Source organism: Cavia porcellus, unplaced genomic scaffold, assembly GCF_034190915.1.
Source record: "Cavia porcellus strain 051 isolate PalLab524CR breed Dunkin Hartley unplaced genomic scaffold, mCavPor4.1 scaffold_6, whole genome shotgun sequence".
Classification (NCBI taxonomy): domain Eukaryota; kingdom Metazoa; phylum Chordata; class Mammalia; order Rodentia; family Caviidae; genus Cavia; species Cavia porcellus.
Window position 1 is genome coordinate 33,797,309 of NW_026947489.1, and position 144,179 is coordinate 33,941,487.

Consider the following 144,179-nt stretch of genomic DNA (forward strand, 5'->3'; position numbering starts at 1 on the left):
TCTGTAATTAATTGCATAACGGGAATATATTTCACGGGAAAATTCTGTTTCCTTAATGGGCCTTTGTTGTGGCGACTTTCTGTTTCCATGTCCTCTGCATTGCTAGGTGAGGTGTTCTCATGGAAACTCTAATTTCTTCAGATGGTCGTTGGAGCAAAAATTCATTTATTGAGTGATTGCATCTAATTGGTAAGAGACAAACTTGAATAATAGTGAGCACATCTAAAATGATAGCCATAAAGATTGCTCGTGCTTTTAAGAAAGTAGGTGGCAAATACATCTTCCAACCTGGGTCTGCACATGATTGCCACATCGTATGCACTATATCCATATCATACATCCCAAAATCACAATTTTCCTTTTATTTGCAGCATCATTGTATTTGTGTAGGGGCAAGGGAAGGTTACTGTAAATTAACTTGCTCTTTCGAGTTCTTCAAGACTGTCTTATATTTTATGAAAATATATGCATCTCTGTCCTGACTTGTCAGGTTCTTTTTGCTCCAAAGGCTTATGACTCTGAAATTTAAAAAATTAGGCTGATATAATCAGATGAAATTATTCAGGGTCATCTGGACAGACCAAATGTAGTCACAGTGTTCTTAAAGGTGAAAAAAATGGAACTAGAGGAGGTCAGACTGTGAGATCTGAGAAGAACACGTTCTGTTAAGGCTGGTTTTGAAGATGGAAGAGGATCGGAGACTGGGGAATATGGGCCATCTGTGGTACCTCGAGAAGGCATGGAAGAGGCAAGGCTTAGAACCTTGATCAAGGAATTATGGGATAAGAACCTTGCAGTGTATTATGCACTGTTTGTGATAATTCGTTATAATAGCAATAGAAAATAAATATAGGAGGTGTAGCAGTCATACACAGAGCTGGCTTTGCTAATTCGTTACTGTCAGTTATGATGTGATTATGATTTAGCTAGAGGCAAAGGTACCAGTATCCATCTTCACCTTTCCAACGCTAGTACATGTTTAGCACAGATGCACTTAGAGTTGTCAAATATATCTGTCAACTTCATGCAGTCCCTTCTGTGGCTACGTGCAGGGAAACTGAACTAGAAACTCAGTCCCTAGGAAATCTCTGGTAGATTTTCCTAGATCAAATTGCAGGAAATTAATTAACAACATGTAGTTTGATTTTGAACATTTTTTTTATCAATTGATGAACCAGTTGGAGGCTTATTGACAAATGAACATAATGCATTTTTAATCCCAGCAAGTTCTCATTTTATTGTTAGCTGAATAAACACAAGGGAAGGAGACAGAGAGGTACTAGTAGAGGGAGGAAGGGTGAGAGGGAGGGCGAGAGAATTTCTCAGATTTGATGATTAATATGCTAACCTAGTTGACCTTAGTGGAAAAAGACTCAATTATGCAGTATTGGTTGAGGAATAGTTTTGCTGTCAAAAAGCTTGTATTTGTTCTGATTGAATGTGATGCCGATGACCCCAGTGGGATGGCACAATCAGATAAAGTTGAAATTTGACTGGGTTTGCATGACCAATAACCTTTCCAATTTAATAGAATACATAGTGCTTCATGTGTACTTAAGATATTGACATTATCTAAACCAGAATGAATATTTTCTTTGTAAGAACAGCAGGATTTTCTGACATCGTGTTAAGGAAAACATGTATAATTATAATTGCATCTTACCATCCAGATACATATACATCAAGTACATATTTTAAAAACCTTCTAGGATTAGCCCATGTTATAGGTGATATTCTTGCGTTGCAAATTCTGTAATATAACAGTGTCCTTCTTATAACTTATTAATGGGATCTAATATAAAGCTACAAGAGTGCCAAAAAGCTTGGTCATTTTAAATGCTTATTAAACTTTAAATACTTTGTGTAATTTCTTTTCTTTTTTTTCTTTGGTGCCAGGGATCAAGCTCACAGCCTCACCCTTGCCAAGCAGATGCTTGTGCTGCTGAGCTATATCACTGGCTATACTTTGTGTGTTATGTGTTTGAATACATCAAAGTATTTTTCTCTGGCTGCTTCAATAGTAATGATATTAGACTTTTAAATATGCATTTAATAGATGAAATACTTTTTGACATTTTAAAAGTCATATGTAGGTATATCAAAAATATCAATGGTGACTATGAGGTGTTAATGTTTTCAGGGCTTTTTTAGAAGTAGAACTTAAAAATGACAGTAAAGATAAGTATGGATATTTGGCAAGTATTTTTGGTTTCCTATATAGGTACAGCTAAAATGAGCAAATCTATTTATAAGTAGTAAGGTCCATGGACCATAAACTGTACCTTAATATTTATAACTCCTTCAAAACTTTGAGTTAATCTATAGGCCTTTGCCTTAGAAAAATGCATACACACACGTACACTTATAGTCACCTTTGTCTATATTATACCATTTCAGAGTTCAACTCCTTGTAGCCCATTCCTGAGGTTCCTAGGGTTAATAACCTATTGTTTTTTAAATCTTTGTAGCTTTTTTGTCTGGATTATACTTAATACAATCAATTTGAAGTTTGGTTCTGTAAGAGACTTCTGAAATCTAGTGCTTCCACATTCTAAGAGTGAGTTATTTGGGACATACTTTAATTTTCAATATTAGCTAGCTTATGATCTAATCTTATTTCAAGAAGCCTAAATAGCTAATTTTGCTTAAATTTCTAGGATTTTAAAGCAAGTAAAAAATTTTAACTGGAAAATGTCTTTTAGGACTTAATCCAGGAAAACCAAAAATTATGAAAAGGAAGCAGATTTTGATTTTCCTGTGCAGTATTATGAGTGAAATTTTAAGAAGGTAAAAGGGTACAAGGAGAACCCAGAGGTTACTACAATATCATCGAGGCAGACAAGGTTACAAGCTGCAGAGATCTGGCTGGAGGGCCCAGAGGACAGAAGACCCAGAAAGCCTGAGACCTGGAGTACTGGGCAATGAGGTCAGAGAACGATTGATACTGAGGAGCAGGCTGGGAGAGGATAAACCATAGGCTTAGCTTTATACCTTGTCCTTGAGGACAGACGATTTTCATGTGTCTTTTTTTTTTTTTTTTTTTTTTTTTTTTACTAGGATTAGGACAAGAGGCAAGCTGTATTGGGTGCATAGGAAAGAACAAGCCTACAGATCCAGCAAGGGTAAAACAGTGCTCCTCTCGGCCACTGAAGTGTGGTATGCTACTTTGGAAAAGCACATGAATTTCTCCACACGGCCTGTGTGTTATCTAAATAAAATCATTTATCTTACTCATCAAATATTAACATGAGCTAATGTCATTTAAACAGTGGGAATCTTCTGGGTCACTCTTCTCCCCAAAACAAAATTATTCATGATGTGGTTTAGATTTCAGCTGGGATTGCTTTCATCTGAAAATCTAGACAAGACAAATTCGAACCCCTGGTAGAATTTCTGATGACCTTGATAACCTTTCATTTTGATAAAATTTTTTGTGAATTCCTGAGAGATTTTGTTTTTGACTCCAAGACTTTGTGGCTGTTCTTTGATCTTTTCCTGGTATCAACTAAAGTATGAAACTTTACGTCTTTCTTCCATCTCCACTCCTACATACACAGATGCATAGACGCACAGACACACAGATACATGGACATACCCATCCCACAGAAATTCATCTTTGAAGCAAGGTATTGTGGTATAAAACTGACTTTCCTGAGGGTTGGGAATGTGAAAACTTAATTTAACTCAGCAACTCAGTTGAAAATCAAATATTCAACAGACTATGGGACGGGGACTCATGAATACTAGGGTCTAGAACAGCAAGGTCTAGAGCTGTATATCAGGCATGGGACTGTGTCTGCACAAAGGAAGGGGCACCTTTTGATACCCACATAAAAAACCCAGGTGCATTAGCAGTATGTCTATAACCCTAGCACTCTTGGAATCTGAGGCTGGAGGGCTGCCAGTTCAAATCCATCCTGGGCAATTTAGTGACCTAGCAAGACCCTTTCTTAAAACAAAAAGTGAAAAAGAAGGGTTGGGGATGTAGCACAGTGCAAAGGCCCTGAGTTCAACTCCTAGCACACAATAAACAAAATAAAATGAAGACCAAACTCCCAGTGATACCATGCCATCCAGGTAGCAGCCTTTCTGCTAAGCTCACTTTTAGAGGCAGCCTCTTTTCTGATTTTGCATAAAGACACCATGAAGACCAACAGGCTTCCTGTGTTTAAGGTCCTTTGACCACTCTGCCATTGCTGCTGAATGATTTTTGGGAGCTCTAAGGCAGACTGCATGAGTTCGAATCCTAGCTTTGCATAGCACTAGATAGATGACAAGAGGATGTTATTTCATGTGTCTCATTCTCATTTTGCTCACCTGTAACACAGGAATAATAAAGCTTCTACCTATTTTATAGGGCCATTGTGAGGATTAAATGATATATAAGCATGTAAAATGCTTAGAAACAGTATCCACCACATAGTGTTCAGTAAATGCTAATCATTAAAATTCTCCTAAATATGTCATTTTATGCAATGAATGACATTATTTTATCCATGTAATAAAACTTCCGGTAGTTTCACATTACTGACAGCCTAGTGCCAACACCTCCACCTGACATTTAAAGTCTGCTCCTCACATCCATTCAGTTATATGTCCCTCTTTTCTGACATGAAATAAAGCCTCTGTTTTAGCCGCAATGGTTTGCTCCCTGACAGCTTGGCTTAATGTGCCCTCCCACCACTCCGAGCTCCCCTCATGTTGCTGAACCTACCCAATAGTACAATTCATGGGGTACATTTCAGAAGACATTTGCTAAATGTACCTGAAGGTCAAAGAAAGAAAATCCTGTCTCGGTGAGGAGTGAAAAAATAAAGAAAGAAGAGAGAAAAATACAAGAATTTTTTTTTTTTTTTAAAAGCTGGAAGTGAGAATTTAAACAAAAGTCTTTTATTGGGATTTGTATTACTTTGGAATACAATATGATCAGTATGGCACATCTACCCATAAACCAAACACCATGCCAGATAATAGTTCTTTTTTTCCCTAATATTTTTTCACTTAAATTGAGATTCCAACATCTCTATTACAAATATCTGATTTTAAGAGAGGATTAAAGGCTAAAATATATGGTGTTACAAAGGCTGACAGTTTAGGCTTTAACTGAGGAATTAGATGTGCATTTCTTTTTCTGCAATGTCTTCAAATATCATCCTTTGGGCTGCTGCTTAATTCTCAGGAACAGAAGCATACTTTGAATGTTAATTAATTAAAGGGGAAAATGAAAAGAATGCAAGAAGAAGGGCGTCCTGACCCCTAGTGTTTATTTTTCTGTCTGTCTTTCCTGGGAGTAGTTGTGCTTACACTTTAGACTATTTAATTGGTCTTTTTTCCCTCTTTTTCCATTTTGTGACCTAGTTCTTTCTGTTTTGTGGCTATCACTTTGGTGAGTGAGAGAGGCTAAATGCCATTGATTTCTTTCTTTAATTTTGGTGATTATTTTCCATGCCTACAGGAAAAAGTCATCTGAGAAGCAATCTCAAAAGCTGCTAACAATCTGGCGAGGACTTCAGAGAGCAGACGAAGCTACTGAGACTTGCTTAGGTGCCCATGGGTAAATTAAATGGTTGGGTTATCTGACCTTTTCTCTTTTGAAGCTGGCATCCCAACAAAGCTTCACACAGCCGGGCAGAAGGTCTCTGTGGTCCTGACCAAAAGAAACTGATCCATGTATCTTCTGAAAAACACTACGTTGAAATAGAAAGGCCTATTTTCCACTTTGAGCTTTGTCAGTGTCTTTTAACTGCTCTGTGTCTTAGTTTTTCTACCTACAAAATAAAGAGTCATCCATTGAAATATTTATTGAGCATTGTTTTAAGTTGAAGGGATACAGCAGTGGACAAAACTGACCAGACCCCTGCTCTTTGTGAGAACACTGTGGAAAGTACTCAGGAAATGGGGACTGTCCATGGACCTGTAAATTAATACAGAAGAAAATTCCAGACAGAGATGATACCTATGGAGAGCAGAGAACTGGGCGGAGTCATAGGAAGTAACTGGGTGGATTAGGGGAGGTCTCCCGGAGGAGACGCAAGCTTGGTTATACTGGTTGGTGACAGGACCTGGAGCAGGATGCTTGCTAAGACAACAGTAAAGTTGACAAAAAGAACTCTAAGACAAAACTTAGATTCCTGTCCCTCAGGGAAGGGCAAGTGACACTGTGACAGAAATGAAGGGAGAGTGGAAAGAGATGCAACTGAAGAAGTGGGCTTGGGCCGAGAAGGCCTTGTTGATATGGTAAGGAGTTAGTCTGCATTTATCCTTATCCAACAGGAATATAATGCAGGCCACATGTGTAATTTTAAGTTGTCTATTAACCAAATTAAAAAAAAATAGATAAATTAGACTTAATAGTATGCACCATTTCAGTGAGTATATAAAATTATCATTTCAACATGTAATCACTTAAAATTTTTGAGATTTTTAAATTCTCTTTTTAGATTGTCTTTGAAGTCCGTATGTATTTTTAAAATTTTATTTAAAGAGAAAGAAAGCAAAACAGAAAAAAGGGTAGAAGTAATACAGAATTTCAAAAAAATAAACAGTAAGAAATCACTTGTTGATAGATTACATATTGTCATCTTAGAACTAGCTGTTCAAGTTACAGAATTAAAGCATACAAAGTGGACAAATAGTGACACTGCAAACAGTTCTGTTCAACAACCCAACAAAAACTTTATAATATGGTTATCTATCTTACACACTTAAACATGCATTCAGTTATATGTTTTAGAGCACTCTCTTTTCCTCTCTTTTTTACAATAACAATGACACATTTTGGGTTTTACTACTCCCACAGTTCTTATTACTTTTTTTGGAAGAGAATAAAACCAAATGTGACAAAACAAAATAGAGTCAGTCAAAACAAACGGATGGATATAGTACATGATGTAAAAACAGAATACAGGGTGATTAACAATGGTTACCATAATGCCTCTTGCTATCCTCAAAAGAATTGGCCATATTACCAGGGATAATAAAATTGAACAAAACAGTGCAGAACAAAACCAATAACAATTAAACATTGGAGATATTACAGGACTTCAAAAGAAGATAATAGTCAAACCAGAATTGGTATCATAGTAAATCTTATTGTCTTCAAAGTGGTTGCCTATACCCTCATACTTAATACTATCAAACAAAACAGAAGAGAGTAAAGTCAGTCAAAACAAGACAGTGAAAGCAATACAGGGCTTCAAATCAAGTTAATAGGAAATCAAAAATGTTTACTGTAGTGTATCCTGCTATGTTTGGAATAGCTATCCATGCCATCAAATCTAATACAAGAAGAAAAGCTGGAACAGAATAAAGCCAAACTAAACAGAACAATGAAAACAATACGGGTATCAAATCATGATAATAGATTAATAATGGCCACTGCCTTCCCTTCTTAGAGAATTCCTACCCTTTCACTTTCAAGGGTGTATTATACATTTTGCATCCCACTAACTTTAGTTTTTAGATTAGGGAGGCAGCCCACTATTTGCCTAAGTGATTCTGAACCTTTTTACCCCTGAGCATGATCTCAAGATGAATCCACTTACCTACAAGAACCTCAAGGTTTTTTAGCTGAGTAGTTTTCCATTGTATAAAAATGTTCTAGGCAATCTGCAGCTGATGGGCAAGCTATCCCCACTTTTATCTGGATCCCTCTCACACAGAGCATTGTTTTCTCATCTTTGACTTTCAGTCTATAAATCTTCTTTCAGGTTAATTGTATTTCTTATACAGAGCATATTGATAGACGCTATCTCCTGACCCATTCTGCCTGTGCTTCTTTTTTTATTGGTGAATCAAGGCCATCCATATTAATGATTATAGCCAAACTTCTCTGCCATGTTATTTTTCTGCCATTGGCTGTCTACTTTTCTCCATCATCCCACTGTCCGCCCCGTTCAGTGAGCCCCTTGTGCCATTATTTCTGAAACCATGGTCTTTTTTCTCTCTCTCTCTAGAGTGATCTTCAGTAATTTTTTTGTAGGGTTGGTTTGGTGGTCAGGAACTCCCCCAGTCCCTCTTTGTCACAGAAGTGTCTTGTTTCTCCTTTAATTTTGAGAGATAGTTTTGCAGGATACATCAGTCTGGGTTGGAGTTTATTTTTTTCAGGACTTGGAATACTTCACTCCAAGCTCTTCTTGATTTGATGGTTTGTGTTGAGAAGTCTGTCATGATTCTGATAGATTTTCCCTTACAGGTGATCTGTTTCTTTTCTCTGACAGCTTTTAATATTCTGTTCTTGTGTTGAATTTCTGGGATCTTGATTATATATGTCTGGGTATAGATCTATTTTGATTATAGTTGGCTGGAGTTCTGTATGCCTCATATTTCTGAATATCATTTCCTTTTCTTATGCTTAGAAAGTTCTCTTTAATTATTTCTGTAAATAGCCTTTGTAATTCATTTGTGTTTACCCCTGCTTTTTTACTCACTTTTTTTTATTCTTAAGTTATAGATCCTCTTGTCATCTTCTAGCCTTTGCATTGTTACTTATTGGTTCCTTGCTATTTTTAAGGGATCTTTCCTTTAGTGATCACAAGCTGCAAACCTGTCTTCAAGGTTTGATAGTCTATCTTTAGTTTCTTTCCAGCAGTTTTTCCAGCTTTAAGTGGAGTTTTAATTTCTTGGTAATCTCTTTGAATCTGTTACATGTATTCTAAATTTTTTTATATTCTTCATTGAAGGTTTCCCTCCTTTTTCTATGTTCCTCTGTTCTTTCATCTGTCTTCTTTAGAGGTGCTTAGCAATTCTTTTATTATGTTTCTCGTATCTTCTTTTACCTGGTATAATGTTTCTGTTTTAAGTATTTTTACAACTTCATGGAGTGTTTATTTCAGTTGCTCTTGCTTCAAGAACTGCAGGTGTGCAACTCCTGATCTCTTCTGTGTTTACCTCTCCTGGACCAGTACTGCTTGGGTTGGAGGCCAGAGACTGCCTTTTGCTTTTTCCTCTTGTCATATTCCAGATTTCTTCTGGATAAGTGGATAGTGGGGTCCCCAGCACTTCCTGTATTGGTTATAATTACTCTGAAGTGTGTTCTCTAGGTATTTCCGCTGTTTGCTGTTTTCCTCAGTCTGCTGGTGGCTATTGGAGTGTAAGCAGGGGTGGGGCAGGCTGGCCCTCCCTCCTGAGCTAGTTAAACACAGGGATGCTTCACAACCTTAGTGTGTGCTGGGTGGGTGAGGCTGGTTAGGGATAGCTTTAGGGAAACCTCAGCAGTGGCTATTGGATTGTACAGAGGGGCAGACTCAGTCCAAGCAACTTCCACCAGGCTGCTCTGAGCTAGGAGTGGCTGAATGAAGCTGGCTGCAGTTCTGTCTCCAGGCTTATCCTGCCCAACTCCAAAATGGTGCCTGGCCAGTCTCCCACCGCCACGGCAGAACTGAGTCCCACACACCGCCCCCCAGTGCAGTTCTCTGCTCTGCTGCTTCCTTCCACCACTGCGTCTTACTGCCAAGGCTTTCGGGCTTGCTGGCCCCCACCTTCACTGTGTCCATGCATCTCCAGGTTCCAGCAGTGCTTCTGGCATGGTGGTTCAGGCTCTGGTGAAAGTGCTGCCAGCTACTGCCTTCTTCTGTTTAAGTCTTTCTTTCTTTCTTTCTTTCTTTCTTTCTTTCTTTATTTCTTTCTTTCTTCTTTCAATGGGCTTCAATTCTCACTTTAGCTTCTTCCTGGGTGGAGAGGACCCACTTTTTTCTTTCTTGTCCTCTCCAGAATGCTATATTCCAGCATCTGGACTGTTTCTCTTAGAGAGGCTATTAACTCTGCTATTTACTGTTCTGCCATCTTCCCAGATCTCATGTATTTTGCAATTATAGCATGTTACAATTGGGATGCCAAATTTTCATCGTAAATTCTTGTCTGCGTTGAAATTTCATAAAATGTACAATTCAAATGGTAGATTCACAAACCTAAATTGCTCCATACATACTCAAATACCTTCCAGTAATTAAATGAAGTAACAGTTTTTAAACTTACATAAATAAATTAAAATGAAATGAAAATACAACTTCAATTCTTTGTTTTGATGATTTTCAAGTGTCCAAGAGACACACATTGTTGATGGCTGCCATACTGGACAGCACATAATATGAAAACTATGCTGGGATAGATAGAATTTGATTTGCTTCTAATAAAGATCACTGGTTGTTGTGTGAAGGATGAACTATGCTTGAAAGTCGAGAGATAGGGAACAGACTAGATAGAGTTTGGTAGCTATTTATTGTAAAGGACCAGATAATATTTTAGGCTTTGTGGTTCATCCAGTCTTGGTCTCAACGATTCAACTCAGCCATTGTAAAGTGAAAGCGGCCATGTGTAATACGTGAAAGAATGAGCATAGCTGGATCCCAGCAAAACATTATTGATGGACACTGGAATTTGAATTTCATACAATTTCACAGGCCATAAAATATCATTCTTTGCATTTCTTTTACAACCATTTTCAAATGTAAAAACTTCATAGTTTTCAGAGGTACAAAAAGAGGGTATGAATCCAGGTCACGTGCTGGCTTGCTGTCCCGTGAATCAGACTCTCTGGCAGTAACATCAGTGCTTAGGAGCTGAGACTGTGGCAGGGGGAGAAATCCATCTCCTGTGCAGGAGCAGATGAACTCACTGCTGTCTAGGTGTGGGGAGTGAGGGGGCGGAAAAGCAAAAAATAAAGCCAGCCTCTCGTCTTCATTTTGAGCCCAACCAGATGATTTCCAAAGTTCTTTTTAAGGCCAACAATTTGTGATCTATGATCTTTCAGTAAAATACAATTTTTGGATCAGATTTTGGAAGAATATTCACCCGCCTCCTTGAGTGGATGTATTCCAACATCTGGAAGTTGCACACCTGGGAGCTGTCACTGCTAGAGGAGTATTCTATAAATTAGCTCTTCACTGACAGCTTCATTAAATGTATTTCAAAATTTGTTGTTTGTGTATTGTAGAAATGTATGGATCTTAGGACAAACTTTTGTATCTACCAGTAATATATATCATCTCTGTTCAGCTACAAACCTGTTTAAATAGGTTAAACCTGCTCATTTTGAATCAGTTTCTTTGGGATTTCAACATTGTTTTATCCTTCCCTCCCTCTTTTTATTCATGCTATTGTAGTTATCTCCCAGTAAGCAAGGGTTTCATGGATTAAAACAGTAATTGATTTTGTTTTTAGCTTTTATTTGAATGTATCCTTTCTCTTCAAATATATTATGCATCCCCAATGAACCTCATAAATTATAGACAGAGCTAAAGTTAAAATCAGACCTGAATGTGGTATAATGCCCAAAGGAAACTATTTGAAAAGGTTACAAGCTGTCAAAAACCAATTTGTATGGTTAAAAGCCACACAGTTAGATGCCATTAATGGAGTATCTGTAATGATTATTTGGACATTGGTTGCTTATTATGTTTCTGTGGCAACTAATCAGTGTGTTACTTTGGAAGCCAGAAAGACCTGGAATTCAGTACCTATTATCTAAGAGAAGTGAGTGATGGAATGCGTTGTCCCACATCAAACAAACAGCGCCACTTCTTGCTCCAGATTTTAATAATTCCCCACCCCCTCTCAAATTGTCATTGGTGCTGATTGCAAGAATAAAGACTAGTTACTTCAGTGAAAAGATCATAAAATCAATCATGTGGATAAAATTACTGAGCCATCCAGCCAGCTGGTCTCTATTTGGCTCTACTTTGGTTCATTAGTTTATGGGGTGAATTCACTCCATATTTAAGGAAAGCAAAAACGGCATCAAAACTAGTTTGTGATTAATTGCAGCTTTTTAGAAAGGAATGCGTTTGCAAATGGAGGATATGGAATGTCAGATCCTGCTTTCCGATTATATTATGGACTTGTCTGAAATGCAGCTTTCTTTTCGTGTTTATGTTAGAGCTGGATATACATTAGACAATTTTTCAGACCCTAACCACTATTACAAATGTTTTAAAACTTTCTCTTGAACAACTTAACAACTTAAAATGACACATTGTTGGTTGGCCAGAGCATACACATCTCCAAACAATGGCAGTGTCATCCGCCTGCCTGGCAGTGCGCTCTTGGCATCTGTCTTGTATTGTCATTCAGGTGATTAGATGGGTCTGTGCAACTGTAAGCTGATGTTGACATAACTGTACATCACAAAAAATATTGTGGTTTCCATGCTTTGTTAGTAGTAAAATGACTAGTGTTAATTACTTGGGCATTTAATGGACCCAGAAATAACAAATACATGATTCTCTTGATTTGGAAAACCTTTTATAAAAGGACATAAAGGCAGTCAAGCAACTCTGGATCAGTGCCTCTACACATCTAACTCCTTGTAAAAACAGCCAAAATAAGTGCAAAGAACACAATTGCTTTTAAACAAAAGAAACCCAGTAGGATGGAGCACTAATATTTAATGCTAAGTCTCATAAACACAGAAAGGAAAAATCTGTTGAACAAACGAGCCAAATGTCATAAATATACCTCCCCGTGTCAAAGCTTGGAATTAGTTCTCACAGAACACAACAGGCAAAGCAAAACAGCTTCCCTTAGCGAGTCATGGTGGAAACATTCTGCCTCAAAGTAAGTCAAACCACTGACACAGCCATTTGTTCAGAAGCAGTAGGTATTTCAGATGTAAGCCTGAAGGCTCTAGAGTATGGCCTCAGAGCATGTTTGGGGATGATGTCCAACATGCAAATCCTTGACATATGCCATGAGACTAAAAGCCACAGGATTTGCCATGATTCCTGGACTGCCTTTATCATTTCCTGTTTCTTTCCTAAATTCTATACCATCTGAACTTACATGAACTTGTCTATAAATAAAAGGTCAGAAACCGTTAGTAGACCTCAGAAAAGTGAATTTGTTTCAAATGAGTTTTAATTCTCACATTTGGCACTGGGAAACGGAGTCCCAGAAAGAAGTGAAAACATAGGTAACTCACTCAAAATTATCTATTTCTTTAGTACTGTTGGCATACTTTGCAAAGAATTTTACAAAATATCTAGAATATGTGTTTAAAGATAATCCTCAAAAAACTCATAAGTGGGGAAATTATTACCTTCAAAATTTTGTAAGTAAGGGAACTGAGATTCAAAGAGGTAAAAGTAACTTATGGTTTCATCTAGCTGGTTCTTTCTGACTTTGAATTTTCCACTATTCTAAATTGCCTTGAAATTTCAGTTTTATTTTTCTTTCCATGCAATAAAGTGTAATGAAAAGCTAAAACATGAGGATAGAAATTGAAAGAGAGTATAATTCTCTTTGTATCTAGTTCTAGAGATGACAGCCTTCTTGATTAAAGCAGATAGACAGGGTACCACTGGAGCAGACTGGAAGAAGAACACATCCTAGAATTTTGGCAGTGGAGCTTAGTAGATGAGCTGATCTTTCCATTTTTAAAACCTAGTATTCCTTCCATAAAAGTCCCTCAAAATCTAGCCCAATCTTTTTAGAACTAACAAATGTCAAACAAAGTAGAAATAAACATCTGCTTAAAAAAATAAATGACATAGGGCCCTAAGAAATGTATCACATAAGAAATGCAATTTTAATGGCCCCAGTTATATAAATGATGCATAACAATGCATTATAATTATCTATTATTTACATGTATGTTCTAAGAATTACTTAAAATTAATTGGGAGCAAGATTAACAATTTTAATCACTTTATATAATATTCATGAACATTCACAAAACTGTAAGACATTTCTTTAATGAATTAATGATATTTTATTTTTTTCATGGAATTTTAGACTAGGAAGTCCCCATTCAATAGCTCAGTGTATGTGTCTAAAATTACTGTCAGTCTCCTTGCAGAAAGGGCTACCACATACTTCGGGACTGCCAAACTTTCCATAGTTACACAAGTGATTCTGTTTGCTTTTAATAATAAGTCAGATTCTCCTATCATAGTCAACTGGACATAGCAACAGTCACAGCAAGAATACTTTTGCAGATGGACAGTAGTTAGCATTTTCAAAACATGCATTCTGGTTTCAGGGGCAGCCCTTTGCTTATTTTCTTACTCTTCTCTGCTTCTTTCTCAGTTGCTTACATCGTAAAAAAATTGAGTCTATAGATCTCAATACTTTAGTCAGCTCTTTCATCTTTTTCTTTCCCTCTTAGTTCCAGGGTATATCCATAGTTTTGTTTTCCGATCAGTAGTTTGCGCATTGAGCATTCTTCTATTATCTTTGTATACTAAAGTTTCTATTTTACCATTTATATTTTAAGTAACTCTGTCTTATCTAAAATAATCTAACATTTTATATTGTTCTTTTCTTATTGTGGCCTATTATAATTACACACATATACTAGCTTTTTAAGTCCAAGAAAATTAATTAGATGTTTAAAAAATATTTTTTCTAGTCTTGCAAAGGTCAGAATTTTTGTTGGTTCATTTCCATCCTTCTGCTATATGTTGTTAGCTTTCCTCAAATACTATGGCTCCCTGAGTATCAGTTTGTGATATACCTTAACCATGGCACGGGAATACTGTGGTTTAATCTTATATTTTTGTTCAGGTACAAGAGGAACCAGAAATGGAAGGCAGAAGAGAGGAGGAGACAGCACATCTACAGGAGCACAGTTTTCAGGAGACACAGACTCCTATAGAACTGAGGCAGATTTGAAACTATAGCCAGGTATTGCATTTAGTATTGAGGAAATAGGTAGAAAGTTAACTGATTTGACAAAACCAGAAATTACGATTTTACTTTTGTGTGAAAAAGAAAATAATTAAAAGAAAGCACATTTCAAATTTCCTTGAAGCCATGCTGATGCTGACTTACATGTGGACTAATCTTTATAAAGGTAATACTGAGATAACAAAGCACTTCTGAGGTTTCTGTTCGAGGAGAGAGGTAGCAGATTTGAGTCCCAGAGTAGCTGATTTATTTTGCAAAAGTTTCCTAACCATTCTGGGCTCTAGGTTCCCTAGAATACTCTAAATAATACTTACACATTAAGTATATAGACATTCATAGAGTAATAAACTACATTCTTATTAAAAGTCAGGCAGTCACTAAATGTTTTTGAGTTTATTATAAAAAGACTACTTACTCTTCTAATTGAAATATATAACTAGCATATTATGGGAAACTGAATCCGTTTGGAGGACACCACAGCCTATAAAATATATGTACAATTCTTCAAAATCATTACCCTAAAACTGGAGCATGAAGAAAAGACAAATGAAAAGCTGTAAGTAATGCTTTGGGTGCTACAGATTGGTAGATGGGATTTTCTTTATGTCTTGGGGTCTTGGTTGGAACTCCACAGCTGAGTAACTCAGTGGCAAGTGCCATAAACTCTAAGGAAAGAAGGGAAACTTCTCAGTATTGAAGTAGCTTTTGTCTTCTTATCTAGAGAACAGAATCCAGATATTCAAAGGAGGAAAGAGCACATTTTTTTCAAAATGACTGAGATGCAATTTATATACAATTCACCGAAGTAAATTCAATGCCTCTTACATATTTACAGATGTGTGCAGTCATTACAAAAATCCTGGGAACTTTTCAATATTCTTCAAATGTAGTTTCTTATACCTAATGTCATTCCTGAATCTTCATCTCTTTCATAATCTTAGACAACTTCTTAGTTACTTTTTACCTCTATAGATTTCTCATGTGGACATTTCAATAAGTGGAGTCACAAAATACACAGTCTTCTGTGATTAGCTCTTTCCCTAAGCACAAGGTGTTCAAATTTAATTCATGTCATATCATGTACCAACATTCATAACACTTTTATTGTTAATGATAAGATATTCCATTGTATGTATGCATACCAGTACTATATTTTTTTATAAATTCATTTATTGACAGACATTTGGGTTGGCTCTACTTTTGGCTATTCTACTTAATGCTAATGCTGCTATCAATATTCACATACAAGCTTTTGTATGGCTATCACTTTCATTCTTTGGGGTGCAAAGCTAGTTGTAGAATTTCTGTGGCATAAGTTAACTCATATGTTTAAACTTTTAAGAAACTGCCAGACTGTTTCCAGAGTGCCTGAACTCTTTACACTACCACTAACAAGATCTAAGTTTTCCACTTTTTGTACCCCTGCCAACACTTACTGTTATCTGCCCTACTGATTGGAAGTCCAGGACTTGGACTCCCTTGAATTGGACCAGAGTCTGAAGAAAGCATTATGATCATAGTGCTGGTCCTTTAAGACTATGAGGGACATTGGAACTGGACTTTTCCATTCTAATGGGTCTGAAGTGTCTCGTTGTGGTTTTAATTTGCATTCCCAAAGCTGATGGTATTGACCATCTTTACATGTGCTTACAAATCATTTGGAAAACTATTTAGATAGTGTGCCCAGATTTAAAATTGGTCTATCTATCACCTTGTAATATAAGAAAGCTTATGTATTCCTGGTTTACCCTTGCCAGAAAAACCTGCTCTGAAGTATAGACATGAGAGGTGTCTGGGGAAAGAGATACATCATTTCCAAGATGGGACATTTATGAGCTTTAGAAACTTCCCGGTCCAGATCTGACTGATTTGGAGCAGAACCTGAGGAAAGAGTCATGGTAGGAATGACTAGTTCATCTGTGGATTGAGGGTGTCGGTGCAGAGCTTTTCTATGAGCCACCTGGACATCTGCATGGTTGGTGGCTGAAGCTATTTAGAAAGCTGCCAGGAGCATGAGTCTGTAGCTACAGCACTAATTTAAAAGCTGAGGAGGATTGGAAGTGATTAGCTTGAACATGTATTGGCTGTGCAATGAAGTGGTTAGTAAGCAGGTTCCTTTAGGGATCTCTGAAGGGCCTTTCAGGCAGTCCCTGAGACAGACAGCCAGTAGAAAAAGGGACACATTACATGACTACTGATCTAGAAAACCCTTGTCCCTTTCCTCTATCCCCCAACACTGTTCTGTCAGAGGGGAACTCTGCCAACCCCAGAAGTTCCTCAAACAGAAGAGGCCACTGTAGGGAGAGGGAACAAGCAGAGAGAAGACAGAGCCAGTACTCGGTCCGCCCACTCTTCTGTTTTCAAGATGCAAGTCAGACACGTGTTTGGTAGGGGAGCAAACTCTGAAATGGATAAAGCTGGGACTTAGATTAGATCGTATATTTTTAAACTGAAAATAATACTGTTGTAATACCCAAAAGGGGCCACAAAAACTAGGGAGAACTTCCTAGGACATTTTCCACGTCAACAAAAAGGAGATCTAACAGGATATTTCTGAAAATAGCAATAAAAGAGAACAAGGAATTTGTGTTGTATTCTATCGTGCTTAATCTGTTCGGCACACACATGCAAACACAAATGAATACACACACAGATATCTACATATCCTCAAAACGCTGCATTATTTTTAGGTTGGTGAACTACAAACTACATATGGTGTCTATAGCACAGAAAATTGTAGGATAGAGTTGTATAGAATTTTCCATGAGAAGACATAAGGCAATGATAGAGTCAAGCCACGAAAGCCAAGTCAATGATGGGTAATTCATAACTAGAGTGTTCAGCTAAGTAGAGTGGCTTACAACTCTCTTTAAGGCTCTAGCATTGTAGTGACTCTGATAATTGTTTCATTTACCTTATGTGATTAATGAGATTCACTGGCCTGTCGGATTCCAGAGCTTTTATTAACAGTTAATTTGATAAGTGAAAATAGATTGTTGCTTAAAATAATACTGCATTTAGAGTTAACTTCCCAAATTCTTATGCTACTGATGCAAGATGCTAATTGAAGGAAGTAGACATTGTAGGTAGCACTCTCTTGGATGTTGCATTGGAACAACAAGACAAATCTGCCTCCTAGAGCTGGAGCCTCTGTGCTTCGATCGTGTCAGGCGCAAGATGAAGCAAAAGCTCATGTGCTCAGAAGTCTGGCCTGACATCTTAGAGACTCAGAGCACGGAGGCCCGCTACACAAACAGAACAAATCCTTTTTCAGTGCTTTTAGACCTTAACAAACATGGGTGATGTCTAAAACTGCACTTCCCCACTAGGCGGCTGGCCCCCACCCTGCGAATCGCTGAACTCTTTTCAGCATTTCTTAAATCTGCCCCATTGAACAACCTGCGTTCATTGTAACAAATAGAATCTCAATGAATTGAACTCTGAAGAGACTTTCTAGTTGAGAAAAAAGGAGGGCTGATCCTGTATTCTCTTTAGTTTGAAAAAGGGAAAGAGTCCAGCAAATGAGAAATCTTGGGAGAACCATGTTCACTGGAATAGATGGGAAGGTACAGAGGTAGGGAGAAGAGTAGATAAACTTGTATGAGGTAGGGAATCAATTCCCAGGTGTCCTGAGAACAGAAAAAATAGTGCACCGTCAGAGCTTTAGATGTGTAACTATCAGATGTGACCACGAACATTTTCATTTTCCTGTCACAGGGTGGTGAATGTAATTAAATTTCTTCATATGTAAGGCAGAGCTTGGAGTCAGACTCATCAAAACTATAATGTGAGAAAAGAAAAATACACCAGTAGTGATTTGAAGGTGTAATAAATATTTGTCTAATCTGAATATTTATAGCTTGTATTAGCTTACTGGGCATCGCAGTCAGATAAACCCGCATTGTCGCCCAGGCACACACAATTCATTGCCTGGTATCATTATGATTATCTATGGCCCTCTCCCTGCTCACCCATTGCTTCAGTTGTATCCGGAGGAAAAATAATAAGCCATAAGCTTCCCTGCTGCTTAACCTAATAACAAATCATTCCCAATTCCAAACCCAGTGTCTATTACTCAAAGCAAATTAGGATCATGCAGACAGATTTTTTTCTTCTTCATCAGGGCAGCTGACCTCTCCCTCCATGAAGCTGTCGACCCACGCAAATGTTACATTTAGGAACCCGTTCTTGATTTTAGGGAGTTACAAAACTCTAATAACTTAACAAGCAAAACATAGAGCTAGGCTTGCAATGCTTCATCACACAAATTAGCTAGACAAATAAAAAGGATTTAAAGAAATCTTGAAAATAGCACTTATCATCAGTCTCCCATTCAGCAATAATGAAGGGAGATGGTTTATACAGGTTTAGTAATAAGGCACGACACAAATGTAAATACAACATGTTATGACCTTTCTTCTCAGAAACAATAAGCATTTTGTTCATTATTCAGAGCCTCTTTGTGTACATGAATGTGGTGATGAATCGAAGTTATGGCATCAATTAAATCACAAGTTTATATTATTTTGCAACAGAGAAAATGCAGATATTTTAAGGTGAGTAGCAAAAATCATGAGTTACTGTCTGTTCTTCGTCTCTAAATGAGTTATACATATTCAAAAAAGGAACATTAAAGAAGCTCTATGAAGCCAGGGTCATATATTATTTTTACTCTGAACAAAGATAACATTTGTAGAATTCCATTAGCAATAAATCTTTTAGATTTTTTCACTTAAAATCTTATGATCCCGATGGGAAGAATAGATATTAAGTAAATAGAACTCTGATATCTGTCAGGAATTTGCCTAAATTATAGTTGAACTAATTTGACGGGGATGAAGAAAAAGATTCTGATGAATGAATGTATTTGAATTTGTCCTTTAAAGGCACCACTAAAAAAGAAAGAAATGTACTTACCCTGTCACATTTGAAAATCACAGGATGTATCATATATAATTATCAATGATATAAAGTAAATATACTGGGATAAAAGGCCATCGAAAAGTTTCAAAGAATATTGAGCTTTAATATGTTTTCAACTGTATTATATAATAAAATATAAATTGTTTGGTATCACGTCTTTGAACTGTTAGTAATTTTGACATTAGAGAGAAAAACAGATGAAAAATTGTTTTATACATTTTTTCTCTCCTTATTCAACAAGTGGTTATGTCATGAAAGAAAAAAAGTAAGAGAGAATTAGAAACATTTTGGAATACTGTATATAACACACAGAATTGTATTCTAGGAGGATACGGTCTTCACTGATCCTTTCGAGTATGCAATATATAGCATCGAAGCGGCTTACAGGGCCCCTGTAAATTCACGTCCATCTCCTAACACAAAGGAGTTAGTTGGAAATTTATGTAGAAATATGAAATTTCAAGTGAATTTTTAAAAAGAAAATTAAATTGTAATGAAACTATTCTCAAGTCTTTAGAACAAACAGAGGATTAACTAAATCTTAAATGTCTGAATAATCTTCCCAACATGGTTTTAGGCATTGAATTCTCCACTTTTTACTTGAACTTATGCACATGCTCATAAAAATATACATTTTGCAAAAACATTCCATAGTTTACTAATTTTCAAATGGGTTTTCCTAATTATTTGGTTTTTAAATTATCTTGTGAATCTCATCTTTTTCATTTTCCTGCTTTTAAATATCCTCATATCCTCACTTAGAGCTATACAAATTTTGCCTGTAACTTGAGCAAGTCTCTAATGTCACATTAAAACACTTTTTATGAAGTTTGAGTTTTTGAAAAAATTTTACTTTAACTTTTTAATTTATTTTTATATTCTCACAGAAATCTATAGCTGTTGAATTTTCAGTAGAATAATAGCCAATCAAGATGTAGATTCCATGGTTAAAATACGTGCTATGTTTGCAGAGGGGAATTTGAGTTGGTACTAATTTAATAAGTGGTCAGTTCACTAGTGTATATTTTCATACTATGAAAACTTGAGATTCATAAAATGAATACTCAGATATGGAATTAGATACCTGTGTTTATTTGACAATTTACTGGTAATTCAGAGAAAACAGTATAGATATTAATAACAGCTAAATAGCTAATATTTTTGAAGATGAATTATGTCCTGACTGCTAACGAGTATGGATTTGTGCCTAAATTCTCACTGCTCCATGTAATAAGGAGAAGCATTTGGCTTCAATTTGCTAATTGCTTTGTAAATAGCTTAGATTTCTTTACTGCAGATCTTTGTTCTGTCTATTGAATACAGAAACTTATGTAGAACTCAGTTAGTATCAGATGCTGTGCTAGGCTCTGGAGATACCCCTCCGCCCTTGAGATCTAGGAAAAACATTGGAAGGGATTAAGTGCTTTAAATCGTGATCCCCCAAAAAATCCAAAACAAAAACTAGTGGTTAGAATGTACTTACTATATGTAAGACAGTATATCAAATGGTTTACTTAGGTCATTTCATTCAGTCCTAGAGACCTTACTGGTGACTGAGGCTTGACTTTCACCGAGGTCTTTCAGAGGCCAAGGTCATGTTCTTACCAGTACAATATCAGGTACAGTGTCCTGCACCAAGTGCAGACAGTTTGAGGTCCAGACAGCCAGCAAGGGTCATAATCCCAGAGATAGGAAAATCCAACTGTCATCTGAGCTTGATGTCCCTCAGGAAGGCAGAGCAAGAGGGAGATGTGACAGGGCATAGGGTAGATTCAACGAATTACTCTGTTTTTGTTTTCTTCAGTATTATAAGCATAGCTATAGTGAATCCCATTTTACACTACATTACTTAGACTATAACAACGTAATTTCATTCACAATTATGTTTAGAGTTCCTAGTGCGAGAAAATACCAAATGAAATCTTATGTCTAATCATAGTCCCTATTTTTGTATAAAAGATTTCAAAAGTCCACTGCCTCAGGCAGTGTACTTAAGAGGGATTGTTACTCAGATGATCACTGCTTCTTCTGATTCCTTCCACAATATATATTTACCCAGAAATGTCACATGAGATTTTGCATTTGTATAATGCCTTTTAGGGCAATGAAAACCCAATAAAATCAGTCGGCTTATTTAATGTTCAAAGTGTTTAATAAGCTTTTTTTGAATGAGCCATTTAAACGAGTTTTTTCTTTTTTCATTAATTAACTCACCAGAGCACCAAATACTTATCAGATAAATGAGTTGATAGGGTCCCCAGTTTAGTCGAAGATGCAATACGGAAAGCACTAATTAGGCAGGCAAGAGTGCCAGATAATTAAAGAGTGATTAATAGATTTTCGTGCTACCAAAATTAAAAGTAACTAATTGGTTGAAAAAATATTTAAAATCATATACTTAGAACTTACATGTTGAACATGATTCTGAGGGACACTGAGATTATTTTGATTTTGTAAAGAGTAAAGGTTTTGGTGTTTTACTCATTTTTCCTCCTTCTGACATCTTGTGTCAAAGTGTTCCCATGTTAATAGTAGAATCTAATGGAAGTTTATGCAATTAAATATAGCAAGAGAGTTTATAGACCATTTATCATTGGATATGGGTCATATACTGTGAATTTCAGAAAATAAAAGGGAATTCCATTTGTAGCCCACTCTTGCCTGAAGCTTACCTAATGAAATCTTTCTCACTCATAGAATTAACAGTGTATCCAGCTGAAAGGTATTTAACATTCTCTGTGCATACTAGGGATGCAAAAGTAGAATAAAACCTTGCGTACTTACAACAGAGGATTTTTTGTTGCTTTTTCTTCAGCCTAAATTAGGCAGCTCTTGTTCATTTAGTGCATTTGAAAGGAGCTGAACTTTTAAAATTCTGAACTGTCAGTCCCCATCATTTCATCTGACAGCTGACACTTTGAGAGGGAAGAACACACAAATGATGCGAGTAGAGTGAAACACTGCTAATAAATGCTGTTGTTTTTCCCAACGGAAGGGAGCACCTTAAACACGTGTTTGCAGATCCAACTGGTTTGTTATGATGCAAATACATGTTTGGCTGTCACTGGTTTTGTTTACTACCTGCAGAGCATAAAATTGTTGATAAAAAATTGAAGAAACATAAGGGCAGATGCACTAAAACCATGATTTTCTCCTCTCTGCCCCCCCAGCCTTCCAGCTTTCCTTTTAATATTATAAATATTGAGTCTGCCTTCATTAAGGCATGGGACTAAGTAAACAGTGTATGGTTCTTGAGATAATTTCAAGACCTTTTATGTATGGGGAACAAGAATTCTGTAACATTTACTTGTTTGCTTAATCTCTGTGCTTTGTTAGTAAGCTAACTTGCAAAAATTGGTTGTGCTATTTTGGAATTTTATTTATGAGTATCTATGATTATTTTGGAGGTATTTAAACTTTTCCTTTCCACCACAGAACTGCTAAAGTCAGTGTTTGAGGGCAAATTGGAAAGCACTACCTTGCTGATACAGAAAACCTCTGTAAATTCTCCAGATCTGTTCACCTGACCAAAACATATAGCAGAACACAGTATATTTTAAAGTTTTCTTCATTAATACTAATATCAGATAATTAGTCAACAGAAGATTTTGTTTTACATGCAACTTTTGTGGCAAAGAAATAGCTTGAGAAATAATGTATTTCACCTACCTCACAGAATCTCACTGCTCATAGCACTTAATGTCTGAAATATTTATAAATATTGTTATTAAATTTAGTGACTTTCGATTATCTTAGTAAGTCACAGTAAGAAAACTAATAACTTGAAATAAGTATAATCAGATAAGGAGCTAGAAAGGTTATATTTTGAAGTTTAGATTATGAAAAAAGCATAGAAATGTGAAAAGTTTTAGAATGGCAAAAATTTTTTATTTTATACAATAATTTTAGTTTTACTTTTACTATTAGGCAGATAGTAAGAAAAGGAAATTATTTTCAATATTGTTTCTTGCTCATGAACTGACAGAGATAACTCACTTAACTGTCTAGACAGGAAACACATATACACACATATGAAAACATTAAAGAGCTCAAGGCCACATGGTCTTGCATAATGCTAACATATGCACATACTTATATATGTATATACAAAGCACACTTGATTGAGAAAGGGTTCAACCGAGAGTCCGGAAAGTTAGTTCTAGCATTATTTTACACACAATTTTTCAGCACCTCATAAGATCTGTTTGGGAAAGGAGTGAAGAAAAACTAATTCTCTAAAAAGAAAATGCATTGGACTTTTATGGAAAAGTGCTGTTTTAATGCAAGGAAATGTGATGTCAGTATGAGATATGTAATCTACATGGTTTTCATTGGGAGAAATGGGAGTCTGAATGTCCCAGAGGGAAAATGAAAGTTGTCCCTGGTGAAGCCATTACTTTGCCTTCCAGTCTTACTATCCTGACCTCTCCTAAAGGTTTTCTTGGCTTGTGTTTAATTTTAGTCACCACCCGTTTGCTTATTCACTGTCTCAAAACCAACAGGTCAGAGGTCAATGGATGATTTTTACAATTCATGACTGTCATAGGAGGTATGATTCCCAAGGTAGTTGTGGTAAGCAGCCAGTCTCACAGACGGATAATACCCATAATGCTATTCTGTGGCTGAGATTTTAGCAGAGTTGCCCCTTATGCCCACAAATATGTTGTTTGCTTGGTTTGTCATTCTCCTCCAAAGGCACTTAGGAGGGGTGGGAGTCCACAGTGAGCAGTTAGGTTCCTCCATGTAAGAGCTCAAGTGAATTAGAGTTCCAGTGACTTGAGTCTCAGAGGCAATTACAAAGGTGTTCAGTAGTTAAAGCAAGGTAACTTGCAAAGAGCCCAATTCCATTGCTGACTTGATCTTTAAATTAACGTTTCTACAGACATATATACATATACATATATATAGGCTGGGAATCAAGACCCCAGAACAAATTTAAAGCAGAGAAAGTGTGTCTTTATGGGAGGCTGGATTTTCAAGTATTATCTAGGGCCAAAATTTCTTTAAAATATTAAATTACCCCTCGCTGTATAGCAGAGAACAGTTTCAGAGCCTTGACTTTGCTCGTCACTCTGCATAATGTCAGAGACTTCTAAAAGGGTACTTTTCAAGATATATTGCAAATTGTTATGCAATTCCCTATTCCTCTGGCCAAGAGAATTAGGAATTTGGGAATTTTCTTTATGTGGGATAGGGGAAAGGGAGGAAAGAATTGACAGAAAGATTTATTTTTAAGGATACTAAAACCTGAACAGTTTTAATGCATTGCCACAGGATATTGGCTAAAATAATTTAAAAGAAGGTAGTGAAGAGACTGAACTGATGACCACAGAGAATAGGTTTGAAAAAACCCTTTCAATACAATTTAAGTACCGGAGGACATTGTTGATGTGATTCTTTCCAATTTTACTGGGGGGCCTGAGGAGCAAGGAGGTAGGGGTTTCTAAATGGTAGTCAGTTAGTGGTTACTAAATGGTGTAGTTTGTTGGCCTATTACTTGTTGGGAGTGCATGTGCACACACATATCAGTAATGTTTTTGAACTCTGATTGGAGTTGAATGCCCATCTTGTGCATTGCTGATCAATCAGTGCTTGTGCAGGTGGTTCATGTGGACAAAATCTTGTCTTTGGAGTTAGACATATCTGGGTTCAAAGATTTGCTACATAGTTACTTAGCTGAGTTCCCTAGACTTTACTAAATCTTTCAGGGCCCTTAAATGGGTTTGATAGTTGTATCTATTTCAAACTGAAAGAAATTGTGTGTGGAACCTGCTAAGCAGGGCTCCTAGTGGCAGTTAGTATAGGTCAGCATTAGTTACATGCAGAAATGAACAAAGGCAGCTGCTGTGATCATGCTAATCAGGATACAAAGCATTTAGAAGAAGGGGGGTCCTGTAGATCTGAACTACTTCACACAACTGAAATGCTGTATTGTTAGCACTTGGGTTAAAAAAACAAGAACAAAACTTTGATCTTTTCTTATCATTATTATTATGTTTTTTAGTCACCAGTGAGTACACTGCAGAGAACCATATTCTAAATGTGTTTTAACAGCAGTAGATGAAAAGTTACTAAAAATGACAAATGCAAAATATTGGTTGTTATTGAACAAGAATGATTCACAGAGTGTTCCTCATATGCAAGCATGCATTGCAATCATTATTATTTTGGACGGGGTTGATAATAAGACCTCATGGAGACTCATTCTCAGATGACTTTCAGTTATGTGAATGAGCCTTTTGCCAGTGAAAGAACGAAAGGATGTGATATCTCTTTCCTACTCACAAAGCCTAAGGGGATAAACTCCAAATATCAGAAACATATGGTTTTAAAGTTCTGTGTCTGAGCTTGCAACATTGATGGAGTTTTATGTAAAGAGATAAAAATCTGTGCATGGATTGTCACAAGCTGTTTGGGTGAACAGAGTCACTGTTTCTAAACCATTGTTGATATTCTTAAATGGATTGCAATGAGAACCACCTGTAACTCAGACAGGTTTGGAAGCAGTGAAAATTGTCAAGAGATCCAGGTCAAAATAATGTAAATAAGATGAGTAAAGAGAGTTTGAATGGCACGAATGAGTAGTGATGAAGGAAGCCTCAAGAACAAAAAATACAGGAATAGACATGACTTCTGTCAGAGCATTGCAGGAAAGTGTTTCAGAGGGAGGAGAATATGATTTGGATCCACTTGCATTTCATATTATTTGTCTAATTATAGTGGGCATACAGTGGGCTATTCAATTTCAGCAGATATACACAATATAGTAAAATAGAGTAATCAAATTCTGAGTTGGGGAGCTTCCTAGGAAACATGAATAACTGCTTGGAGTAGGAAAAGTTGAGGGAGCAATGGAAATTCATTAGTGTTTTATACATTCTTAGATGCCATCCTACAACTTATCTAATTTGACATTCAGGAGAATGGCTTGAACATCTGAAAGCCTTTATGAAATATTTTGCTGTAGATGAGTTGGATGAAGTATTATGAAAATAATGATAACAAGGGATCAATTAAACGCAGTCTTTCTCTTTTGAACGTTTGAATCTCAAAGATTTTTTTTCTCATTCTAGTTTGACTCACATTAATAAATTTTCCAGATATTATACCTGTGTCTAGATGTCCTCTCCAAAGCTTCATGTGGTTATAGGTGGGGCTTTTTCAGAAGTGCATGGATCTAGAGGGTGTGATGTTGGGATCGAGTATGCAATGCTAAGATGAAGGATGTGAGTGCTACCTGTCTTCAGGGTGTGTAGCCTAGATAAGATATAGTTGCTTGTTATTTCTGACTGCCATGAATTATTTCTCCTCTGTGATGCCCCTCTGGCTTGCTACCTTATCTTGGAGCTCAGTGCCAGCTAAGAACTGAAATTACTACAAACTGTGAGCTAAATAAACCTTTGCTTTTCTAACTTTGGGTGTCAGGCATTTTGTCTCAGTAACGAGAAAAGTAAGTAATATATTAGATAGTAATTAAATTAAGCATCGTGTGTGTGTGTGTGTGTGTGTGTGTGTGTGTGTGTGTGTGTGCGTGCGCACGTGCATAGAGGAAGGACCCTGAGAAGTTTCCTAAGCAAAAAGAGTTCTAGAACAGGGAGAAGAAATGTATGGTAATAATCTTAACACAAGTAGAACACAGAGATGCTTGGGAAAATGTAGAGTGTTTGGAGAAAAAGGGGTTCTAAATATATGCACTGTATGCTTGGCTGCTATCTATTAGCTGCATAACCTCCAACAAATTATTTAAAATCTCTAAGCTTCTGTCTCTCCTTGGAAAGTAGTACCATGGTCATGTCTCTAAAACTCTTAGCACAGTATCTGGCATATCTTGAGTGTTCAAAAGTGGTAGCTATTATTATTAATTATTATAAGCTAAGTGCTATAATTAGGGGCATTCTGGAAGCTTTCATGATGTGTCATGATCTGTGTTTTGAAAGCTTGAGGTCTCAACCTTGGAATGTAGTGTACATAGTTATTTAAAACAAAGCGAAACAAATGAAAGCAATCTTGGGTTTGATGTCAGAGACTTTGTTTTGTTTCCTGATTCTTGGATAATTTTTATCAAAGTTCCAATGTGTGTCAACTATTGCCCAAGTTTGTTAACTTGTGTGAGCTTCAATTTGTAGATAAAAAGTTAAAATAAGGAGCTTACTTATTTCTGAAGTTTGCCACTATGAAAAAGAAATGTCACAAGGCTTGAGAAAAGCATACTGTGATTTGCAAATTGTTTTTACTCTTATAATTATTATGTCGAGGTGGACAGAAAGAATGGGAAAGGACAGCTCAATCCAGAGATTAGTTTGAATTAAAAGAATGAAAGGAAGTGTAGGAGCACATGGAAGGGTCAAGAGTGGCCAAGTGTAGAACGAATGGAAATCTATACGTGTAAAAGTAAGAACTTCTGTGGAGTGAGAAAATACTTTACGAAGGGCCTGAATTCTAGCTTAGTGTTTGGGCTTTATTTTGTGTTCAGAAGGAAATCAGTGGTGTTTTGAGAGTATTATTCATTCTAAAAAAATTATTATACATGTTGTTTAAATGTCCAGAGGTACCTTACTAGTGAACTGATCCCAAGTTAGTTTTATCCTTAAGCACATCTCCTGTCCCTGGTCATGGCTTATGTAGTTCTTTGATTATTCTTCAATAAACTGGTCTGTGGTGTGCATTAGTAAACTTCTATGGAATTTTAGAAACATATTCCTGTCTATCTTTTGCTCCAGCCAATGAATTAACATCTGGATTATAAGGCCTAGATTATGCTTTTGAAAATTCTATACAGGATGATTCTGACGTCCTCACAGGATTGAATAGTGGTTTTTGTTTTTTTTTTTTCTTTTGGTACTGGGGATCAAACTCATGACCTCACATTTGTCAGTCAGGTGCTTACTCGGCTGAGCTAAATCCCTGGCCTAGAAGGTAGCTTTTGAAATGGTTTTGTACCCTAGCTTCCAAAGATTTAGTTGGGATGCTCCTTAAATTTCAAGACATTATGGTGGTCAGTTTTTAAAATTTAGTTTTTGATTTTTTATTAGTACATATTTGCAGTTCATAATGTTTGCATTCCTTGTATGGAGTTGGTGCACATACACACTATATTTTAATACCCTTTTTTCTCTCCTTTTTCTCTCCTCTCTCCCCTCCTTCAATCTCTTGTTCTTCTTCCCATTTTATCTGGGAAATACAGCCATGAGTCAGGAAATCCAAAAAGCAGGAAACACAGTACGCTTGCCTGCCCAGGTTACATGTTCAAAAGTTGAAACACAACTCAGGATTGGGCTGCCTGGCTGGGACTCCTTATCATGCTTTGTTCAGAGGAGGACAGAACTCTTGCCGGTCCCTCCTGATTTCTTTGTGTGACTGTTTTCTCCAGCTCTGACTACCTGACTCCTTTGCTGACTCTCTTTTAGGCCAATATTGGAAATTTCAGCAGTGAATGATGGGATTTTTCCTGTTACTTATGGTCAATCCTCCTCTTTTAGTCAGATGACCTCCAGCTGGTCAGGCCAGTAATAATCGAATAACAGGATCTTATAGGGAATAATACGTATAGGAATTCCTGTGGAAGAGCCAGGACATCCCAGAACGGGGCTGCTTAGTAAAAAATAGTTATAATTAATCTTGACATAGCAATTGAGATATAAACATTTTACTTATGCACTAATTTATCTAATACACATAGTATACATAATTTATTTATAAATACAAAGTTTCAGATTTTTGTCAAACAGTGTTCTATGTACTTTACAAACACTGACTCATTTGATTTAAATTGACAAAGCAGTTGGGATTTGAACCCAGGTGCTCTGGGCAAACGCTTTACCTGTTGTGTCATTTATGATGTTTGTTTCTTTACAAATACACACTCCCTTGGTTCAAGATGCTAAACGTATTTCTGTCATGCATTCTAGGAGGTGCGTAAACCTGATCTACAGAGGGGTGTGAGGATGGTTATGTGGCCTGCTCTGTATTCCTCAATGGTCCTCTAACTGGGGATAGCACTCTTTCCCTCCATACCTTTTCTTTTAAACTCTCTCTATATGGTACTGATAAGATGTTCAATAAATATTCTCTCAATAAATATGTAATAAATGAATGAAAAATACATAAAGAAATGCAATTTCAACAAAATCACCAACAATTGCATTGGTGTTGGAAGGAACACAGAAATCATTGATAGAATGAAATGTCACATTTGATCATTTGAGAATTTTGCTGTTACTGTTTTGTTTTGAGATAGTGTCTTGCTATGTTCCCAGGTTGGCCTAGAAACCGCTTAGCTCAAGAGATCCTCCTGCCTCATTCTCCTGAGTATTTGGGAAGATGGGCATCTGCCACTACACTCTGGCTGAGAATAAGAAAGAGTGATACTTCTTGACTTTGCTTCTTATCTTCAGACTCTCTACTTATTTTTTAGTGGGATTTTGTTTTAACATTAGTTTTAAGAGTTTGAGCAGTTTAACACACTTAAATTTAGAAGAGAGAGTCTTCCTTTCCAGTAAGACCTTTCTGAGCATCAGTAATCATTTTATTACTATGCTGTACACCTGAGCCATGAAGAAAAAGAAAGCAAGTGAGAGGGAAAAAAGATAAAATAAAATTTTATCCACTGTGCAATTCTAGAAGCACTGACGCTGGTTGAGATTTTATTTTATTATACATTTACAAAGAAAAGATGATTGAAATAGAACTCAGAGGTTATTGTTCTTAAAACGTACGTTATACAGATGATGCAGTTTTAGTTAATCAGCAGGGCAGGGGCAAGCTCAGCAATGGACACCAATAGCACAGACTAAGGCGCCCCGCAGGAGGGATGGCAGTTTGCTTAAAATGCCTAGCAGTGCAAGAAGCAGCAGACAGAAGAAAGGAAAATGACAGCTACTGACATGCGATGAACCAGCACGAGAGACTAAGCTGGCGCTTGAAGCCAAATGAAACCTGTGTGTGAACCTTATTGTTTTGCTGCTGTGGAAGGAAGACACAGCATGAGGAGAATGGACAAGATCTATAAAGCAAGTAGCATTCAGACTGGAACCAGTTTCCCCTCAGAAGAGGACTTTGTGTCCTTTCCTGTTTAGAATGTGGCTTACACAGCTCTGCTGCGGTAGATAGTTGCTCTATTCCAGTAGAAGGGAAGAGTCTAACAAGGATCACCCGAAGCACTGGGATGTCACACGATGCCTCTCACTTTGAATGGGATAAAGAGGACATTTCCTACGCAAGAGCCGCTTCTGGGGGTTCTAGGTTCTGGTCCAATCTTACTGACACAACACATAGGGTAATAAGATACTCGTGCACCAGACCGGCATTACGTAACACTCCACATTGTTTGTGTTTTTGTTCTTTTGAATTAAGTTTTACTCTTAGTTCTGTGAAATGATGTATTTTCAAGTGACTTAGACACATTGTCTTATAAGGAAAGCGTTTCTTCTGGAAGATCCCTCTAACGTGTTACCAAACTTGTCTCAGTTACTTTTGAACTCTCAGTTTGTTTCCATGTTACCGCCCAACGATGGCCAAGATGAAAATATCTGGTGAATCTGATTTGTATGGATTTACTCAGAACATCCTGAGTAAGAACTTAATAGCAAAATACAAAGAGTATAGGAAAAAACTAAACATTGCCAATTAGAAACCCTCAAAGCCCATTAATAGAAATTAATTCAAGTAGAAAATTATTTAGATTAACTCACTTATGCTGTATGTTATAACAATATCATGCATATATCTAAATCATTTTTGTATTCTCCTGTAGCAATAGCAGACACCACTGGTATGTGTTATATTGTGTCATAACTAAGGAGACATCTAGTTTTGTAACAGCTTTATAACCCGAGGCTGTAAAAGAATAAATGATATGCTCAAGTATAAGGCAAAAAAGTTGTTTATTATTAGCACATAATAAATGCAGAAACTAGTGGGCTTCCCTGTCGCATCTCCATACAAGCACATAACTGGTTCTGACCATGTCTTCTCTCTCTTCTTCTTTCTCTGTTTTGTGCTCTTTTCCCTGACTCCATTTCCAGACCCAAATCATAACTCTTGTACTTTTAGGTCATCAAAACTGGAATCTTTTGGACAACTCACTATGTGGTGGTTCTCAGAGGTCATTTTTCTCCTATCAAGTACCCTGTCTCTGGCAAATGTGTTTGTTGAAAAATCATTGTCTACAGGCAAAATACAGAATAAGAATCATTTTCTTCATAACAACATTCTCAAAAAATAAATTAAAAATCTTTTGACTATCATTGGAAATTAAACTGAAGTCTCTGATTTTAGAACTCTAGGATAATATTTAAGAAAGTAGGAAGCTATTTAAGATTTGTTTGCCTAGCTCATCTATTCAGCGTGTGTGTGTGTGTGTGTGTGTGTGTGTGTGTGTGTGTGTGTTTTGAGTGGAAGCAGAAAGAATGGTGGTGTCACTAAACAGTTTTTGAGCTGTGTGTTCCCTTTAACCTCATTGTCACTGTTGGCAGGGACAAAAAAAAAAAAAAAAAAAAAAAAAAAAAAAAAAAAAAAAGTACAGCATGTATATTTCTGCCCTATCAGGCAGCTTCAGGTCAGCAAAAGTGAGAGAAGCCAGCTAAAGACATCTGTGGAGAATGAAGGTTGCAGTGTCCTGTCAGGGATGGGAGACACTTGGGTGCCACTCACAGTGACTCCACTGAATGAGGCTACATAATTCTTACTATCACCCACCGTCTTTCCTATCCACTCAAGAGTTTCTAAGTTTTAAACACAGAAGGTGATTGATGAGATGACAAACTGGAGTAAAAGGAAGCATTAACCTTCTATGGGGTAAGGGAGGAAGAGAGACAGGAAAGACAGAGAGAGAGAGACAGAGAAAGACAGAGAGAGAGACAGAGACAGAGACAGAGAGGCAGACACAGACAGAGAGAGACAGAAAGAGAGACAGAGAGACAGAGAGAGAGGGAGGAGTAATTCCCACTAGGAAGTTGCTCAGGTATCTAATTCCTACATAGATTTTTCTTTCAGTTTCTGCATTTAGTAAGGGCTCCTCTCTGTTCTCCCCTTTACTGAAATCCAGCACTTTGGGTTAGTAGTCATTTCAATGTTCCATCAATTAGACATGTAAATATTAGATTATTAGATATTTTTGTCTCTCTCTTAATAAAGATGGTCACAAATGATACTGTTAAAGATGTGAGACAGAAAAAAATACATTATCAAAATGTGGTAACTGTGATGCACTTTTCCTCTGACCGGCCCGATTTTCTTCCTTGCCCCTTATTTACTTTCTACTTGCTTCTTTTCCTTTTTTCTTTTTCTCCTTCACATCTCTCTCTTCTTCTTTTATCTTAACATATTTATTAACTGCACAGAATATGGGTGGCATAGATGGATGACTTTTCTCTTTCTTTCTTTCTTTGTGTCTTTTTTGGTGGTACTGGGAATCGAACCCAGGGCCTTGTACATGCTAAGTGAGCACTGAACCAGTGAGCTACATCCCCAGCCCCTGGCTAATTTCTTAATAACATTTCAGTGATTGACATAGGAATCTTTGCTCATTTGCCTTGTTCATTGTTTCAACATGGAAATGTTTCCCTTTTTTTCTTTCTTTCTTTCTTTTTTTTTTTTTTTTTTTTTTGGCAGTACTGAGGATCGAACTCATGACCTCGTGCTTGCCAGGCAGGCACTTATGCCACTGAGCTAAATCCCCAGCCCTTGGAAATGTTTCTTAATGTAGAATGTTAATGGGCTTTTAGTTTATAAATATATCAAACTCTCTAATACCCAGCTTTTTAGCAATACCTGCACTTGAGCAGAATTTCTTTTGTTGAATCAGTATAATTCATGATAATAACAACATGGTACAATTCTAAAGAATATTTGGAATTATGAAAGATTAACTTACATTAAATGTGGTTATAGAGACACTATTATTTATTGTAATATAGTCATCTGAAAACTAGCAGTCTATATCTGGCATATAAGGATTTTTCAGCACTTTTCAAAAGATGGCACTGTCTTGTTACTTAGAGATCAACCGAGGTACTGAGCTAGGAGCTTAGGTAGGACATGTTTAAAGGTAACAGAAGACTTTTTTTTTTCAGTTTCTCTGCTCCAGCACCTCAGTTTTGATTGCCTCCTCACATCACGTTTACTGTAAGTAACAAGTGGCTTGAATAGTGTTATCTTGTTAGATGTTTTGTTGTGGAATAAGAAAAGTTTCACAAGTAAGCAGTGATGTTTCTCAGGTGCAGTAGTTTAGTTTGTAGTCTTACTAACAACAATTACAGTCAATAAATATGGAAAGTAGCCTGATAATGCAAGAGAGAAATATTAAAATTTGTATCTTTAAGGCTACTAATGATAAATTAAATGTATTTCTTTGACAAAATAATTTAAAAATCACTTTGTTACTGCAGGCTACACAGTTTTGGTTATTGTGATAATTCAATGAGTTTTCAAATGTGCACGTTGCTTCAGCAGCCCGGCATATTTCCTTGTTTTATGCCTGAAACTAAATTAATTACTTTGTTTAATTTCATGAATATGCCAAGCCACAGTTATGAATAGCTAGTAATATCAAGTGCTTATATAGGGAGTATGGGATTTACAATAAATATCTACCCAATTACCAACAGCTGAGGGCAAATTGCTTCTGGGTAAGCTGGACAAAATATGAGTTTGCTATCCGTAACACAAAACAAAACAACTACAAAGTCACTAATGAAGTTTTGCTAAAAATATAACAAAGCCCAAAATGTCAAATAAGAAATATTTGCAAATATAGTATTATATATGACATATTTAAAAACAAGTTTCAGTGTCAACAGAGACACCCTTAAACATCCATTCGATTACTGCTTAGACACTTTCTGACAAACTTTCACAACGCAAAGTGAAGTCAGTGCAGGAGTGAACCATGGCTTTATAAAATGATACAAGCACATTTTCCGAATGCAAAAGAAAAATAATAAAATATGTTTGTATACCAGTGCTCTAGCCTTTCCAAGGTTCACAATTTTATATGCTAGTTTATTTAATTCTGAAGTACTCCTAAGGGGAAAGTTGGCAAAAACAATATTTTCTAAAATGATTCTACAATTGAGAGAACTAATGATGAGCTAGAATTAAGACGGTGGTGAGGATGGAGGTAGGTCGACTGTTAAGGGTGTACCGAAATGAGCTTGGGCCTTCCCTGCTGTGCCCTTACCCCCAAATTCCCGCCACTTCATAGAAGATCTTATCTTTTCCCACTAGAGGAATGACTAGAGGGACACAGAGCATAGTACTGTAAGGCTTGGTTCTGAGTGACGGCTCTCTTCTCGGGCTCCAGGGTAGCAGTCTTCCTGAGAGTAAGGGAACTCTGACTATCCCCGGAGATGGCTCCTGTGGTTAAGACTTCAGAGTGTAAGAGGGTTCTCCACTAACCCTCATGTCTAGTTCCATGCCTTCTTTCCTGTTTACAAGATCTTGCCTTGTGCATCTTCAGTCCTTCTGTGTCTCTGTTTATTATTTTCCCTTGTCATTCCACTTTGATTTCTTCCAGAAGAAATCAATAAGAGAGATCCAAAAACGCTGAAGTGCTGGGCCAGTTTTTCGACTGAGATTCTGGACTCTTAAGATGGGTTTCTATTCTTGAGAATTCTGAGACTTTTTCTTTGCTTTTCAATTTTTTGCCATTTTTAATTCAGGGTGGTTAGTGAATTTTCTATTGATTCTTCTTCTTTTTCCAATATTACCTGTAGGGTGTCCAAATGGGGTTTGGAATGGCACCAACTCCATTAAAATTTTTTTTTTTTTTGTTTCTTGTTCTGCTTTCTCTTTTAAAGATTTTTAGTAATGGTTTTATCCCTTTTAAATTGAGTTGTTGATGACTCATCTCTTTCTTGCTTGCTTTTTTTCTTTTGTCTTTTTGAGAGAGGGTCTCATTATGCAGTTCAGACTGGCCTAGAACCCAATTTGTAGCCCAGGCTGCCCTTAATGCACGGCTACCCTCTTGCTTCAGCCTTCCAAGTGCTGGGATTACTGCTGTGCAGCATCACACCTGGATTCATTTCTTTTAAAAACTATAATTGATTAACATGTTGAAGATCTAGAAGACATTACAAGTATGATTTCACTGTTAGTTTTATTTAAAAACATTTTCAAATACCATTCATTTTAAAGTAATTATAAAATAGAAATATGCACTTGTGTAATGCATTAAGAATTTTTTAGTATTATTAGTTTTCTGTCTAAAATGAATTTTGATGGCCAGATGTCTCTGTCTGAGGCAGGTGGGTGACCCTCTCTGAGGCTGATTTATATCCCCAGCCTGTAGACTTTTGGACTACTTGCCATTTCCTCTGTGTAACTATTTTCTTTGACTTTTTCTAAGCTTCCTAAATCAAATTTCATCTTTTTGCTTTGCTCTTTCTTTGTTCTTCTCTGTCTAGCTTCTGACGTTGTATTCTTTAGAAGTTATTCCTTGGCCCACTGATGCTTTCAGAGAATATGCATAACTGGAATAATCTATATTACATATAGAAGTAGAAAGATTAGGGTGTCAGAGGAAATTATATGCTCAAGTGTAGTTGTGACAATTATGGGCTTTTTAAAGAGGGGAATGTTTGTATTTATATATGTGAGTCAAGATTAAGCAAGAAATCTGTGCTAGAAATTTAGATACTGAAATATCCACAGAGCCCCCAAATTTTAAAAGTTGTATTCCTACCTATTGCATATATTTCATGCATTTAATATCTGAGCTCTTGCACAAGAATCCACCGTTTACTAGGCAGACTCATCTGAATGTTCCAGAGATACATGATTTTTAGTATGTCCCAAGCTTCATTAATCCTTCTCTCTTTCTTGCCCTTTCTTTTTGTATATTCCTATTCCTGTCTTAAGTGTACCATATCATCCTTTGATATCTCCTAAGACTTTGATCAAAACTTCCTGGAAGTCATTCTACAGGTTCTGTTTTTCCTCATCATCTATAATCTGTCATTGATCAAGGACTATAGATTCCATCTTCTGATTAGTCTTGTGTTTAATCTATTCACTCATTTTGTTTACAATACTTTCAACTGAAAATACTGGCAAACCTGACTAAAAGTTGTGTAAACATCAAAAGGCTTTTGTCACTGTGCATAGAAGAGATTCTGAAGTCAGGATGTTCCCACGGTGAGTCCCAGAGTAATAGGAGCTCTGGGATGGGTTTTCTGTGTTTGCTTCTGTCTTCCTCTTAAAGCTGTGTATAGCAATGTAGCAATAAGTACCACTTTCTAATTAGTACAGATAAGCCAAAATTTTGTTGTTGAATTCCTCAATATTTTATGAAGGTGGAAAATCTTTCCTAAGAAATCTCCCCGCCACCTCTGGCAGCTTTCACTCAGGTCCCTTGAAAAGGATCGAGTCACACAGACAGTCAGGCTCCTCCGTCTCTTACTCTCTAGGCTTCTGTAATCAGTAGTGGCCTCTCCCTGGAAGGGAAGAAGGAAAAAAGGGGAGAAAAACATTGCTGGGTGTCGGTCATGGTCTTCACTTTTTCCTCAAGTCTCTCTGTTCCTGCTGAATTTCAGGATTTTATGCCTGGCCTGCACTGTTTTAATCAATTCTTGGATTTTCTCTTTGCTGTTCCTGTCTTCCATATGAAGTTAACATCAGGAATATTAAGAACAGCGTTATATTTCTTTATAGTTTCTTTTTCAACAATTTCCACTTTGGTAAGTTTTTTGAATAAATTAAATTATATCCATTCATTAGGAAAGATACATTTAGAACCTGAATCCATAGTTATAGCTGTCATCTAGAAAGTAAAAATAAGAATCCACAGCTTCTGAAAATCCAAGGGATGGTGGTAGCTATGCACGGAGTGGTGCTGTGTTTCCTGGGTCAACAGAAAAAGTGCCAGTGGACTGCTCAGTTCTGGGCCCCTGGGGGAGGGTATCACTCCTAAGGTATTTGGCAGAAACTTAGTCATTTATATTTTATAAGAAAATGATATTGACACAACACATTTTCTTCATGGGCACATCCAATGTGTTTAAACATATTTTAAATAAAATCATGTATTTAAAGCAGAATTGTGCTTAAAAGGATTGTTGTTGTCATTCTCTTTGGAAAAGAATCTTTTTGTAATGTGAATAAGTTCAGATTTAAGAAAAATGTTTTCTGAAAGCAACGAACATCTTGATTATGTATTTTTAAAATATATCATGATATATATATATTAGATCATACATATATAGAGAGAAATGCAATATAGCATGTTTTTATAAAAATGTTTGCAAAGAACATGAACAGTTTTTGCATGCGACTCTTTTAAAAAATGTTATAGCCTTATTTTTGCTCTTTTTATATCATGACAAGATCATTTAAGTATCACACTTTGTTTAGTCTTATAATTTACTCATATATTATTTTATGCATGTATGGAAATCATTATACATAAGTACAGATGTTAAAATGATGTTAATGGTCTAGATATAGTATTTATGACTGGCTGATATATACAATATCTGTATATGAGATATACAATGTTTTTACAGAAATGAGGTTATAATATTTACATTGTTCTACATCTCACTTTTTATTTATATTTTGGGTTTGCTTACTATTGTATAAAAAAAGTTAGGTTTTTTTCAATAAATTAAGCTTTGAGTTGTCTGTTAAAATTAGTACTGCTTCCTAAACTTACAGAAAGACTAATGGTAAGAGTAGCTATACTGGACATTTACATTTATTTTATAGATGCAAAGTATATAATTTAAGTTATTAATTTATCCTTTTCCAGGATGGAAAAGGAACAAGTGTGGACAGTTTTCAAAAAAAACAAGGAATAGCCTGGCCCTCATTAGTTCAGTAAGTATCCTCTTCCTCATTTCTCCCAGTGCAAGTTTAAAAAATCTTTTAGTTTTTGACTACAGTTAGCAGAGAGCGCCCAACAAAAGGGCACCAGACAGAGCTCCACATACCCAAGATGATGTGGAGTACCAGTTTCCCTTCTGGAGCCTGACTCAGAAAGAGTCAGGAAAGTCATTAGGGACACAGATTGGTATATAGTAAGCACTAAGTAAGTAGCAGTTTTTCTGATTTTTTTTATAGGATATGTGGCCATATATCTGAGGTCTCTCCCAAATATTCTAATTTCATTGGTCTAGGGAGGCATCTGGGCATCAGTGTTTTAAAATAGCCCTCTAGTGTGCAGTCAACATTGCAAAGTAGTGATTTCTACTACGGGGCATAACATGAGCTAGCATCAATTGTGTACTCATGGACCACATTGTCACACCGTGTTCTACAGGATTCTCATCCTCAGTTGGTCCTTCTGGCATTTATGACACCATTATTATGACCACAATGATAACAAAAATTAAATCACAAAGATACTAAGACAACTGCTCAATGCCACACAAGCTAGTGAATTACCAAAACTGGATTTGATTCAGAATCAGAGAAGGCAAGAAAATATAGTAAGCAAGGCCAGAAGAGTGCAGAAAGATTCCTTACATTTTCAAGTATCAGCAGAAGGATGCCGTTTAGCTACTCTGTGCTGCTGCCCTTAAGAGCTATTATGCCTTCTACCACTGTGATTGTTAATTGTGATATGTCAATGTGAATGGATTAAAAAATTCCTAACAGATTAGTGTATTATGGGCACAGTTCCTGGTGTGTCTGTGGATGATTGACATGCGATCCACAAGTCAATGAGAGAAGACCCACCCAAATGTGAATGGCACCTACCAGTAGGCATGGACCAAATAAAAATGGAAAGAAGGAGGAAGTGTTTCTGTTATTCTTGAGAGGAGCTCTGGTCTTCACCATTGCACATTCACTTCGTGTTCCTTCAGGCTTCCGTGCAGACTCTTGAGTCCTCTAATGCAGATCCTTTGACTTTCCCACAGAAATGAATGTCAGGTTGCAGGCCTTCAATCTTTGACGAGGTCCTCTGGCTCTCCAGTGCGAGACAGCCATTTTGTATTCTTCCATCTGTGATTCTGCAGGAAGTCATTATAAACCTACCTTGTAGATTCTAGTCTAGTCTAGCCTATTCATTTCTGTAGTGAACCCTAATAGATAAACCACTACTGAGGTTAGTACTCTGTGAGGGGGACAAATAGCCTGACCCTGTAGTATAACTGACAAAAACATGACCTTGTGTAGACATGTAAATCACTACTGAGTTTATGATACTATGATATTTGAATGAAAAGGACCAAACTGAACTAGAGTAATAAACATACCATCAAATTAGAATTAATGATCAAGATAGAGAAGAAGTGACAGGAAAAGGCAGTAAGTTGTAAGAAGATATGCGTAGAATATAAAAAATTTTAAGAATTGTCTTAATCCTAATATTCTAAGGAGGGTGGGCTAAGAAACAGACATTGATTTCTCACTGTTCTGGAGGCTGAGGAATCTAAGATCAAGGTGCTGGAAGACTTGGGTCTTGGTGGGGGCTGTCTTCTAGTTTTGCAGACAGCTGTCTTCTCACTGTAGTCTCACACAGTGGAGGGAGGATGCCCTGGCACGTTCCTTTCCTAGTACGTACATCAACAGCATCACAGAGACTCTGCCTTTGTGACATCATTTAATTCCTGCCAACAGCTGTACTCCTTCAAACCAAGACTGGCCAACCTGCAGGCAAGCTACAGACCTGAGTTAAGCAGACTTGTAAGTGAGTAAGATATGAGGATTATGAATTTCACAAGAGATAATATCAATTATTAATTAATGTGAGTATATCAAATTAAAAATCTTCTACATTGCAAAGAAAAAAGGCCACAGACTAGAGAGACATCCACAAAATGGAAAAAACATATTGCCAGCTATTTCTCAGATGGAGGATGGGTACTCAGAATACATAAAGAACTAAATAAAAACCTAATACTCTCCCCACCCCAAAAAGACCAAATCAAAAGTTTCCAGGAGAAATGATAGATTCTTTATAGAAGAAAAAATACAAATGGGCAGTAAATACATGAAGACATGCTTGAAAGTCACTGGCCATTACAGAAATATAATTGATACAACATTAAGGGTCCATCTTACCTCAGAAAGAAGGATCATTAACAAAAAAAAAATCAAATAACAGCAAAAACTGGAGAGACTGTTGAGAAAAAGGAAATTTTCTACATTGGTGTTGGGAATGTAAACCAGTAAAACTACTGTGGAAATCAGTATGGAGAGACCTCAATGAACTAAAACAAGGAATTTCACTTCACGCATCTAATCTTCTTGTAGGTGTCTTCCTGAAGGAATTGAAGACATCACATTACAGTTATATATGCATAATCATGGTTTTCAACACAACTCATACATAAATAGCTGGATACCGAATGTAGCCTATATGCCCATCAATACATGAATAGCAAAATAAAATGGGGCATTAATGCTCAGTGGAGTATTATTCTGTTAAAAAGGATGAGTTTGAGTCATTTGTAGAAAAATGTGTCTACCCTGAGATCATAATATTGAGTGAAATAAATCAGCATGCAAGTTTAAATATTGCATGCTTCATTTCAAAATGAAAGACTGATAATGGGAATCAGAGGGCTAGCTCTTTTGTACATGGGAAGGAAATCAAGACAAGGAGGGGTTGGATTGAGACAGGAGGAGAAGGGGAACAGAAGAGTTAATTTATGTTATGTACATTTTCAACTGTGCATGGTGAATGTAGTCATTATGAACAGCAGAAACATGCTAATACAAATTAAAGATTTAGGGGTTATAGATTAGGCAACTTCATCTCAGCAAAAATAGAACTAACAGAAAATAATTCAATGAATAATTGGAGAAAATCTCCTTACGTTGAAGAAAGATCTGAATTTTAGATGAAAATGTCCATTTGGTTTCAGAAAGTATTAATAAAAAAGCCTACAAATAAACATATCCTGGTGAAGCTTACAACTAAATTTTAAGCAAAGGTTCTAGTGTAAAAACTCTGTATGCATCCTTCTATAAAGAGGAGATACTATTTTTTAAAGAAAAAGAAACTGCTAAAATTTCTTTGCCTATCCAAAATATCTTTTATCTGTCAAGGAAAGAGAAAATGGGGCATTTGAGAATGTATCACTCAGGCACTTAGTTGAGGAAGACTTCTCGTATTTTGCCAATGGAATCAGATCATCTATTCCAAATCTGGGTGAAGAGGAGAGGAATAAAGTAATAACAACTTCTGAAATAATTAAGCCTCAGTAAGGGTTTAAAATTAACTGAGAATTTATTATGTGAAATTTTGAAAGGATAATGTAATAACGGGGAGAAAAGAAAAGCTATAGACTCCCTAAGTAAAACTCTATGGCAAAAAGCAGCATTGTTTGGTCCTTTTCAGTGGGAAAAATGGGAAATAAGAGATTCTTAGTTGTTTTTGATGGCAAAGACAGAAAGAGAAGCAGTGACCAGCAAGTACATTGGTTGAGAGTAGAATTATTATTTAATGTTGCATACTAATAGGATGTAAATGTTAAATTATTATTATTAAGGTTGAGAGTATAATCACCATGAGACTAATAAAGACAATTTTATTTCCAAATTACTACCTGGGAAGGGAAGAAAAGGGGGAGAATAAACAGCAACAGATAAACCAACAAAACTCAAGGCGAGGAAACAAAAAATGATGCATTATATTAAATGTTACACATAAAATAAGACAGAATAAAATCAATAATTCCAATAAAAGCATGTGGGCAAAATACCTGGCCATACACTGGGTGCTGGTTAAGAACAGTATCTCTTTTAATTAGTATTTTTAATTGTCCAGCATAAAATGTAATTTAAAAATTAGAAATTATCAAAGTTGTTTGTACTTTCTACATTTAGTTATGGAAAGTAATATTTATATTTTAGAGTATTAGTTATCTACCATATTCTTACTGAAGAAAGTAGTTTTATCTATCCAAATGTTTAGTTACTAGTTATATATAAAATGAACATTTAAATTTGTTACATAGATATTAAAAATTTGAGATTGTTTTACCAAATACTGGTCCTTTACTTGATTTTACAATGATTAATTTCCAAGCAATTCTTCATTGTCCCATAGAGTTTTGACTGGTTTCCTATGGGCATTATAAGATGTTCTTACTTATTTTTAAAATATTTGTGGCTCATTAGATAAACTACTCAAATATAGTACTCTATTCTTGCACTAACTGAAGAAATGTTTCATTTTTTTTAAAGGTGAAAGAAAGATTATTTTCTTAAATAATTTATTAACGGTATAAATTTTAATTTATTATAAGAGTTTTAATTTCTGAACTTTCTTTATTGAACTCTACAAAGGAATTTCAATGGGAAATGGGAGAATTAAGAAGTGGCCGTTTGGAAGTGGTGAACAACCAAGTAATATCAGTATTCGCATTTTAGCTCATTTCTTCCAAGTCTGAGCTTAAATCAGTCTTGTCTTTCAGTGTATTTGACTCACACTTTCGTTAAAATCAATCTTTTTTCCATTTTGTTCTCTTTTTCCTCCTAAACCTTAAAGAAGTTTCCGAACGTTTTTAAAATTGATGCCCAGGTTTATAAATTGCTTATGAAGATTCATTGTCAAAGGTAGAAGCCAAAGCAAGTTAACTTCTTTTCAGTGCTCGAAACTATTGTTTTGTGGGCCTCTGAATTCTGTTTCATTCTATAATCAAGAAAGATCAAACTCTCTTCTCACAGACTCTCTTCTCTGTGGTTTCCAGAACACAACACTTGGCTCTTTGGTTTTCTTCCCTTGTCATAGAGAGAACTATACAGCTTAAAAAAATGACTCAGTACTCTGTGGTTCATAAAAATGGCTAAAGAGATTTTGAGATGGGGTTTGTGGTTGTGCTTGTTCTCTCGTATTGATTTTTAAGGTGATCACAATTTATTTATGAAGGTGCGTGGTCTTGGACTTGCATGTGAATTGCCTTGAAGGTAAACTGGTCCTCTTACAGACTGAAAATGTTTGCAAATTGTAATAATTTATAGGAAATAAAAAGAAAGGACTTTTTTAGAGGCCTATCTTAACCGAGAGGTTGAATTATGTTAATGAGCTGCCCAGTTTCATTGGCTGTTTTAGCCTGTATTCTATTGGTGATAACACAATACCACAGACTAGGTAACTTATAACAAAAGTTACTTTTGGTTCATGGCTGTGGTTCAAGGTCAAAATCTTTGTATGCGGTGATGGCCTTCTTGGTTGGTCCCAAGGCTGTAGAAGGTTTCACATGCTGTAAGACAGGGAATGCGTGTGTGTCTTTTGGTCTCTCTTTCTCTATATCTCTCTGCACAACAGTACCTAGTAATCAGTCTGGGGGGCTCTACCCAAGAGCACAATCACTTCTCAATAACTCACCTCAAAACCCTAGAGTAGGATTAAACCCCCATCCTCTTGATATTTCACAATGGCAACTGAACTTGAACATGAGTTTTAAAGGAGACAAACCACGTAGTATCAATAGCAGTAGCCAACAACAATAGAAAAGAAAGCTTATCTTTTGGTGCTAGCCCAGAGAAAAATGGAAAGAGCTGATCATACAAATTGTGATTGAGCTGCAGTGGTACAGGGTGAGAAATGTGCTGAATTTGGGTGACTGCGAGAGCTGGTCAGCTCCTTGATGCTTCTTGACTTCTGAGATTACTTACAGTCTTTAGAAATGTCGCAGCTGATGCCTATCATATCAAAGCAGGATTGCTCTAGTTCTGGAATCCTGAGAGAAATGCATTTCTCACTGTGCAATATTGGCTCAAATTCTTTGGATCTATTTCAAGTATAGCAGATGACTAATCACTCCCGTCTGCTAGTTGATAATGGGATGTCTATAAATCCCTGTTTTTGTATGGTTACCTTATTGTGAAGTTCACGTCTTTTGAGGAACATTCACAACTGAAAGGCAAGGAAAATGTCCACTCCAGGGTGTAGTAAAGCTGACAGAGGGGAAAAAAACCCCACAGTAAATGACTAGGCTCTGTTGTTTTTTAGTTTCCTGAGAGACAGTGGCCTTGACCTCCATGCATTACTGCTTTTGAGATTGTAACAGCAGATGGTCTGAAATGACAGTTGGTGAAGAGAACTGAAGGTGTTTATAACATTGCAGTGTTTGCAGGTGACTTTAAAACGAAGGATTTAGAAGTGATAAAAAGTGGAGACTGGTGGTCGAGATGGTAATAAAGCCACTAGCTACTTTGTGGCAAGGTCTTTTCTTTTCATTGCATCTGATTGCAAATTAAAATGAAAAAAAAAAATTAACCCCAGGCAGAAAGAATATTCAGCCTCTACTTCAGTGACTATCAGAACAAAAAACCCATAGTCTTTGATTTTTAGATTTAATTTTTTCTTTCCCCGCTGGTTGCCATACAAAGAGATATAGCTCAATAAAATGAAAGATCCACAGTGCTGTGCTTCATAGCAAGTGCCTGGAGGGATTCCGAGCCAGGTTAATGGATATGATGGTTTTTCCTTCATTGATTTTTAAGATGATTATATTTTATTTATAGGCAAGAAAATAATAGTTAATCTTAGATTTATTGAAAACTTATTGCAAGCCTGCACAAATTGATAACACTAACAGTACATTTAGGGCAACAAAACTAGACTTGTCTTTAATCCTTTAAGTGCTGATGTGCAGGGAATCTATTGACTTGAAATTAAATGTGGTCTAACCCACAACTGAATCCAGCTGGGGAAGAGTTATGTTTTTTTCTGGCTGCTCTGAAAGATTTCATTACACAAAGCTTTGGTATACCTGAGGTGTTTCTTTTGTGAAAACTATGTGAAAAATCTAAGAGCCGAGACAAGGGACACCAGCATAATAAAGGACTGATTTCCAGGTCAGCCACTCATTGTCTCCTAAGAAGCTGACCGGTCAACCATAATTATGTCTGCTGGTTTGAATCTTAACTCAGGAAGTGTGGGTACTAAGATTCCCAAACATTAGCTTAGCAAACTCAAAATTCCATTTCTTTAAAACTATTATAGTATGTATTCTAAACTATTATACTATGTATTCTATGGTATGTATTCTATATTCAGGCACTTTTTCTGTGTGGAGAAAATAAATCCCAGTTAGCCAAAGACAGTAATGTTACACTTAAGGATAGAATATGGAGTCTTTGTCTTCCTAGGAATTGTCAATTACTCCATATCTGTGGCTTAGAAATGTCAGCTAAAGGTCCTTAATATGTAGTGCTAATCTGGGATGGACAGGCCAAATATATACTCATCAGCAATTCAATTAAAGTTTTACAGAAGACTGAATGTTTGTTGGGAGAACGGAAAATATTTCCAACTTAGAAATGCTCTCTAAAGCCAGGAAGCTTTAACATTGTAGTCACCCAATATAACAATGTGGCAAGTACTTCAAACTTCAATTTTATTTAAAATATCTTATAAATTCATGCTACATTCTGTCTGGATGGTTCATGTTGACTTTTACCTAGAAGGCTAAGGTTTATTTTCAAATTACATATAGTTTTTGTTTTCCACAAAACTTGACCTGAATGCGCAATCATTTTTGTTTAAATGTAGTGACAGAATATAAAATAACTTCCAACCGCAATTATGTATATAAGTGTCCCCAGCAAGGGCAAATTAATATTTCTAAACTGATGGAAAAATTGTAACTGCTATTAGTATTATAATTTTATAATACTATAAAGTGATTTTATAATTAATTTAAATTCATATAGCACTTCTCTGGTATGAAAATGGAGAAATTCAAATGAATATTCAAACTGTATATGAAGATAAAAATATAGAGATGAGACACTTGAAAAATGTGAAAGAAAATTCCAAAAACCAATTTAACTTTAGATAAGAAACAAATCTGAAATAAAAAGATGACCTGTGCCTTTACCCAACTAATTTCTGCTCATAATTTTAGAATTTACACACGCAAGCACAAAATATTAGTTTTTCTCCATACTTGACATTATTCTTCCTGGTTCTGTCTTACATTGTCAACAAATTGTCTAGAAATCTGTGAAAAAGGAACATTAGCAAATATTTGGTTTGAGCTAGAACAATAAAAACACGAACAGTCTTTTATGAAGAATCACTTTTTCATGACTTTTTATTTTTTAATATTTATAAAATTACAACAAAAATATTCATATGTTATGAAATGTGGGCTGCTTTTCCGATCAGAAGTTCTAGTTCAGATGATTTATCTTCATTTCAAAGACGTCCCAAATTATTTTGGTGATATGGAAATTACGGGAGGATTATATTTTCTTTTAACTCAATATTTTTCTCATCTCAAAAGTTATAGATATTTATTGTCAAAAATTTGAAAAATCAAAATGAGTCCAAGCAAAGGCCTTACCTGTCCATAGATAATCACTGTCAATATTTAAGCAAGCACTGTTAAAATTGCATATATGGTGAGTTACTGGAGTTTTGGGCTGTTTAACTCAAAACAACGAGAAACTCCTCTTGAAAACAGTAGTTATTTCAAAGTTTTTAAAATCATAGTACAAATTATAGAAGTGGTCTATGTTATCAACAAATTAATGGGTAAAGAAAATTTGTATGCATGCACAGTGTACTACTTCAACACTAAGGTGGCTAAACTTGAGTCATTCGTATGAAAATGGGTAGATCTTGAAACCACAAGGCTAAATGAAATAAACTGGACACAGAAAGGTTAATATTTCAAGGTTTCTATGCAACCCAAATATAAATAAATTAAAGAGCAAAATAAAGGAGCAATAGTAGAAAACAGGAAGGTCAACATTTTTTGATACAGGAAGAGGATTTGGGGAAGGAAGAAGAGAAAGAGCCGGAAGGGGAAAAAATGATTATGCACCAGCTTCCCAAAATGAATATAATCATTATATATCAAAACATTTACTAAAACATATATAGAAAAAGATATAAATATTCACACATTGTATCCTTGTTTTTTTTTTGGCCAAAATATATTTCTGTTAAATTTTGCTGTTTCCCATTTGTATTTGTTTTGGGAGAGGAGAATTCAATTTGACCCAAACAATATGTGTTAGTTACAGTTCAATCTATTTTTTAAAATTTATTTCTGTTTCTGGTCTTAATTTCTATCAGCAATTTTTTCATTCTGCATGTACATCATATATTTAATGCATTCAATAAAATTTGTGAACAAAGCCTATGACTATATGTGACCATTGTGAGTAGTATTTACAGCTCTCAGAAGCATCATTTTAACTTTGACATTTGGTGATATTTCAAGAAGAAAAATTAAGTCTCAATGTAATATAATAATTTATGGATTTCCTGATAAGAATTCTATTTCATCTTTGATCTCAAAGTATTTAAACATTGTCTTTCATTGGCTCAACATAATCAATAATTACAAACACTAATATCATTGTTAGTTTTCTAGCTAGGCAACCCAAGAGCTCAGGATTTCCAACAACCTAGTATTTAAATGATATTAGTACCAGAAACTACTACTTGGAAGCCATAATGTAAAAATTATTTCAATTCATAATCATATCAATTATGTAAAACACACGAGACCACTCTTAAATTAGAGTAACACATGATGGATTACCTGCTTGAAAAAAAATTCTATTTCTAATCGACTCTTACCTTAAAGGACCAGCAGGTGTTCATATCTCCAAAAGAAATATACTCAATGCATTTAGATACTGTCTTGAGTTTACTAAAAGTGTCACTAACTTTTGGGAGCAGTATCTACATGGCTTTGTCTACAATCAATCAAATTCTCCCCTATGTTGTCTCCTCTCTCACAGTATTTTTGTCATATCAGTAATTAAATCAGGGGAAGATCTCCATTGCTGTTTCTTCCAATGCCACCTTTAATCTTTGACACTATGGAGGCAGGTAAATATTTAAGATCATCTATCTATGAAGAGCTTGTAAAAGCAGTAGGAAAAGCATGATCTCAAATGTAGAAGTGAAAAAGATCATAAACAGAAATACCACCCTGATAAACTTAGCAAAAATATTTAACCTTAGAGTTACAAATTAAAAAACAACAAAATATCATCTGCAAGTATAAATTTACAAAGAGTCAAAGAAAAAAAATGAATATACTCGCAAGGTTTTTATATTCCCAGTGACAGTTGAAATTGTTAGTAATCCTTCTAGAAATTTGGCTACAGCATCAAAAGTCTAAAATGTATCCAATCTTCTTGGCTTAGCTCAGAGCTCCATCATCTTAGTTGTAATGTTCTCCTAACAAATCTCCTTGATAACAACTAAAATCTAACCATGCCATTACCCCCCGAAACATTTTTCTTATGCAACAAATTTGGCAATGCTAGGTTGCACACTGGGTACCTGGCCCTGGGTTAATGAGGTTAATGCGGTTGTTGCTCCTTTTGCAAAATCATTCAGTCCAGCAACAAGAGACACTTAACAATTATTTTTTAGTAACTTTTTCAAGTGCTTCTGACAGTTTATTTGTTAATACTAATAATCACTCAATGAGAGATACAGTTGTTAGTTTCATTTTATATATGAGACACAAAATAGTTAACTGGTTTTCCTCAAAGTCATCTAGGCCATATTTTACCAGGGTTTGAGCTCAACCCTCTGTGGTTTACTATCTACAAAACGATGCCAACCTTAGTCTCAACTACCACTTTCCCCAAACATACTACTGTTCAACTGCACTAATGTTCTCATTTCTGAAATGTAACTAACTAGAAGTTAATTATTCTGTTTAGGATTTCCATACTCAGCCAACTACTGACAAAACAATTATTTTCCTCTTTACTAGACCTTGAAATCAAGTATAATCACCTATGTTTTACATCATAATATGTAAAATATAAACATATATGTTTGTTAACTTTTACAATCTATTTTTTACTGACTTTTCTGATAGCTGAGGGTTAGAGGGGGATTTATGATGATTTTGCCATGATTCGGGTTAAGAATGTCTTTACATCTGAGCACGCAGTTGAGGACTGGATGTAAGTTGAATTTATATTTGAATGATCATGATAATTGCCTTAGCAGTCTATTCTAAAAGAACTTATTTTGAATCTTGATGTGTTTGTTTTGTTTCTGAGTATGTTGCCGCCAGGGAAGGTTTGTGTCTGAAAATCGGTATTGCACTGAACAAACTCTTTAGCTTTGGAGCGTTTAGTTAATAGTTAGCTGATGCTGGAATACTGTTTTCTTTGTTATAATGTTTACTGAACTCATGGAGAAAATATGGGGTTATTTATTGCCTGAGTCAAGTGTACAAATAACTGATTTGGAAGGCAATAAGAGATTATGCAAATAAAATAAGAATGCTATTTTAAAGTGTAATATCCTGAAACATACCTGATTACATACTTATGATTCTGGATAGATTGAACCAATAAAATTCAAGAAGCATTTTATTTCTGTGGCGCATGTATGCAGCAAACCCTAAGCGATCATTTTAAAAGGCTTATGGTGAACAACTAATTTTACTCCATCTCTGGATTTCTCCCCTAGACAAGGCAATAAAAATAGACAATCTTACTCAAGATTTTTATTTATAATTCCATCATGTTTGTGCATTTGAGGGTATTTATTGCTTACATCAGTAAGCCCATCTGATTTACCTTTTTAATACGAAGTTATTGTAGCAATGCTTAGTTGAAGTGTTCACTGCTTCTATTGACATACACATTTTCTTCGTTTTTTTCTTGTCTGTACTCTTTCCTTAACCACTAGTAAATCTATCAGGGAGCTTCAGTTTACTGATTATCTTCCTGTATCAGAAATACTAAAGAGAAATCCAAGCTGGCAGCTTAATTATGTCTACATTTTTCTCTTTTTTGATGTCTCTTATACTTTAACTGTAAACCTTCAAAGTCATCACTTTAGCATCATAAAAACCCTCTATTTGTCTTCCTATCAATGTCTGATCTTGGATGTATAGAGATTTTGTCTCATTCTTCCAATGTAAAATGACACCAGAGCTGCTTTTGTGAGTTGTGACTGGAGCCATAATCAGAGTTTTCAGTTGTTATGAAAAGTGGGCAGTTTTACTGTATTTGTGAATTTGAGCTCTCACTCAGTTCAAGGGTAAAATTATAGGTAATTGAATTTTACTGTAGGGCATGCAGCTAAATGGAAAGGCACTTCCCTTGCATGCACAAGGCCTTGACTCAATCCTGAGCACAGAAAAAATTTTTTAACTTTATTTCTGTTACTTCTCTGGCTTCAATGATCATATCTCACATTTTTTGATTTTAGGAGGACAAAACAGGACTGTGGCTCTCTCGGTGGGACTGTCTCCCCAGAGGAGCTGGCTTTCAATGCCACAAATCATCTGTTTGTGTTCAATCTACTTCTTCTGTAAAAATTATCAGAAGCTCTTTACTTCTCCATATTGAACTATTTTTTGTCTATCACATTAAATTTTGTTAGGCAACTAATATTTGTAACTATGTTTCTGTATTAATAGGTATTAATTAATAGGTATTATTAATAGGTATCTATTAATGTATCTATAGGAAATTGTGATTTCTGAGTTTTGCTTGAATACACTGTTATATACATTATTTATGTTTTCTTATGTAATTTAACTCAAATTAATCTCATCAGAAAAATATTTTATCTATTTTCTCAGGAGAAATTATATTTTACCTATCTACTTATGATATTGATAATTTATTGTCTGTCTGGTATACAGTAGGAATTGTACTAGGCATCTTATTTATTTTTTATGTGATTATTTACTGTCTTGTTTGAAAGTGAATTTATGTAACCTTAATTGAACTCTTCTGTAATTTTCATGGCAACTCTGAAAATGGAAATTTTGTTTATGGATGAAAATATCTCTTTATAAAGTTTTATTTATCCATTTAATATTTATATAAATAATGCATTAATAAATAATTAAATCCATTCTGCACTTTTGAGTGACATTTTTTCCTGATTGGCTAACTTTGCTTTATTCTGTTTATCATAAATCCTCATATCCAGAAATTTCTCTTTATAACATTTGTTCCATTTTATATATTTACTTTCATTATAAAATATTCCTGTCTGTACAGTGCTAGAAAATATGACTAAATAAAAATTGGGAAAAATTGTTTACTTTCCTGGTATTTTTCTCTTTATTTTTGACATCATTGAGAAAAAGAGTGACCTCTTACAGGAGATTTCTGATCCCAAGATTAAGTTTCTCTTCCATGTGTTCTTCTAGTTCTGTGTAATTCTCCTTCAAAGCATTTAGTAGAGTTTTGATTAAAAAAATTAAAAGTAGAAGATTTTGCTTCTTAAATAGTAAGTGCCTTCTTTCTGCATATTCTCTCTTTTGTGTGGGCACTGTACTTGTTTCTGGCTAGACAGGTGAACAAGTTACAGGCAGTGGCTGTATTTGTGTCTGTTGTCCTCAAGAGTCTCGAGAAGCAGGGTGTCTAAGGAGTTCATCGCTGTATCCAAAGATGCTGTTGTGGTTTCAGTCTAGGCTGTCCTCCAAAGCCTCCAATGTTCACAGGTGGGGCTTTTCAAATATTTCTAAACCACAGGAGAGTAACACGCTGAAGCGTTCACAAGTAAATATGCTGAGCTCAGAAAAGGCAGGTCACTTGATGTATGACCCGGAAGAGATATTTTCCTCCCTGGCTTCTCTCTTTTTTCTGCTTCCTGGCTACCATGAGCTTCTCTGGCCAGATGCTTGTGCCTTGCCTTTCTTGGACTAGATATGAAAACCATGAACCAAAATAAACTTTAGTGTCTTTAAATCGTGAGAATTAACTATTTTGTTTTAGTGATGAGAAAGTGTCTAAAATAGATTCCAACTTGCTTCTTGACATATGAGAAAAGTTTACAAAAATGTGACTCAAGTTTGAAAGGAAAAAAGACACACAGAGATAGAACAGGTGAATGTAAGCAAAAACGATCCAGAAGTCAGTATTTCAGTGATATCATATAAATTTAATCAAATTCAAAGCATCTTGTAATGATAAATGCACAATTTTCAGTGAAATTCTGTTTTATCAATATTTATGTGCCATAGAAAGAAATATCAAATATATATCTTTTGACTAAATAATGAGTGAGAAGCATTCCTTAAATTTTACTTGTATATTTATTCTTTCCAGCTCCTTTTTGCTGTAAAGTATCTAGGTATTATGCCACATTAAGCATTTTCTTGCTTATGATTCAGGAATATGGTAAAGATATTGAGAGGTTATTATAATATTTTGAAAAATGGTTTATTTTTCAGAGCTAATCAACTCAGCTCACTGTCCTGGTTAGTGGAATTAAGTTGTACTCTTTTCTAGTAGTGACTTTTCATGTTCAAATCCCAATCTCTGTTGACTCTACATTCTATGTTCCTTGCCTATGACTGTCCCATTCCAATCCACTCTTCTCCATCTTTTATTTCCTCTTGTATGTCTAGGGTTCAGTTAAGTTACAAGACAAGTAACATAAAAATTTCAATAAAGGGACAGAAAAGTGAAGAAGCCTTTGTTTCAAGAGTCGAAGTTAAACATTTTAAGAAACCCAGTTAATTTGTCATTTGAATATGGGTATAATAAATATGTTCTTAGCCTGTGGGAAATCAGGAAATCATATAAATATATATCATATAAATACAATCATTCAAAACAGAAATGTACTAGAGGCTACACTGTGGTAATAAAGAAATAAGTATAGAAAATAAATACAAGAAGTTGTAATAATATTAGTAAGAAAAATGTGAACAAATAACTTACTAAGTACTACTATTACCTTTTACTAAAAATAATGACAAATTAATGAAAATGTTTAAACAATATAGAATTAAATGAATGGATATGATAGGGGAGCCCGAGTATACATCACAAGGGCAGAAACTGACACAGGCAACATCTCAGCCTTAAAGCCATCTCCTTGTGATGTGAGGGATTCGACTGCCTGTTCTGTGGGGAAAAGTAAAGATCCAAATATATTCAAGAAATTATTAGAGAAAAATATATGTAATGTTAAATCTTGACTGCCCATTTGACTGGCTAGAAAGGCACCCCAGATTAGTAAAGAACACTTTTGGGATCTTGGAAATTATATGTGGTATCATTGGCCACTTTTGCTTCTAGCTCTTTTCTTGTTTTCTTTTGCTGGTTGCTATGATTGAGCAGTTTCCCTCTGCCGTGTCCTTCTATCATGAGGCATCTGCCTTGGAGTAACCTAGCATGGACAGAAACCTATGAAACCATGAGGCAAAATAAATCCTTTTTTCCTTAAGTTATGTATGTCAGATATTTTGCCCCAGCAATGAGAAATCTTGCAAATACAAAATTAATGAGTAATGATTGGAAGAATAAAAATTGAGCACTTTATGTTTTAAGACTAGTCAATAGAATGGAGATAAAAAGAAAAAACTAAAAATGAAGATGATAAAAATATGAAATAGGAAGAACACATATTCCAGTATAACAGAAAGTGGATATAATTCACCAAGCATGCATAAAAACACTGTTTATCTTAAGATACATGATATGTGATAAAGGGGGCACCAAAAAGGAAGAGAGACAGTTGGTGTTTAGGAAATTAGTTCATTAAATGCAGAAAATTAACTCTGAGTTCCTATCTTATACCATATACATTGGTGGATGCCAAATGAATTAAATACCTAAATACAAAGATTAAAACCACTATAAAGAATAAAATGTAGGAGGATATCTTTGTGATTCAGGGATTAACAAAAATAACTTTTCATATGAGATTAAAAATAATGATGTGTATGTGATGTGTGTGTGTGTGTGTGTGTGTGTGTGTGTGTGGAGAGAGAGAGAGAGAGAGAGAGAGAGAGAGAGAGAGAGAACCAAAATAAGGATTCCCATTGAGTGAAGGAACACATAAACACAGTCACATACTGGCAATATATTTGAAACATCTAAAATTCACAAAGAACCCCTATTGAAAGTACAAAACAAATCTGGAAATCTAAGAAAAAGAAACAATTTCACAGAAAGGGAAAATCTAAAGCTAATAAATATTTGAAAAAATGCTCAGGATCAATAGTTATCAGAAAAATATTGATCAAAACAAAAATGAGTTGGGACCCAACATTCAAAAGCATGTGAAGCATTAGAAGAATAACTTCAAGTTTTAGTAAATAGGGAAGATTTCATGATTTTCAGTAGAATGGTCATTCTGGAAGGAAGTTTGTTAAGATTTGATCAGACCATGTGTGTTCATGTCCAGTAGACCAGTGATTATTCCAATGAAATTCTCCCCCTTCACTCCAAGAAAATGAGTCAAAACAGTTCTTCAGTTTTTATTAGTGAAGAGTTCACCCACAGAGAAAAATAAAATATAGTACTTTCACATACAATGCAGAATACATACATAAAGCAATCATCTAGATGTGGAAAATAATACCTGGATAGACTGTTAAGAACAGTGCTAACAGGGCAAAACTAAGAAGCAGAACAAGATTTATAGAGTAATATCTTTTGTGTAATATAAACACGCACACACTGAAAAGCTCCACTGCATATCTTACAGGAATATGTGCATATTTTAGGAAATGCATACTAAACATGTTTAAGTTGGTACCAAGGAGGGAGGGTTGGTAATGGAAGCAGGAGCTAAGGATAAAGGAGACAGTGTGCTAGGAGAACATTCTGTGCAAATAGTGTCCTGGGAAAGCCTTGGTCAGCGGAGAGTGAAGTGGTCTAACACCAAATCTTTGTCTTTCCTCTGCAATTCAAGTAATAACATTTTCTATTTCAAGTTCAATGAAAGAATCCAGGAAAGTTTAAGTTCAACCTACAGGACCCTCGAGTGACTTTTATAAGGAGCAGTAACTGTCTAGAATGACATTGGGTTGAACTGTATGGAATTGTTAACATTTGACCACTTTTGACCCATGAAAATTTCATACAGGTTTTCTTAATATTGTAAATAAGAAAGTAAAGTCCATCCATATCCTTTTTATTTAGAGGAAAAAAAACAAAACAGAAAAAAGAGTAGAAATAATACAGAATTAAAAAATCAGTAAGAGATCACCAGTTGACAAATTATATATTTTCTTAGAAGTAGTTGCTCGTCACAAAATCTAAGTATAAAAATGGACAGTCAAACAATGACAGTAGAAACCATCCTGTTTGATGAACTAAAAAAACTTAGTATCCATCCATATTATTTAAAAAATCTTTATTAAAGAGAATTTTTACCTTGTCTAAGAAAAAATTTAAGTTATGCTTAAAAAAATGGTTTTGTAGCCTTGGGTCAGGTTCTTCAAATAGTTTGAGAGTATATATTTATGTTTTTTTTCATGACTGTTGAAGAAAAATTTAGGATACATTAGACGTTTATGAGAAATCGATCAGTTGTCATTTTTTATCCCTAGCTATTCCAAATAATATTTTGTATGAAGTGAGGACTGATTTTATTTTTGAAATGTAGTATATACCAGCTATTAAGGATGGCTTAGTAAAGATATCTTTAATTTTACATTTTTATTATTGTTAAATAGTCTTAACACAACTCAGTAATATAATGGTAATATAATAATAATATTTTGAATTAAAAACAATAATAAATTTATCTATGAAGACGTGCATTGTGGTATATATATGTTGTTTAGTCATATAAATATATATCCACATTTTTCTTCAATTCATTTTTTAAACCAAAGCCCATCCTAACTAACAAACAGAGTGATGTAAAGATATTGCTCACCACTGATGTTTCATATTTTAAAATACAAATTATTACTGTGTTCTGATATTCTAATGTGCTACAACCAGAGCAATCACTTTCTAATTTATTGTGAATCTAAATTTTAATAATTATTTTTCCCTTGAACTGTGAGCTTGTTATAAATTATCTTAAAGACAGTGTGAAATGTCAATAAATCTTGTATGACAGTATAGCTCATTCAGTCTTAAATCAACAGTGTTTTATGCCCTGAGCTAGGAAACCAGGAATTTTAGCCAATATAAAGAATAGAAAAAAAGAGAAAGAATTTTTTTCTGAGATGATCATACACAATTTAATTTTATTTTGTTATCATCACCTAGTTTGGTCGATACCTAGGTTCATGACTTGTTAAAGGGATACCTGAACTTGTGGATTACTTTGTAGGTAGAGATTCCTACTACCAATCTAAAGAACAGCCACAAAATAGAGGAATCCTTAAGTAAATATAGGACAATAAGAAAGTAATACCGAATATGATTCTCTAGGAAGAGGTCAGGTTCAAGAAGGGAATGAGCCACTCAGTCTCTGACATTAAGGAATCAATAATGGAATACAAAAAAAGCCACAGACCTGCAGCAGTGTCTGCCACAGCCTGGTGTCTCCTAATTTTGTGTCCTGCTTCCCGCCTTGCACAGGGTGCAGTTTATTCCTGCAGGCCACTTCTGGTTAATCTGGGGAAAATTGGAACTGAAACATCGGGCACTGTCTGTGGATCTGGCTCTGAGAACTTGTCAAGAGCCATAAGTCAAAGAGAAGAAGCAGAGATCTTCCCTCATTGTTAAGCCACATTTCTTTTGTTTTGGAAAAAAATAGAGCAGGTTTATGTGTGCTCAGGCAATAGGTCATGTGTCATCTAATAGTTAAATTTTATTTTAGCTTGTTCTTTTCGGTGAGTACTAGCCCAATTCCTCGAGCTTTTCTTCTTAGGACAAATTTCTCATTAACAGTATTTCAAATCTCTGCTTTCTGTCTTCTATGTTTTATATATTGACCTGTGGCACCCAAAAGCCAAACTCAGTATTTCAAACAGTGTTAATTAATGCTGAGTCAATGGCGAGTCAAAAAGGGGAGTTAAGTGGAGTCCTGTTAGTGTGTTCAGTACACCATGGTGCAATCAGGATGCCATATGTAGCTCGCTTGAGAAGACCTATGTGTACTCGTCTTTCTCTTCCTGATCATAGAGGCCCTTTTCCCCCCTAAGTTAATATCTTTTCTCTCTCTGAAAGATACATTGGAAAAATACATAATGGATGGAACTAGTCATTTCTTTGAAAAACACATAAAATAATATGTTGCCCTCAATAATTTTCTGGGATGTTTGTGGTAGGAAATTAAGATGCAAAAATGTGTCACAGGAAAGAATAGCAATTTTTTTTGGTATTATTGCTGTTAAATCATTATGACATAACATCTTTGTTTACTTTTCAAAAAGTGTACCAATCTGTAATCATGAGTCCAGAGACACAAAAGTATGTTATAGGTACTTCTATTCATCAAGGTTATCTGTCTCTGGAAATAACAGATACAAAATTCTAACAACTTTATTACAACTGCCTTCTTTTCTGAAATTCTGATTCATCTTTATCTGACCCCTTTCCTAAACCACGTCTCACAGGGCGGGTAGATCAACTGGAAAAGAATCGCCTTCTCTGCAAGTTCATTCTCCTTGTGGCAAGAGTGGTAATGGTGCCCGTCTGTAGAAATGTCTTTGTTTGAAATCTGGGACAAGACTTTACTAAATATTTTAAATAGGAGGCTTGGTTACTATTTATATTTTTTTGGTTGTCACTGATTTTGAGAAAGGGTGATTCAGATAATAAACTCCTTGAAATATGACAGGCAGGGAAATGCCATTAATAAGAATTTTGATTTAAAGAAACTATTACCATGGACCCCATTCAGAGCCTCCAGGGTTCCTAGAGCAGTTATGCTCAGAAACTCCTTGCAAAGCATGTTGGGTCTCATATGCAGTTTTCTCATGGTACCTCAGTAATGGAGCAGCTCTCCTTTATAAATAGCTTACAAAATGACTATAAACACAATAAAATTATACAATAAAATTTATAATGACTCTGAAAAAGATAGTTTTGAACTGGTTTGATTCAAGTTAAAAATTATTCATTATTCATTTCCTTGTTATCAGTCATGATTTGACGCTTGAAGAGTAAGCTGATGTTGATACAATGCATTAGGAAGAATTCCCCTCCTGAGAGCCAGTGTAGCTTAGCAAAGCGATATTTAATGTTTTCTATGATATTTATTTAACTAAAATGGTTGAATAGATGTTAAACAGAACAGAGGTTAATGGTCTTTGTTATTGATATTACAAAAAATTAAGAAAGAACAAAATAGGGTTAATGATGTATGCTGTTATTGTTGTTACAGAAAATAAAATATGCAGTAGTTGGGTGCTGTGAAAAATAGGGATCAAGCTGGGAATAATTAGCAAAATTACATCATCTTCTAACCTTATATCTAAAGACTTTATTTAGCTTTAATACTCTTTAATGTTGGTCTTGATTGGCTTCACATAGATACAAAAATTTGTACATCATTTTAAATGCCAATGAAAAGAACAAATATGTTATGATTTTCTATAATAGGGAAAGAACCACTGAAATCTACAGGACACATTAACCCCTAAAAGAATCAATCAATCAATCAATCAATCTACAAATGGGAAGCACAGAGATAAACAAGAACTTCTAGATGCAGTGGCGTCAATGGGAAGAAACTGTGGAGACCTCTAGCTTTGGAAACAAAAAGCTTCTGGTGTTTTATGGCACTGGAGAGTGACTGTTAAAAATAGCACATTTTATATCTCAAAATAGAAGAGTGATATATTTACCAAAATTTAATTATTAGTATTTAATATTATTTAATTATTATTAATTAATATTGATTATTTTTAGTAGATTATTATTTAACACACACATGAATCAAAACATCATGTTTTTATCTCACAGAAGGTACAAATACTACGTTTCAATAAATATAAAATTAATAAGATAACAAGTTAACAAAAACAAGAATAAGAAATACCTGTGGAATTGAGCAACTCTAAAAACCCAATAGTATTTTTTTGTTCTATGGATTGTTTCAAAGAAAAACTTGCTTTCCTTTCTCACACATGCTATTTTTAAGGTTGTTAGATTTAGGAAATAAAAATACAGGATGCCTATTAAATTTGAATTACAAATAAACTATGAATAATGTTTTACTATATGTATTTCCATGCAAAATTTGGTACCCACATATTCCCCCCAAATTTTTTTTATTTACTTAAAGTTCAGATTTAACAAGGAATCCTGAATTTTTTCTGGTAACTCTAGTTATTATAAAATTTCTGAATTTTGTTGTACTCATACCGCTTAATAAATTGTGATGTTAGGTTGGAAATGAAGTTCTCAAAGGCATAAAAATGCAAATATACTTCTCTTGTAGTTAACTCAAACTTGAAATGTTTGTGAACTTTGCCATCATCTGTGTATATAGAAATCACAAGAGCACAGACATGTATTTAAATAATATATTGAGTTGTATATATATACTAAGTTGAATCACAAGAAAGCATTAGTGTGTATCAAAAATGTTTTTGTGTTGGCAATTTCACGCTGTTTAACCTAATATACAATGAAAGATGTTTCTTTTTATAAGGGAAACTAAACCAAAATTGTTATTGGGGTATCAGCGAAGACATACAGTATATTTCTCAAAGAGGATTTCTTTATGTGTATTGCCACAGGTAACTTGTAGAAGGGGCTCATTCCCTGGGCCATTTCACAGCAGCATTTGCAATGACCTTTCATATAAAGCAAGTAAAAATGTTGTGGGCGGTAGTGAACTACATACAGTAACACACTTGTTTATATTTACCAATATCCTGCTCTGATTAAGCGAGACAACTACGAAGACACTGATCACCTTTTAAGAGATACACTATTTCTTTTCACAACAAGTCAAGTGGATAGAAGTATATCAACATAGCTTGAAGCAATCGTCATCTTGCTATGCGTATGGGGGGCAGACAGGCATGAGACGTGCACACATGAATTGTCCTCTTTCAAAGGTCAGCCTGCAATGCTGCTAGTGTGAGCTTCAATCCAGGATGCCTGATATCTTCAGTTTAGTTTTTCTAATGTCACTACTTGGATTCTATAATATATGTGACACTGGAAGCAAGCAGGAAGATAATGAGACAGCTTAGGAACTTGAAAGAGATTTTGCTTTCTGCAAAGCTGAAATATATACCAAGATATTTTGGGAAAAATATATCTAATATTTTAAAACAGTTTTTCTTTACAAGTGTTAAAGATCACTATTTCTAGTATTATCATTATTATTACTCCTTATTTTGAGACAAAGTCTTGCTGTGCAATTCAGGCTGTTCCTGAACTCACTCTGTAGCCCAGGCTGACCACAGATTATGATCTGCCTGCTCTAGCCTCCTACATGCTGTCATTTCTGATGTGTACTTCAATACCTGAATTTTTCTCTTTTAAAAAAAGATTTTTAAAACTTAACTGCTGTTGTGAATGCAAAGAATGATATTCATTTCATAGAAAGAAATTCATGTACTGCTACTGTAGAAAATGCCTAATTCATATTTGGGTAACATAGTATTTCACCAAATTTTATAACGATTCTGTTGTGAGGAACAATACCTAGGCTATTTTTCCAATGAGAAGACATAATTGTACTTGGAGGTGAGTAAGGTGAGACATAATATATTAAAACAAATAGAATTTCAGCTTTTGAATGAAATGAAATTATTCAGTAATTAATTATATAAGTTGATGTTCTGAAATTATTTGATAAGGATAGTCAATTTTCATTTTTTTATTAAATTTATCTATCAGTTTTCAGTTTTTCTTTTAAAGTTACAGTTTTTCTTTTTAGTTACATTTTCTTTTTAGTTACATTTCAATTTTAGAGATAACATTTTGTACAACTTAGTCTACTTATATGTAATGAATACAAATGACTTTTGACTGATATTAGGAATTTTATATAGATTCTATACTGAAATATTATGTAACCAAAATTTAGTATAATTCAGTAGTACATTCTTAACTATTTTACCTAATGACTTTAATATAATACTTTGAGTTATTACTTTAACTTATTGTATTTTAACATTAACAAGTTTTAATCAATACAGTTCTCATGTAGTTCATAACATAATGTGCCAATGACAAGTACTATTTTCATCATATACCTAGAGAGAAAACATGGAAGTTGTATATTCAGTCTGAGGTGAGAGTTTTGGAATTTTTATATGTGAACTAAGCATTTTTACTGAACATATTCTGTTGGAAGTTTATGTGTTAGAAATAATTTTAACTGACACATAAAATACTAAAATTATATGTATCAGTACACTAATGTGATATTATGATGCAATGCTCATAATTCAAATCAGGTGAACATTACTGTGTCCTCTCGTAATGAATATACAACTTTCATATTTTCTTTCTAGCTATGTTTATAAAAGTGACGTTACACTAGAACTTCTTGCTCTTATGTCACTATAACTTAGTATCTGGTGATCAACACTAAGCCATCTCTTCCTTCCCCCTTCTTTCCCACCTTGGAAAACACAATTTTACTCTCAGCTTGTATGAGGCCTACGTTTTAGACTTCATATGTGGTGAGATCGCATAGTGCTTGTCTTTCTATGCCTGGTGTATTTCACTTAGTATAATGATCTTGAAAATGACAAGACTGAATGAGTAATATTCCGTGTTACATTCTACACCACATTTTCTATATGCATTCTTCAGTTGATGGGCACTCAGGTGCATTCTGCTTTTTGGCTGCTGTGAATAATGCTGCACTGACCATGGGGATGAGGTGTCTCTTTGACCTACTGATTTCATTTCTTTTAGATACATAGTGAGTAGTGGGATGGCTGAATCATATGGTTGTATTTTAAAGTTTTTGAAGAATCTGCATATCGGTGATGCAGACCTTTTAGAGCTTTCAGTGATGGCAAACAGCTTGCTGTGACATGCATGCCACAGGCTCACCACCGTTTGTAATGTTTCCATAATGGCTGTAAATTTGCATTCTCACCAATAATGTTTAAAGGTTTTTCACTACAATGTGCCAGCCCTTGTTACCGTCAGTTTCTTTGATAATAGCTATTTTCACCGGGATAAAAATCTTTTTGAATGTAATATCTTATACTTACCAAAAATTTGTCCAAAAGGGATAGGAATGGAAATATTTTTGTTAATTATCTCAAGATTTTTATAGTCATATTACTATATGACTATATAGTACTATATAGCTATATAGTATAGCTATATTACTGTTCTCACTTGAATCAGTGGTTTAGGGAACAGATATTTCACTTATAATTTCTATTTTGGTAGATCTTTGCAATGTCAGTATGTGTTTTTAAAATGCCTTTTTTTTTTTTTTTTTTGGTACTGGGGATCAAACTCATAACCTCACACTTGCCAGGAAGGTACTTGTGCCATTGAACTATATCCCCAGCCCCTAAAATGCCATTTTTATTTAGTAATTAAATTTGATTTTTTAGGAAAGAATTTTTTATTCTGCTTTACATATTAGAATGTATTAAGCCAACTGCAATTCATGTGTTTAATCCCAGCTACTTCAGAAGCTGAGGCTAAATGTTTCAAAGGCAATTTGGATAATTTAGCTGGAGCCTGTCTCAAAGTGAAATAGACAGGTTATAGGGGTGTACCTCAACGCAGCACAATTGCTTCGCATGCATGAGGAGCTAGGTTCAGTCTCCAGTAATGAGAAAAAAAGGAAAAATAACTTAGCAATAATTTAAAATGATCTTGGAAATGTAATAAAAATAAACACACGTCAATATTTTGGCAGACATGTATTCACTGCTCCAATATAATGAACAATTTCTAATTGATTAGATTTATGAAAGAGGCGCTTGTGACGTACATACTGGGCAGGCAAATTTTTTTTTAGCCAATCTTATAAGTAAGTTCTGAAAATTAGGTTAAACTTAAAATTTGGCAGGAAGATTCTGCACAAGCTGCAGCCATACTAGCTGGGGTAAATTATCTGTGGGTGAGGCCTTTACTGCAGCCAATTTTCATTTCCTCATTAAATGGTCATCATGTGATTTCACTATAGTCAGATAATTCATGCAAAGAAATATATTGAAGCATTTTTGAAAAATTTATATTTATGCATTATTAACAGAATGGAAATGAGATAGCAAATCATATTTCAAGTCAGAAATTTACTTTTATAACATAAATTTTAAAGCTATAACTTGTGGACTCTGTTTTGTTTTCTTTCATTATCAGTCACAACTTTTTTTTTTTTTTTCTGTACTGGGAATCTTACTCAGAACCTTGTGTTTGCCAGGCAAGCGTTTGACTGCTGAGCTGTATCCTTGGCCTCTAACTTCAAAAAGTTTTAACCTTTAATCGTATAGATTCAGTAGTAACTGCCAGATAACATGTTTCACAGATTAATTTTTTCACTGAATTTTTGTACTTAGGACAGCAATGATATTATAGTTCTTTAATTTCTTCAGTGAAACAGAAGATCAGTGGTACAATATTTCCAGAAAGAAAGTAATTTCTAGGATCTGTTCAGAAAATAGTATAGTTACATAAAATAACTTTTTAAGACTAAAAAGAGGCATGCCTTCTTTATCAATTATCTTACAATTGGAACAGTGCTACTGAAAAACTGTACATGCTTAGAAACTTCATGAAATTGGCATAGATTAGTGTTTTACAAATTTTTACAAAATTACTTATCTATGAAAAGTTTGAAATTAACAAAAACAGAAACTCTGGTCCTTAACAAAATTTGACAGTTTGATAGGCCAGATGCACTGCTCAGAGGCAGGAGACAAAATACTGCCTGCACAGAACTTGGAAGTTTCTATCTAATGTTCTTGCAAAGGTAACATGTTTAGAGCATGAGTAACAACAGCAATGCTAAAAAGCAAATAATGAAAAATAATGTGAGCAGTCAACCGCTCTGCACAGGTAGATTGTGTGGATACTTCAATTTTAGGTGGATAGAAAATTTCCGGTGAGAATCTTTAAAAAAAAAAAAAAAAAAAAGCAAAAACAGAATGAACCTTTTCTATACTAACTTTGAGGTCCCAAGTCATATATATTATTTGGGTCCTCTAGATGAAAAAAGTCATGAAAAAGTGAAGAGTAGATAGATGATAAATAGGTAGATAAAATGATTAGAGAAATTTATTATATAAACGTACAGGATCACAGCCAAAACAGTCCTTTACATGTTGGAGAACTAAGGTACTCATGGTGAAAAGCTGGGAGCTATGGAACAAAAGGAGTTAAGGGTGTACGGCCCACCTGAAACTGAAGGTTTGGAAGAGCCCGAAGAGTCACTCGTGTGAGTCTACACTGAAACAAACTGGAGTTCACTGTCTAAATGAAAGGGCAACAGAAAAAGATTCACTTGCTAAGCTTGAATGGAACTTCTCAAATGCAGACTGACTTCCTTCCCTTTCATTCCATCTAAGCTACAAGTCTACTGGATAGAGCCGCTTACAATCAAGGAGGGTCCTCCTCTATCAGCTCATAGAAGGGCCGCTTACAATCAAGGAGGGTCCTCCCCTATCAGCTCACCGGCCTGTGTGCCAATCATCTCTGGAAACCCAGATATGTGTACAACTGTGCTTACCAATCTGCTAGGCGTTTCTTAATCTAGTCAAGTTGAGAATCATGGTTAGTGATTATACCATGTTACCTGCATTGTCCGTTATAAAGCAAAAATATGCTACTATTTAGATAAGAAACAGACAACAGTGTAAAACAGATCACAAAAGTACATCAACAGTACTCAGTTTCAGAATGAACCAAGTGAGGAATTCAGTCTGTTTAATGTGGGTAACAATTTGTTCTCTGTAATTCTTTCCAAGTGCATATCCTGTTTGACCACATTGGTTGACCTTTTTCAAAACAATGAGGGCTTTAGCAATCATTTTAACTAAAATAACTGAATGCATATGTGAAGGCATAATTAGAATTAGTATTAACTTGAATTTTGAAATTTGCCATCAAAACTTGATAAAAAACTTTCATAATATGTGATAATTATGAAATTACACTAATACATTTGTTCTCCTGAGTCTTCTATACCTTTAAGCAAATGCAGAGATTTTGTATGTTTCCCAAAACATGCTTAACATATCAGATGTTTTTTTTTTCTTGAACTAAGTAGCAATAGTGAAAAATTGTTAGTGAAAATACAACTATGCTAGATTTCTTTATCTCACAAAGTTATTACTCTTATGTGCATTTTTTGGTGCTTTTAACTTTGAATGTTCTCAGCTTTGGGTTTGATGTAAGTGCTCAACAATATCAAAGGCATCAAGTACTACATAAAAGACAGCAGCACCCATAGATTATGGTTTCCATGTATTATTCTGTTTTGGCAATAAACTGAATTCATGCATTTGTTCTTTGTTCAAATTCTTTTGCTTTTATAACTGTAAGAATTTAATTATACCCACAACTGCATTTGAAACTGAGATTTATATTTTAGGGTACAATCATATTTTACACATTATTTAGTATAATGTATACAATAATAATCCAATTACTATCATTTACTTTAATCATCCAATTACTATAATTGCTTACCATCCAGTTAAAATTTTTAATTTTATACTGGGCATTTGCACAACAACAGCAACAACAATTTTTATATGCCAAGTATTATAGCAAATATTTACATTGGATCCATGAGATAGACACAATTGTATTTGCTTTTTGCTGATGGAAAAGTGAGTTTAGAGATGTATGTGCCCGCATCTTTAATAAATGGTCTCTTAACTCATATCCACTGAAACCACACTGTTTTAAGCATTGTATTGAAGTGCCTTTCTTCCAGAAGTTTTTCTAAATTCCTATCTTTAATTTTATTTCCTTTTATTCATTTTATGAAAGTTCTTTTCTAGTAAATCAATTTTTACTAGAAAAAGCACCAAAGTTAAAAGCATCCTTCAGCAGTTGGGGTTCTGTTTTTCTTAACCAGTGCTGAAAAACTACAGAGTAAAAATTGGAATAATTATGAAGCAATAATTTAAAATTTATTCAGAAATTACTCTTTTCATTTTTTAAAAATGTAGATATCAGTAGGAGGGTCAAATTGTGTTAATATAGGCATGTTTTGTTTTTCTAAAACTGCAACATGAATCTTCACTATCCTATCTGTTGAGATGTATTTATATAAATACATCTATGTATCCATACCTGGGATTATTTAATTACAGCAATGCTAGAAAAACAACTTTTACTCAGGAATAAAAGTATACTAGAACATTTGACTCTGAAAAATTATCGAAGTAAAAAGTTATCTCAATTTTTTCTTAAATTTTACAATTCAAGATAAAAATGCATGTACAAAATTATATAAAAATGTTGTAAGTTTTGATGATTTAAGCTAATGATCTCAGATGCATCATTTTCCAATGTCCATCTACTGAAACACAGCACCGTAATCTACTTTGGGGATCTTATAAGCTACAGTTTTAAAATGAGGGTCACAAGAAGGTGAAAACAGTTGGTAATACACTTGTTGACCCTTCACAGGAATTCCAGATAAAAACCCCAGAAGTTGAGTCAGAGATAATCACAAGATCTGGAATTTACAATAACAAACTCGCCATATATCTCCTTGTCAGACTTCTTCCTCTTAGGGAGGGACAAAAGGTCACTAAAATAGCTTTTTTTCCATGAAAACATATTACCTTTCTTTAAGGGATATTGAGAAATTGTAGCATCCGTTAAGCAGGAACAGTGAAATTTTTTTCTCATTGAATCTAAGTTTATTCTTAAAGACCCCAATATTTAGAAACACTTATTTTTCAAACAATGCCGGAAAGTTGGAAAAGAACAATAATAGCAAGAACAATAAAAATGAAGAGTAAAAGATTATTTGATCTCACATAAACATCAAATAACAGCACATTTCACATGATGAGACACACAAGAATATTCTAATTTAATGATATTTAAAACAAAACTTGCATAATTTTATCCGTGTTTATGTAGCTATATGCTAATTCGAAATTTAGGGTATTAAATAAAGGCACCTCACCTTTGATCTTTCCCCCCTGGTAAGTAGAAATGTGGAAATGCTACCAATAGTCATTTTCCTGACAATCACGTTGGTGATTACACTACCGTAGAAAGCAATGTTATGTCATATTCCTTAATTTTCATATTAAATTCTGTAATAGTAACATGATGATTTTACTTGTCTTTACAAATTTGGTATAAATTATAGACAAACGCTGAAGAAGTCATTTCATGTTTTTATTTTTCCAAAGACTATGATGTAAAAGACAAAGTTTAGAATTTTAAATTTATTTTCATAAAATAAAATGTAGTATAGTCATTAGTCTTAAAAAGAAGAAAAAGGAATATGAATAGTATACTTTAACTTTTATTTTAGCATTGTTGTTTGTTTCATAGGGTTTCTTTTTAAAAAAAACCCAAATTTTCTTTAGCCAATAATTTGTCTCAAAGATTTTAATAATTGATGTGTTTAGTAGTAAAACAACTTGAATTTTATAAATATGTGATATCTTTTAAAATCATGCTGGAATATCTTTCATTAGAAATGGTGTAAATATTTTTGTGGTCAAAACAGTGGTTAAGGTCACCATAATTTATCATTATCATTCAAGAACATGATACATCTATATTAGAAACACATTTATTTTTCCTTAAAAGTGAAACAAATGAAAATGTCTCTCCACTTTACATTTTGTTATAAGACTATGGCTATAGAAAAAGTACTTAAGGACAATAAATATTTTCCTGAAATGCAAACAACCATCGTATGTATATTGTCAGTCACTCAAATGATCTTATCTGTGAGGTGTTAGTTTTCCGTGAGCTTGCAACTTCCATTCACAAGAGATAAAGAGTAGGGATTAGCTTCTAGTGAGTTGTTCTCCTCAATTCTAGCTCTGATTTTACAGATGAAACTGAAGGATGAGCCTCGTTTGGTTTGCCAAGTTTTCATCCTCAATACTTATAACAGTATTTGGGCACTCAGGGGTGCTCACTACAAATGTAAGAATAAATAAATGTTTTGAAATAGATAAATATTTTGGCAAAGTTGTATTTAAACTGGAGTTATCTGATGCAAGGCGAGGGGCTTCCCTTATATCTTTAAGTAAAAAGAAGCAATCAGAAACAGGCTTAAAGAAAATTCTAACATTCACACCACATATATGCAGAGTATTTTTATCAAACAAAAACTGCAAAGAAACATTTAGAAAGTGAGCACTGCATCAATAAATAACACTAAAAGAATGTCATAACACAGTTAATGGATGCTTTTAAGTTAAAAAGACAACCTTTTCAAATCCTTCTGAATAATCAATTTACATAAAACAATTAGAAATGTCAATTGCAATCTAAGCTTATCTGCCAATTTGAGGCTTAGTGATTAATACTTGTACATTTTTTGCCAGTTATTCCTTGTTTCTCTTAAGATTATGGAAACTTGATTGGTATTGATGCTATAGAATGTGCCAACCAACTGTCAAGTATAGAAAGTGTCATTTCCTGGCTGAAACATATATGTTCTTTTTGGTTGATTTAGGAATTGTCAGGTTATCTAGTAAAAAAATAACAGATAAGATGACTTCACTGATTTCCACAGTTTTCACTTATAATTTAAGTGCATCCCTTTTCCAAAGCCAGTGAAATTTCTTATCCAAATTCCTGTTTCTTTTAGGAAGTATGAATTAATAAGAAATTTAAAAAAAACTCTTTTCCATTCCTCTGTTTGGAATAAATTTTTTGGATCATTTTTATATGCTCATGTTTTGCACAGCATCTTTAATTTCTTATTGCATCTGACAAAAGGCTTGTTCCATCTTTCTCTTTTCTATCTTTTTATTAATTTTTATGTGGAACTCAGATGAGACAGGATGCAGTACTGCTTTGACTGCCTGCCATAATATAAAATGCAGTAAAATGTACAGCTGGTGATAGTCTATTTAGAATTTTTTAATGAAATATAAAGGAAAAGACCAGGTGCTTAATTTTTACATGCTGCATTTCATTTTAAAAATTCATGGTATCTTTTTGAATAATTTTTACTCATGCAGATGTTCTGGATATTGTAGACAGACGTTTATTTTATTTCTTTGGTTCCCATTTCACACTAAGCTTTTGCACAAAGAAGGTAGGTTGGATGACTAAATTATTTGTGAGTCAGGATTCTACAGATAACTATTCTCAGATAATTGTCAAATGACTCATGGCAAGACTTTCAATGATGTGTACCTTGTTTTTCCTTGTTCAGAACTGGAGAATAATGATTATTTAACATAAAGGAAAAAGAACTTTAGGATATTTGAGAAGAAATACATGCAAGCAGGAAGGTATTGACTATTAAAATAAATAAATCCATTTATATTATTTGTCAGAAGATGAATCATTGCTTTAAGGACTGTATGCCATAGATTTTTGGAATTGTGAATTTCCAAATAACAAATTTACCTCTTTTTTAGTTTGAGACACATTGTGACCAATTCAGTCTGAACTATTTAGAATTACACAACTAGAAGTTATAATGATTATTTAAGCTTTTCCCCCAAATTATATAGAAAGCTCAACCAGTGTCCTTCCCTTAAGATTAAAAATGAGGCACAGCTGGATAGCTTACAGTGCTATACATCTGATATTCATAGATAATTCACAACTTTAAATGATGATTTGCCTCCTTGGTTAATGAATGAATATGCAAAGGACATCAGGATATGTCTTGAGTGATTACCATTATCGGTAATGATGGAGATGAATTCATTGTGAATTAAGTGACTTCCTGTATTTAACAATCTTCATTTGTCAAAGTTATATCATTGTAGAAAGAAAAATTACTAGTATATTTCCATTTGACAAATCATCTTTTGGTATTAAATTGCAATATAAAATATCCTTTTGAAGAAGCGTATTTTCTCACTGCTGTTTATTCTCCTCACACTGACCCAGTAACAGGAAGAATATATCTGTTACTGAAAATTGAGTCCGCTTGGGCTTTGTTCTACCTGTTCTCACTAACTGATTCAAGGAGAGGGTTAAGAAAACTCAAAAAAGAAAATCCATTGTCTTGAATGACTACATGTTCTTGCTATTCATAAATTTCATTCTGTTTTCCTGATTTACTCAAAAAAGACAGTTTTCCTGTTGAGGTTAATTTGGGATATGTAAAATAATCCCATCCTCTAAACAACAGGGTTGAATTATTTTATCCTGGCTATCAGTGACAGTCATTTGTTTTTCACTATTTTTAGATTTTCTTAGTATTTTCCTTAAGTCATAAGTTGACCAAGATCACGATCTCATATTGGTATAATATAAGAGTACTTGCAGAGAAAAAAAGAAAAAGAACCCAAACAATAATTAGAACAAACCACGAAGCACTCGCTCCTGCTTACGGTCTCATTAGTACATTGTGGCTAAAGAAAACAGCTGGTGTAGGTGTTTGGGAGGACAGAACTGAGTTAATTCTGTGCTTTTGGAGACACTTGACATCTGTACCAAACACAGAATGCTTTCATCATCCTCAATATGGCCTGAGGAAGGATAATATTCTCGCAAGCTTCCAGTATTGCAGTAAGGTGCAATAACTTCTGTCATTTTTATCATTAACTGCTTCTTCCATGTTTCAGGGTGGTGCTGAGGAGTGGAATCACAGAAGAGGGATCAGCACCGAATAGCAGAGCAAGGGTTGTGGGGTCTTGATGTTACTGGCAGGCATAAGCTTCTTCTCTGCAGACTGAGTGGACAATAGAAAAGGAGAGATTGTACAGATTGTGTAACCATAGTACTCACACAAGCAAGGAATTGAATTTAAAAATCTAAAAGTAATAAAAGGTAGGTTCAACAGCTTTTGTTGTGGAAGATCTTGAATTTTACTTTTCTGTTTCATTAATACTGAACATACAAAAGGATATGTTCAAACTGGTAAGTGCTTGGAGTTTTAGGTATGGAAAAATATACCTAGCATAATTACAAAATCACAAATTTTTGTTTATCTAGAAGTACTTGATTACCTTGCTCATGACATCACTGTTTTCAGTAAATCACTTTTTCTCATCTCTACATAACAGGGGAGGAGAGATGGAACAGAATAGAAAAAAGTAGTCAATATTAAGTGACGCAGATGTTTGTCTTCATACCTTAATTAGGTCTTTTCAAAAAAAGGTTTGATTTTTAAAAATCTATTCTTAATTTTACCAAATGGTTTTTGCTTTTAAAACAAAAATTAAGGGTAAAATTTCATTGTAACTCAGGCAAATCTGTATGACTAAATTGGAATATGCTTAGGTCAGTAGACACGATGCTCAGCTTTGAGTTTATAGCTTTTCCAAGCTCTAGAACGCTGAACTTTAAGTTTTTTTTATCCATCAGGAAACTGAGGTCCACTATAACGAAGCAAGTTATCACTGAACCTGATGCCCTGACTCTTGGTCTATTTTCTGTAGTGTTCACTCTGTTCAGTCACTGGATAAAGCCAAGTTATGCTGCAATTCTCAGAGTTTATTTCTGCCACTTTGCTGATTTCATGCAACCAGTGACCTTTCTGTATCTTTATTTCTAACACTGTAACCAAAATACTGTGTCTTCCACCAATTTCTTTGTAAGCATGAATCACTCAACATCTGCAAATCATTTGCATCATCCAGGGAAGAGCATGATGTAAGTACAAGGGAGTTGTAAAAGAAAAACAAAACAAAACAAAATCCAGGAGCTAATTTCCTCTAAAGAGCAGTGATATTTAGAGAGCATCATTCTGACTTTTTTCATATATAGTTTGAAAACACAAGTTTTCTTGCGTCCAAAGAAGCAGGTGAATTCTTTGCCAGGAAAACAGTGAAAAGCAAACAATGATTCCTTCACAGTCCTCACAGAAGTTGAAACATGCAGAGGAAAGGCAAACACTTGAGATATGTAAGTTTGATTATATTATTGCTATATCTAAAGTTATATACTATCTATTTGTAGGTTTAAAATTTTCCATTGTGTCTGCAAAACCGCTAGTTCTTAAGAACAGGCCTTTCAATAGTTGTAATCTTTCAGGTATCAATGGGTTTGTTTTATAGATTAATGGTTTATTAAAAAGAAATCTTACAGGCTATTCTGTTGTTTCCTAAAAACAGTTTGAACGCCCCGCTAATCACTAAGTTAGTTTCTGTCTTTGAAATGTCTTTGGATGTGAAAAATAACTACAAATAAAACAAAGGAAGGGAAACGACAGAAACTGTATATCCTCTAACAACAATAAATATGCTTCATGATGAGCAAAGGAATTCAAGATATTTGCAAAGTTTTTCCCAGATTCTCTCCGAATGATTGATCCACGTGTAAACTACTAAATGACAAAGCTGTCTTATAAAAGGGAAATTAGATTAAGAAAAATATTTTAAGGAAAAATAGCTGAGAGAGATGGGGGATGAGGAGAGTGAAAGAGAGAAGATGGGAGGATGAAAAGAAGGAAGAGAGAAAAGAGGGGGAAAAAGAGGATAAAGATCTATCTTACTCTAGTACTTTTGGAAGGGAAAAGGTACAAAAATTTTCACAGCTTTAAGAGAACTATTAAAGGCATATTTGTTAATAAGAGGAGATTTGAACAAAATATTTTGCATAATAAATAGTAAAGATAAGGAAAATGAATGTATCCTAGATCCAGCTATGGAGCAAAATCATTTTTCTTTTCTTTCTCCTTGTCCTTGTCCCCGCCCTCCTCCTCCTCCTCTCTTCCTTTCTCTTGTTTCTCTCATTGTAGTTGTGCCTTCTTTTGTAACCTGCTCTCCTCTTTCATATTCTGAGCATTGTTGCCAAGTGTTACTCACGGACATGGATAAAAACACAGGGAACGTGACCTAAAGGTAGAGGCAACTAAGTGTTAGATAAACTTGATACATTTTAGAACCATTTTAGAAATAGCAGAATCACCAAAACTTCAGGGATTGTGGGTCCTGGCAGGATGATATAGGCTTTAGAGATACAGGTGGTAAAGATGAAGTTGGTGGCTACAAATATTCTATCAAAATTTTTAATTTGCTTACATTCTGTGTTGTTTTTCTACATTATGTGTAAAACTTACTAAAAATGCATTTCGTGCCTCAGCTATGATGAAACGGAACTCCTTGCATTGTTTAGACAAAGATAAGGAAGGAGAATAACTCCAAAGTAACAAAGCAAAAGTTCTTTACACTCTTACTAAGTGTCACAGTTCAGAGTATGACCTGTTGGAGAAGAAAAGTCACTTGCGTTTCTTTTCCATACTTGTTCCAGATACCCAATAACAAAAGCATAAACCAGAAATCCTTATTAGTGAAAGTAATTAATTTTAAAAAAATTACCACTATAATCAAACTGTACAATATGTTCAAAGCATACTTCACTGCAGTTTTCTCTAAATCACCTAATGACCTAAATTGAGTTTAGGTCATTTATGCCTTCTGCTTCATCTAAAATAGGTGCACGTAGTTTATCTGTATATTCCTGAGTTGATTATTAAAATGAATGGAATAGTACTGTAGAGGTCAACATCAACCATAAATAATCTTAGAAAATACAATGTAAGTAAGTTACGTCATACAAAAGGAGCATTCTTTAGGTTTCTTTTTATCTGTATCTAAAACAGTAGTTTCATGTCTTGCAAATTTTCACAAGTGTGTTTCATTATTCCTGAAAAGACAGTTGGCTGCTGCACACCTGCATCGTTTATTATTTCATCTATTTTTTTTTCCTTTGCTTTAACTTTGGGCTCTGTAGGAAAACCTTGTTATAAAGTCATTTCCCAGTGATGCTCTTCTTATTGTATGTTTTTAGAGAATTTTCATCTATATTTTTTCTAGAAAACCGGCACCACTTTCATTAATCATTTTGTTCTTCTCTACAACTCTGTGTAATCAAGGGCAATGGCCAGTTGTTAATTTGTGTTTTTTTTGAAAAATAAAAGATTCTCATCTTTTTTTCTCTGACTTTTTACTAGTGCATATTATGCAATAAAATGCTCATGTGTAGGATGACATTTAAACGTGAGTTTTAAAGATCTGTATTTTATTAGGACCCCATAATGTGAGTAACTCTTTGGGTACCGTAGCGTAGCAGGGAGCCTGTTTTGTAACGGTATATTTGAAAGATATATTTATTGTTCCACCACAAGGAAAAGCTAAGAAGAGAAGAAAAAATAAGTTAAACTTTAGTCTTGGGGTAGAATCCCTGGGGTACATTTGGGGCCATCAAAAATCTGACCCCTCTTTCCAAAAGAAAGCAAAACTTCCAGGAGTTCTTAGTCAGCTTATAAAGGAAGAAGAGAATGTACAGAAGTAATGAAATTTCCAACTGTGGAGAGAAGCACTCATTTATTTTTTTAAATCAAGAAATGATTGATGTGGTTGCAATTTGATGTTTGCTTTTAAAGAAATTCTTTATTTCACTGTTGCCCTCCTCCCTTTCCTTGAGCTATTTTGTAGCAAAGCAGTATTCACCTTACTCAGACTCTCAGGGTTGGATTAAAAAATTTGGTTGATGTTTTCTGTTCTATTTTCCAGTCCGCAGTAATTCTATTTTCAGTAGAGTGATAAAAATTGAAGCAAAGGCATGTCCATTCATACATCTAAAATCATAGTTTCCTAATAGGTTTTAAGGCACTTGGTTTTTTGTTGGGATGCTAAACATGCTTAGTTCAGTTCCAGTGAATCCTAAATTTCAGTGGAAATATAAATCAGGAAAAGAGTTGGTTTTGTGTGTGTGGTGGAATGTGGTTTATTAAAAGTATCATTAAAGCATTTCCAAGATGGCTACACAAATAATATAGAATTCATGGTAACTTTTAATTTTTTTTAACAGAAAGGTATTTTTTATTATTTGGTTTTTCAAGTCAGGTTTGGGAGGAGTATACCAAGAAGACAACTAGCACAGAACATCTTATGATGTCCTCCTACAGACCCTCTGTGAAGATCGATCTTCTAACCTTCCCACTGACATAACCTTATGACTAGGTAGGTAGAAGGTGGCATTCTTTTTTATATTTGTAACATTCCATTTTGTATTCTGTATTTTTTCATGTGTTCAGAAAGACCTTCTAAGTCAGAGGCAGTGTTTTGTCAGAGCCAAGGAGAAAAGCATCCTTCTCATCACTGGCTCCTTCTAGAAAACTCCCTAAAGAATCATAACATGAAAGGTCTTCAGTGAGATTAATGAATGGCGACAGGCATGTGTGAGGAGCCAAGTCACGCCCCAGCATGCAGAGTGACACACAGAGGTCCTTAGTGCTACATGGTCCTCTGTAATAGGAGTCAAATACAAAATGCCAAGTGTCAGCCACCAGGCAAGTTCAAAAGTTTGCTCTAATATATTGTGGTGCTGTTTGTTGCAGGTACCTGGAAACTTTCGATGAGGGATGACTTCATTCCTGTCTGCTTCTATGTGAACCCCCTTGTCACTGATTTCTACTTAAAACCATTTATGACTCTAACAGATGTTTCTGATTTAGAAAGAGTACTTTTTAAAGCCATTTCTTTCTAACTTCCTCTCTCATGATTCTCCCTCCCTGCTCCTTGCAGGAGCTAATTCCAGGTAGGTTGGAAATTACAAGCATGTTGTTTAGTGCCCGGAATGATGTGTTGACTGAAGAGCAGAGGTAGGGCTTGAACCAGGGTCCTGAGGAACAGTCTTCAGTATATTGGAATATCAGTCTTATGAGAAACGTGCTATGCAGAAGCTTGATTTTCCTTCAGTCCAACTTAATTTTAAGAGTCTCTAACTGAGACTGGCAGTTCCGGGCCCCTGGCTGCTCCAGCACAATTTATCAGCACAAGGTCAGAGAATTCTTTTGAGCCTGTTTCTCATGAGCAGTGATAATTATGTATGTAGACAGCCCTACTCATATTATGTAATTCACTGAATAAAGTGGGGAGAATGGTTTTGATTTACAATCAGAAGCACCGTCACCAGAGCCAAACATGTCCAACATCCGAGTAACCCAGGAGTCACCTCTCATGTCCTGGATCAGATCTATCAACACACCCCCAACGAGGACACAGCCTTCTCTTTAGGACTCCTGATGGGCTTTCAGACTGACAATTCAGAAATGTGTCGTTGATGTAGGCCACATTCAGGGGAGAATGCTTTCTGGGATTCCTCACTCATCAGCCTGAATAGGGGTGCTTTGGTAGCAGGAAATATCTCTAGATAATGCATTCTTCTAATTTCTTTTTCAAATACTCTAACATCTTAAGTATTAATCAGGGAAAGTCCTAGTTTTCCTTTTCAGAGTGACTCACCCATTTGGCTGAGGTTTTGGCTGTGGGAAAGGATGAACTCTGTCCAATTCATTGAAAGACGAAGTGGATCAATGGTCCTGCTGCCCTCTGACTGGATGATATTTAACTACACTCTACAAAAGCATTTCCAAGCAGAGAGAAATGGTGAACACCCAATCCACTCCAGCTGTGGCCACTTTTCCATTTTTCTTCAGGGACTATTGCTGTTACTTTCTTGCTGGAAATAAAACAAAGAAACTAACCAAAAATCTGTTGCTCTTTATTGAATGATGTATTGACAAGCGAGATGCACAAAACATGCTAGCCACGATATTGTACTGTGTTGTGACACTGATTGGTAAAACAAGCATCTTAACCATTTGTTATTTTTACATTGTTTGCCAGTTTCTTTTTTCTTTAACAATTTCCCAAGGTTATTTATTTTTGTGTGTGGCTGAAGATAAATATGTTGCATTTGAAACTCTTCTTTAGTAACTACAAGAACAAGAGAAACGAGGTTGTGTTTTTTTGTGGTGTGTGAATTTCTTGGTTTGTATATTTTATCTTTCTCTTTACATCATTTCAATCCAATCAGATGTCTCAAGGAAGTGGATGCCAGGAATGATGAATCATGGAAGTCTGTCAGGGGATGCACACTCCGTGTAGGTGGTAGAGTAGCAGAACATTAAAATGTGCCATGGCCTTCCAGGAAAGAAAATACCTTATGCTTGGCAAATTGAGAGTTGGCATCTAATGACTTGGTATGCCAGAAACCAGATTATCTAAAAATGTATGCCTGAGACAAGGTTTCAGATACTATTTTAAGTACCAGATAGAACTCTTTCCTTACAGAAATTTTATCTTGCTGATTATACATAACTTATGCAATATAATCAACAGATTTATAATATTCTCCACTTATTTAGATTTTAAATTGTCTTTGCATTCAAAAAGCCAAGCAATTATTTTGATTAATGTCATTTCAGTTTTTCCTATTCATGTCTATTTTTGTCGTTATAGTGCATCTTAATCTCCCTCAAAAATTCTGGGTTACATTAGGCTTACTAATAGTATTATCAGAGAAATTTATTTTTAAGATCCTGAAGATATGGTATTAATGATTTCCTATATATACATACTTATAGTTGTAAGTCTATTTTGTTTTTTTCTTGGCTGAGGAACATCTTTTGGCCAGATATTTAAAGCAATCTAAACTATTACATACATTTTCTTCGGAAAAGCAAGGTGGGCTCAAGACCACAGAGAAAACTTCAGCAAAATATACTTTTGAAAACTTTATAAAGAAACTTCTGAACATATGCATGTGAAAGACATAATATGAATTTTTGAAAAATTTCACAATATATTTTGTTTCATTCCACTCACATTACATTTTTTTCATCACCCTAAATTTTTCTTGCCAAGTCAAATTAGAAGAGAACAATTATTTCTATCTTAAAATCTTAGAGGGGAAGAAGATAAATTGGTAATTGTTTACAAGGTTTGGATTTAAGGTTATATTTATACCCCTAATGTTTTAAAATAATATTTTTCTAGATATGCAATCTATATTGACTCATCTCTGCCCCACAATCTTTGTAGCAGTCCATATACTAGGGTCCATGGAATAGCACAGAGGGAAATTATTTCTGCTCTGATTCATTAAACTGAGTAAGGGGAGGCTATCAGTAACATGTGCCTGTAAGCAGCCTAATACCTAGGAAAAGATACATCAGAATTTCACAGATGTAGTAAAAGATAAATGAGGACTTAAGTGCAAAAGACATTAAATTTATACCCAGTGAAGAATGATAAAAAACAATAAAAAACTAAAAAAAATCCACAAACAAACAAATATATAAACACCCTTTCCTGAGTTGTAATTTGTGCTGCATAAAACGTGTGAGATTCTGCCTTAGCTAGGCATGATGAGGAGGCAGTATTTCCTGATCAAATAAATGGTCATCAAGTAAAACAAAAGTTTTAATTTTAACATTGTTTCCCCTGAAGTCATATGCCTTATAAACACCTTATTCACTTTTGTTAGGTATGTGTATTTATTATCATTTTAATTATTTTCCTATTCATGGCCTATTTGTATGTAGTTTTCCCAATCTCAGCATTTTTCAAGAGTGTAAACACTGTAGTAAAAAAGAAATACCTATGTTATTGATGCAGAGCAGAAGCAGGTTAGCCTTAAAAGAAAATGCACTACAGTAATTACTCAGGAGCAAGATTTTTTGATGGAAGTAAACACTAATTCAGTAAGCAGCGCTAAGATTCACTTTTCAGGCCACTGAAAATGCTGCACTGGCATTAGGCTTGACCCTGACAAAGAGAATCGGCAGCTATCAGTCCCCTTGGACATTCAGAGGTCACTGAAATCCTCTAAAATTTCCATACGTGTGCTGGACACAGCCCATTTATTTCACGAGAGGGAGCAGATTGATGACTGTCTACAAACCTATTAGTGATTTCAGCTAATTGGGGACGGTTGCGACAACTTGGTCCTGTTTTAACTTTATGGCCTATTCTCCCCCTGTGAAGGAGGCAATTTTGCCACTGATGAGATAGGCAAAATTCTGATCTACACCAAAAGACTAAGCCCTGCCTGCTGGAGTTCAAAATTAGCCTTTGCTGGATTCAAGCCAGATTCTCCGTGGCATGGCTGATTTTGCTCATGGTAAATGGGGCAGGGGGAGCACCAAACAGAAGAGCCGAGCATTCGCTCTCAGGTGTGAAAGTGCCCAGATGGAAACTCAGCACAGCACTTGAGCTTGGTGTTTTAATGGTTCTCCTCCAGCTATTTAATGCGGAGAAATTTCTCAAAGAGCATCACATTTTACTGTGGTAGAATGTGGATTTTCATTTACCTTCCTTTGCCCCGAGGGTGCGGTGTCCATCTTCCATATATAAATAAATGCTTTGCATTGGTGGCTTTAGTTTCTCAGATAAGACAGATTCAAAATCCAGTTGTTATGGAACAAAACTAACCATCATAGCTCCGAAATCTTCTGTCATATTGCCCAGAATTGGGCTTTGTTTTTAGCTGTTTTATTAACAATTTTCCTCATCAAAAAAGTCTTTCCTGTGGTGTCTGCAACTCAGGCATTTGTAATATAATCATGCATATATCTTTATGAGACACGCAACTAATTTTTATCCATGTACAAATATATTTTGTCTTAGAAATTTCCCAACAACAAACACAAATAGACTAACTATTGCAAAAGGATATTTTTTGGGGGGTAATTGGGGTTTATCTGGTGAAATTGCGGTGGACACAGAGCCTGAGTCTGGCGGTTAATTTTATATCAGATTTCAGCCAGCCGGCAGTTACTCTTGTCTGCCGGTAGACTACTTTCTCTGTCACTTAGTATTAGATGTATTACACACCAAGCAGCAATTATCTTTGACACATAATTATTATGGTTTTGATGACAAGAAAGTCTTTTCTTTCACTGCTTTCAAAACGTATATTCCTGAAAGTCCAGGCTTGTAAGATGCAGCTAAAAATTAAAAGCACTTGGATTCAAATTGAATTTGAGAAGAGGGAATAAAACAAAAGAATTTGTTGTTTATGAAAAGGAATAGCGTGGGGAGTTCCAAGAGAAAGAAAAGAAGAAAAAGAAGATACTATTTTACAGTTTTTTTCAGATGATCTCACCTAAGTAGATTGCTGAAAGGGAATAAACCCTTTGAGGGTAACTAATGGATTGGGAAACAGATGCCAGGATGCTGCCACAGCAGGTACCTAGCAGAGAAAGTTACCTTTAAAGTAAAAAACAAAACAAAACTGACCACAGCTTGGATTAAAATGTAGAGGAGAGAAAATGTAGAGGTTTCTAAAAAGGACGCACAAACCACAACACTGAGTTTTTAATCTTGCCACTTGAGTATTTTCAGCTTTATACTAACTAAACCCCAGCTGCAGACCTGGATGAGTAGTTTTAAAATCTTTGCCTCAAAGAGAGATTTTTTAAAAAATGCTCAGAGTCTGTAATCCTGAGTTGTATAAGCTGGAGACTCCACGGTATTTAAAGAGCCAAGTGCCTGGAGTCCCTTCAGACATATCTACACCTGTGCTTCTTGTAAGTTCGGTTTACCATCCCAGGCAAACTCTGATGTAGACTTACTTGTACAATTCCCTTGAACTTCTGTTTAGGAGCATCTGGGGACAGTGGGAGGTGGAGCAGGGGTGGTGGTGCAGAGACTAGGGGGTGGGGAAAATAGGGGTGTGTTGCAGAGACTTGCTAAAGACTAGCATTATAATACACGGATGTAATAATTTAACTGTAGGAAGCTGATGTTATCAGGATCTGATTAGCACAAAAGGAAATGCATTGCATTGGCTGATGGTGACCGGGCTGAAACCAATGCCGTTTTCCTTCTCTCTACTTGGAAGTAAAAAAATGTGGGCATTGAGGAGTCACTCATGTTCCCAAGGGTGTTCCTGCATGGAGACTTCTCAGCTGTAACTCAGATAATAATAATTGAGTGAACACACTTGCAAACAGATCTAATTTTAGTTCATTTTATTATTTAGAGATGGGGAGTGGAGGTGGGGAGAAAGAGGAGGCTGCCTTCTATGACTAATGCTTTCTTGCAAGCTCTTAAGCCATATTTAGTATCGTGGGGTATAAAAATAAGCTTCGGTTCAGTTTTTTTTTTTTTTTTTTTAAGTTGACTTCTGTTTCCTTTCTTCTATTCCCTCTCCCAAAGACGGATTTAACTAATTATACTTTCAGCTCAATGCTGATAGACATGTATTTATTATCGGTGCTGTAAGCCCTGGAATTCTTTTTTTCCTCCACGAGGCCACAGACATATGCATTAAACTCCAAGCCCTGTGAGCTGTCAGAGTTTATGGTCCAGCCAGAGTAGTGCAATATGATAAAGTTTTCAGGCCCTGTTTAGTTAAGACTGAAGATCTGGTACCCAGCCAATATCCACCACTCAGGGCTCTTTTCACAGTCCAAAATGATTTGGCTTAAACGTTTCCAACTGTGATGAGGTCCCATTTCAGTGATTATGCAGTCATTCACTTTTCCACATCAACATCAAAGTCATTAACAGCCGAGTATTATTGCATTGGCTGGAATTCAGTTAAGGACTAGAGGGAAGTTGCTCTTTATTAAGATAAATCATTGCCTTGGTTATGTCACCCATGAAATAATCAATTTACTGTGTTGGTTAATTTCCTCCCTCTTTGATCTGTGAATTAAATTCAACAGATCATTGTTTCACAACTACCACTGTAAAGATGTTTTAAGGGAAAAATGCACACATATGTTCAATTGCTGTGCTCTTATGAATATGATAAACATTATAGGAAAACCAAAAGCCTCAGCGCATTTCATCATTCATTTCCACAGTTATCTTATCTTTCCAATGCTCCAAGGGTGGGGTAACACCCTTAGCTAGGCGGATGGTCCCCTCTCTGTCTGAATTCCTGAAGTGTTCTGTTAAGTAATAAAATGTCAAACAGAACTAACCTTAATGCTTTTGGGAACATAAGCTGGTTCTAAATACAATGTGGAATATCCTCATTTGGAATTCAGAATTAATAAATAGGGATCTTTGCAACGACGCGCATGTGTAAATGCAGGGCATCCTTTAGAAGATTTCTTCTCATAAACACAAGGCATTCTTTGCTCCATAATTCATGGCTTCTTGTAGGAAAAGAAGTTGAGTAGGATGTTTTATTTTTCTTTGTTTTGGTGACTCCTTTGAGAAATATTCTTGTACTTGGGTGATTTAAAAATATGTATTTTGTAATGAAATATTTCAAATATGCAGACAAGTACAGAGAATAATGTAATAAAAATCCATGGACCAATAACATAACTTTATCAAATCTTAAAATTGCACTTCAGATATGTGAAAGTGTGTGTGTGTGTGTTCCTCCATGTGTTTTACAGATATAAATCTTATAGATACAACTGAAGTCTCCTGTGTATTTCTTCTTTATCTTTTTTCATTGTCTCTCCTCAATGGAATAGATGCTATGAATTTATGCATATAAATGTTTTATTTTTGTTTTAATTTTTCTCTGTATTTTTGTAACTATATAAAACATATTACTTTACAGATGTTTAAAAGTGTTTTGAAAGAGGCACTACGCAATGTGTATTCTTTTTCAACTTGTTTGTTTAATCTACATTGCTTGTTTGGGATTTACCAATGATTATGCAGGGTGATTCAAGTCATTCATTTTAACTGTGGCATAGTATTTCACTGTTTAAATGTATTTATATCTCAGCCATGGATCTTTGTTTACAGCTACAAAGTTTTGTTTCCCCTTACAGCACATTCCAAAATAAATGAATAAATAGAAATTTTAATTAAAAAGATTTATAGATCATAGGGCATGTACATCTTTAGTTTTACTAGAGATTTCCAAGTTGTTCCTTATGATCCCACCATCAGTGCATCAGAGTCTGTATTTCTTCAATATTTTTATGCTAGAAGATTTCATGTGCTCATTCTCCACAATGAACATAAAGTTAAAACTTGTAGGTGACATAATTTAGTGAAGATTACAGCTGCCTAGAATGTATGCCCAGCATAATTACATCTTAATTGTCATCCAACTGTGACTTTGGAGTTTTGACTCAAGAGATATGCAGTCAAAATAGTGAAGAGGGCCATATTACAGTGTAAAAATTTGACTAGTTTTTTATAGCGAAGAAAGGGTGATCTATAACAATTTTCTTGGTCCTTGAAAACCAAAATAGCATAACACAAAAAGATTACAATAAACATAAGGCTTATCCCCTCCATCTCAAATTTATGGGAAGATGACTGAACTACTCGGAAAAATTTAAAAAGGCTCTTGACACATTAAAATAATATAGCATGTGGGGCCAGGGATTTAGCTCAGCAGCATAAGTGCCTGCCAGGCAAGTGCGAGGTCGTGAGTTCAATCCCTGGTATATATATATATATATATATATATATACCAGGGAATGTACTCAGCACTTGAGAGTATGGAACATAATGGCCCTTAGTCTCTTATTCTTGGGTTGCCCTGGGGCTCTTTATCTAAGGAGTTATAATAGGAAAAATGAGGTCAGTATTAACAAAGAGAGTAGGAAGAAATCAATACATACTTAGGAAACCATGTCAACTATGATCCACTCCAATTTTAAAGTAGTGGTCTTGCTAAAAACATGGCATAAGCTATGAGAGAAAGAGAGGGATCAGACCTACTTCCTTAACGAGTTTAATTAAAGGTTATTCCCTAAGCCAGAAAGTTTGGGGCCCTATAATAGCATTTAGTTTTCACTCTTCATACTATGTTATACATACATTTTGAGTATATTACATAGACCACTCTACACAACACTGTGCCCATATTGTACCGAGTACACACACACACACACACACACACACACACACACACACACACACACATATATATATATATATATATATATATATATATAATGCAGAACATTCTAGAATGTTCCCATATTCTGCATCTTAATCATCTCATTGATTGTCACCAATGGTTCCTGGCTAGACTCCAGTTGGCCTCCATGCCCAGTGCTTCTGCAAAGTAAGTAGATACCTAGCAATTCTAGGTCTGTGCAATGTGACATTAAAAACAAATTAAACATAAATTTATTCCCTGTATCACTTTTTCTACATCTAGCTGAGTGTTAGGGAACAAATAAAGTGAATCTTACCGGATCCCATTCCCAGGTAGGAAAGAAGGTAACCTTGTTGGTTATGATCAGTTTGCTCAAACTTCCTCTCTCCAGTCCATTCACCTTTTTCTGGATATTTAGGGTGCATCATTTAGACTCCCCTGTCCTTTGACTTTGGTCAGATTTTGCCAGAAGAAGCACTATTTAGAAACCAGGCATCCTGTCCTTCCCCATGCCCTTCCTTGAACTCCTCACTGGAGGTAAACTGTTTAAAATGTTTTCAGATTTTATGGTGGGACTATGAGACGGGTAAAATCAAAGATAATGAGAAATTAGATCTCAAATGATTGTGGCTTTTAAGTTTTTTTATAAGGGCAAAATTTTCTCCTTACATATCAAACTCTGTCAGTCAGCTTTCTATCACTGTGACAAATACCTGAGAAAAACAACTTTAGTGAGGAAAAGTTTATTTTGGCTCATGGTTTAAAAGATTTCACTTCACAGTCTGCTAGCTTCACTGATTTTTTTTTGAGTCTGTGAAAATTTAGAGCATCACGGAAAGGAACATAGAGTAGACCACACTATGTCCTCATGGTGTCCAGGAAATGAGAGGAGGTGGAGACTGTGGTCCTTTGTTCCTCTGAAGGACACATCCTAGTGGCCTAAGAACTCCTTTAGACCCACCTTGTAAATTCTCCATCAGCTCCTAATAGAGCTACTGGCTGACAAACACGCCTTTAACACATGGGCATTTGGAGCCTTTGCCAGATCCAACTGCATCACTGTCAAGTGTTTCAGTCCGTGCTGTTTTACTCAGAGGCGCATCCAAGCCTCAGTTTGCCCACTTTAAAATGGAAATAATAGAACACCTACCCAGAACTACTGAAAGGACTCAGTTAGGGAACAAACAAAGCATCCAGCACACTGCATAACAGATAAACAGCAAATCTAGTGCTAGTGTTATCATTATGTTTATTTACTTCTATGTATCATTTCTTCTTAGACATTACCAAATAATGACTTGTAAATTAAAAAATAATTGGGAAAAATTTTCCATAGTGAGGTCAAGAGGTTATTTTTGCCAATTCCTAAAAATTCCTTTGCGTAGAATAATGGTTTTGTAAGATTAAATTTTTTCTTCCTATATTTTCTAGTTGGGCACCTGGAGCCATAGACTCTTGGTTTGAATTCTTGTTTCATCTCTTTCTAGTAACATGGCCTTAGAGTAAATTTTAGCTGTCTCATTGGGAAGAGTTACAGCAAGGAATAATCAGAAAACTCATGTCAGTCACTTAATTTAGCACTAAATAAATGTGAGCTCTAATGAGTTACGGCCACTGTAGGTTTAGATGCTCTTCAGGTAGCAAGGTAGAAATGAAAATTATAGAATAACAAGAGGCTGGCTTCTGCCAAGCGTCAGTCCTTCTGAAGAGCATATGTCACCAAGGGACACTCTAGATATTGCCTCCAGGGTTGTGGCCACGCATCCCATTCCTCACCCTCAGCCCCAGGAATAACACGCCACTGGATGGACTTCTCAGTATTCTGGTCCTTTTGAGGACTTTTGCAACACATGTTATTTGCAAGAGTCCTGTAAAATGGGGCAATGACAGGATTCAAAAGATAAAAGTGGGGTGCAGTGCTTTTGGATGCCCTGAGTTGCACAACATATAATAGCCGAGAATCATTTCCAGTAAATCAATTAATAAGTAAAGTAACTTTCCGAGAAGTTTATGTTGAAAATTCTTCCTATAAAAGCCTTTTCAGCTAATTGTCTTTGACTTTGTGGTTTGTTTCTGGTTGGAAGGAATGGTAAGTGACTGAAAGCCAGAGAGGGTGCTTATCTGTTACTGAGACAAAGTACCAAACACCCATGCGTTAAAAGAGGAAAGGCTTATTTCAGCTCATGGTTTGTAGGGATTTCAGTAAGTTGGCTTCAAGGCAGGGTGGCAATGACAGAAGAGTCTGGTTGAAGAGAAACAGTCCATGGCAGGGCAGACAGGAGATAGGAGACAGCGAGCGGCAGGAGGCAGCCAACAGCAGCAGCAGCAGCCAGCAGTGAGTTTGGCTTCCTTCTTTCCTCTCTGACATCCCATTCAGTTCATAAGTCTACACACTTGGGGCCGGCTTCCCATTATCCATTCCTAGGACTAGGCTGAATCAATCATTGGACTAATTTAGTTATCACACTCTTAATCCACATTCACACACCCGGGAACCAGCCACCTCTGAGAAGTCCTGCTCGTGAGTGCATAAGGTTTTTTTGGGGCGCGCGGAGCATAACTAGGTCAATACTGAAGGCATCCCATGATATCCCAGGAGTCCTTCTGTACCAAAAGCATCTGTGAAACAGTGACCACTGGACAAGTACTTTCCCCCTACTTTCCCTCATAGGAGCAAAAAATGCTTTTTAAAAACAATTTGAGAATAGTTCTTATTAATACTGTCATCAAGATAGACTGTAAGTCACTTTTCAAAAAGTAAAAGATTAGAGAAAAATGACAAACATTAGCTATGGAATGTTTTACATCTTAAACACAGGTATTAATTTTTATAGGCTCAGATAAAAGATAAATAGCTAAATTTTCTAGATGTTTTAAACCAAACACCTAAGCTTTATCCACATTACTTAGTAAGAAGAGCAAAATGTACATTTTTTTCTTACAGGAGAAATATCATGATTTCAGATTCTTTCTGAGAATAAATAAAAGGCAAAAGAGTATATTTAAACACACTTACTCATGGGTATTTGTGCAGATAAGTTCTGCTGTATTTTATCCTGTAGTTAAATGTTTAGCAGTTACTTTCTGGTCTTTACATAAAGATGATATTAGGCAATAATAGACAAGAGAAAATATTAATTAGAATTAAATTTTAACAAATGTTTCCCTGAGTGATTATTTTTATTTCAAAGTTGGTTATTTGTGCTGATAATTTCTTGTTCTAATTATTACATTTAAATGTTGAAAAGGAATTTAACAGTCAATAAAATTTGAAGCTAACTACATTTGCTGTTAGTTGGCCTCTACTACCTATCTTTAAAATTTACTTGAAGTGGGCATGAATCCATCAAATGATTAGTAATTCTTAGAATATTTCCAGTTACATTTTAACAGTTCAGATTTAATAACATACTGTCTTTATATTGTAAATGTTCAGCTTAATTTTGTGAAAAATATATTAAGATAAATGAATGCCTCTTGTGTTACCAAATCCCACAAAAGCCATTTCTGCAAAACAAACCTGAAAATCTGCTCTGTGTTTTACAAGAGGTGGCAGTTTCTACGTTAGACAAAGAAGACCAATTTTTGTATTCAGTTACTGACATATAATTCTGGTCTGGAATTCTGCTCTCGGAAAATGGTCTAATAAATTCATGTTCAAAATAAGTTCAAGTCCAGTGAAGCAGTTCATTATTCATTGGGAAGGATATGAAAGAGAAGCTAAGTATTTTACTGATGATTCCAAGCCTAGTAAATTTTGTTATTTCTAATTCAGGTAAAAAGTCAACTCTCTATTACTTGTGATATTTCTAAATTAGAAGCAATTTCCTCTTTGAATTGATCACCATGTATATAATTTTCAAACCTTGATAATTCTCCTCATTGATTAAGTATTTTTTGGCCAGTTGACAAGGTGAATTTCCTAGATTCTCATACAATAAATGGATTTAAAAAGCAGAAAGTTAGGCCACTGAGTCTCATTCAGAATGATTTATGTTCCAAACTCTTGTACTATGGGTCATTTTATTGGACTGTATTTATTGCACTTTGGAGTGTGTTTCTTGCAAGACCAGATAAAAAGGAAAAGTCATTCTAGCCTGAGGGTCACTGTGCCAGCCCTTCACCTTATAAGAAAAGCTAGGTTCAGAGAACTTCAGTGTAAGATCCAGGAAGTTACCAGCACAACCAGAATCAGCAAACAGTGTCAACTTGCAATTTATTTCTCTCTGTCTCTGTCTCTGTCTCTCTTTCTTCCTGTATAAAAGCTTACTTTTATCTCTGTTACTTTCCTAAAAGTTTATCAGGGATTTTGCAAATGTGCAGTGACGTAAGGTGAGCACATGGGATAAATACTCTCCTGAAAGGTAAGGGAAAGCTGACTCTTCCAGGTCACAGGATGAGTTCTCCAGTCCAACAAAGTCTTACAGGTTTTGCTAACCATTAAGAAGGCAGGGTTGTAAAAGGCAAAAGAAGACCAGAAGAAAACTTGATCTGCCAATGTGCTGGCAGTGAATAGTGCGCAAAGAGGCAGTGATCTCTGTTGCCTCAGGCCTTTGGATCAGGGGAGCCACAGAGAACAGGATGGAGACGTATTTCCAAAACTGTGTGTGGGAGGCTTTCAAAGAGTACCTATAAATGTACAAATCATAAAATAAAAGCAGATACACCCAAAATGTAAATTTAAGGCAAAGAAAAAATAGAAAAGATGTTTGTAACACAAAAATTGAAAAACCAATGCTCTTATTCAAGCATTCCTTGTTAACAATGAGAGAATTAAATGTGCACATGGAAAACTAACAAAAATACATAGAATGTTGAAAAGAGATGGGTAAAATTTTTCAACAAATATCAAAAATGTGTATTCCCACAAGGAATCAGATAATTGAAACATTTGAAAATAGTATTGAGATGGCATCTTTTTGATATTAACTAAAGATTAAAAATAATGAAAATGTACTAAATTGAAAATTATGACACGTGAAACAAGGGCTGTTCCTAACATGGTTGGGTGGGAGTTTTCCCTAGTAAAAGTTAAAAATCTGTCCCTAAAGCCTCAAAATGTCCTGAGTTTTTAATCAGGCAATTGGAGAGAGAGAGACAGAGAGACAGAGGAAAAGAAAGAGAGAAAGAGAGAGAGAGAAGAGGAACTAGTTAAATACATGAAGCATACATAATTTGTATAAAACTTTCTTATGAATAAAATGCCCACATTAATGTTTCTTACCCCATTATTTTGCTGTAGCTTATTTCATTGAGAAAAATATATGTAATATACCTAGTGAGTACTCTATCATTCTTAATTATTGTTATTATTATTATTATTATTAAGATTGTGTTAAAGAGTTTTCTTTTTTTATTTTAGGGAGAAAACAAAAAACTCAAGAAGCAAACAAACCACAGCAACAAAAGCAACAACAACAGCAAATGCAATACAGGATATTTAAATAAGATGATAGGAATTTAACAGTGGTTGTTATATTGTATATTGTTATCTTCAAAGTAATTGCTCATGATACCAGATACAGACATGCAAAATTGATCAAACAATATAATTTCTCTTTGAGTAGTTTCTTTCACTTTTACTATATCTATTGTAAATTTTGGATCGTATTTACTCTTTCAGTTCTTTAAACTAGAGAGAAAAGGTGTTTACATATGCAAGTCTGATTTACTTCACTTATGAATATGGTTTCTAGATACATACATTTAGTGATAAAAACCTCAAGTTTATTGTTCTTTGTGGCTGAGTTATATTCCATTACATAAAAATACATCTTTTTTATTCATTCATCAGTTGATGGGCATTTAGGTTGTTTCTAAGATTTAGCTATTACTCTCAGCACAAACAATAAAGTCAAGAAGAGCATGGAGTGAAGTATTCCAGATCCTAAAGGAAAATGATTTCCAACCTAGACTAATATACCCTGAAAAACTGTTCTTCAAAATGGATGGAGAAGTAAGATACTTCCATGACAAAGAACAGCTGAAAAACTTCATGATCACCAAGCCAACCCTGCAAAGAATACTAAAAGACAGTTTAAATACACATAGGAAAAAAACCACTAAGCAAAGCAGACATTAAACAGAACAGAAAGATAAAGATGCAATTGCAGAAAGATAACATGTCAACAATAAACCAATATATAACAGTTATAACGATTAATGTAAATGGTCTCAATTCACCATTTAAAAGAAACAGATTGGCAGAATGGATCAAGAAACAACTTCCAACCATATGCTGTCTACAAGAAACCCATCTAACCCAAAAGGATATTCACAGACTAAAAGTCAAAGGACAGAAAACAATACTTCATGGAACCCGCCCAAAAAGCAAGGGTACCTATTCTGTTTATAGACAATGTGAACTTCAAGCCAAGAATGATCAGAAGAGATAAAGAAGGTCATTACATACTGGTTAGGGGAAAACTTCAAGAGGAATAGATGACAATCTTAAATATATATGCACCAAATTCCAGAACAACCAGTTATATAAAGCAAGTATTAATAGAAATTAAAAACAAAATTAGCAATAACACAATTATAACAGAAGACCTAACATACCTTTGACACCAAGGGACAGATCAACCAAACAGAATATCAGCCAAGAAATAACACAACTGAATCACACCTGTAAACAAATGGACTTAATAGACATATACATAGTGTTCCATCCAACAACATCAGAATACACATTATTCTCAGCAGTACATAGGACATTCATAAAATAGACCATATACTAGCCCACAGATCATATTTAAATAAATGCAAAGAGTTGAAATTGTCCCATGCATGCTATTGGATCATAGCATCATGAAACTAGAAATCATTGATAGAAGATACTGAAAAAATCTCACAAACACATGGAAACAGAATAACACACTCTTGAGTAATCAGTGTGTCACAAGGGAAATTAAAGAAGAAATTAATATCTACAAGCAAACGAAAATACAAATACAACTTACCAGAATCTGTGGGATGCAATGAAAGCTGTCCTCAGAGGAAAATTTATTGCTCTGAGTTCCCACATCAGGAAAACAAAAACATCTAGAAAAAAGAAGAGCAAATCAAGCCTAAAGCCAAAAAAAGGAAGGAAATTATAAAAATCAGAGCAGAAATTAATGCAATAGAGACTAAGAAAACAATCCAAAGAATCAACGAATCAAAGAGTTGGTTCTTTGAAAGAATAAATAAAATTGATAAGCCCCTAGCCAACCTTATTAAAAAAAAGGGAAGAAAAATCTCAAATTCATGCAACAAGGAATAAAAAAGGCAAAATCACTACAGACTCTGTAGAAATACAGAAGATCATCAACACCTATTTTGAAAACCTGTACTCTCATAGGTTTGATAACACAGAAGAAATAGACAGATTCCTAGAAACTTATGAAGTAACAAAGCAAGGTCAAGAAGAACTGCTGAATAACCCAATTTCTATTAATGAAATGGAAAATGTAATTAAGTGCTTACCTACAAAGAAGAGCCCAGGTCTAGACAGATTCACTGTGGATTTCTACAAGAAATACAAAGAAGATTTAATGCCGACACTCCTCAAACTCTTCAATGAAATTGAAAGGGAAGCAATCCTTTCTAAGTCATTCCTGGAAGTAAATATTATTCTAGTACCAAAACCAGAGAAAGACCCAACTAGAAAAGAGAACTACAGGCCAGTCTCCCTAATGAACACAGATACAAAAATCCTCAATAAAATATTGGCAAATAGGATGCAGCAAATCATCAAGATTATACACCATGACCAAGTGGGATTCATCCCAGGCATGCAGGAATGGTTCAACATACGTAAATCAATAAATGTAATCCACTATATCGATAAAACCAAAAGTAAGAACCACATGATCATTTCTATAGATGCAGAAAAAGCTTTTGATAAGGTCCAACATTCATTCATGATGAGAACCTTACAGAAAATTGAAATACACAGTCTTTTTTTTTTTTATCGGTACTAGGGATCAAACTCATGACCGCCAGCTTGCAAGGCAGGTGCTTATGCTGCTGAGCTAAATCCCCAGAATAGATGGTCTTTATGTCAATATGATAAAGGCCATCTATGATAAATCAACATCCAGTATCATACTAAATGGCCAAAAATTGAAGGCCTTTACCTTAAAATCAGGCACAAGACAAGGATGTCCCTTAGCACCACTTCTATTTAATATAGTACTGGAAATACTAACCAGAGCAATTTGACAAGAGAGAGAAATAAAAGGGGTAAAGGTAGGAAATGAAAAAGCTAAATTATCATTGTTTGTAGATGACATGATACTCTACATGGAAGACCCCCAAAACTCCATTGAAAGACTCCTAGACATAAAAAACAAATTCAGCAATGTAGCTGGATATGAAATCAATACTCAAAAATCGATGGCATTCCTATATACTAACAACAAAATCACAGAGAGAGAAATGAGATGCCACGCCCTTCACACTAGTAACCAAAAAAATGAAATATTTAGGAATTATTCTCACAAATGAAGTAAAAGATCTATATAGGGAAAATTATAATACACTGAAAAAAGAAACTGAAGAGGATTTTAGAAAATGGAAAGACATCCGTTGTTCATGGATAGGAAGAATAAATATTGTGAAAATGACCATTCTTCCAAACTGCTATACAGATTCAGTGCAATCCCAATAAAAATACCATCAACATACCTCATAGGTCTAGAGAAATCACTCCTAAAATTTATGTGGAATGAGAAGAGACCTAGAATAGCAGAGTTATAAGCCGCAAAGGCAAGGCAGGAGGCATCACAATCCCTGACTTGAAGTTATACTACAAAGCAACTATAATAAAATCAACATGGTACTGGAATCAAAACAGAGCTGAAGATCAATGGAATAGATGAGAAGATACAACCACAACTACAAACACACTCAACCACCTTATCTTTGATAAAGGGACCAAACATGTTCACTGGAAGAACGACAGTGTCTTTAATAAATGGTGCTGGAAAAACTGGCTCTCCATATGCGGGCTCTCCATATGTCTAAAACTAGACCCATGCCTATCACCATGTACTAAATTAAAATCTACATGGATCAAAAATCTGAATATTAAAACAAAAACACTAAATCTATTGGAAGACAAGTTGGGGAAAACCCTCGGGGACATAGGGGTAGGCTGAGAATTCATGAACAGGACTCAAATCACACGGGAAATGCTTCCCAGAATCAATAACTGCGATCATGTCTTATAAAAAGTTTCTGCATGTCAAAAGAAATCTCCAGCATAGTGAAAAGAAAACCCACAAACTAGGGCTGGGGATTTAGCTCAGCGGCATAAGCGCCTGCCTTGCAAGCAGGCCGTCGTGAGTTCGATCCTTGGTACCGATAAAAACGAAAAAGACCAAAAAAAAAAAAAAAAAACCCACAAACTGGGAAAAAATCTTAGTGAACTATCCCTCAGACAAAGGACTTGTGTCTAAAACATATAAAGAATTTTAAAAAATCAGACCCCCAAAATTCAAAGATCCAATCCAAAAATGGGCATCTGAGATGAATACACATTTTTCAGAAGAAGAAATACAAAAGGCAAATAAATACATGAAAAAAAGTTCATCATCATTAGTCATTAGAAAAATGCAAATTAAAACCACACTGAGATTCCATCTCACTCCTGAAAGAATGGCTAGGATCAAGAAAACTAGCAACAACAAATGCGGGAGAGGCTGTTCGGAAAAAGGAACTCTCCTGCACTGTTGGTGGGAGTGTAGACTGGTACAACCTTTGTGGAGGTCAATCTGGAGATTTCTCAAAAACCTGGGATTGGAAGTCCCATTGGTTCCAGCTATTCCACTTCTAGGCATATTCCCAGAAGAGCTGAAAACATCATACCACAATGATATATATGCACCCATATGCAGTACAATTTGTAATTGCCAGATCTTGGAAACAACTTAAGTGTCCATCAACTGAGGAATGGATAAAAAAGATGTGTTATTTTTATACAGTGGAGTACTGCTCAGCTATAAAGAATGATCACATTGAGATGTTATAAATAAATGGACACAGCTTGAGTTCACACTCATAAGTGAAATAAATCAAACTCACATGTATAAATACCGAATAGTTTCCCTAGGGTAAGAAATGATAACAATACATACAAGTATGTGGTAATCATGATTCCCCATTATATTGCTTTGAAGCCTTATAATGTTTTCATTCATTAGTTGGAATGGTTTTATTCTGTGTTGTTTGATTTTATTGTTTGTGATGGTATGAACAGCTATTTTGAAGAAAACAAGACATTATAATTGCTAGTGCTGATTTAATATCACCTTGTCTCACCAAGCTTTTGTTCTTCTGTCTCCATTGGTTTTATCATGTTGTATCTTCTTGGATTTTATTATATGTGATAGTATAAACAAATTTTTTTATAGACAAGGAGATAATATAGTAACCATTGTTCGTTTTCTGTTAGTGGCTCTGAATACCTTGTAATACTTTCATTCTCTTGAATGGTTTTACACTGTCTTGTTATGTTTGAAACTATAGTATATGAAGGTATACTCAAATATAGGAAGAGACATTATGGTAGCTACTGTTATGTCAGATTGTGTTGTGGTGAAACACTATGTTGCTTAAATTGTTCTGTTCTGACCCGTGTTGTTATGTCCTCTTTTATCTTTATCTTTTTTTTAATAAAAAAAGATTTAGCTATTACAAATCGTGCTGCTATAAACATGGGGACACATACACCATGGTATGATATTTTCAATTCTTTTAGGAGAATACCCAGAAGGGGAATAGCTGGGTGGAGTGGAACCTCTAATCCTAGTTTTCTGAGGAATCTCCACACTGATTTTCAGAATGGTTGTACCATTCTACACTCACACCAACAATGGAGAAGTGTTCCTTTTCCCCACAACCCTTCCAGTGTTTGTTTTTGGTAAATTTCTTGATGTTAGCCATTGTTTCTGGAGTGAGATGATAACTTAATGTTTTTTCAATTTGCATTTCTCAGATGACCAGTGATGTTAAACATTTTTTCATGTGCTTATTTGCCATTTGTATTTCTTCAACTGAGAATTGTGTATTATCTCAGATGTTCATTTTTGGGTCGGGTCTTTAAATTAGAGGGACCTAATTTTTTTTTTTTTTTGATTCTTTATATATTCTGGATGAACATTCTTTGTTGAGGCACAGCTGACAAAAATCTTTTCCCATTCTGTGGATTTTCTTTTAATTTTTTTGGTGATTTCTTTCAATGTGAAAAATCTTTTTAATAAAATGAGATCCCAGTTGATTCATTAAAGTACTTCTCATGCAGTTTGGTTGTACTTGATCTGGATGGGCTGGAAGTTTGATATTACATTTTGTTTTTCACTTTGGCATTTTTCTGTGTTCCTCAGAATCAGCCAGATGTTAAGTCCTAGTTGCTTCCTATGCTGACAGGCCATGCGCTAGCAGGTCTTCCTGAGGGTTTCTGATAGCTGTGGGCTTCATAGATGGTTCCTTGGTGTGTGTGTATCACTGGGTGCAGCTTCCCAGTTCCCATGGTCCTCACCTAAGGGTCCTAGGTGTAGATGGGTCACTGGGTGCAGCTTTCCTGTTCCTCTGGGCCTCACTGTAGGTTCCTGGATGACTGTGGGTTACTGGGCACAGAGTCCCAGTCCCAGAAGGCCTCACAGATATTTCTCAGGTGTGCATGGGTCACTAGGTTCAGACTCCCAGTCCCTGAGAGCCTCACTGAGGGTTCCCAGATGACTATGGGTCGCATGGTGTGGACTCACAGTTTTGGTGGGCCTCAGAGATAGGTTCTGGGTGTGGATGGGTCGGTAGGGTCAGCTTTCCAGTCCCTGAGGACCTCACTGTGGGTTCTCAAATTACTGCAGGTTGCTGGGTGAAGACTCCTGTTTTAAAGAGTTTTAACAATATTTTGTCTTGGGGAACAGTGTTCTGGATAGACAGAAATACTGTGAGGATGCATGGACTTGGACTTGTCTGTCTTATTCAGTGGAGAACAGAATGGGCAGGGCAGTGTAGTTTGAGTCCAAAAAAGGCAAGGAACTGTGGTTATGGTTTTGATGATGAATTTGTAAAAGTGGCTGGGACCAAATCATATATGGCCTTATTAGGTCATACTAACAAACTGACACCTTATTTTTTTGTTTGTTTGTTTATTATCTGTTTTCTTTTCAGGGTTAATTTCTACAAGGGAAAACATAGACTACTTATCTTCTTATCCTATTGGTGATCTCAGCATCTAGATCTGCACTGTTCAAGATGGAAGCTATGAGTCACATGTAGCTATGAGCACTTGAAATGTGGCCTGAGTGGTACTGTAAAATATCTCTTAAGGAAGTGTTTGTTTTGACTACATATTGAAATAATAATACTTGGATATATTGAGTTAATTAAAACATTACATAAAAGCTAATTACATACATTTCACTTTAATTTTAAAAATGTGGCTAATGTTTAAATTCAGTATATTTTAAATTTATTTAAATTTATAACTATTTAGCATATACTTAAAATTCATATGGACTTATATAATATTTCTGTTAAAAGTACAGACATAGATGGCACACAGTTGTCACTCAGCAAATGTTTGTTGAATGAATGAATGAGTCAGAAAATATATTCTGCCTTGATATAGTTTAACATGACCTCCATCTAAAAGGTGTGATCAAAATATTCAGTGAATGTTTAAATTGAAAAAAATTATTACAATAAAAGGCAAATTGCCATTAATTCTTCTCAAAATACTCTCCAATGCTTTGAACACACCTGTCATTCTTGTCACTTTTTAAAGCAGTTCTTCAAATGTTATTTCATGGGTGTTGTCATGAGATGTGATAAAAAATACGGTGTGTGCTCCTGTCAAAGCAAAGGCAAACTCAAAAATGCTATGCTGTATCCTGCTCCACTTAGGCTGGCACTACGAACCTTCTGACTCTTCTCCAAAATCAAAATATCTAGGAAAGGGAAATGTTTTGAACTGATGCAGGACACTGAGGCAACCACAACAGTACATAAAAAGGCTATTTCCAGAACTGCTTTAAAAAATGATTAAGAACAAAGGAATAAGTGTGTTTGAAGTGAAGGGCAATATTTTGATGGGGATTAATAGTGTTGTGTGTTTTGCTGTAATTTTTTTAAAAATTTCAATTCCTATGCATTTACTTTTTTTTTTTTTTTTAAATGAAACTGTTGCAGAACTTCACAGCAGGTTACCGGATACCAGTAACAGGTATCATAGTATATCTCATTATCTTCACAATAGTTGTTCTTTCAATTACTATTACAAAATAAAATGAAATACAGAACATTATAGAACTTATCAAAACAGAACATTGAATAGAGAGCAGTACCATTAATTAAAATAAAGCAAAACTGTACTAAAATATTTACCTTCAAAGAGATGTAGAAGGAAATCCCCCTTATTTGCTATGGTCAGTCTCCCAAGAGATGCTCAGATCTCTGGTTCCCATTTGCCAACGGGGGGCAGTGGAAGGGGGGTTAGGGGAAGTGGGAATGTTTGACTCTCAGCCCGTATACCAGTAGGCTCACTATTGCTTAGCAGGGAGGCAGGCTTATTGCTTGGTTTCCCAGCGTCCTAAGATCCAACATGCTGCGGACCTCAGGAGACACTGGTGGTTCTCCCCCTGGAGGGACCAGAGCCTGCCACACCACAGCTGCTTACCAGGGAGGGGAGCTGCTAGCTTGATTTCCCATTGTCCTAAGTTCCAACATGGTGCGGATCTCAGGAGAGGCTGATTGTTCTTCCCCTGGAGGGGCTGCAGCCTTGCTGTAATATTTTTTAAAAAGACTCTTTAAATAATCCAAATGGATTGATCACATGTGTCCAAAAGTAAGGGATTTGTGATTAGAAGAGAGCTAGTCCCTGCTTATTGTTTATCTTAGTGCCCTTTCCCAGGTTTTTATTCTGTCCTGACCCTTCCCTAGCCATCCCTCTGAGCATTGGGTACACATGTATCTGGTTGTAGAGTGCTCCCAGTTAAGGCAGACAGTTTAGCTGTTGCCTATATAGATAAGCAAAATCTTGACCTGGTAAGATTTAACAATAGCTCTAGTAGTTTGTGATATCAGATCCAGTATTACAATCTTGGTGAACATTGTTATTAGAGTTTGGCAATGAATACATCAACATGTTTAATTTATTAGACATCTCACAAACCAACACAGATATAAAGGCTGTAATGGCTTTAGTGCCATTTATACTAAAAGGGATGTGTGTACAGAGAAGAAAAAGTGCAGAGATTGATTTTTAAATTATCATATTGGTTTAAGAAACTTGCACTTTTCTATGCATCTATAACTATAGAGGGTTAAGTTTATAACTCTATATATCTCTAATTGTTCATTAGCATCTGCATTGGCATGGTATATATTTATAGAATTAGCTTCTTCCTACTTACAGAAATGTAGAAGAGTAAGGTTTTTGGGTTTATGGGATGCACAGAAAGTGTTTTCTAAGTGGATGACAGACACTGGGACTGAATCCTGCTTCAGGCAGCAGCAAGCGAGTTAAACCATCACTGATTGACTTTTATTAACTCTGATTTCTAAGGCTGATAGGCTCAGACTTGCAGCTGATGGACAGGTTTTTGTCAACCAGCCAAGAGAGGAATACTAGAGAAATGCCAAAGAGAAGAGACAGTGTTGTTCCCCAAAATCTATTGTGCTTTGAACATTTGCTACTTTGTTTTTTCTATTTTACATACCCAAGCTGAAATGTTTTTAGCAATTATTTTGTCATTCTTTATAAAACTTAGTTTAATAAGATGCTGAATCTGATCTTTGTGCTTTAGGCTATGGCTGTAAATAGCAATGAAGTGGAAATATTATTTAAAAAGGTGGAATTCATTGGTTCGATTAAGAGAGAGTACGTAAGAATAGGATCACACACTTTCTTTTCTTAGCTCTTCAAAGGCCTATTTATTTATTTTTTAAACTAAATTTTTCTTTTGAATAATTATCCTTAGTGAATTCTCTTACGAATCAGTTAAGTAAAATTAGAAATCTTCACATGTAGCTGTATGTATGTATATATATCTGTCTTGTTTGATCAAAATCTGGGCAAAATTAAAAGTTCTATTTTAGATAACCCCAAACTAGTTTTCCTTCAGCCAGACTTTGTTGAGCATTCTCTAGAATGGGCCAACCCCTGTGCCTAATGGATGCTTTTGCAGATGTTTTTTATGTTTTTCTTTGCTTTTCTTTCACAAAGACGTGAAGTTGCAAGCACTACTATTCTTATTTTCAGATGAAGAGATGCATTTTCCAAAAAGGATTTTAGAAAGTCTTTCACCCATTAAGTAACAATATCAGGACCTTTAATTCTGTGTTCCATGCTTTTCTTGTAGGTACAGCCCTCCAAATCTTCCTGTATGATCTACTAACTAAAATCTATTCTTTGAAATGATCTAATAATCTCATTCTCACTAAAATAAAATCCTGTTGAGGTTTCATAGGTTTCTGATTACTTTAAGATTTCTTCCTTGACCATTGGGTTGTTTAGAAGTCTGTTGCATTCTGAAATATTTGGAAATTTTCTAGATATCCCTTTTTCTCTCAGCTTTCATTTTTAAAATGTTATTATTATTGAATCCTAATTTACTATTGTTCTGATCATAGAATATACTCCGTTATTTTGATCCATTCCAATATACTAAGACCTGTTTATTAGCTCAGTTTATGTAAATAGTCTATTGCTCTTCAGAACAATGCATCTAAGTTTACTAGGTTGGTATTTGATTTATTCATGCATCTTCAGTTTTTTAAAAATCTATTATTCCTTGTCGCTTATTTTAGGATTAAGTAAGTATTGTGTCGTCCATTGTCTTTGGTTTTCCTTTGTTCACTTTTAATTACTTGTGGTCAGCCATTTAAAATATTAACTAGAAACTTCCAGAAATAGATAATTCATTAGTTTTAAATCATGCACCTCATGTTCTAAGTTGCAGAGTGAAATGTGTGACATTCCACTCAATCCTTTGTGTACACGAATTATCTCTATGCCATTGTTTGTGGAATTACCCAAATTGTTTTTTGACTTTTGTAGATGTTCATAGGTAAGAGCTTTGAATCTCTGATTTGGAAGTTTTAACAATGTTGCCACCACTGAGACTTTGGGGAAGGGGTAATTGTGCTTAGTTTTGTGTGGACTAGTTGCATCATGTTAGGTAGAATTGTAATTTTGTGTTTATTTGGAGATTAGGTGTGGTTTCAAAGAGCTATGTTTGGGTGTCAAGTTGAGAACTGGTAATACTGGGTGGATAAGCTTGTATTCAATTCTGTGGCTTGGGAGCCACAGAGATTAATAAAGCACACTTTTGGGTGTGTCTGAGTGAGTGGTGGATATTTCCTTGGGAGGCTCTCTAACTGATCTCTAGTCCCATCCTTTCTGGACTGTTCTCCTGCTCTGATTTCCAGCTGCCATGAATTAAATATCTTTTCTCTGCCCTGCTCTTCTGCTATTATATTTCTGCTTTACAGCTAAACAACCATTGACTAAATCCATGAAATCATGATTCAAGCTAGACGTCTTCTCTTTTAAATTGTAGGTATTAGGTTTTGTGTCTCAAAGATGAAAAACTTACCAATACACTGTATTGGGTTTACCTTCAAAACAAGACTGAGAAACGTAGATATTTCAGGAATATAAGCTAACTGTAAAGATTACCAAATGTGTACAGGGGCTTGAAAATTACCAGAACTTGAAAAATCTAGCGACAATTAAGATTTTATTTATTTATTTAGTTTTGTTTTGTCTTTCTTTCTTTCTTTTTTTGATAACAGAGTGTTGCTATGTAGCTCACATTGGCCTTCAACTCACTGTGTAACACAGGCTGGCCTCAAACTCACAGTGATCCTCCTGCCTCAGCCTCCCAATTACTGGGATCACAGGCATGTACCACCATGCCTACCTAGTAGCAATATTATCTTCTCAAAAACCTGCTGAATTTTATCCCATTGTTATATAAGATCTTGATATCACTTAAAACCCCACTGCCTAAATATATTATCCAATGTACACATGTACTTAAACATCACATATTCCCTCATTAATATGTATGCTATTCACTGTTTTAATTTATAAGTTTAAAATATGTTTAGTGAATACAAATTTCTAAAATTTTAAATTGTAAAAATGTCCAGTACTTAGAAAATAGAAGTGTTGCACAGAATATTGAATAAAAATAATACTTAAATGAATGTATATCCAACTGTTTCATGATATATAAATTTTCCTAAAAGAATAGTTTTTCTTTTTGAATTTCAATGTGCAAAGTTCTTTCTTGGAAATGCTTTTTATGTTTCCTAATATATGGACAAGGTGTATAGTCTGGAGAAAGCCTTTGGTGAATTTAACAGAATATATAGCAGAATTTAGATGTGTTTGTGCAGATATTTCTTAGCTATCTTAGGAGATAAGTTCCTGCATGACACAGATCATTCATTACTTGTTTTATATCTGGCATAGAACCTTAAAGTCATGTTTCTTCTTTTTTTTTGAGTAGTAGGTACTTAATAAGCACCTGCAGAATGAATGTTAAAGCAGATCCATCTAGTTTCCTAGGTAACGATGCAGAGGATCTTACTAAGTTGGATTTTATACTTTGTCCTAAACATTAATAGTATAGACAGAATTATACACACCTCAATTCACATGTGAAAGGTCTAATTCAAAGTACCTCACAATGCTACCCTATTTGGAGATAGGGTCTTTAAATAAAACAAGGCTGTGAGGCTCAGCTTTACACAACATGATTGGTGTGCTTGTAAGAAGACACATCCAGAGACAGAAAAAAAAAAAACAGCCATATAATGACACTGAGAAGATAATAACTCTCAAGCTGAGGATAGATATCTCAGAAAAACCAAATTTCCTTGCACTCTAATCGTGGACTTGTAGCCTCCAGAACTTTGAGAAAATAGGTGTCATTTGTTTAAACCAACCAGATGGCAACACACTGCAATAGCAGCCCGAGTAGGCTCAACACATCGCTTTGAATGAATACCAAGAAACTCCACGTCTTAAATTTGTGAATATTTGGTTTAACAGATACATGGTTATTTCTTCAAATGTGTGGGACATTTGCGTGTCCCACAAATTTAAAGTCATTATTCTAGTTGATGTCAATGTTCTTACCCAGTCTTATTTCACTGTTAAAATTATGTCTAAGAATGCATGTAATGTACCTTCTATTTCTTCCCTCTCCAAAATTACTATTTTCATCTTATTATCGGCTTTGTTCTGACTTTTGCTAACTTGGTGTTTTCTTCCCAACTCCCTGAAAGCTGAGGACCTCAGCGTACTAATCCGTGGTGCCTCACACCGTGTCATTTGATATCCATTTCACTATGTCCCCACAGGGCCTGCAAAAGTTTTCCCTTTGTGCGTGTTATCTCTTGCCCAGACCCCACTTGGATGACACCCTTCCAGGTTAGAACTAAGGAGGAAGTGAACGCTGTTGACATTGTAGCAATGGGCAGTGACCCAAGCATAACCACAATGCAATTTTCAGGGAGTCTACTCTTTTAACCTCCCGGAGGTGCAGTGATAATAAAGCCAGACACAGACGTTTCCTTCAAGTTTTGCCAGACGATGTGGCTCCTTGAAGCAGATTACAGTGAAGTCTGTACGAAGTGAGAGGCATGTTGAAGCCTCCCTTTCCAAAGGAAAAACAGTTTCCAGTCTGAGACTGACCTCCTCCTAAGTGGAGTTAAAATCCAATTGTTACATCACTCTGAAAGCATGCTAGTTGACACAGAGGCAGCTTATAAAGTCACAGTTAAAGCAAAACTCGCTGCCTTCAAGTGTCATTGATATTTTTCAAGAGGATATGAGAGGGCTTCAAAGGGTAACAAAATAAGTCTTAAAATGGTTTTATCTCTAGCTATTATTTTTCTTCTTCAGATAATAGCTTCATTTGGATTCTATGAGGTTTTTTTTTTTTTTTTTTTTTTTAAATCATTTTTGTCTTTTTGAGACAGGGTCTCGCTATGCAGTTCAGGCTGGCCTTGAGCTCAGTTTGTAGCCCAGGCTGGTCTGGAACTCACAATGATCCTCTTGCCTTAACCTCCTGATTGCTGGGATTACAGTTTTAAATTGACGTACACAGCAATTTTTAAAATCATCATTATAAGTTGGTAGCATTATGTACATCTATTTGATAAAAATACACAAGTTAAGCCACAAAATAAGGGAAAGATATAGGAGTAATTTCTAGAGTTCTCATTTCAAAAGCTGTTTCCCCTAACAATCCTATGTATCACCAGTCAGTGTTGTTCCTGGCCTTGGGTAGGTTCTAGGAGACACAAAGCATTGAAAACTTTACCCTGTGTCCCCAAAATGCTAGGGACTGTCAGGAGCACAATATACTCTGATGAAAATCTTCTTTTAAGTGACTGTTTGGTAACAGAACAAAACATTTGTTACTGATTTTCACTGCATCTTTGGCAGTTCCATGAAGCTTTGTGGGTTCCTTGAGTTGGATAATATCCATATGTGGAGTAATAGCAATGGCTAACCTTTTTCAAAAATGTCCTCTGATTGGACTAGTGGCTTGAGAGTCACAGGTCATGAATGTCAAGAGTGGTCTTTACCATTGTGGCAAAAGTCCTGTGGATTTCTTCCTGACTTAACTTATTCAGTATGGAATGAGAGAATGAAATTGATTCATGCCACAACAGCATTTTAATGTAGTATTGGGAAAGTTATTGGTAGTGGCAGTGGTATAGTGGTGCTCAAGGACTATTTTAGAAAGGTAAACAACCTTGAAACCACCACAGCTCTTGGAAGCTGACTTTTTTATGTGGCGTACGTACACGTGTGCTGAGTTAGACAGGCTACCCTACTTCATATCCCACATTCAAGCTGGAAATCTCCTAGTTTAGTCTAAATGTAAAAAGACAACATTAGAGCTGGAATAAAAGTTTGCAAGTGAGGTTACTGTTAGAGATCAGGTGGTTGAGAATCTGCCTGCTAGCTGTTTTCTTAATGTCAAAGAGATGTGAGGAACTAATGCAATTATTTAGGGAAATCATAAATAGTTCAGTAAGAGTTGCCTTATTTTAATTATAGAGTTTAGTCATTTGGACATATATTAGTTTAAAAAAAGTAAACCCAGACATAGTGCTTAAATTTATGCAGTGTATAAGCAGGAAGATGGTGTTGGCAATAAAAACAAATAATTATGTAATTGAAAATAGTTGTATAAAAATTAAAATAATGGAAACTAATACAGTTTGTTTATAATATATCATTAGTTATTAACAATTTATCTCCTTTTAAGAGGTAAGAAGTCTGTTGGATGTCCATTTCCCCACAGAGACTTAATTGATTTGGTTGATATTTAGAAGTTTTGGGCTTTTTTAGTAATTGGAGGAGAAATGTTGGTGCCATTCAACATTTAGTATTTGATTTCAAGAAAAAAATGTGATAATGGCCCACATTCCATTGTGTATTTTTCTGTGTAATGCAAAGTTACCAAACATAAACATTTTAATTGGACTATTCTAAGCAATGCCATTGTTAGAAGCCTTCTTGTCAAGATGAATCTTACATTGAAACATTTTTCCAAAGCTACCACAAAACCCAAAATCATTAAAAATTTAAGAACTCTAAAACACAAAGGATATACACCTTCTTACATCGTGTTTTGCATTTCACTCAGCTTGAGTAATGAAACTAAATTGGTTAGTTTCTTTTATATTTTGCCTGTTTCTCATCAATTTTACTTTTGATTTTCCATGAGCTTACCAGTGATGTTGTTTTTGGGGCTACATAGTCTTGGAATTACCCATATTCTGAACTATCTTCTAGTCATCAAAAGAAAACATCTAAGTGCAGAAAAGGCTTGTAAATGTTAGAATATTCTGTTAGAGGACCCTTAAATTTCAAGTTAAAAATACTTTAACAGGGAATTGAACGGAGTTTGGTGGAGCTTGGGTTTATTCTGAAATAAGAAAAGTCAGGCTTTATCAGTCCATCAATACTTTCCATTGCTTAATAAATTCTACAATTATGTTGAATTTCGTTGAGCAGTATAATATGAATGAATATGTTATAGTCTTTAACTTTTATCTATTGATGTCTGTTATAAATCCTGGTAATGTAGGCACTATATATATTTAATAAGCACAGCTTGGATGCAACACACCCTTCTAATGAGCACTAAGGGAAGCTTGGTAGGGAAGAAAGTCTGTGCCAGTTCGATTAAACCAACAGATGATTTTAGTAAAAAGTAATTGTCTTTGGTTATCAGGTATTGCCTCTGCTTTATTAATTACTAATGTGAATGAACAATTGATGTGTACCTTATTTTGTGTTCTGCTAAATATGTCAGTTTAAATCTTTGAAGATAACCATAACTAAGTACAAAATAGCTGAATTCCGTCATTTATGCCAAACCTTTCTAATTACAAAGTTTTTACAAGTTGAAGGGTAGACTTTCTGTCTCTAGAGAGGTGACAGAAGTGGAGATTACGTACGCTGGCATTGTCAGTGGTTTATAGTTCAGCTGCAGGATTACCTGAATCCCTTGCCTCCTCTCTCCTTAGGGTGGGTGCCTTATGGCCAGGCTGCAGTTCATTAGCACCTCAATCAGCAGTGTGCAGAATGAGAAATCCGAGTCATCCTCCCTTGGCTTCTTGTCAGCAGTCCTGGTAAAAGGAATCACAGGGGACAAGATTGAAGCTAACGGCAGGAATGAGGGTTGAGGAATATCCGTGGTTTTCATCAGTTCTCTTCACTTGTTAACAAGCTGAATCCAGAGCTGAGCAGAGTATTTTTTTTTTTATTCACTTGAATGCGCAGTGTCACTGATAAAAATTCTATTTTGCTGTTTAGACTCACCAACAGGTATGGTATAAGAAAAATTAAATATACTTAAGAAAATAGCTTATTTTGAAAAACTAATATTGTTTTCTCTATATATACAGATATGGGTGAGATATGGTTGATTACACACACATCCAGACAATATACACATACAATAATTTATAATCAATTCTTTGCAAAATTTTTAATCTCATGTGGTATTTTCTCTACTGTCTTACTTTGAACACAATTATTTGTAGAAGACACATTCATTTGAAACTGCCTTATTTTATTGTTTCAAAAGGTGAAGAATTTAACACAGAGTAAGAATTTCATGAAACATGACCTTAAAATTGCATGTGTTTGATGAGATTAAATAAACAGCAATTCATGATTGTAGAAATCAAGAATATATGATTATGGGGAAAAATACCAGCTTTGATGTAATGTGAATAGATGTAGGGAGCGGCTCAGAATGGGTGCCGCTGTCCTGCCCCTCCCACCTGAGGACATTTTGTGTGTCAGCCTACATTTCCCATGATCCTCCCCTTGCCTACAGTGCACATGACATGAGCAACTTCCCGCTTCAGCCTACATCTCCCATAATCCCCTCATGTCCACTTACCTATGTGTCTACCTATGACTTCCTGCTAGTCTGATAGGCCCAAGGTATATGAGAAGACCCAAGCTGGCCTATCCTGTAAGGCCACGTCCCCTTTGACTCTATGTAAGCCATGTACACTTCCTGAATAAACGAGACTCGATTGGAATCTCATCCTGTCTCTGTCTCTCTTTTCTCTTGCCCAGCCCTCCATCCCCATCCCCTCTCTAGGCGAGGCCTACAGACCGATCAGCGGGTCGGATCAAATAGATGCCCAGAACAAAAGCATGAATGTCAGCATTTTATGTGGATTGAGTTTGGGCTGTATCCCAGATCACACAAGAAGACACAAATGGAGATTGGAGAGAGCATCTTGAAAAACCGCCAGACGACACAAAGGCCCCATGACAGCAATATACAGATGTTGTGTGATGTCTTGTGTCTAGCTGTTTCCCCAAGTCTCATGTAGTGAGACTTTTCAGAGGTGGTTGGATCCAGAGTTCATGATGCTGAAAATAAATGTGCGATGCTGGAATCAAAGGGGTGTGATTACTAAATTAGTCCACTGATAGGTTTGGCGTAGTTCTGAGTAGGATTAAGGGTGCCTCACAGTGGGAGCGAGTGTACAGGTGGAATATAAGGGGCAGAGAGAGGGTCGATGCTTGTCACTTACTGCTTGCTGCCTTGTCTTTTGCTTTCTGCTTACAATGAACTATTTCTCCACTGCGATGGCCCTCTGCCATGTCGCTCTTCCTTGCAGCCAGCCAACTATGTGCTGGAACCTCTACAAACTACGAGCCAAATAATCCTTTCCTCCTTTAACTTTGTGTGTTGGGTACTTTGTTTCAGCAAGATGAAAAGTAGCAAAGACATTAAGGATACAGGGAAAAAAATCTGAATAAATTATTGTGTAAAACATGTGAGATAGTACAATAATCCCAAGAAATACATTTAATACAGGCAAAGTAAATATTTATCAGTGAAATATTCCAAGATATATCTGACAGAGTTATCTGCATCTCTAGGAACTTTATACTAATGTGTTCATTTTGGTCAAAAATATTTTTGGGAAAATCTTATTAGCTATACAAAAGATTTTATTTTCAAGGCTATTTTTACGTGAGAATATAGATCCAGCAAAACATCATTAAAGTTGTGTTCACAGTCATAACCACTTTTAGTCACAAAGGGCAGTATAGTACTAACCAGCTGCAAAAGGAAAATAACATTTGGAAAGAGCTTTATAAATGAACTCAAATATAACCCACCTGAATCACACATGGCTCCCAAATACAACCTAGGATATTCTCTTTAGCTCACAGTCTACAACTTTGATCATTTCTGCAGAATCTCTTTTGTCATATAAACAAACATATTGTGAGAATTAGAATTGGGGAGCCATATTTGGGGATCTATTATGTTGCCTACTTTGCTAATATCTTCAAATTTTCCTCCTCTCCTTTTCCTTTTCCTTAGACATGGTGCTTTATCTTAAGATAGGTCTCAATTCAATCTTCATTTATTATTTTTGCTCATGTATCAATTTGTCTATTCATCCATCTATCTATGCATCTATCTCTTTGTTTTTAGGTGCAAGAAATATTTATTTAATACTTCTCCTGTCTCAGATTTGTATATGGTTTCTTGAAAAATATCAAAAAGCAATCTTGCTATGACTATTTCAAATGACATGTAAACAATTTCATTCTTAGTAGGTGGGAAGTACTAAATATGAGACAGTACCTTGTTGTCAGGGTGAATGTATGAGTGATGTTGGCCCTGAATGCTGTATATGTGATATTCGTGGTGCAGTTGGCTGAATAAAAGCTCTATGCCAGAAACTCTTAGGTATTCCTCCTAAAATTCATGAAGCTTAGATCCAAAGATATTGTGTCCCACCTGACCCAGATTAATAAGCACTTTAAGTTGTGGTCAATCAACTATGGCCCATGAACCTATTTGTGGGAGTAAAGTTTTGTGGGAATACAGCTACACACATTCTTTTGTGTAACGTCGATGGCAACTTTCATGTGGTAACAAGTATTTATGACAGAATCCTTATAAAATGCAGAGCAGAAAATATTTAGCATCTGTCCATTTTACAGAGGAAGTTTGTCAAAACTGATTAAAGCCAATGAGACTGCAGCATCAAGGTACTTTGAACATCCAAACTAACCATGACTTAAATATTAAAGCAATCCATTACAGCATGAAAACTGTTAAATTTATTAATTATATGCTTTAAAGAAGTCACCATGGACCCTGAGATCTTTTCATCCATTTTTCTCGCCTATGCTGAAGTGCTGGCTCATGATATTTGACAAGTGAATATAAGCACCAAATAAAAGAATTTAATAAAGCATTTTGCACAGTTATGACATAGAGAAGTGCTCACTCTTTTACTATTATTTTTATTCTTGTCTCTGTATAAGCAGTTTGCACTAGAATGTCCCAGAGATAAGATTGACACATGACATTTACACATAATTAATTATTTAAAAAACTCTGGAAAACTTTTAACTTTTTGAAAAAAAGGCAAAACCCTAGAATCTGAAATGTCACACTGACGTCCTGAATTCTGGTTTGCCAGCTCAGAGCAAATGAAGAGAATGAGCAAACTGATTTGTGCTGAATTAAGCAAACCACGTATTGGCTGTGAAATTACGTAATCCATTGTTTGGTTATGCAGTATGTAATTCGAAGAAAATACTGTTATGTGGCTTAAAAGAAACTTTGATTGAAGAGATACTCCCATAACATTTAAGGTCCCTTGGTATTTTGCCTTATGTATCTGTCCTGTCTGTGTTCTTAAACTCTGGCATTAGCATTCGTTTGGTTCTTAAATCTGCCTCTTCTCTGTCCTTCCAACCACAATCTTCACCACTGATATCAGGACCACTACAGCATTCTTCTGCCAGGTCTCCTGGCTCTCATACTTACCTTTTCTAAGGGTGTTTGGGTGAAATGTAAAGAGAAAATAGGAATAGGTGACTCTTCTATTTAAAATCACAGATCAGGAACTTCTGAGTATGCTGAAGTATCTGGTACTGGACTTACTAATTCATTCCAACAAACAAAAATATATATACAAATTTTTGTTGAGTATCTGACCACAGGCTATGCAGGATTGCAAACCTAGAAAGAAAGGAGATGGATCCAGGAAGCAAGCTCTGCATTCACCTCACATTCCTGTTGGGAGGACTTCTCCAGGGGTGGAAGCTAGAGTGTAAACACTATAGCAGTCTACCTGATGGAGAGGCTCACTGAAGTCATTAGATTCCAAAGGATGAAGTATTAGAAGAAAGCTGTGAGAAGAGAGGACCTGTAAATCAGTACGGGAAGTCGCTTTGTTTCCTAAATTCCAGGTTGTGGATAGATAGGACAAGGTATTCTGAGTGCTAGAAAATAACAGTGCGCTTTGGGGCTGAGAGGTAAGCAAAGCTACCAGGGGTCACACAGGGCTAGAACACAGTGGATTTCTGGTCCTTTGAAGGACACACAAGTTGCTTAGTGTATCAGGCACTCAGTGGAGGGATCAGAGAGGCCCAGCCTAACTGTAAAAAGCGTATTCTAGAGAAAGAGCCACAACCTAGAACTAAAGAAAAAACTAAAAAGAGTAGTCCTGCCTAAACTCAAAAATTTTCACAACATTATGAGGTTCTAACAGTAAATTTAATTACTTTGTTTAAAAATAAAGATAGACTGAACAGACAACAAAATTCATAATCTCTGAAACATAAAAATGATAAGACAAGTGAAAAAGTAAGAAAATATGACTGATGATCAAGTAGCAGAAGCAAATTGATAGCAGCACAGACAAAAATTCTCCTGATGCTGAAATTAGGAGATACTGCCTTCACAGCAAAAGTTTTAAACTGGGTGTGGTGGCACATGCCTGCAGGCCCAGCACTTGGGAGGCTGATGCAGGAGGATCCCTTTGAGTCCGAGGCCAATTTGGGCTACAAAGCCTTGAACACAGCCTGAGCAAAACCGTGTCTCAAAACAATAAAAAAAATTTAGCATGTTCAAAGATTGAAGAGAAAATATAGAATGAGTGAATAAAAAGAAGAATCTGAGCAGAAAACAATCTGTAAGACAAGCTTACATGAAAATTTTAGAAAGGTGGACAATATTTGAAATGAGAAATTTACATTACTAAGTTGGGCATTAGGGGAAAAAGGGACCAGAAAACCAGGAGATCTCTTTTTTAATAATGAAATATGAAGAACTTCTTGAAAATAGATTGGAAAATTAACTAATAGGGGTTCCGTTATGGGTGAGACAACCTTAAATTGTCTAAATTATTTGTAATTAGGATTCTGTAACTGAATGGGTCCAAAATATTTAAAGAATTAATAGTTATAAATTCACCATTTGGAGAAAAGACTCAAACTACATGCTTAAGGGAATCAGTGAACTCCAAACAAAATATACATAATGAAAAGGTAGTCATATAACTGATGAAATGGTAAAAAAAAGTCTTAAAAATTAGACTGTAGTTCTTAAACTACTATGTTAAACAAATATATTTTATGGTTAAGTGTGGCCTATAAATTCTGTATGCAAAGTGCTTTGAAATACTGCATTTAGTTCAAGTGTATCACTAAACCATAGTTAAGTACAAAAATACATTTTGTTACACTAAAAAAATCCGAAAAAAGACTATTACACATAGGTGAATGATAAAACACAAAATTATGAGTGACTTTTTATTAGAAAATATGGAAATTACAAGATAATTGGAAATACTTTTAATATGCTAAAAGAAAACAGAACACTCCATCTAGAGTCCTATATTTGGTAACATTCTTCAAAACTTAGATCAAAATAAAGGAATTTTGGGTCAAAAAATCAGAAAGAATTTCTTGTCAGAAGACTGGAATCATCAGATATGTCAAGCAAAGTTCTTCAGAAATGACACAAGGAAAAAATTCCACAACATTCCTAGAAAGGAATGAAAATAATTATGTATATGATAAATTTCTCAATATGTATAGAAACATATACAATCTTTGTTCTGGTAAAGTTTTTAAAAGACTATGTACTCCTTAATACAAAATATTATTTTTCGTTTATTTTAAAGTTAAAATAAATTTGGAAATAAAATATAAATTTCACAAACACTAGATGAGAGGTAGATACATGACCATTAGATTAATTATAATATTACAAAGTTTCCATATTTTATGTGAAGTGAAACAATTTCAATTGTAAATAGATCTTGATAAAAGTGTATTTTGATGCTTTGACTATTAGTTCCAAAAAAGTAATTACAGAGATATATAGAAAAGTATAAGAAAAAAATGGAATGAAATTCCTGAAAAAAAAATAATACCAAACATGTAAGGTGCACAGAAAAAACTTGGATGGGACAAATGGGAAAAAAATTTAGCATGTTGGTACATTTAAGCTCAACTGTATACTAATTCTATTAATCAAAGCTGATTAAATAGTACAAAATACAAAGATATTGCTTTGATTATCAATCAAGATTCAATTATATTTGAAGAGATCAATCTTACATAAAGGTATGGGATATTGCCACTTAGTTTAAGGAAACCATGCTATACAAAGCACATGAAATCTGAGAAAGCTGGTGTGGCTATTTCATTATGAAGTTACAGGACTTTTAAAGACATAACGATTACCAGCAATAAGGAGGAGTACAAAAGAAAAAGAAGGGCATTTCATAGTAAGAAAGTATAATTTACCAATGAGACAGGACAGCCATAAATGCATATGTGTCAAATAATAAGTTCTCAAAATATATGAAATAAAAATGGCTCAAACAAAAAAGAGGTAGAAGCATTTTCAATAATAGTAAGATATTTTAGCAACCTGTTGTCCATAATTGGCAAAAAAAAGTGGGCAAAAAGTTGTTAAACTGGAGATTAAGAACCCTGGCATCCTCTGGTTCAGATGATTTTTGATCCTTTATCCAATATATAATAAAGAAGTATTACACATTCTTTCAGGAAATAGAGGACAGAAATACATTCCAACTCTGTGCGTGTGTGTGTGTGTGTGTGTGTGTGTGTGTGTGTGTGTGTGTGTGTGTTATTGGGGATTTAATCCAATGCCCTTACACTGAGCTACATCCTAGTCCTTGTAAAAAAAACTTATTTTGAGATGGACTCATTAATTCACTAAGTTACTCTGATTTGGCTCAAACTGGAAATTCTCCTGCCCTTGTCTTCCAGAGTGATGGGACCACAGGAATGCACCACAGCACCCAGGTCCCAATTCTTATTATGAGGCTAGCATAACATTGATACCGAAATCTGATCAAGACATTGTTCTTCTCCCCACTTCCAGTCAAATTACAACAGTGAGCATACAGGATCTGAAAAAGAAAATTTCTTTAGTCCGATAAATAGCATTTATTTATACCTATAATCCATAGCTAACATCATCCTTAATGGTGACAGACTGAACAATTTCTCTAGACTGGAAAAAAATCAAAGAAGGTTTATACTATTAGTGTCACGGTGTCCTTGCAATAGAATGAGATTAATAAATCAAGTAAAAATTAAAAAGCAAACCAGTCTGTGTTGTACAGTATATAAAAGTAAACACACATGCTAGTTTGCACGTAAAATATAAAGGATGTAGGAAATATCTATTAATGATAAATAGAAAGTAGATAAATCAGACTCACAGGGTACAAACATGGAACGTAGTTTTACATATTTGTAGTAGCAAACAATTAAAGATACAATTTTTTTTGTCTTTTTCCTTTTTATCGGTACCAGGGATCGAACTCACGACTGCCTGCTTGCAACGCAGGCGCTTATGCGCTGAGCTAAATCCCCAGCCCCTTAAAGATAATTTTTAAAAGTACATTTTAAATGATAAAACTAAGACAAAAACCTTGTGAATAAATGTACTAATATATGTAAAAGAACTTTAGACCAAATAATAGAAACCTTTAAAAATTCACAGATGACTACATAGAGACATTGAGAGACCCACTGGAAGTAAAATGTAAGCCGATGGAATAAATATCTGTCTTGTAGAAATAGCTTAGTTCATTTTATATATGTATCTGTATATATGTGTTTATGTAAAAACAAAAATAGCTACCGTAATGTTGAAAAATAATATATTTGGAATACTTCTACTACATTGCTTAAAAACTTACAATAAATCTACAGAAATCAGGATACACTGCCTTTCTAATTCCATATTATGAAGATGTTAAGACATACAGAAGAGGCTGGATAGTGTAATCGTGTAATGGTCATGTAGCTTCTTCTCAGTTGCAACAATTACTTGTTTATGATCACTATTGTTTTGTCTACAAACTCTCCTTTTACCCAGTTGGTTATTTATTCTTAATTTATTATCATGTTAAAAAGAGAAATTTATTTAGGTCACATGTACAGTGACTCTGAGGTACAGCTCAAAGAGGAAAGAAAAGAGTCAATTATTTATTTTTTGCTGTCATTAAATCTTTGTCAAATAAGGAATTAGTATCCGGAGATGATCAGTTTTGTTATTGTTGTATCAGTGATCCCCAGCGTTAACATCTTATGTCAAAGATATATGTGCTCAGCTGTTTTCTCTTCAGTAAAGTCAGGTGTATGTAGGTTGGTTCCTGAGCATCTTTAATAGCTTTTTTTTTTTTTTTGCTTGATCTTGAGCAAGGAAAGGATTTTTTTCATCTCTGAAATCTGTACGAAAAAAAAAAAAACTTTAAGTATCTCCTTTTCCATGTTGAATGAAATGGGACTGGGTAAACAAAATCTTAATATAGAGTACTCATTGCTACCAGGTTGATCGTAACCTCTATCGTGGAGAAAATATGTGTGTTATAAATAAAATAAAAATGTATTTTATTTTACCAATAATTAATTAGTTTTTAATTATTTTTGCATTTTACATTCACAATATTGAGGGTTTTAAAAAAGCTACCTTTTTTGATTTTATGTTGCTGATAATAGTGATGTTTACTTGTCTTTTCCAAGTAGACCAGAAGATTAGGTTTGTGACTTTTCTTTTTTGTGACTTGTATACTTCTATGATTTCTTGTAAATTTTTGTGGTGTGAGAGAAAAAAGCAAACAACCACCAAGAATAGTTCCCCAAGAGGTTTATGTTTTATACAGAATGGCAAAGGAAAGTTGAGAAAAATTTCATAATTTATTTTAATTTTGCAGGTGACTCGGGGTGGGGGAGAAGGAGAGGGAGAGATTGATTATTGGGGAAATGGGAAGTGGTAATGGATCTATTCAAAGTCCATATAAAGGTAAACTGTGATGCTTTAGATTAGAATAGCAGATTAAAATTCTAAGGCTGAAAATAATAATAAATTAAGAGGTTATCATTTTTGTATATTTCTTAGGTAGAAAGTTCTATGTGAAATGTACCAAACTCCAAACAATTCATGTATTTTACTTCTCTATTATTGTCTCACACTGAGCAGTAGATCACAATATTCAATGACAGTTTCACCTCATTATGCTGAAAATATTACTGATAATTCATTATTTTGATAGTTCCTTCTGCACTTTGGAAATATATTTGCAATTCACAATGTTGAAATGTTTTTCCCCTGGAGTATCCTTTCCCAGTTGTTTTCTATGGGAAACAATATTTTTTGGACTTATTAAAACTAATGTAGAAACATGGTTCAAGAAGCATCTCACAACTTTTCTTCTGATTAGGCTTTCTCCACCCTCCAGAAGACCCTATAAAGCAATTCTATCACCTAACATATCACAATGTTAGGTGATAATCATTAAATGGGAAAATCAGACATTACAGATAGCATGAGTAAAAAATACATCTATTACATGTTCTAGGGTCAATGCTAAACACTGTTATAAGAAACAATGACAGCAATACCAGTACTTGATCTGATACTGAAACCCACATAATTTTAAGAACTTCCCATATATTAATGTCTTATCCCAAGAATTGGTTTTACCTCTATTGTACAGATAAGACTGAGAAATAAAGAGGTTAAGTAAGTTGGCTGACTAGCATTTCACATTTCTTACTGTCATTGAACTCTTTCAATTTTGTTATCTAACATTATGGGCCACCCTAGATAATTGTTGATGTAGATATTATTGTCTATTTTGAAACACAGCAAAATTGAAATTTAGAGACATAAATGACTTGCTTATATACATATAACTTGTATATTTTTACCTAATACTGTTTGGGTCAAAAGCCTATGTTCTATCTCTTAGGAAAAAATAGAGTAGAAATTTATACAAACTAGTTAATTAACAATACATCATCTGTCTCACCAAATCTTTTACATGTAACAAAATAAAAAGAAGTATTATAAGTTAGTTTGAGTAAATTAGGATATTATTATATTAATATATATTAAAACTCAAATAGTCATATACTAAAGATTATTTAGCAACTTGATTCAGTAAATAAATAAGTAGATAACATGACTTGATATCCAGAAAAGTAAAGCCATCTACCAAACAAATATTAGAAGTGATAAATTCAGTAAGTTTGCAGGAAACAAGGTCATAATAAAAAAGTAGCATTTTTACATACCAGTAACAAAATTGTTAAAATCATAGTCAAAAGGTAATCCCATTTTGGATCTTATTATTCTTTCAGTTTATTATTATTATTATTATTATTATTATTATTATTATCATAACTGTATGTATGTTGAAGTGTGCAAGACAGATAACCATACTATCAAGTTTTTGTTAGTTCATCAAACAGAATGGTTTGTCCTGTCATTGTTTGATTGTCTACTTTGTATGCTTTGATTTTGTGACCTGAGCAACTACTTCCAAGATAAAAATGTGTAATTTGTCAACTAGTGATTTCTTACTGTTTTTTGAAATTCTGTATTATTTCTATCATTTTTCTGTTTTACTTTTTTCTCTAAATAAAAAAGAAAAAATAAAGCGATACCATTGACAATAGCTATACTGTAAAATATGAGAAAACTATGAACAAATTTAACCAAGACAGGAAATTATAACTATAATCACCATTACAAATGATTGGTAACAGAAAATGAACTCACAAAGGTGGAATGAGAGTTCATGTCCATAGATTTACAGTATTAATAATATTAAGATGTCTTTCCTGCTTAAAGCAGTCTACAGGTTCATGTAGTCACTATCAAACTACTAATGGGATTCTTCACAGAATTAAATAAAGGCACTCCTTCAGTTTGCAAAGAACCACAACAGATCTTGAGTGTCCAATATAATCTTGAACAAAAAGAACAAAGCCAGACATACTACAATACCTGATATGAAAACACACTGGAAAGCTACAATTGTAAAAAACAACAACATGATATTAGCATTAAAACAGACAGGTGGACCAAGGGAAATAAACAGAGATTCCACAGAAAAATTCATGCAACTACAGAAAAGCTGGCAATAACATATAATTGAGAAAGGAGTCTTCTCAGTAAATGATGCCAAGGAAAACATGTATAAGAATACCAAAACATTTCTTTCACCAAGTAAAAATGGGCCAATGGCTTAAATGTATGATGTGAAACTATGCAACTACTAGAAGAAAATATTATAGACAGCTGTATTAGGTAGAAACATGGTAGGCAGTCAGCGCTAGGCCCTTGCAGAAGCCATGCACATTGCTGAAACCAGGCCCCAAGAGAAAGATGGGATGACTACACCTACATACTTCCCTAAGGGATAAACAACAGTGATCTGCAGTCTAAATAGGCATCAGTCACCTGAGTGGGGAACCACGACCTCCTTTATCTATCCCTCCCAGGAAAGGTCCTTGTTCTTTCCGTGTGCTCTTGCTATGTGACTTTCTTCCCTATTGGATCAATATCATCTAAGTGACTTAGGAATGCTTATTTGTTACTCATAATTTTGATCAACTTTGTACCAACCTTGTGACTTTGCTCTAGAAAATTTTCTTTGAGAAGTGAGCTCGTGGGCAACCCACTTTCCAGGTTCCCTCCTGTCTCTCTTAGGCAGGAGCTGTCTTTCCTTAAGTAAATATTTCCTACTCTTAACCTCCATCGTTCCTTAGAATTTGTTCTTCTGTTTTGGGGAAGGTGAACTGAATGCTTTGAACATCTAGCAGTTTGGGAGTTACAGTAATTAGGTAATTATGTAATTTGAAGGTCTCATCTCATTCCTGTAACAAATACATAAAAGAAACACTTCAAGATATTGACCAGGGCAAAGTTTTGATAACAAAATATAGCAAAACATTAGGCAAGCAGTAATCGACAAGTATGATTATATCAAGCTTACAAGCTTCTGCACAGCAAAACTAGCAATTGATGTAGTGAAGAGACAATTTAGACAATGAAAAAATAGCCTTGCAGCTTACTCATCGAACAAGTGATTAATATCTGAAATATATAAGGCACTCATAGAAAAAAAAAACACAACAGTAAAACAAAAAATCAGGTTTAAAAATGGAAAAAAGAACTGAAAAGATAGCTCTTAACAAAAAGCATATGTGACCCTTAACTGTGATGCAGCAGCTTGACTGGAGTAAGAAATGCCTCGCAGATTAGAAAGGCACAGTTTCAGACGAGTGTGTGGGTGACTGAGATGTCAGCCAGCAAACTGAGGGGGACGCCCACCCTGGATGGGGTGGCACCAATACATAGGTAGGCTAGACAGAATAAAAAAGGGAATGAAGGAAGGAAGGAAGGAAGGAAGGAAGGAAGGAAGGAAGGAAGGAAGGAAGGAGCCCTGTTTTGAGAGCTCCTGTTACCTCAAAGAAGTGCATCCTCTGTAGCCACTCACGTGATCACCGCCTCCACAGCTCCAGTCTCCTCAGCCTTCCGATTCAGACTCATACTAGCACTCTACATTGAGACACCAGGCCTCGGACCGTGGGCTCCCCCTGTGTCATCATCCTCTCCTGTTCTGACTTTCGTCCTCTTGATCTGAGCAGCTACTGGATTCTACATTGTGCACTGTTCCATTCTGATTGATAAGCCTCCCTAAGAAATCCTCATGTACAATTACACATATTCTTCCATTGATTCTTTTCATCTAGGAAACCCCAATACGATACACGAATGACCAACACATATATTAGAAAATGCTCAACGTCTATAATCATTAGGAAAATGCAAATCAAAATTGTAATGAGGTATCATTTCATCCAAGTTAGAATGGCTATTATGCAAAACACAAAAGATAACACGTTCTGGCAAGGATACAAAGAAGGGGAATTCTATACACTACTGTGAGTATGTAAATTATCACATAAATTAAGGAAAATAGTATGGCAGTTCTTCCAGTCACTGGAACTAGAACTGCCATATGATCCAGAAATCCCACAACTGATTGTATACACAAAGGAAATGAAATCTTTATGGGAAAGAGATACAGGTAATTGCACGATTACTCTAGTAATATTCTTTTTTTTAAGAGAATAAAAACCAATGACACAAAATTTCAAAACAAGGTAGTAAGAGAGTAATGGCTAATACTCTACCTATTGTTATCTTCAAAGTAGTTGTTCATATCACAAGATATGCGCGTGCTAAAGTGACCAAACAATATAGCTGCAAACCTTTCTTTCCAATGAACTAATATAAATTAGAAGTATAACTATATTAACTGTTATCTGTCTCTGTCTCTCTCTCTTTGATACAGGGGATCAAACTCATCACCTTATGCTTATCAGGTAAGTGCTTGAGCCACTGAGCTAAATCCCTGGCTTCTCTATCTCTATCTCTCACTATATATCTATATCTATATCTATATCTATATCTATATCTATATCTATATCTATATCTGTCTTTCCTTTTCCCTTTCTTATTTTTTCCTTTTCCGCATCCCATTTCATAATACGTATTGCACATGTTGGATCTTTACTCTTTCAGCTTACACTAAGAAGACAATACAATGTTTATACATGTAAGCCTGATTTATTTCACTTATAAGTACGGTCTCAAGTTGCACCCATTTATGTATAAAAGTCTGTTTATCCTTTTTATAGCTGAGTAATACCCCATTGTATAAAATACCATGTCCTTTTAAAATTCATTCCCTAATTGATGGGTATTTGTGCTATTTCTGAGATATAGCTGTTACAAATTATGCGTCTATAAACTTGGGTGTGCACATATTGATGTTTTCAACTCTTCTGAGAAAATACTCAAAGAGAAATAGCCAGGTTAAAAGGGGCCTTACACTCCTAGTGGCTTTTTTGAGTAATTTCCACAGTGGTCGCACCAGTGTATACTCCTGCCAACAGCGCATAAGTGTTTTTTCTCCCCATAACCCCTTCCAGCATGTGTTAAAGGTTGACTTCTTGGTAGCTATTCTGTCTGGGATGAGATGGAATCTTAGTTTTGTTTTAATTTGCATCTCTCAAATGATCAATGATGTTGAACTTTTTATATATTTATTTACCATTTGTGTTTCTTAATTTGGGAAGTGCATGTTAATCTCAAACAACTATTTTTGGATTGGGTCTTTGAATTTGGGAGACTGATTTTTTAAATTCTTTATATTTTTAGATATAAGTACTTTGCCTGAGGGATAGCTGACTAAAATTTTTCTCCCACTCTCTGTGTTATCTTTTCACTTCATTACTGATTATTTTTATGTGTAAAAGCTACTTAATAAAATGAAATCCCAGTTGTTGATTCTTTGAAATATGTCCTATACAGTTTGTGTTTTATTCATGAAGTCTCTGCTTCCACCTATTTATTCAAGATTTCTACCTATATTCTCTTCCAGTAGATTTAATGTTTCTGTTTTAATGTTTAGGTCATTGAACCATTTTGACATTAGCTTAGTTCATGATGGTAGACATGGGTTTTGATTTAGACCTCAGCATATGAAAAGCCAGTTTCTGAAACATTATTTACTAAAGAAGTATCTTGCTCCCAGTGCACATGTTTGGCTGCTTTGTCAAAGATAAGGTGGCTTTTAGTGTATTTGGAATTGTGTCTGCATCTTTTAATCTGTTCCATTGATCCCTAGGTTGGTTCTTTTGGCTTGTACAATGCCAATTTTGTAACAGTAGGTTTGTAGTATAAAATCAAGTCAAGAATTGTGATACTTCTTTTCTTGTTGCTCAGAATTGGTTTTACTATTAGGTCGCTTCTAGTTCAAATGAATTTTAGGAATGTTTTCTCTCATTCGGTGATGTATGCTAATGGTATTTTAATCAAGATTGTATTAAATCTGTATAAAACTTTTGGAAGTGCGAGCATTTTCACTATGTTGGTTCATCCTAACCATTAGATAGGGATATTTTTTCCATTCTCTAATATCCTCTTCATTCTCTTTTTTCAGAACACTTAATTTGCAATGTATAGAAAATTACTTCCTGTGTTAGATTGATTCCCAAGTATTTCATTTTTTTCATGTTACTGGGAAGGGTGTGGTTCTCCAATATTTCTCTCAGTGAGTTTGTTTGTTTAAGAAATGCAATTGATTTTTGAGCATTAACTGTATTTATCTACACTACTGAATTTAATTACTAAATCTAGAAGTATTTTAGTGGAGTTTTTGGAGTCCTCTATGTAAACTACCATATCATCCATGAGCAATGATTGTTTAATTTCTTCCTTTCCTGTCCTTATTCTTTTTATTTTTGTTGAATAGGAGTGGTGATAGTGGACATCATTATCTTGTTCTTGATTTTAGTGTGAAAGCTTTCAGTTTTTGACCAGTTAGTATGATATTCACTGTTGATTTGTCATAGATGGCTTTTATCAGATTGAGATAAAGATCATCTATTCTGATTTTCTGTAGATTTTTTGTCACAAATGAGTGTTGGACGGTGTTAAAATCTTTTTCTGCATTGTTGCGATAATCATGTGATTTTTGCTTTGGCTCTGTTGATAAGATGTATTACATTTATTGATTTGGATATGTTGATCTATCCCTGCATTCTTGGGATGAATCCTACTTGGTCATGGTGTACAATCTTCTTGATGATTTCTGCATTCTGTTTGCTAGTATCTTATTCAGGATTTTTGCATCTACGTTCATTATGGAGATTTGCCTGTGTACTGTTTTTAGTTGGGTCCTTCTCTAGTAATGCTTGTCTCCAGAAATAAGGTAGGATTATTTCTCTTTAATTTCATTAAAGACTTTGCCAAATATTGGCATTGAATCATTGCTAAATTTCTTATAGAATTCAGTTGTGAACCAATCAGAACCTGGGCATTTTTGTTGGCAAGATTTTAATTACATTTTCAATCTCGTTAACTGATATTGGGCTAATCAGAATATTTTTGTCTTCTTGATTCAGCCTTGATAATTCTAACATATCTAAAAGTCTATCTATTTCTTCTTTGTTTTCCATCTTACAGGAGTAAGATTTTCAAAGTAGTCATCGATGATCTGAATTTCTACATGATTTGAACTGCTATCAGCCTTTTTATTCTTTCATGTATGGATTTGAGACTTTCCCACCTTATTTTGATAAGATTGGCTCAGAGTTGATCAATTTTACTCTTTCAAATAACCAACTTTTTGATTCATTAATTCTTTGTGCTGTTGTCTTGTCTTCATTGCATCTACTTCTGCTGTAACATTTATAATTTCCTCCCTTGTATGAGCTTTGGGATTTCTTGCTCTTCTTTCTAGAAGTATGAGATGTACCATTAGTTATTTATTTGTGCTTTTTTCATTGTCCTGATGTGACATTCACCACTACAACTTTACCATTTAGAATTGCTTTCATTGTGTGTCATAAGTTCTGGTATGTTGAATCTGCACTGCCATTTATTTGTAGATATTGCTTAATTTATTCCTTAACTTCATTTTTAACCCATTGATTGTTTAAGTGGTTATTATTTAAGTTCCATGTGTTTATGGAGTTTTTGTAGCTTCTTTTGCCATTACTTTCCAATTTCATTGCACCATGACCAGATAATATGCATGAAATAATTTCAATTCTGTTTACTTAACCATGTTCCATTGGCCAATATGTGCTCTTTTAGACAACATTCCATGTGCAACTGAGAATAAGTGTATTCTGATGGTGTTGGGTGGAACACTCTGAAAACATCTACTATGTCCATTTGTTCACAGATTGGTTTCTGTTCTGATATTTCTTTACTGATTTTTTGTCTAGTTCTATATTTTGTGACAGTGGGATATTAAGGACTCTATTACTGCTTATTTAATTTTTCGTGTCTATTAATATTTGTATTATATAGTTAGGTGCTCCTGTATTTGGTGCATACATATTTATGATTGTTAGTTCTTCCTTTTGAAGTTTCCCCCTACTTAGCGGCCTTCTCTATTTCTTTTGATATTCTTGGTTTGAAGTTCACATTGTCTGATACAGAATAGCTACCCCTGCTATTTTCCGGTTTCCTGTTGTATAGAGTATTGTTTTCCATTCTTTGACTTTAAGTATATGAATTTCTTTTTGAATTAAATGTGTTTCTTGTACAGAGCATATTGTTGGATCTTGTTTCTTGACTCATTATGTAGTCTGTTTCTTTTGATTGGTAGATTGAGGTTATTTACAATAATGGTTATATAATATATATATATATACTGGTTTATATCTTTGTCATGATGTTTTCCTGTTGTTGTTTCTTTGCTTTTCCCTTCTGTTTAATTGGTTACCGTGCTGTTGATTTTCTTCTGTTGTTCTTGGAATTGGGATTATTTTTATCTTTGTCTAGAACACATTTCAGTACTCTTTGTAAAGTTGGTTTGGTGGCTATGATTTTCTTCAGTTGTTCTTTGTGATGGAAGTATGTTACTTCTCCATTAATTTTGAGAGATAGATTTGCAGGGTATATCAATATCAGTAAAGCTGCTTTCTTTCATATCTTGAAATGCCTCATTCCAAGCTCTTCTTGATTTGAAGGTTTGTGTTAAAAAGTTGGTCATCATTCTAAAGGGCTTTCCTTGATAGGTGATCTGCTTTTTTCCACTAACAGATATTAATATTCTGTATTTGTGTTGGATTTCTGGGATCTTGATTACTTAATGTCTGGTAGTAGTAGATTTATTTTGGTCATTTTATATGTTCATTTATTTGCATGTCAAATTCTTTTTTTTTTGGGAAGTTTTCTGCCAGTATTTCTGTGAAGAGCTTTTTTTTTTTTTTAATGATATTTGCATTGTCTCTAGCATTGATATGAGTTAACCTTGTGTTATTCTTTGGCTTCATCTTGTAGCTGTTGGATTGATTTTTCATGGTTTCTTGCTATTTTTAAGATTTCTTTCATTTCATAATCACTAGCTGCAATTCAGTCTTCAAGATCTGAAATTGTGTCCTCTCCTTTACTCAGTCTGTTGCAAATGATTTCAATGGAATTTTAACCTTCTGGATTTCTGTTTGAATCTCTTTCATGGATTCCATTTCTTTCCTATGTTGGGAATTTTTTTGTTTTCATCTTTTTTGTAAGCTCATGTGTTCTTTTATCTAGGTCTTCTGTAATATTTATGATTTTTAAACATCATTTCTTTTTGTCCTTGAGAGATTATTTTTTCTACAGCTTTTTCTTCTATTTTTTTTTTAACTTCCTTTGCTGTCATTTCAGGTAATTCCAGCATTTGACTTCCAATTTGGCCTATCTTGTTGAGTTGGGTTTGTCTTGGCTGGGGGGAGGGGGCTTGGAGGGAAGTGTTTGCGATTGCATTTTGCTTCTGTGTCTTTTCATTTTCTATTTTTTCTTAAATTTTGTTTTATTTTGTCAGTGCTTGCCAATTTCTTTTCTTTTCTTTTTTCTCTCCCCCCCCCCTTTGGTACCAGGGATTGAACTCCTGACCTCACACTTGCCAGGTAGGCACTTATGCCTCTGAGCTAAATCCATGGCCCGATGCTTGCCAATTTCTTTTTTTTTTTTTTTCTCATTTTTAAAAAAATTTTATTTAAAAGGAAAAAGAGAAAAAACAAAACAAAACAAAGCTGTGTAAGGGTACAAGTAATACAGAACTACAAAAAAAAAAAAATAGTAAGAAATCACCAGTTAATAGATTACATATTATCATCTTAGAGATAGTTGCTCAAATCACAGTATCAAAACATACAAAGTGGACATTCAAACAGTGACACTGCAAACAGTTGTGTTCACTGATCCAACCAAAAACATTAATATGGTCAGCTATTTAACACCCCTAAACACACTTGCTGTTGTATCCTTTAGAGCTCTTTTTTCCCCTCTCTTTTTTACAACAAAATTTACACATTTTGGGTTTTATTACTCCTTAGTTCTTATTACTTTTTTGGGGGGAGAGAATAAAGTCAAATATGGCAAAACAAAGCTGTCAGTCAAAACCAAGGATAGACATAGCACATGATGTAAAACAGAGTACAAGGTTATCAACAATGGTTATCAACAATGTCTCTTGTTTCCTTAAAAAGAATTGTCTATCTCATTAGATATTATAAAGTTGAACAAAACAGTAGAGAACAAGACCAATAAAACTTAAGCATTGTAAACATTACAGGACTTCCAATTTCTTATGATAGATTTTTTTTTTTTTTTGCAAGAATTGAGGCTTCTCTAGGAGAGGTCTGTTCTTCAGTGATGTCCTCTAGATGTAGGTGGTTCTTTGTAGCTATTCCAAGAACCTACCTCTCCAATTTATAAAGGATGTAATCCTTCTTAGTTGACTGTGGTGAGGATTATGACCTCACAAAATCACAGTGGTAACATACAGGGCAGAAAAAAACTGATTATAAAATGTATTGAATTCTGGCTAAAGTAGTACAGTTAGTAATAACAATAGTTTCAAGAACTGCTTAACTACTGACCACCTATAGTGATCATTAACCTGCTATCTCTGACCAGAAGAGCAAACTGTGAAGTTATAAGATAATCAAAAATTTATTATGTACTTGTACGCATTGATTTTTCCCTTAGTGGAATAATTTTGCCAGTCTGCCGAGTTGGGGGAGTTCAGATGCGTAGAGGACAGGATAAAGTGCTGAACAAGGTCAAATATAATAGAGTCAAGGCTGGTGGTCAAAGGATGCTTATTGGAGGTTTGGAGGACACAGGAGGAAAGAATGAAATAGAATGCAGAGGAGTAAGCAGAAAGGAGAGAGGCCATGTTCACTTACTTGAAAGTTTAAATTCAAGCAGTAGTTGAAGCAAGCAAGAATGAAGATTAATAGTAAAAAACAAAAGAGAAAGGTAAGAAATCTAAATAGTGAAAAATAGAAGAAAGAAAAGGAGAATGAAAAAGGAAGAAAGAACAAGAGGAGAACAGAGGAAGAGAGGAGGAAAAAAATGCCCCAAAACAAAAATGACCACAAAATACAAACCAAAACAAGATGCCATACAACCGGCAAGGAATAGGATGGCCAATCAGACAAACATCGGAGAAAAACACTAGTAAAATACTTCTGGTGTTTCAATTGGTGTTCACATGACAGTGTTCCTATTAGATCTCAGAAATGTGCTGGGTGTGGAGCTGAACTTGGCCTCTGGTTGTAGGGCTGGGACTGGTCTTCTGTTGGTGGCATTCCCCACAGTCTAATAGCAGGTTCTTTGCTGCTTTAGACGCTTTCACGTTGCTGGTCTCATTGATTACTCTGCCCTCTAAGCATGTATGTGCCTGCCCAGGCCAGCTCTACAGCAGTATTCTCAATAACAAAGATGGTGAATCAACCAGATTTCATAGGGAGATGAATGGATAAAGAAAATGTGGCATACATATCCAGTGGAATACTATTCAGTCATGGAAATCCATCCAAAATGATGGATTTCTGTTACTAGCAGTAACGGGTAGACCTGGAGGAACTTTTCATAAGTCAGGCACAAAAAATCAAATATGAGTGTCTGTTCTCACTTATACGTGGGAGCTAAGAAGTTGTTCATATAGAAGTAGGCAGTAGAATACTAGTTACCAGAGGCTGCAAAGTGTATGGGGGAGATGGGGATTGGATGGTTAGCAGGTACAGGCGGCCAGCTGGCTTGTGTCCAATGTTCTGTGACATAGTGTAATAACTGTGGTATACAACAGTTAATTATGTATTTTAAAATTTCTAATAAAGATACTTTTGAGTGCTTCTAACACAAATCATAAATGTTTGAAGTGGAGGATATGTTATTTTCCCTTTTCTGATCATTATATATTATGTTGAAAAATTATATTTTATTTTTTAAATATGCAATTATTATATGTCAATTAAAATGTAAAATATTTATTTACATTTTATTTTAAAGAGGATAAAACAGACTACCAATCAAAACAAACAAGGGTAAGAGATACAGGAATTCAAAACATTAAGAAATCAACAATAGTTACCATAATGCCTTTTGATGTCTTCAAAATAACTGCAGGTAACTTTGAACATATTAAAAATCAAACAGGACATAATAGAATAGAAACAATAAAAACAAAACAATGAATGGGATAGAGAATTTCAAAATAATCCAATAGTAAATCCCAAGTTTCTACCATAATATATCTTGCTTTCCTTGAATCAGCTGCTCCTGCCATCAGATTTGACATTATCAAACAAAACAAAAGAGAATAAAACCCTACTCAACAAAACAATGGAAATGACATAGGACTCTAACCAAGACCATAGGGAATCAACAATGGCTTTAACCCTCAGGAGATTCCCTTTAGATGTCACACTGGGTAGTTCTAGCCTCTAAACCTATGATCAGATCACTGGCTCTAGACCTGCAATGTTAGTGAAACACCAGAGCACCACAGGCATCTGACTGCATTTCATCTCAATAGCTATCATCACAGCCTGTGTTTCTCTGGATAAGCCTGACACTTATGCAGGGGAGAAGGGGAGCATAGTGGTTGATACTTCTTGTTGCCAGCCCATGGTTGGAAGGGGCTTTAGCCTAGCTGTTTCTAGTCCAGAGGCGGCCAGCACATGGCACTGGTTCCCAGATTGGGCATATTTGTTGGTGTAGTAATGTTTTCTCTCCTAAAATATATATTTAAAAATAAATAGAAATGAGAACTTTGGTTTTACTGATTGATTTTATGCAAATATGTGAGACTTCCAAATAAATGTATTTTCTTTTTTATCTGAAATATTAAAATGGTACACTTTAGTGTGCAACTTCCAGTGGGTTTTTTTTTTTTTTTTTTGCTTGAAAATTACTTTAGAAGTTAATATATAAGAAAATTGGAAGTGGTTAAATTTGTATAGGACAAAACAACATTTCTCCTAGCAAAGTATCTGCCTGGAGAAAAACATCCCACAATTATTCAATGCAAAATTTTGCCTCTGGAAACAGAATAAAGATGCAAAACTTTGAGAATCAAGAATTAAGAGAATTAAGTAATAACTTTAGATACAAATTTGAAGTCAAATTTGAAGATCATTTTCATTATTAAGTATTTATAGGATTGGCTTTGCCAAATGCATTCCCAATTAGAAATCCGAGTCCTCTGATAAATTCATGACATGCTGATTTTTAAGGGTTATTTATTGACATCTAGTCATATGAGTTACATTGTTCTATGAAGTATAATTACATTAAAAATCTTTGTTCCTTGGCCTCAGTGTGTTTTTAAGACTTGAGTCTCAATAATAACTATAATCAGGAATGAAAATTATAGAAATAACTTTATGTCCTAGCTACTTTCCATCAAAAACAAGCATGGGTCTATTTAAAATAAAGTTACTGAATTGCATTTTAAGAAGATGCTTGATATTTCATGTGTCTTTCATAAAATAAAATCTCTAAAATGCAAAATGATTTTAGAGCTCTATTTACATTTCATCCAATCTCTGAGAGTAAAAGATGAATCAAAACTACAAGAAAGAGAGAATGAGGCAATGGAGAGTGAAAGGGAGGAGAATTACAGATGACTGGAGGCCACCTCCATGACCTCCCCCTTCCTCCACCGCTGAGAGCCCGGGTCAGGGGAAGTAAAACTGACACTAGCTGTTTATCATGCTTTAAGACCAGAATGTAAAATGAAAACCATTACTGCCGCTCAGGATGCAAGGAATGTACAAGAAAGGATTAAATCAATTGAAGATGTTATCTCAATGGGAGAAGGAATTCTAATTAAATTGAAGTCTTTAAAAAAAAGGCTGTCTGTTTCAAAAGACTGATAGAGACATATATCTGATGAGTCAACTTGGTCTTTTCAAGGCCCTGCCCTGGCTTCTTTTCTGTTTATGCTCATGATAAACAGCCCAGGAGAGTTTACTATCTGCCAGATCCAATCATGCAGACTTTGAGATCACTTCTGGGTTTACAGATAATTCTTGTATCAAGTAAGTTTATATTAGGCAGCTAGAGTTAGTAGGACTGGATGAGGGTCAAACCCGCTGGATTAATCAAAGCTTTTCCAGGCCCTACTATGTCAAGTCTGCTGAAACCTACATTTACCTACAAATGCATGTGTGCTCACTCTCCTAGGAAATTGACAGCATGGTAGGACAACAAGGGGAAAACACATCAAGAAGAGACAGCATATAATTTATAATTGAAAAGCAGTGTAGTATAATGGAGTCATTTTGAAGGCAGAGTGATTTTGCGTCTATCTGTATGACTTTAGGTGATTTTTTAAACCAAAACTTGAGTTTTCTTATCAGTAATATGATAAGATTATCCATTTTGCAATTGAAAAGATAAACGTAACTTTCCTATGAGTCATGTATGAGACCAATGATGATCATGTAAATGCTGCATTCCTGCCAAGCAAAAATAACTCTATGAAAAGCAATGTCTCCGTGGGGTCTGTTATTGAACAAGGAAGCTCAGTGTTTGGGATTTAGGAATGAGTGGACTCTAAAGAAGCCACAGAGGTGAATGAGTATAAAATGTGACAGTTTTAAGAAGGAAGGGAACCATCCTCTGTCTCTCAGAGGTAGAGACAGTTTGTACCTTTGCCCTGGGAGCAGGTAAGGATCATAACACATTTGTCAGGTTCTCTCAATGACTCACCCATGAGTCTCAGTGCTTATGATGATTATGGAATCGATGCCAACTTTGCCTCATCTAAAATTCCAGATGTAATGTAATTTTAATGACTTCCATTGTGTTTGAGGATTACTTGCTAAGATCCAGCATTTTATTTTACATTTCAACTGACCCAAGTATACTAATGAAGATTAATTGTTCATTGATTAAGGAAAAATGAATCACCCTATTACTAGTGTGAACTTTCTGGCCAAAAGTAAAATGGTATTTTGCTTCAAAAATACTGGCACAGATATGGTGGAAATCTCCATGTAAGTGTCTTTTATTTTATTTTATCTTGGTAATAATAGTAAAAAACGCAAGTTTTGTCTGAAAAATGAAGTGGAATTTTTACTAGTTGTCTTTTTTAAAAAAATCTACAAAGAGTAGTTGAGTGAGTTCATTACCTCATTTCTGTGAATCGAGGTCAGATAATAAGTTTCATCAGATGTTGGAACTTAGGGCGCTGAACAAGAAAGCAACACACCCGCCTTCCTGGCAAGCAGTCATGGTGCGAGCAGGTGGCAGGTGAGCCAGGGAAAGAACCAGTCAGTGTTTCCTGAGAGCCTGCCCATGCATGGGCTGAGAATCAAACATCCCATCCCCTCCCCCAAGTTAGCAACAGGAGCCAGAGGTTTGGGCATCTCTTGGAGGATGACTGTATGCAATAGAGCAAATGGGGGGGGGTTTCTTTCTATTATCTCTTTCAAGGAAAATATTGTTTTCACTGTTTTGCTTTATTCTGATTAACTATTTTGCTCTACTCAATATTCTCTTCCAATTGGTTTTATAATGTTCTGATTTGGTTTGATTTTGCTATACCTGATTGAATGGACAACCATTGTGAAGATAATGAGATATACTATGGTACTTATTACTGTTATCCCAGTATCCTGCTCTGAAGTTCTGAATCAGTTTCACTGCATTGTCTCGATTGGCTTTGTTCTGTCTTATTCTGTTGTATTTTACTACCTTAAAAATAAAAAAACAAGTTTCATAATTTAGGATGGAATTAAACTGCAGATGAAGAAAAATTTGAATGCAATGACTTAAGCAAATAAAAGGCTCCTCATTGTCACCTTATAGGGTGACTAAGGGAACACCAAACAGTTTTTTTCTCCTTCCCATTACCTGACCTAGTGTGAGATGTTTGGTGTATCATTGTAGGGTTGAGATATAAATGGGTAATATATTTGCATCCCAGGAAAGAAAAAAGGAAAGAATAAAGACCTAAACCATCTGTGCTCTCTGAATTAGTCCATTTTTAAAAATACAAAAAGCGATGATTCTACAAAAATATGTATACCAGACACATGCTTTTCCTTTATCTCTTTGGTTGGATCTATGCCTCATAACCACTCATTGTTTTGGAAACATAGCTATTTTTTAACTGGGCACATTGCTTCCCAAAACAAAATCAGTTTACTTAGCAAAGAGAAAGGAGACAATGGTCTGCATGCCAGTTAGCATGGTTGATACAGTGGATGTTCTTTGAGTGGTTTCCTGACTAGGTTTTACTTTGTTGGGAGAGAGCGAGGTCTATAAAATGAGTATTTGGGAAATACTTTGCATTTCCCAAGAGTTCATGTGTAAAAACGTGGTTCCCAATGTGATGCTGTTGAGAGGCAGTGAGACATTTAATAGGGGGAGCCAAATGGGAGATGACGGGGTCACAGAGGACATAGCTTTCAAAAACATCAATGTCACTCTTATGGGTCCCAAGGTAGTCCCTATGAGAGTGTGTTGTTGTAATAAGAGCAAGATTCCCCCTTCCTTGGTCTCTGGTTTCTTGTTTCATAATGCAATCTCTTCTGCTTGTGCTCCCACATTGTGATACCATATACCATGACATCTCTCTAGAGGTCAAACCTCATGGAGCTGCTCAGTCTTGTACTTTCAGCTTTCATGTCACTTTCTTTATAAAGTAGCCAGCCTCAGGTATTTTGTTATACCAACATAAAAGTGATAATGTTGAAAGTATGATATGTCAGAACACCCTGCAGAATTATGAGCAAATGAATGGCAAAGAAAGCAAAAAACCATGTCTTTGTTGAATGTAGAATACCTGATTGGGGTTGGAGAGTCTAACTTTCTCTTCAGTTTCAACAGTCTCTCTGTTGTCCCTGTACATATTCCTGCTTCCAGAGTAATTTTAACAGCATGGTTCTATGGCATATTTACTACAGAAGAAGTCTACATGGTGGTAAGCACCACAAAAAGAACATCATCTCTGGCATGGAATACCTAATTCCAGCTAATTAGCTGTGAGACACTGGGCATTGTTACTTTGTTGTAACGTTCCTTTGTTGTAACACCCTTCTTCATAGAGTTTGTTCTAAAGATTAAATGAATTAATTTATTCACACTATTAACAATAGCACCCATCACAGAGTAGATTTTAAGTATCAGCAATTATTTAAATCAACTTTTTTCTTTTTAATTTCAAAGAGGTAGCTTATGACTTTTTGAGAGTTCATAACTTGGGGAGAAAACAATATAAAAATACTTAAGAATAGTTTTCAGGCAAATATTATGTAATTACATGATTTGGTAGTGCGTTAGTCACTTTATCCTTGGTGAAACAAACAAGTTTATCTCACTCATAGTTTAAGAAGTTCCAATGTGCAGCCATGAGCTGACCACCTTCCTAAAGCCCTGCCTCTAAGTGTGTGAGATGTTTGTGGGTATATTCTAGTTCTAAAAATTAGCAAATAGTAACCTGCATAGCCAATTTTGGTCTCTACATTAACATTGATTTTTGTCTTTTTGAGACAGGATCTTGCTATGCAGTTCAGGCTGGCTTTGGGCTCACTTTGTAACCCACTTGGTCTTGAGCCTGCAACAATCCTCCTGATTCAGCCTCCTGAGTGCTGGGATTGGAGGAGTACACTATCATGCCTGGGTTTATCGATCTCATTAGATGAACATAAAACTCCTGGAGATTGGGCACTGCATGATTTGTATATGTGAAATCCAGTTTAGGTGTCATGTGTGTGACCAACAATATAATCTACTTATAATTATTACAGGAACTTGAACTCATTTAAAGACCATTATAGATTGGTGTCATCTGGAAAAGACTTATGAATAATAAAAGCTGTGATCTAAAGGAGTTGAAATAACTCATTTGGCAGGAATGAAAAGAAAAAGTCACTCTGGCAGGGATGGTTAAAGGAGGATAAGATGGAACATCATGCTCAAAGTGACAATGGTAGACTGGACACTGTGTCCTGTGATTACTATCCAAGTATTCTTGGAGGCTGAGGCAGGAGGATAGTAAGTTCCAGCCCAACCTGGGCAACTTAGCAATTTAGGGAAACTTTGTCTCAAAAAAGGGAAAGAGATCCTGGGGATGTAGCTGAGTGTGAAGGCCCGGATTTAAACCCTACTTTAAAAAGACAACGTCAGAAGCATGTAAAATGCACTGCCTGACTGGTCCTTTTGACCCTGGGAACGATGAAGCAGCATAGTCACTGGTTTTACCAGCTGGTTGAAGATTTTAAGTATTATGTAAGATTTTGGGACATCACAGTTTATTGAGAGGCAATAAAACAATTATAAATTTCACCATAGGAAAATATCACCAGAATATTATATTTTAGGAAGACTAAGCACTAAAATGCATAATTAATGATATTTGAAAATGAAAAACTAGAGGTAAAAAGACCAACTAGGAGATGATTAAAGTCCAGTGGCAAGGTCTTAAGGAGAGAAGCTTCTTTTCAAAGGACTGAGATTAGAGGTGCAGTCTCAATTTCTTTTTGAGGCCATACAGGCAGCTTCAAAAGGCATCCTGGTCCCCTCTTAAATTCCCTAAGGAATCCTAAGCATTTTTCTAAGCACTCAGAATTACTAAAGAAAGAATTCCTCTTTCTAAATACAGAAAAATAAATTACAAAGAAGGAAAAATTATTGGTTAATGTATATAGATTTAAAATCTACCTTTTAAAGTGTTATTTATTTTTTCTGGTATCATACTTTCTGAATTTTACTTTATAGAATAGCAGTTTTTATGATCTGAAAATTCTTGAAAGAAGTTTTTATCCTTCATTATGTAATGTAGTTGATCTTCCCTACTTATCTGTTTTACTTTGAAATAATGGTCATGAATTTTTTTCTATCTTCTACATTATTGACTGTGATGATTTTAATTAACAAGATGTTACAACACTTTGCAATAAATAAATGATCATATGACTGAAAATATGTGAGGCAACATGTTATTCATCAGTTATATAATAATGAGTGAAATAGACATGAGTCCAGTACTCATGGAATTAATTATCTAGATTGTTAGACTAATGATAAACAGGTAAACAGACAAATAATAAGAAATTCTGCTGAGCTATGAAGGAACAGAGCAAAATCCTTATAGATATGTTTACCTCTAAGAAAGTGTTATGATTTATGTTTAAAAGTCCCCAAAGCCTCATGTGGTCATGGGGGGTGGGGCTTTTGAAAGTGGCTGAAACTAACATTCATGATTGTCTTACTGTCTAGTGCTGGGATTGGTGGTGTGAGTGCTGCACCTGCCCAGGGGCAGATAGCTGGCATACAATATAAATGAAGAGAAGAGGTTTATTTTTTCTTTTTGCTCTGGCTGCTGCCTTGAAGTGTTGCCCCAGTGTCATGCAACACTGTCTTGGAGCCAGTTGATTATGGACCGAAATATCCACAAACTGTGAGCTATAAACCTTTTCTTCCCTAATTTGGAGTGTCAGGTATTTTGTCCCAGCAATGAAAGAAAAGTTGCCAACACAGAATTTGGTACCAGTGGAGTGGGGTCATTGTTGTGAATATACCTGACCTTGTGCTTCGAGAGCCTTTGGAATTGGCTTATTGGAAAAGTTTGGAAAGGTTCAGAGATGTTACTTGAAAGAGTACAGCTACCTTGGGCTGTACCATATAGGAGATTTTGGTTAGAACTCAGGAGGTCAGATGGCTGATAGAAATCCTGCCAGTAAAGACCAGGCTTGGGAGGTTTGTGGGAAGAAGGACTTTATTCATTGTTGGACTTCAGATGATGTGTGTTATGGTTTGGTAGAAATTTTTTTCTGTATTTTGCTCCTGTCCAGAGATTTTGCCTGAGACTGAGATTAAAGGTTATGGATTAATCTAGCAAAATAAATTTTGAGACAATCAAATGTTGAGGCAGTGGCATGGCTACTGTTGGGGGCTTTTAGCCAGATTTATGTTGAAAATCAAGAGCAAAGAGAATTTTTTAAAATGTTGCAAGTTTGGCCAGAAAAGAAGATCTAGCAATGATTTGGATTACAAAGACAGAGCAAAGGAAATCTTGATTGCTTAAAAGGAAAAAGAGAATATAAAAGATAGCCTGGGAGTGTCAGGGGAAGTAGCCTCAGGTCTCCACCCTTTGCAGTCTCAAAGCTGCAAAAATGAAAAACCTTGCTTTGAGGAGAAAGCCACAGAGTGCCATATTCTGGAATGACAGTAGAGCCCACATGAGGGTCCAGAATGGCAGTGGTTACACTGTGATCCAAAATGGCAGTACCGTAGAGAATTGTTTCTCAGAATTAGGTTCAGGTTATTCAGCAATCTAGGCACTGGAGCCCTATGACCAAGAGAGGAAATCCTGGCTACTGCTCTAAGTAACAGCAGAACTCAGCAGCACATGGTGCTGGTTTTAGGTCCATGCAGAATGCAAGAGTTCTGAGCTTAAGGCAGCTTCTACCCTAATTTTAGAAGACCTGGGAGGCCAGGCAGTGTGTCCCAGAGAGGACAATATGCAAAGTAGTGAGTATAAGCCAAAGGTGAAGTGGTGAACCCAGGAGTTAGGAAAAACCAGGAATGTGGATCTAAGCAAACCTGTAAAGAGGAAGCAAAGTCAGTCCAAGAGAGAAGCTGTATGAGCTATACCGACCAGAAGCGCCATGGAGGTGGAGTCACTCAAGCAATCAGATTGCTTCAGATGCTGAACTTGGAACCCCAATGTTTGCCCTGTAGGATTTTGGACGTCCTTTGTATCCCTTGTTTGTACCCTTTGGAATGGTAATGTTTATCTTGTGCCGCTGAATGCTGGAAGGTTGAACTTTGTTTTTATTTGTACAGAGGTATGCAGACAAGAGTTTGCTTTATATGTAATAGAAGATTTGGGACTTGGACTTTTCAGTGATGCTGAAACTGTTAGGACTTTGGCAATTCTTTGAGATGGACTAAATGTCTTTTGCGTAAAGTATGTGCATGAGTCTTTGGGGTGCTTGATGGAACGTTATGGGTTGTGTTTAAATGTTCTCCCCAAAGCCTCATGCAGTCATGGCGGCGATGGGTCTTTTGAAGTTGGCTGAGTCTAACATTTGTGATTGGTTTGTTGTCTAGCACTGGGATTGGTGGTGTGAGTGCTGCACCCTCCCCGGTGTGGGTAGCCAACATACAATATAAGGGAGGGAAGGAGATATGCTTTTTCCTTTTGCTCTTTTCACTTGCAGCTGCCATGAACAGCTGCCTCTTAGCCATGCCACCCTGTCTTGGAACCAGTTGAGAATGGACTAAAACATCCAAAAACTATAAACTTTTCTTTCCTTCATTTTGGGCATCATTTTATCTTAGCAATGAGAGAAAAGTAACCAAGATAGAAAGTGATATTTAAGAGGATGCTGAAAATCATATGGGGCTACCCTCCTAGAGGTTTGTAAAAGAGATTTTATTAGAAAAAACACTATGTGCAAAAGCCTAAAGTTTGTGTATCTTTCAAGGCACATTGAAGTACAGTGATTGAAGAAAAATGTTAGATTTCTAAAGACAGACACAGGTAAAGTTTACAAAGGAACAGATAGAATTAAGAGCAACCAAGGGAGCTCGAAGTACTCTAGCTTAATGACAGCAAACCATGCATGATTATCATTGCCTTGTGGGGCGGAGTCAGAGTTGGCAGACTAACCATAATCCAGAATGAGCCACACGGGCTGTAGTTGCTAAGAAGTGACTAAAAAGGTGAAATTACTCTATATTAGAAAAGAGTATCAATGTGAAAAGTAGCTGAAGAATTAAACCTGTGTTATGGTTTACTTAGATCTACAATACCCCCCAAAGCCTCATGTGTTCGGAGCTGGGGCTTTTGTGAAGAGACTGAATCATGGATTCAGTACTGAATTTCTGTTGGAAAGTGGGATCTGGTTGGAAGAGGCAGTCACTGAAGATACGAACTAGTAAGATAGGTCTCCCTTCCCAGCTCTCCTATCTCTCTCTGCCCCCTGGCTACCATGATTTGAGTAGTTGTCCTTTGCCCAAGACTCTTTACAATGGCATTTCTGCCTTGGAGACAGCCAACCATGCACTGAAAATAGGAGCCAAAATAAACTTCTCCTTTAGGTATTGGGTATTGGATAGTTTGTTCTAGCAACAGGAAAGTGACTAGGACACCCTGAAACCTCTGTCTTTCTCACAACCCGACATCTTGTTTTTGTGTCTTTTTTTTAAATCCAGCTGGAAATCTGAAGGCAGGGAGCACAGTTAATTTAGTACACCCTGGTGCACATCAGAGTGCAGAAGAATGGGAGTCATCTGGAGGGCAAATGAAGATTAGCTGATACAGCTGAGTGTTCAGAAAAATGCTTAGAATTTTTCAGAGAATTAAGTATTTGGTTAAATACTGGGCTTTAGGGAAGAGTCAAATAGTATTTGATGGATTTTGATCATGAAATTTGTACTCATAATTAATAACTTGAAATGATTACAGCTAGTCATGTTACTATTAATAATAATAGTGGAAAGTTAATAATTCTGTTTATGGATTCAAATTATTTTGATGTTTGCTTCTTAAAGCTTCAAGGATATTACATGTTGTGATGCTGGTTCTGACAATGGCAGGATAGCTCCTACCAGATCAACCATCATGTAGAGAATATCCTTAAACTATAAAGCAAGAAAACTTAAAGCAACAAAAACAACTATTTAAGAGCAACAGAGAGCAAACAAAATCAGGCAGGAATTGAAGGGAAATGGACACCTGAAAGAATAAAATAGTATTCTGTATTTCCTCTTTTACTATTTACTAGATGAATGGTTCCAGTCAAAAGAGCAGCATTCTAATCAAATTTTAGGAAACCGAAGAGATACAGCCTTGATGAACCAGAGCTGCCCAGTAGCTGTAACACAAGAGAAGCAGTCTTGAAAGTGAAGAAAACAGAGATTTGGACCATAAAATTCTCTGTGTAAATTTTGCCTAAATTTTTGACTGACTCCCTAAATTATGCATGGGTCAGAGCCCAAACAGCCTTAAGCTAAACTAACTGACCAGAGATATCAGCGGCTACTCACCACAGGGAAAATAAGTTTGACCTCGAGTCCAGATCAGTTAACTGCCAATTAAAATAAATAGAATATTGGATACTCTTTGGAGGAATATTATACAATTCAGTATTTCATCAAGATATCATGCAAAACACCAAACTACTATACTTATAAAAATAAGGAGACATGAACTATATTCAAGAGAACACACAATGGATACTGTATAGATTACCTGGCAGTTGGATTAAAGAAACAAGATTTTGAAAAAGTGATTATATTCATTCTCAAAATGAATATAGGAAAATACTGAAAATATGTTTCTGATGAATAAGCAGATCTCAAAGACAGAATGAACAGAGGATTAATAAAAATACATGAAACAAAAAATAAAATAGGAAGCATAAATTATTCATTAAATAACATTAATATAAATAGACTAAATGTTTGAAATAGAAAATAGAGATTATATGTTATCTATCAGAGATAAACTTTAATATAAGGACATAAAGGGATTAAAATATTAAAGTAGAATTCAAGAAAATGTTACTAGTATGATTAATTTGTATACATTATGCTTTTATATTTGTGTTTATATTTACTATGAGAAATTGCTTACTCAATTGTGAGGGGCAATTAACCAAATTCAAATTCTATAAAGAAGATAGTTAAGAAGAGAAGTAAACTCAAATTTGCTAGAATAGTTTGAAATTTTTTGTCCACAGCCAGTGTAGAAGGAAATATCCAGGAGGAAGGAAAGAAAATAAAAATATTTGTATTTGCAAATGCATTAATTACTTATTTAAAGAAAATTTAAGGAACTGATGAAACAACTTATAGAACTATGAGTGGGTTTATGAATATTAAAGATAAAAGATCAATATACAAATATTATCATTTTTATATACTAGCAGCAGTTAGAAGACAAATAGAAAAAAATTCCATTAAAGAAACATGAAAACAAGCAAGATTAGCTAACATATTTTCCGACAAAGTGGACCTCTAACCAAAACTGAGCAGAAGAGGTAAAAAAAGTCAGTTCATATTGGTTAAGGGAACAATTCAATGGGAAGAAATAACAGTTATAAACATATATATGGAACAAAGCTGCACTAAACTTCATAAAACAAACAGTACTGAACTTAAAGATCAGACAAAAAAACTATGCAATAATAGTAACCAGTTTCAGCACCTATTATAACAAAAAGATTAACTGGACAAAAAATTAACGAATCTCAGACTTGAATGAAACCTCTCAATAAACATAATATATATCAACACAGTACTCCACTTTACCATAAAATACACATTTGTTCTCAACAGCATGTGGAACTTTCTGCAAAACAGACCACATACTAGCCAATAAAGTATGCTTAAGTAGATGTCAAATTATTAAAGTTATGTTATGAATATTAACAGATTATAGCACAATGAACCTAAAAATCAATTACAAAGGAAACCACAGAAATCATGCAAACACATAGGAATTAAATAATGCACTCTTGAATAATTAAAGTGTCATAGAAGAAATGAGACCATTCCTAGAATTAAATTATAATACCAATACAATATACCAGAACTTGTAGGACACAAGGAAAGAAATCTTAACAGGGAAGATTATAGCTGGGAACACCCATTTAGAAAAAGAGTGAACCCCGCCAAAAAAATCACTTCAAAGTCCTAGAAAAACAAGAACAATTTAAATCTATAACTAGTGTGTCAGTCAATGCTTACTAGAGAAACAGATTTAATACAAGACATACAAATATATGAGAATTTACAAGATAGATAGATAACTATACTACTAATCTTTGTTAGATGTCAATGCTTACTAGAGAAACAGATTTAATACAAGACATATAAATATATGAGAATTTACAAGATAGATAGATAACTATACTACTAATCTTTGTTAGATGATCAAAAAGAAATGTAATGATCATCAAAAAAGGTAATGTTTGCTTTCACTGATCATTTTTCCATGCCTGTATCTTATGATGTGAGCAACTACACTGATGATAATACTCAATATATTAATCATTGTTATTCTATTATTTTGTTTTGAAATTCTGTATCATTGTTTTCATTCTTTTTTCATTATAAAATAAAAAATAAAAGAATCTACGAGATTAGCTTAGAATAGTTGTCCACAGATCCAGTGTGGAAGAGTGCAAAGTGCTATCTTCATAGTGGAGATTCAAAGGATCCAGCAAAAGTCTGGTGCATAATGTACTGTCTTAATTGAGTCCATAAAAGGAAGCCAAAGGGGCTGGGGATTTAGCTCAGTGGCATAAGCACCTGCCTTGCAAGCAGGCGGTCGTGAGTTCGATCCCTGATACCGATAAAAATGAAAAAGACAAAAAAACAAAACAAAACAAAAAACGAAGCCAAAAGGTCAGCACTGGAAGTCAGGAGATGAATTCTAAGGTGAAAGTGAAGGCTGGAGCTCCTCCAAAGAAACAGAAGTAGGCCTTCTGTAATAGTTAACTGCTTGTGTCAACCTAAGAAACATCCAACTGATTGGAACAGCATAGTTTTGCAGATAGGAGACCCATGCAAGGGAGGATTATCTGCAGAATGGAATACAGGGGAAATGAAGAAGATTTGTACCCATCTGACTGAAAATATTACATTTGAAGGGTTATTGTGTTAAATGCTTTTATTCTCACACTATTTTTTATAAATTTTTTATTATTCTCTGATCAAAAGATAAAGAAGGTCACTACTGGTTAACATGGAAAATTTCAAGAGGAAGAGATACCAATCTTAACCATATATGCACCAAATGTGAGAGCATCCAGCTGTCTAAGACAAATATCAATAGATATAAAAAATTAAATGAGCAATATCACAGTGATAATGGGATACCTTAACACCCTGTTGTTACAAGGAGACAGAGAAACTAGACAGAAAATCAGCAAAGAAATAATATGATTGAATCAAACTTGTCAACAAATGGACTTAGTAAATGTGTACAGACATCAGAATGCACATTGCTCTCAGCTGCACATGGGACAGTCTCTAAAATAGACCATATGAAAGCCCATAGAACATGCCAGAGTAAGTGTAAAAGAATCAAAATTACCCCATGCATATTATCTGACCATAGTGCCAGAAAATGGAAATTAATGACAAAAGAAAGGGAAAAAAATTCACAAACACATGGGAATTAAGGCAAATCCTTCTGGAATGACCAATGGGTCACAGAGAATATTGAAGAAGAAACTAAACAATATCTACAAGCAAATAACAATGCAAATACAACTTACTGGAGCCTGTGGGATGCGATGAAAGCAGCATTCAGAGAGAAATTTATTGTGGTGAATTCTCACAACAGGAAAACAGAATGAGAACAAATAAATATCCTGATGCTAGACCTCAAACTTTTGGAAAAAGAAGAGAAGTCCAAACTCAAAGCTCAAAGAAGAGAGGAAATTACAAACATCAGAGTAGAAGTTAACACCCTTGAGACTAAGAAAATAGTACAAAGAACTAATGAACTGAAGAGTTGGTTCTTCAAAAGAATAAATAAAATTGATTAATCCCTAGTCAACCTTATCAAAAAAAGGAAAGAAAAACACAAAATTCATGCAGTAAGGAATGAAATTGGTGAAATAACTACAGATCATGTGGAAATACTGAAGATCATCAGTACTTACTTGAAAACTTTAACTTTCATAGGATTGAAAACACAGAAGAAATGGACAGATTCTTAGAAACATATGAATTACTGAAGCTGGATCAAGAAGATATAAAACTTCTGAATAAGCTAATTTCAGTTAATGAAATTGAAAATGTAATTAGAAATTACCAACAAAGAAAAAATCAAGTGCTGATGGATGCATGGCTGAATTCTACAAGAAATATAAAGACTTGTTGTCAACACTCCTCAAACTCTTCAATGAAATTAAAATGGATGCAATTCTCCCTAAGTCATTCCTGGGAGCAAGTATTACCCTGAAACCAAAAGCAAAGAAAGACCCAACTGAACAAGAAACCTATAGGCAAATCTCCCTTATGAACATAGATTCAAAACCCTCAATAAAATACTGGCAAACAGAATACAGCAAATCATCAAGAAGATTACACACCATGACCAAGTGAGATTCATCTCAGAAATGCAAGGGTGGTTCAACATATGCAAATTAGTAAATGTAATACATCATATCAACAGAGTGAAAGACAAGAGTCATATGATCATCTAATTAGATGCAGAAAAAGCTTTTGATAAAGTCCAGCACTCATTCACAGTAAAAATCTTAGAGAAAATTGGAATAGATGGTCCATATCTCAATCTGATAAAAGCCATGTATGACAATCCAACAGCCAAAATCATAATAAATGTCAAAAATTGAAAGCTTTCATTCTAAAATCAGGAATAAGACAAGGTTGTGCATTATCAACATTCCTATTCAATATAGTTATGGAAACATTAGCCAGAGCAATTAGACAAGAAAGAGAAATAAAAGGAATAAAGATAGGAAAGGAAGAAGTTATTATTTGCAGATGACACAATACTTACATAGCAAATCTCAACAAATTCTATTGAAAAACTTCTAGATTTAATAACCAAATTCAATAATGCACTGGATAAAAAATTCAACGTTCAAAAGTCAATTGCATTCCTGTACACAAACAAACTGACTGTGAGAAAAATAAAGGGAAATCATGCTCTTCATGATAGCACCCAAAAAATTAAATACTTAGAAATCAGTGTAACAAAGAAATCAGTGTAATAAAGAACTAGACATTGATAATTATAGTATTCTGAAAAAAAGGAAGCTGAAGAGGAAAATGGAAAGACACAAAATGGAAAGACATCCCTTGTTTATGGATAGGAAGAACAAACACTGCAAAAATGGTCATGATCCCAAAAATGTTATACAGATTCAAATGCAATTTCAATCAAAATACCATTAACATACCTCACAGATCTAGAGAAATCATTCCTCAAATTCATCTGGAACCAGAAGAGACCTATGATAGCAAAGGTAATCCTGGCAACAAAGGCAAGACAAGAGGCATCACAACCCCTGACTTGAAATTATACTACAAAGCTACTGGGATAATATCAGTATGGTACTAGTAAAAAAACAGACCTGAAGATCAACAGAATAGATAGAAGTTACAGCCACAAATGCAAACACACTCAGCTACCTTATCTTTGACAAAGGGGCCAAACATGTTCACTGTAAAAAAAAAAAAAAAAGACAGTCTTTTTAATAAATGGTGCTAGAAAAACTGGCTTTCTATATGGTGAAAACTAAAACTAGACTCATGTCTATTATGGTGCACTAAACTAAAGTCAAGTTGGATCAAAGATATAAATATTAAGGCAGAAACACTAGGTCTGTTGAAAGACAAAGTAGGTAAATATCTTGGAGATACAGGTGCAAGAAGAGAGTTCATGAATAGAAACCAAACTGCGTGGGATGTACTTCACAGAATCAACAACTAGGATCTTATCTTATTAAAAAGCTTTTGCACATCAAAAAAATCATCAACAGAGTGAAAAGAAAGCCCACAGAGTGGAAAAATCTTTTAACCTACTGTCCCTCCGATAAATTATAGAACATTATATGTTCTATTTAGAACATATAATGAATTTTAAAAAATTATGTCCCCCAAATTCAGAGACCCAACTGAAAAATGGGCATCTGAGATGAATACACAGCTTTCAGATGAAAAACTAAAAAGGGAAAATAAATATACGGAAAATGTTCTACATCATTAGTCATTTGAGAAATGTAATTGAAAACAACACTGAGATTCCATTTCACTCCAGAAAGAATGGCGATTATCAAGATTTCAGTAACAAATACTAGCAACTGTGGGAATAAAGCAACTATTCTCCATTGCTGGGTAGGAGTGTAGACTTGTGCAGCCACTATAGAAATCAGTGTGAAGATTCCTCAAAAAACTAGGATTAGAAGTTTCATTCAACCCAATTTTTCCCTTTCTGGGTATTTTACCTAAAGAATTGAAAACATCATATTACAGCAATCAACGTGCACCCATATTAATAGCTGCGCAATTTGTTATAGCCAGGTCTTTGAAACAATCCAAATGCCCATTGACTGAGGAATGGGTAAAAAAGATATGGTATTTTTATATAATGAAATACTACTCAGCCATAAAGAGTGATGAACTTGAGGCTTTCATAGGTAAAATACATGCAACTAGGAACCAAATCATAAGTGAAATAAATCAGACTTGAATGTGTAATCACCATATTGTCCCTCTAGTATAAAAAACTGAAAGAGTAAATAAGATCCAAAAGTTATAATAGATATAGTAAAAGGAAAAGAGACTGTTCAAATGAAAATTACATTGTTTGACCAATCTTGCATGCCTGTATCTGGTAACCTGAGCAACTATGTTGAAGATAATATTATGCAATATAACAAATAGTCTCCTACCATTTGTTTTGAAATCCTGTATCACTGTTGTCTATTGTTGTTGTCATTTTGCTTTTGTTGTTGTTTTTTGCTTGTTTCTTGACTTTTCTGTGTTTTTTTTCTCTTTAAAATTAAAAAAAGATAAAGTTACTATTCTCTTGGGGAAATAGGGCAAGGAAAGTCAGAGGAAGGCAGAAATACAAAAAAGACAAAACGTTCTAGGAATCATCAGCATTTCCACAGGTCAGATCACTTTCCAGGTATTTGTCCTGTGTCTTTTTTCCTCTGTTTTGCAGATAGAAATGATCATAACTGGACCCTTAAAAGTAAAGTAAAAAATGTTGCAGTCAGAGTCTAAAATTGAAAGCAATTAATTATTGATTGTTCTGGTTTCTGAAAACAGTGTCCTTCGGGTTAGAGATGAGTAGACATACATAGCCAAATAAGAAACTTAGCAGATTCTTTTTGTATTTCTTGTTGGATCTAAAGAAATAGACAAGGCTTTATTATGGATATATAAAGATTTTTTGTTTAA

At 35.1% G+C, this 144,179-nt stretch overlaps 2 long non-coding RNA genes across 2 annotated transcripts; both read left to right on the top strand.

Moving 5' to 3' along the window:
• The first annotated feature begins 40,078 nt into the window (after positions 1-40,078).
• LOC134476249 (uncharacterized) lies at positions 40,079-70,956 on the top strand. The gene is made up of 3 exons (XR_010047830.1): positions 40,079-40,170; positions 69,416-69,494; positions 70,785-70,956. It is a non-coding gene; the product is annotated as an uncharacterized LOC134476249 (long non-coding RNA).
• A 678-nt stretch (positions 70,957-71,634) lies between these two features.
• On the top strand, positions 71,635-76,623 carry LOC134476250 (uncharacterized). The gene is made up of 3 exons (XR_010047831.1): positions 71,635-72,066; positions 75,008-75,128; positions 75,506-76,623. It is a non-coding gene; the product is annotated as an uncharacterized LOC134476250 (long non-coding RNA).
• The last annotated feature ends 67,556 nt before the right edge of the window (positions 76,624-144,179 follow it).